The following is a 130,936-nucleotide window of genomic DNA, read 5'->3' as shown; positions in this document are numbered from 1 at the left end:
CCTAGGCCATCTTTTGTAGCATCCGTTGACACTTTGATTCTTTTTGTTGGGTCAAAGAAGGTGAATACAGGTGTGGTTGTCAGCACTGTTTTGAGGTTTATCCACTCTTGTTCATGTCTTTCTGTCCATGCGAACTCATTTGTTTTACGTAGCAGGTCTCGCAGACAGGCTGTCTTGGCTGACAAGTTAGGAATGAACTTTCCAATGAAGTTTATCATCCCCATGATGCGTAGCACTCCTTTTTTGTCAGTGGGTCAGGGCATTTTGAGTATGGCGTTTACTTTTTCCATATCTGGCTCTATTCCTTTACCAGATAGATTATCTCCTAGGAAAGTGACTTCCTGGACGCCAAACTGACACTTGGCTTTGTTGAGCTTCAGTCCATTCCGGCGTATGCTCTGTAGCACTTTAGTCAGTCTCTCATTGTGTTCTTTCAGTGTGTAGCCCCAGATGATGAAGTCATCAACATAGACCCGAACTCCTTCCAGACCTTCAATTATGTGTTCCATCGCTCCTTGAAAGATTTCAGATGCAGATATTATCCCGAAAGGCATTCTGAGGAAACAATACCTGCCAAATGGTGTGTTGAAGGTACAGTATTTGGTGCTCTCTTCATCCAGTTTTAGTTGCCAAAATCCTTGTGAGGCATCGAGCTTTGTAAAGTATCTGGCACCTAACATTTCACTGGTGATTTCTTCTCGCTTGGGAATCTGGTAGTGTTCACATTTTATGTTTGCATTTAAGTCCTTTGGATCCATGCATATTCTTAGATCATTGTTCTTTTTCTTTACACATACCATGGAGTTAACCCAGTCTGTTGGCTCTTCGACTTTCCTGATGACTCCTAGTGTGGTCATTCTGTCCAGTTCATTCTTGAGCCGGTCACGCAGGGGTGCTGGAACTCTTCATGGAGCATGTACCACTGGCTGAGCATCCTCCTTTAGCTGGATCTTGTAAGTGAATGGTAGAACTCCAAATCCTTTGAACACATCCTGGAAATTATTCACTACAGAATCCACCGAGTCATCTGGTCTGCTTATGGCACAGTTTATACGGTGGACTCTCTTGACCAGTTCTAAGTCCTCACAAGCTTTGTCACCCAGTAATGAATCAAGTCCTTCAGCCACAACAGAAAACATGAGATGATGCACTTTGTCTTTGACTGTCACTTTAAGTCTGCATACACCTAAGCTATCTATTTTCTGTCCATTATAGTCCTTCAGTAGTACTGACTTTTTCTGTATTTTGGGCTTTTCTTTCATATTGTTAATGTCACTCATACTGATTAAGTTTGCTTTTGCCCCAGTGTCTAGTTTCAATGTAACTAATGCTCCATTTACCTGCAGTGGGATCATCCATTTGTCCTCTTTTACTGCATTAACTTTATGTTCAGCATTGTTAATTCCTGAGGGCTGCACATTTTCGGTATCCTTTTTGATATTGTCACATGACACCATTCCTACAAAACATGTCTCACTTAAATCAGTGTCCTCAATCACATTAACTCGTTGCCCTTTCTTTGTTTTTACTTTTGAAAAGCATTGTTTGGCAAAGTGATTCTTTCCATTACACTTTGTGCACATTTTTCCAAACGCTGGGCATTGTCTTAACTGGTGTTTGTAACCACAGCGTTTACAATTAAAAAATTCTTCCTCCGATTGCTTTTCATTTCTGTTCTGCCCACGTTTCTTCCCCTTGTAGGACACAGTACCAACAGCAGCATTATCACTCATTACAATCGCATCATTATTGATTTCACTGAAAGTCTTTGCGTGCTTTCGAGCTAGCTCGTTGGCTTGGCATATTTTCACAGCAATTTCCAATGTTGGTTCGGTTTCTCTCAACAGACGTTCCCTGACTTTTTTTATCATGAATACCAAACACAATCTGGTCACGAATCATGGATGCTTTCAGCTCAGAGAAATTACATGTCTGTGCTTTCAGTTTCAGATCAGTCATAAAGCTATCAAAAGTCTCATTTTGCTGCTGTGTCCGAGAATGGAAGATGTACCTCTCATAGGTTTCATTCTTTTTGGGAGAATAATGTGTCAAACTTCTTTAGTACATTGTCTAATTTTTCTCTGTTCTCCTCTGGATTAAATACAAATGTATTAAATACCTCTATCGCCTGTGGGCCTGCAACCATGAGCAGCAACGCTACTTTCCTTGCGTCTGGCTTCGTACCGTACCCGATGGCAGCAATGTAGAGTTCGAATTGTTGTTTAAAAGTCTGCCAATTGTAGTCGATATTTCCTGTGAGTTTCAAACGCTCTGGTGGCTTCAAATTCTCCATGTCGCGTTGCACAATATTCAGCAGATCTTACCAATCCTGGTACCATGTTATGTTCATTAATAACTAGTCATTTTTTATTAAGAACAGCTAGCTTTTGCTAGACACTTTATTGAGCACATGTGGACTAGGTACAGTATCTGTAGAGGCATCCATCTTGACTGCTTCCTTGTGGGTAGCCTAGTGCATCCTGGGTAGCCCACTCTTATATACATACAGCACCACCTAGTGTACCATTCCAGAATGACAGGTTACTGATCATTACAGGGTGATTGGGCAGAAACATGGCAAATGCACTATAATGTGGATAAATGTGAGGTTATCCACTTTGGTGGCAAAAACAGGAAGGCAGGTTATTTGAATGGCAATAGATTGGGAGAAGGGGAAGTGCAAAGAGACCTGGGTGTTATTGTGCACCAGTCGCTGAAGGTAAGCATGCAGGTGCAGCAGGCGGTTAAGAAGGCAAATGGTATGTTGGCCTTCGTAGCAAGAGGGTTCGAGTACAAGAACAAGGATGTCTTGCTGCAGTTGTACAGGGCCTTGGTGAGACCACACCTTGAGTATTGTATGCAGTTTTGGTCACCTTACCTGAGGAAGGACGTTCTTGCCATGGAGGGAGTGCAGCGAAGATTCACCAGGCTGATACCTGGGATGGCAGGAATGATGTACGAGGAGAGATTGTGTCGATTGGGCTTATACTCACTGGAGTTTAGAAGATTGAGGGGGGATCTCATCGAAAACTATAAAATTCTGTCAGGTCTGGGCAGCCTAGATGCAGAAAGGATGTTTCTGATGGCCGGGGAGTCCAGAACCAGGGGTCATAGTCTAAGGGGTAAGCCATTTAGGACTGAAATGAGGAGGAATTTCTTCACCCAGAGAGTGGTGAACCTGTGGAATTCTCTGCCACAGAGGGCGGTGGAGGCCAGTTCATTAAATACATTCAAGAAAGAGTTGGATATATTTCTTGAGGCTAAAGGGATCAAGGGATATGGGGAGAAGGCAGGGATAGGGTACTGAATTTGGATGATCAGCCATGATCTCATTGAATGGCGGAGCAGGCTCGAAGGGCCGAATGGCCTACTCCTGCTCCTATCTTCTATGTTTCTATGTTACAAGGCACAACAGGAGATGGGTTTTGTTAAAGATAGTAAAGGAGGCATTTATTATCAAGTTGCAGGATGTCCTTTTGCCTACTCTTTGTCAGTATCAAGCACTCAAGTTGAAGAGTGAACCATCCTCCCTTCATGTTCTTTCAATTCCTTCCTCCCCTCCTAAACTCCTCCCCTCCTAAACTCCTCCCCCCCTGTTTCTGCACCTGCTTAAAATCTGTTATATTTCCAGCTTTTTCCAGTTCTGATGAAGGGTCCCAGACCTGAAACGTTAACCCTGTTTTTCTCTCTCCACGGATGCTGCCTGGCCTGCGGAGTATTTTCAGCATTTTCTCTTGTTATTTCGAGAGATTTCATACTTTGAACAATAGCTCGTGTTTCTAGTGCCCAAGGTTCACAATATGAAACTGCTCAGATTGTAACGAGTACGAGCTGCGAAAGACTACAAGTTGTTTTTATTTGAATTTAATATAAAGCCAAAGTAGTAACGACATCAAAGTTTTGTTTAAGTTAAATTTCATCCCAGCATTGATTTCTGAATTAACTTTTGTGTTGTATCTGGATTCTTGTTCAACAGGGGAAAAAGCAGAATTCCTTTCACATTTAGGCATTAGTCTGGTTATCATTTATTGGCCCCATGACCTACAGCTAGTAAAGGCAGAGGTCAGATGCCACTTTAAAAAGCCATTGCCACCAAATTTTGCAAGTAATTTTATCTTCTTGCACCAGAAATACATCTATATAATATAGTCAAAGAAAAGGTATGATACTGTTGTGCTTATTCGGCCTGGGCTAGTAACCCAGATAATGCGAGTTCAAATCCCACTATGGCAAGTTGTGAAATTGAATTCCATAAATCTGGTAAATTTATTGTCATATAAAAACCCAAGTGTTTCACTAATGTCCATCATTGTTACTCTCCTGGGTATTGCTTCCCCTTTAGAAGATACAGGGCAATGGGAGTCAGCTTCGTAAAAAAAAGAAAAGCATCTGGACTGCTTAAGGGAGAAAATTACATTATTGAATCTGAGGAGACACTTACAAATGACCTGAATTTGACACAGCAGCCTTCTGCTCCACAAAGAAGCTTGCTCATTTTCTGCAACAGAATCCCCAAAAATCTTCACTGATGAACGACTTTTGCCCACATTTCTCCTTTTGGCCTTTTGCGTCAGGAGCTACAGTTTTCTTGCCGGCATACAAAAATTGTCTCCCCTTTAGGAGCCTGCAGTAGTTATTTAGGAGCTGCTACCTGGCTGGATGTTATGACACTCAGGCAAGAGTGCTGCTGGCCTGACTTCCTCCACATGTCTTCTATGCTTTGGGAGTCTATTTAAATTAAAGGGCGAGCTGGACTTGCAAAATTCAGCGATGCCAGTTTTCCCACAGATGAACAGAGCCTCAATGCTGCTTGAGCTTATCTATAGACTTTTATGTACAGAAGGTACTCACGTACAAGACTAAGTAGCCTTTTATTCTGAAGAAAAACTTTGCATTTATATAGCACCTTATGTCTCTGAACATCTCAAAGCACTTCACGATAATTAGTTTCCAGTGCAGTTACGTTATAAAGAAGTTAAAAATAGGAATATAAAAATAACATTGAAGTGCTAGAACATTAAAAAATATTGTGTTAATGTGGGACAATCATGAACTGGAGTCATTCTGTTGAAAGATATTTCTCTTCCCTTTCCTCCCAAAGACAGGTGGTATTTAGCTTAAACAGTAAATGATGACTTGGTTACTAGTTCAGAATTAATTAGTCAGTGATGAAGGAGTTGAAAATCCAGTTGAAACTGACACCATAGTAGAAATTTAGGACTAGAAATTCATCTACTTACCGCCACTCCGTAGCGCCATGAAATAGCGAAAAAATGGCGGTTGCCGCTCTTTTGGCAGCTGGTGGCAGCCGCCATTTTCCTCGCTCCCTTTGTGCTGCTGGTAACTGGCAACGCCCTGGAAAAAACATGGCAGTGTGGTGACGTCAATCGTCGTGCAACGCCGACTTAACGTCACCACTCTGAACTTCGATCCTAGCACTGAATTCAGCGCTGGGTCCTAATCACACGAGGTAATCCTGGCCTGCAGGCAGGTTGACAGTGGCGATTCAGCACCTCTTAAAGAGACACACATCTTTCAGGTAAGTTTGGATTTAAGCTTTTGGACTGTTTTTTTTTTGATTTTATTGAAGTAATGGCTTGCTGCAATAGATGTTAGAAGTTTTTTAAGTGTGTAGGGAGTGCTGCTGGATGCTTGCAAGGCCTTGGATGGTAAAGGATGGCCTCGGAGAAGACAGAAAATGCTGCAAATACTCAGCAGATCAGGCAACATCCGTGGAGTGGGAAACAGAGTTCACGTCTCAGGTCGAGATGCAGTCTGACCAGCTGAGTATTTCCAGCATTTTATGCTGTCATTTCAGATTTACAGCATCTGCTTGCAGAGGGAAGAGGAAGACACAGAAGAGGAAGAAGCCGAAGAGGAGGAAGCAGAAGGAAGGATGCAACCCAGACAGCCCCTTTCTTGCTGGAATATCCGTGATGGAATCAGAAGGCAATTGAGCTGTAAGGGCTAAAAACTACATATTTTTACATCATTTTAATTTTTTTCATTTCAGAAGGCATTGTCTCTTTAAGATGCTTTCTGAAATGATGGCCTCGCTTTCAGAGCAGGCATTTCTAGCTGCAATGACACTTCAGCCACGCTACATTGGAGCCTCCTGCCAGGACGAACACCACCAGTACAGCGTTGCACAGTGTGTTAAGCGCTGGACTAATGTTATTTAGTCCCCAGCACCAATTTTTCAGTTCTGCCAGCGCCAACATTTTCGGCAGCCATTAATACTCGGCTGCAGTGGCACCAGCAGCTTTTGTGGCGGTCACGAATTTCTAGGCCCTAGACGATATCAGCATTCAGTAAAATTTAAACAGTCAGATCCGATTTCAGGAATATGACCATATGTGAACATATGTTAAAGATAATAAAGGAGGCATTTATTGTCAAGTTGCAGGATGTCCTTTTACCTACTCTTCCAACACCCTCACTGTTAAGTATGTGTATTGTATTGAACAATTAACACAAAGACTTAAACGTATAACTCAAACAGGCCTTTACTGGTTGGAGGTAGGGACTGCACATAGGTCTTTACTTCATGCCCACAGGCGGGAACTGAGGGGGATCAGTACCCACAGTACTATTTATACCCCTATGGCCAGGAGTGGTACTGCGTATCACTACGCCCAACAAGTAGTGCAGTCCTGTCCATAGGTTCAAAGTAGCACACATATTACATACACAACATTCCTCCCTTCCTAGCTTTACAGTCATCTCCCCATTTAACATAACGTAATAACATATATACATATATAACTTCAGGTTTACATAACAGAATAACATAGATACATAGATAACTTCATGTCAAAAACAGATCACAGATTCAGTCTCTGCGGAAAACAGTTCACAGATTCAATCTCTGTGGTGTAGTCGGTTCACGTTGCTAGAGTGACTCATTCAATAGTCCTTCCATGGATTTAACAGTTTGAACTTCCGAACTGAATTGGCTCCGTTCGGAGGGACCACGTGTGTGATCTGGTAGAGGTGATAATGGTTCAGATGGGTCATCTTCTGTTTTTACTTTTCCTTTTCTGCTTCTTGGAGACTCTCTGGGCTCCATTGTCAGCTGCCACAGCTGCCAGCTGCATGCGCAGTTCCTCCTTCTCTTCCTCCTGTTTCCGTCGTAGAGCCAGCTTCTCCCGATGTTCCGTAGACTTTTGGTGCTCCTCCATGATTTCTGCACTTTGGGAGTCGAAGTTACAAGCTGGGCAGGACAGGACATCGTAATATTCGGTGTCGTCCTGAGCTAGACCAGTGAGAGGGTCGTCTATTTCCTCCATATCCAGCTGGACGTTAGCCAGCTCTTGTTCCAAATCCAGACATCTTTCCTGAAGAGACTTCTTCATGTGTACCTCTGCATCCAGCTTTTTCTGGGCTTTCAGCAAGTCGTTTACTAGTGACCTCATTTGTGATTTTAATACTTCAACTTCCTTTGGAGATTGATTGATCGGACTATGCAATCCCTCTACCGGAGCAGCTGTTTCAGCGGTCTGTTGTTCTACGTTGACGTGAGTCAGCGTACTTTTGGCATCCCAGGGCTGCTCTGTTGCAGTCATCTCAGTCTGTGTTGCCACCTCAGCTCTTCCAATAACCTTTGAGAGCTCCGAACCCCTTTCGTTTGAATATTGAAGTTCATGTTCAAGTTTTTCCCATTTCAGAGTCCTGTCCTTCAGCATATGCAGGAGTTGGCTGACCGTTAACTCCTCTGACATCAGACGTTTTGTGTGCTCCTGCTCCATTTTCTCCATCAGCTGCTTCTGTTGTCTTTCCAGATTCTCCAACTCTATATCAAAGAACTCTTTCGTTGCATTCAACTCTTGCTCAAAACGGCGAAGCATTTGTTCTAATTGCTGTTGTAGTTTGAAATGGAGTTGAGTTCGAGCCCGGTGTCCCTCAGAAATGGGCACATCAGTAGACTTGCCAGACTCAGAATCCACAGTTAAACTATGTTGTTGTTGCTCAGTGGAATTCTGTGCTGAAACTTTGTCTTTTGCACCTGAGTTGGGCTTACCATCATCCGTTCCAGAGTCTGGGCCGACTATCTTCACCGAGTTCTCACTCGTTATTGTTTGTAGGAAATGCCAGTCCATATTCATTTTCCTAATCCACTCCCGTCCTAGTAGTGGAGGACCTCCTTCAGATATCACATATAAGTCCATTATTTGACTGTCTTCGCCCTTGTGGACCACTGCAACCTCTATTTTCCCGATGGGGTACACTCTTTGCCCCGTGTATGTTTTCAATATAATCCCCGTATCCTGTAGGGGAATATGTTGGAATAACTTTCCGTAATCTTTCTTATTTATGACCGTCAATGCCGATCCAGTGTCCAATTCCAGTTTTACTTGGACTCCTTCTATCTGAAGAGTGACCCAAATTGTCTGGAGGTCTGCACCCTTACCAGCGTTGAGTACTCTTAAGCTAGCCAGTTCATTACAGCTTAAGCTAGCCAGTTCATTACTGCTAGCGTCTGAATCGGACTCCTGTTCGGTCACCTTGTGTACCTTTGCGTATTTTCCTTGCGGTGACTTCTTGTTGCTGGTCTTCTTCCCTGACCTGCATACTCTAGCTATATGTCCAAGCCTACCACAAGTTCTACATTCTTGGTTTTTAAACCAACACTGGTTCTGATCATGCGTTGTCTTTCCACAACGATAACATTTGCCAGAACTCACACCCAATTTGTGTGCACTGAGCTCCGGTGACCGTAGCTGCATTACTGCCGTGCCTCTCGCTGCGGCTTCGTGTGCTGCTGCCATAGTGACCGCCTTCTCAAGCGTCAGCTCATTCTCCTCGAGCAGTCGCTTTTGTGTATCCTGTTTAAATAAACCACACACAAATTTGTCTCGTAGTGCATCTGTCAATCCCGTTCCAAACTGGCAATATTTCGCTAATTTACGCAATTCCAGCAAATATTCAGCATTGCTTTCATGCTGTAGCTGCCTTCTGTCGTAAAATTTAAATCGTTCCGCTAGCATCAGCGGCGTGGGGTTTAGATGATCTTTCAGGACAGTAACAATCTCATCGAACGTCTTATCCGCCGGTTCATCTGGTGATAACAGGTGTTTCAATTGCCCGTACGTCTTCGCACCCATTAAATTTAATAATGTTAGAGCTTTATCTTGGTCACGAATTTTATTGGCCTTACAATAATTTTTTACTCTTTCAACATATATGGCCCAATCTTCGAGGTCACTATCAAAGGTGCTAATATTCCCGTGTTTAGGCATTGTAGATTTGCAATTTCTCAGATTTTATTTTCTTTACTTGTTATCAAAGATGGCGGCTTCCCGCTCTTGCCGTCGTCCTCCGCCCACAAAATGGCGGTTTTCCCGTCCCCCGACGCCGTCTCCCTTCGGCCCTCGAGTGCGGCCCTTATCTTCGCCGCGATCGATAGCCCGCGCTGTGCACCGCGACTCTCGCACCTTGAGCTTCTGCAGCCGCCGCGCCTTTCAGTCCGAGTGCGGCTCTTATCTTTGGTCCCGATCGCTGGCCCGGCTGCGCCCCTCACTTCAAAGCGGCCCGGCCCTTATCTGCCGATCGCTATCGCCCTACCTCTCTCTCTTCCCCAGTCCTGTCTTTACTCCGGTTCACAAGCTGATGGAGGCTTCAGGGTCCTAATGCCTGTCTCTTCCAGTCGCTGGAAGCTGTCAGGATTTCTGCTGCCCTTCAGTTTTGAGTGGGGTGTTGAGGATTGAAACCTCTCTTCAACGTCCTGTCTTTGGACGAAGCCGCCTGGAATAACTGCCGCAGGGTAAGAGCCTGACTCGTCGCCAGTGTTAAGTATGTGTATTGTATTGAACAATTAACACAAAGACTTAAACGTATAACTCAAACAGGCCTTTACTGGTTGGAGGTAGGGACTGCACATAGGTCTTTACTTCATGCCCACAGGCGGGAACTGAGGGGGATCAGTACCCACAGTACTATTTATACCCCTATGGCCAGGAGTGGTACTGCGTATCACTACGCCCAACAAGTAGTGCAGTCCTGTCCATAGGTTCAAAGTAGCACACATATTACATACACAACACTCACAAGTCAGAAAATTCATAAAAGCATAATTTTAAGGGTCTGCAAAAGCTTAGCGAACTGAAGCTTAAATGCTCCATGTTAATGTGCAGCAAGATTTGCCCAAGTTTGGTTACTTGGAGTAATAGCTCTACAGCAACTTGAGTAGCATATTAATTGCTGTAGGTGCAGCATGTTCAGTGCCTTTTTGTTACATCTGGGTGACCTGCTTCTGTTGCCACTGCAGGGCAATTTTTAGCAGCTAAGAAATATCTTGAAATCCAGTGTAATAAAAAATAATTTCATTAAGTCAGTCACCTTAAAGCAGTGACCTTGGTCAAGGGCCTCTTTTCAGGGCTGTTTATCAGTTAAATGTTCTTTTTTTTTTGAGTAATCTTTTTGTGGGTTGTCACACACCTGGAGTATTGTGCACAGTTTTGGTCTTCTTATCTAAGGAAGGATATACTTGCCATAGAGGGAGTACAACGAAGGTTCACCAGACTGATCCCTGGGATGGGGTTGATTGTCCCATGAGGAGAGAGTAAGTAGACTAGTAGCCTATATTCTCTAGAGTTTAGTAAAATGAAAGGTGATCTCATTGAAATATACAAAATTCTTACAGGACTTGACAGGGTAGATGCAAGGAGGATGTTTCCCCTGGCTGGGGAGTCTAGAACCAGGGGTCACAGTCTCAGAATAAGGGGTCGGCCATTTAGGACTGAGGTGAGGAGAAATTTCTTCACTCAGAGGGTGGTGAAACTTTCGAATTCTCTACTCCCGAGGGCTGCGGAGGCTCAGTCATTGAGTATATTCAAGACAGAGATTGATAGATTTTTGAATATTAAGAGAATCAAGGGACATGGGGATAGTGCAGGAAAGTGGAGATGTGGTAGATTAGCCATGATCTTATTGAATGGCGGAGCAGGCTCGAAGGGCCAAATGGCCTACTCCTGCTCCTATTTTTTATGTTCTTATGTGAACTTTATTGATTTTTGTAGGTTGGCAGGTATGAGTTATGTTCCCAGCAGCACTGGTGACTGGTGCACAAATCCGTACAACTCAGTCTGCATAGAGCGTAAAGTCCAACAAAATGGAGATAAAAGGGCAAATAAATTAAGCAAACATTACAAATCAATCGAAATTGAAGAACTAAAATCATGGAACTGACCTTTGAATTTTACACATCACTTCTATTCCCTAAACCCACCATACAACCTGTACACGCTCATTAAGTACAGCACTGCTAATAGAATCATAGAATGGTTACAGCACAGAAGCAGGCCATTTGGCCCGTCGAGCCTGTGCCAGCTTTCTGCAAGAGCAATTCAATTAGTCCCACTTCCTCGCCCTTTCCCCGTAGCCCTGCAATTTTTTTTCCTTCAGGTGCTTATGCAATTCCCTTATGAAAGCCACGATTGAGTCTGCCTCCTTTCAGGAAGTGCATTCCAGATCCTAACCACTCGCTGCATAACGAAGTTTTTCCTCATGTCACCCTTGGTTCTTTTGACAATCACCTTAAATCTGTGTCCTCTGATTCTCGACCCTTCCGCCAATGGGAACAGTTTCTCTCTACTCTGTCTAGACCCCTCATGGTTTTGAACACCTCTATCAAATCTCCTCTCAACCTTCTCTGCTCTAATTAGAACAACCCCAGCTTCTCTAGTCTATCCACGTAACTGAAGCCCCTCATCCCTGGAATCATTCTTGTGAATCTTTTCTGCACCCTCTCTAAGGCCTTCACATCCTTCCTAAAGTGCGGTGCCCAGAATTGGACACAATACTCCAGTTGAGGCCGAATCAGTGTTTTATAAAGGTTCATTATAACTTCCTTGCTTTTCTACTCTATGCCTCTATTTCTGAAGCCCAGGATCCCATATGCTTTTTTTTTCAACCACTTTCTCAACCTGCCCTGCCACCTTCAACGATTTGTGCACATATACCCCCAGGTCTCTCTGTTCATGTACCCCTTTAGCATTGTACCCTTTAGTTTGTATTGCCTCTCCTCATTCTTCCTACCAAAATGCATCACTTCGCACTTTCCTGCATTAAATTTCATCTGCCATGTGTCCACCCATTTCACCAGCCTGTCTATGTCTTCTTGATGTCTATCACTATCCTCACTGTTCATTATACTTCCAAGTTTTGAGTCATCTGCAAATATTGAAATTGTGCCCTGTACCCCCAAGTCCAAATCATCATTAATATATATCAAGAAAAGCAGTGGCCCTAGTACCGACCCCTGGGGAACACCACTGCATACCTTCCTCCAGTCCGAAAAACAACCGTTCACCACGACTCTGTTTCCTGCCACTTAGCCAATTTCATATTCATGCAGCCACTGTCCCTTTAGGTCCATGGGTTTCAACTTTGCTGGCAAGCCTATTATGTGGCACTTTATCAAACGCCTTTTGGAAGTCCATGTACACCACGTCAACCGCATTATGCTCATCAACCCTCTCTGTTACCTCATCAAAAAACTCGATCAAGTTAGTTAAACACGATTTGCCTTTAACAAATCCATGCTGGCTTTCCTTAATTAATCCACACTTGTCCAAGTGTCTGTTAATTTTGTCCCTGATTATCGTTTCTAAAAGCTTCCCCACTACCAAAGTTAAACTGACTGACCTGTAGTTGCTGGGTTTATCCTTACACCCTTTTTTGAACAAGGGTGTAACATTTGCAATTCTCCAGTCCTCTGGCACCACCCCTGTATCTAAGGAGGATTGGAAGATTATGTCCAGTACCTCTGCAATTTTCTCCTTAACTTCCCTCAGCATCCTAGGATGCATCCCCTCCGGTCCTGGTAACTTATCAGCTTTAAGTACAGACAGCCTTTCTAGTACCTCCTCTTTATCAATTTTTGTCTCATCCAGTATCTCCACTACCTCCTCTTTCACTATGACTTTGGCAGCATCTTCTTCCTTGGTGAAGACAGATGCAAAGTACTCATTTAGTACCTCAGCCACACCCTCTGTCTCCATGCATAGGTCTCCATTTTGGTCCCTAATCAGTCCCACCCCTCCTCACTAGCCGTTTATTATTTATATGCCTGTAGAAGACGTTTGAATTCCCTTTTATGTCAGCTGCCAATCTATTCTCATACTCTCTCTTTGCCCCTCTTATTTTCTTTTGCATATCCCCTCTGAACATTCTATATTCAGCCTGATTCTCATTTGTATTTGCAACCTGACATCTGTCATACGCACTCTTTTTCTGCTTCATCTTACTCTCTATCTCTTTCGTCATCCAGGGAGCTCAGGCTTTAGTTGCCCTACCTTTCCCCCTCGTAGGAATGTACCTCGGCTGTAGCTGAACCACCTCCTCTTTAAAGGCAGACGATTGTTCAATTACAGTTTTGTCTGCCAAACTTTGATTCCAATTTACCTGGGCCAGATCCGTTCTCAAATTGAAAATTGCCTTCCTCCAATTAAGTATTTTTACTCTAGATTGCTCCCTGTCCTTTTCCATAGCTAATCTAAACCTTATGATACTGTGATCACTGTTCCCTAAATGTTCCCCTACTGACACTTGCTCCATTTGGCCCACCTCATTCCCCAGAACCAGATCCAGCAATGCTTCCTTCCTCGTTGGGCCGGAAATATACTGGTCAAGAAAGTTCTTCTGAACACACTTCAGAAATTCTTCCCCCACTCTGCCCTTTACACTATTACTATCCCAGTCTATATTAGGATAGTTGAAATCCCCCATTATCACTACTCGATAGTTCTTGCACTGTAATTTCCCTGCAGATTTGCTCCTCTATATCTTTCCCACTAGTTGGTGGCCTATAGAATACACCTAGTAATATAATGGCACCTCTATTATTTCTTAACTCTAACCAAATAGATTCTGTCCTTGACCCCTCCAGGACATCTCTCTCTCCAGCACTGTAACATTCCCCTTAACCAATACTGCCACCCTACCTCCTTTCTTTCTTTCCCTATCTTTCCTGAACACCTTATATCCAGGAATATTGAAAACCCAGTCCTGCCCTTTTGGAGCCAGGTCTCCGTTATCGCCACAACATCATATTCCCAAGTGGCTATTTGCGGCTGCAGCTCACCAGCCTTATTTACCACGCTTTGTGCGTTTACACACGTGGGGGTGAAATTCGGTATCGCCCCGTTTGGGACGCTAATTTTTGAAATTGTGAAAAATTAGCGCCAGGTGCTAATGATTCTGAGGTTCTCCTAAATTGGCTGTTAACGCTCCAGGAAAGAACTGGAGCGCTAAATCAAGCACTAATGACCTCAGTAGGGTGCAACAGGGACGCTACCAGCAGATCAATAATGAATTTCAGGTACAATGCAATTGGGAATGATCCTTCACACTGGTCCCTTCCAGCTCTTAAAAGGGGAGGTTGCATCATTGTGCTGATCCTCATTATCAGCAGTGCTGGCTCTGAAGGCAACCTGCAAGCAACTTAATCCCTTGATCGTGATGGTTGATGCCACTCCCAGGGAGAGAGCTCGTCGTTTCACGATGAGGCATTGGTCGCGAAGGAGGGCAGTGCTGTTCCCGGACAGTGGAAGGAGGCCATTGCCCCAGGTCTTCAGGGTAATGTGGAGGGAAGAGGCCCAGGAGGTCTCGGCCAGTAGTGTGGTCGTACGCAGCCTAACCGAGTACCAGAAGAAATTCAACGACCTCACTCGGGTGGTCAAGGTGATTACATGCTTCAACAGGTCCTACATTCCAGCATCTGAACCTTAGTCTGTATACACTACGCAAACCACTAAACCCCCACCATTCACCCACCAATTATCTGCACCTACTCAAACTCACGTCCACATCTCACGCCTTGCCTACATGCACAGTTATTCAACAACGGCAGGCATATCTACCAACCACATAGCTGGACTCTGACTCACACACATTCGTTTCTTTTGCAGGCCAGGATGGCCCACAATAGGAGGGAGCACCAGAGAACAGGCGGGGGTGATGCGCAGCTCCAGCAGCTCTCAGACCTAGAGGAGAGAGTGCTGCGACTCATTGGGCAGCAGGTGGTGGGCGGCGTGGCCGTCGACCCCCCTTGGGGCAACAACGGTATGTTCATCCCCTCCTTCTCTCATCCCACTTCCTCCTCACATCACAAGCCTTTCCCACTTTCCAGCTCCTGATACTGTCTGCATTCCGTGCTCCCTTCCTGCCCCCCTGCCCTCACCTTAAAGCGAGTCTTGTGCCTTTATGCTTTCAGAGAATCAGCAACCAGGTGACCAGCCTGTCCCTGTGCCCCCCACTGAGAGCGAAGAAGGAGAAGAGGAGGAGCAAAGTATCACGTCACTGCATCTCTCACCCACAGGCACCATCTCAGATACTGGCACTACGCGATCTTTAGAGGCAAGTTTAGTAGAGGGATCTGCACTGGGTGATGCACCAGGGACGAGCGGGCTGCAGCAAGGCAAGGGGGAAAGGGTAGCTCGGGAGCCATCTCCCCAGAGGGCAACTTGGCGCGCGAGTTCTGCTGCACATGACTCAGATGAGAACCTCAATGCAAAGGCGTTCACAAGAAGGGTGCTGGGCATGCACACCGAGATGATAGGTGCAATGACAAGTGTGCCTGAGAGACTGTCGGCAACAGTAAGGAGCATGGAGGAGTCCGCCTCCAACATTGCACAGAGCTCTGCGCACATCATGGAGCCCATCTTTGGCAGTCTGCAAAGGATAGTTGACTCCCTGAGAGACTGTGGGGACACAGATCTCATGCTGCCTGTCATTGGCGATGTGACAGCCTCCATTGCAGCACAGGTGGAAGCCATACGTCTTAGTGCTGTAATGCTGTCAATGGTTGATGCCATCGAGTCTCGGACAGCCTCTCCTGCAGTCTCAGCTTGATGCCACGAAAGCTCTGACTGCTGCCATTATTGTTGGGCCCATCACAGTCCACCGGGAATCCCATGATGTCGCAGCAGCCCAGCAATCTGTGCTGCAGCAGATTTTTTAAAATTTTTAATTCATTTATGGGATGTGGGCGTCACTGGCAAGGCCAGCATTTATTGGCCATCCCTAATTGCCCTTGAGAAGGTGGTGGTGAGCCGCCTTCTTGAACCGCTGCAGTCCGTGTGGTGAAGGTACTGCCAGAGTGCAGTTAGGTAAGGAGTTGCAGGATTTTGACCCAGCGACGATGAAGGATCGGCGATATACTTCTAAGTCAAGATGGTGTGTGGAGGGGAACTTGGAGGTGGTGGTGTTCCCATGCGCCTGCTGCACTTGTCCTTCTAGGTGGAAGAGGTCGCAGGTTTGGGAGGTGCTGCCGAAGAAGCCTTGGCGAGTTGCTGCAGTGCATTTTGTAGATGGTACACACTGCAGCCACGGTACGCCGGTGGTGGAGGGAGTGAATGTTTAAGGTGGTAGATGGGGTACCAATCCTGGATGGTGCTGAGGAATTGTTAGGGATGCTGAGGTACTGCCCCGGGGTAGTGGCAGTGTCATAGAGTCATAACGGCACAGAAGGAGGTCATTTGGCCCATCATGCTAGCTCGCTGTAGAGCAATCTAGTCAGTCCCATTCCCCCTCTCTATGCCCGTAGCCCTGCAAGTTTATTTCCCTCAAGTGCCTATCCGGTCTCCCCTTGAAAACATTGGGTGTCTCCGCTTCCACCACTTCCGTCGGCAGCAAAATTCCAGGTCCTCATCACTCGCTGTGTAAAAAAGTTTCCCCTCATGTCCCCCTCTATCTCTTGCCCAAAACCTTAAATCTGTGTCCCCTAGTCCTTGTACCATCAACTAGTGGGAACAGCCTTTCCCCATCTAGCCTATCCAAACCAGTCATAATCTTGTACACCTCTATCAAATCACTTCTCAACCTCCTTTGCTCTAATGAAAACAAATCCAGCTTCTCCACAATGTCCTTGTAACTAAGATCCCCCATCCCCAGAACCATTCTGGTAAATCTCCTCTGCACCCTCTCAAGGGCCTTCACATCCTTCCTAAAGTGTGGTGACCAGAACTGGACGCAATACTCCAGTTGTGGCCTAACCTGCACTTTATAAAGGTTCAGCATAACTTCTCTACTTTTGTACTCAATACCTCTACTTATGAAGCCCAATATCCCATATGCTTTGTTAACCACTCTCTCACTATGTCCTGCCACCTTCAGGAACCTATGCACATTAACTCCCAGGCCCCTCTGTCCCTGCACACTCTTTAAAACTGTGCCATTAAGTGTATATTGCCTCTCCTTCTGCCAACATGCATCACCTCACATTTCTCTGTATTAAATTCCATCTGCCACTTGTCTGCCCATTCTGCTAGCCTTTCTGTGTCCTGTTGCAGTCGATTGGTATCATCATCACTGTTTGCCACACCCCCAAGTTTGGTGCTATCAGCAAATTTAGAAATTCTATTCTGTATTCCAATGTCCAGGTCATTTATATATATCAAAAAAGCAGTGACCCCAGCACTGACCCTTGGGGAACACCACTGTCTAACATCCTCCAGTTTGAAAAACAGCCACTTACCCCAACTCGCTGTTTTCTGTCCTTAAGCCAATTCCTTATCCAAGCTGTCACTGACCCACCTATTCCAAGAGCCTCAATTTTGTTAACAAGCCTTCTATGTGGTATTTTGTCAAACACCTTCCGAAAATCCATGTAGACAACATCCATTGCATTCCCTTCATAAATCCTCCCTGTTACTTCATCAAAAAATTAAATTAGATTAGTCAAACACGAACTTCCTTTTAGAAATCAGTGTTGGCTCTCCTTAATTACAGGAAACTATCTGGTATCCGGCCCAGACGGGACCGACGTGCTGCCGGTTCATCAACAATTCCGGATAACCGAACGCTATAGTAAAAGATACGGAGCTCAGAGCTCCGTATAAAGCAACAAACCCTGTTGCAACAGCTTCAAAACAATCGGCACAAGTTGCAAGCGTCTCTGTAGCTTAGCAACAGCTTCAGCTACACCCTTGCACAGCAACAAATGGAGTAAAAAAAAGTAATAAAAGTAAAAAAAGTTACCTGAACCGACTCCTGAATTTTGCCGGTGGATAGAGCGTTCCGGTTATTTAGAGGCCGGTTAATCGAAAGTTTCCTGTAGCTTAAACCTCTCCAAGTGCCCGTTAATTTTTTCCTTGATTATTGTTTCTAAAACTTTACCCACCACTGATGTTAAACTGACTGGTCTGTAGTTACTAGGATTGTCCTTACACCCTTTCTTGAACAATGGTGTCACATTTGCCACTTTCCAGTCCTCATACGAACATACGAATTAGGTGCAGGTGTAGGCCACTCTGCCCTTTGAGCCTGCTCCGCCATTCAATAAAATCATGGCTGATCTGATTACTCCACATTCCCGCCTACCCCCGATAACTTTTCACCCCCTTGCTTACCAAGAATCTATCTACCTCTGCCTTAAAAATATTCAAAGACTCCACTTCCATCGCCCTCTGAGGAAGAGAGGTCCAAAGACTCACAACCCTCTGAGAAAGAATTTCTCATCTCTGTCTTTAAACAGTGACCCCTCGTTCTAGATTCTCCCACAAGAGGAAACATCCTCTCCACATCCACCCTGTCCAGACCCCTCAGGATCTTATGTTTCAATCAAGTCACCTCTTATTCTTCTAAACTCCAGCAGATACAAGCCTAGCCTGTCCAACCTTTCCTCATAAGACAACCCGCCCATTCCAGGTATTGGTCTAGTAAACCTTCTCTGAACTGCCTCCAGTGCATTTACATCCTTCCTTAAATAAGGAGACCAATACTGTACACAGTACTCCAGATGTGGTCTCACCAATGCCCTGTATAACTGAAGCATAACCTCCCTACTTTTGTATTCAATTCCCCTCGTAATAAACAATAACATTCTATTAGCTTTCCTAATTACTTGCTGTACCTGCATAGTAACCTTTTGTGATTCATGCACGAGGACACCCAGATCCCTCTGCATCCCAGAGCTCTGTAATCTCTCACCATTTAGATAATATGCTTCTTTTTTATTCTTCCTGCCAATATGGCCAACTCTACATTTTCCCACATATACTCCATCTGCCAGATCTTTGCCCACTCACTTAACTTATCTATATCCCTTTGTAGCCTCCTTATGTCCTTTTCACAATTTATTTTCCTACCTATCTTTGTGTCATCAGCAAATTTAGCAACCATACCTTCGGTCCCTTCATCCAAATCATTTATATAAATTGCAAAAAGTTGAGGCCCCAGCACTGATCCCTGTGGCACACCACTCGTTACATCTTGCCAATCAGAAAATTACCCTTTTATGCCTACTCTCTGTTTCCTGTTAGCTAGCCAATCTTCTATCCATGCCAATGTTACCCCCTACACCATGAGCTTTTATTTTCCGCAATAACCTTTGATGTGGCACCTTATCAAATGCCTTCTGGAAATCTAAGTACAGTACATCCACCGGTCCCCTTTTATCCACAGTATGTGTTACTTCCTCAAAGAACTCCAATAAATTGGTTAAACATGATTTCCCTTCCACAAAACCATGTTGACTCTGCCTGATTATTTTGAACTTTTTTTAAATGCCCTGCTAGAACATCTTTAATAATAGCTTCTAACATCTTCCTTATGCCAGATGTTAAGCTAACTGGCCTGTAGTTTCCTGCTTTCTATCACCCTCCCTTTTTGAATAAAGGAGTTACATTTGTTATTTTCCAATCTAATGAAACCTTCCCTGAATCTAGGGAATTTTGCAAAATTAAAACCAATACATCAACTATCTCAAATAACAACAGAAAATGCTGGAAATACTCAGCAGGCCAGGCAGCAGCCGTGGAGAGAGAAACAGGGTTAACGTTTCAGGTCTGGGACCCTTCATCAGAACTGGAAAAAGCTGGAAATGTAACAGATATTAAGCAGGTGCAGAGACAGGGGGGGGGGGGGGTGGGGGGAAGGAATTGAAAGAACATGCTGTGAAAATGTTGCAAATGGGAATGGCAAAATCATACTACATGAAAAATGGGGGCAGGGATTATTATCTGAAATTGTTGAACTCTATGTTGAGTCCAGCAGGCTGTAAAATGCCTAATCGAAAGATGAGGTGCTGTTCCTCGAGCTTACGTTGAGCTTCATTAGAACAATGTAATAGGCCGAGGACAGAGAGATCAGAGTGGGAGTGAAGTGGAGAATTAAAGTGACAGGCGACCGGAAGCTCAGAGTCACCCTTACGGACTGAACGGAGGTGTTCTGCAAAGCGGTCGCCCAATCTGCGTTTGGTCTCCCCAATGTAGAGGAGACCGCATCATGAGCAGCGAATACAGTATATTAAATAGCAAGAAGTACAAGTAAATCGCTGTTTCACCTGGAAGGGGTGTTTGGGGCCCTGGGCAGTGGGAAGGGAGGAGGTAAAAGGGCATGTGTTGCATCTCCTGCGCGTGCACGGGAAGGTGCCAGGTGAAGAAGGGCTGTTGGAGGTGATTGAGGAGTGGACCAGGGTGTCACGGAGGGAGTGGTCCCTTCGGAATGCTGAAAGGGGAGGTGAGGGGAAGATGTGTTTGGTGGTGGGATCACGTTGGAGGTGGCGGAAATGGCGGAGGATGATCCGTTGAATGTGGAGGCTGGTGGGGTGAAAGGTGAGGACAAGGGGAACTCTATCATGGTTCTGGGAGGGAGGGGAAGGGGTGAGAGCAGAAGTGCGGGAAATAGAAAGAACATGGTCAAGGGTCGTGTCAACCACAGTAGAGGGGAATCCTCGGTTGAGGAAAAAGGAAGACATGTCAGAAGCACTGGTATGGAAGGCGGCATCGTCAGAACAGACGCGGCGGAGATGGAGAAACTGGGAGAATGGAATAGAGTCCTTACAGGAAGCGGGGTGGGAGGAAGTGTAGTCCAGGTAGCTGTGGGAGTCGGTGGGCTTGTAGTGGATGTTTGTCGAAAGCCGATCGCCAGAAATGGAGACGGAGAAGTCAAGGAAGGGAAGGGAAGCGTCGGAAATGGACCATGTGAAGGTGAGGGAAGGGTGGAAATTGGAAGTAAAATTAATTAACTTATCTAGTTCAGGGCGAGAGCAGGAAACGGCACCAATACAGTCATCGATGTACCGGAAAAAGAGGTGAGGGAGAGGACCGGAGTAGGACTGGAACAAAGAATGTTCCACATGTCCCATGAACAGGCAGGCATAGCTAGGGCCCATGCGGGTTCCCATAGCAACACCTTTAATTTGGAGGAAGTGAGTGGAGTCAAAGGAGAAGTTGTTTAATGTGAGAACAAGTTCATCAACTATCTCACTAGCTACTTCTTTTAAAGACCCTAGGATGAAGTCCATCAGGACCCGGGAACTTGTCAGCCCACACCTCCCCCTCCTCAGGCACCTCCCCCGCATCTAGGGAAGATTGGAAAACTATGGCAAGCCCTTCCGCTATTCTCCTTCCCCAATTCCCTTAGCAACCTGGGATACAAGCCATCTGGACCAGGCGACTTGTCCACTATAAGCATACCCAGCCTTTCTAGTACATGCTGTCTATCAATTTTCACCCCTTCCACTGCTTCTAGCTTTTCCACTTCTACTGATATTTTGTCAGCATCCACCTCTTTAGTAAACACCGATACAATGTACTCATTGAGTATTCTAGCCTTGCCCTGTGCCTCTAAGCATATATCACCTTCTTTGTCTCTAATAGGACCCACCCCGCCTCTTACCACCCGCTTACTGTTTACATGCCGATAGAAGATTTTTGGGTTCCCTTTTATGTTAACCGCCATTCTACTCTCATATTCACTCTTTGCCAATCTTATTTTCATCTTCACTTTCCCTCTCAACTTATTGTATTTGGTCTGGTTCTCCCTTGAAAAATTCACCTGGCATGCATCATACACCTTTTTTTGTTTCATCATCTTCTCTATCTCCCTCGTCATCCAAGGAGCCCTTGATTTGGTTCCTTTCCCCTTCCCGCTTGTTGGAATGTACCTAGCCTGTACTTGGAACATCTCCTCCTTAATGATCACCCATTGTTCTGTTACAGTTTTTCCTGTCAGTCTTTGGTTCCATTTTAACCTGGCTAGATCATTTCGCATCCCATTGAAGTTAGCCCTATTCCAGTTTAGAAGTTCCACTCTAGATTGTTCCTTGCTCCCCTCCATTGCTAGTCTAAATCTTAAGGTACGATGATCACTCGTACCCAAGTGTTCTCCCACAGACACTTGGTCGACCAGGCCCACCTTATTCCCCAGCACTAGATCCAGCAATGCCTCCTTCCTAGTTGAGCCAAGAACATATTGGTCAAGGAAATTCTCCTGAACACATTTCAGAAATTCCTCCTCCTCCTTTCCCTTTACCCTAGCATTATCCCGATCGATATTTGGGTAATTAAAGTCCCCCAATATCATCACTCTATAGCTCTTGCATATCTCTGCGATTTCCCTGCAGATTTGCTCCCCAACCTCCCTCTCACTAATTGGAGGCCTATAGAATACCCCACAGTGTGTCAGTGTAGCACGAACCTGCTGTCCTCTCTCAGGATGATGGCATTCCTACTCCCACCACTACGCCATTGCCCTTGCCGCTGCCCGTCATCCAGCCAGCCCAGACTGCTGCCGCCCATCCCGAGGTGGCAGTGTACAGCCGGACATTCCAGACCGAGAGCTGGTCGAGGGCGCCTTGCAAGGCCATCTATAGTCTCTGGCACCAACACTCAGCAGCCTTCCACCAGCCCTGCTGCAGCCACTGGGGAGACACTGCGTAGGAGCAGATGATTAGGAAAAGGCACTGTAAAGAGGGTAAGTAAGGGTTTGCACAAGGGTGATTAGTTAATATTGTTGTTGTATATATGTGGTTACTGATTTTGGATAAATGTATTATTGTAATGTTGCAGAAATGGTGCTGTGTCTCATTGCAGCTTTGGGGTGTGGTATGGAATGAGAAATTGATGGAATGATGGGGTCTGGCTGAGCAACCAGGAAGTGGCCTCAAATTCATTGGAACCAAAGTCTGATGATGCGGTCACGGACTGCCCTTCCACAAGGCCGATGGAGTGGCTGGCTCCTCCGTTGCTGCTGTTCGTGCTCCTGTTCCTCCTCCTCCTAGTCTTCCTCCTCGAGGTGGTGCGGTTGTGCCTGGTGGCAGCAGACAACAACAAAAGGGACACCCGCTCAGCCGAGTACTGGAGGGCTCCTCCTGAGTGGTCATGGCAGCAGCACCATTGCTTGAGTGCTCCGATGGTCTGCTCAATGTTCCTGGTGGCAGCATGGCTCTCATTGTATGAATGTTGGGCACGAGTTGAGGAGGGCACGAGTTGCGGAGGGGAGTCATGAGCCAGGTGGAGAGCGGATAGCCCTAGTCTCCCAGCAGCCATCCGCGAGCTTGATGTGGTGGCTGGAATAGAGCTGGCACACCGGTCTGGCGCAGGCTGAAGGCATCGTGGCTGCTACCAGGATATCAGGCATTGAGAGTGAGGATTCACTGCGTGTGGTTGCACACCAACTGCACATTAAGTGAGTGGTAGCCTTTGTGGTTACGGAATACCTCAGGATTATTATGAGGTGCCTGCACCATGGGGAAGCCCGCTAGCCTGGTAAAGCCACATGCACGCTCGCGCTGCTTCTCTCCGGTCATGGGGAAGGAAATGTAGTCCCTTCTCCTTCTGTAGAGAGCATCTATGACCACGTGCATGCAGCAATGGACGGCAAACTGCAAAATGTTAGATATGTCTCCTGTTGCACACTGGAAGGATCTGCTGGCATATAAATTGAGGGCGACAGTGACCTTGACTGCCACTGAGAGAGACGTGGTGCTGCTGATGTGAGACTCGAGGCCTGGCTGCAGGAGGTGGCAGAGCTCTGGGACCACGTCCTTGCTGAAGCAGAGCCTTCTAAGACAAGGTTCCTCAGTGAGATTGATGTCGGAGATCCTAAAACAGGACGCTATCCCACTGCTACAATAGCAAAATACTGCGGATGCTGGAAATCCGAAATAACAGCAGAAAATGCTGGAAAAACTCAGCAGGCCAGGGGAGCATCCGTGGAGAGAAACAGAGTTAACATTTCAGGTCGATGGCCTTTCGTCAGAACTGGAAAAAAGCAGGAAATGGAAAGCAGGTTTAGGGGCTGGGAAAAGGGGGAGGGGATGAAAGAACAAAAGGGAAGGTCAGTGATAGGATAGAAAGCAGGAGAGATTAAGAGACATTGAGAGATATTCAAGCTGAGAGGAGGTGGTAATGGGACAGGTTAAGAAACAAAAGATGGCTCTAGATGGGGTGTGAATTGTGCTGGCAGAATGAAAGACAGCTGCCATGGGGGAGGGGAAAAAAAGCCATACAAAAATTGTGGGGAAAAAAAATGTGATAGGGGCTGAGGTTATGATCTGAAATTGTTGAGGCTCAGGTAGGCCTCAGTGCGGCATCGGCAGCGGCGGGAGGCGGAGCAGCGCGGCAGAGCGACTACAAGAGGCCCCAGAGGCTCAGGTAGGACTCAGTGCGGCATCGGCAGCGGCTGGAGGCGGAGCAGCGCGGCAGAGCGATTACAAGAGGCCCCAGAGGCTCAGGTAGGACTCAGTGCGGCATCGGCAGCGGCTGGAGGCGGAGCAGCGCGGCAGAGCGATTACAAGAGACCCCAGAGGCTCAGGTAGGTGTATCAATCTCCAATCTCAGGCAAGGAGAGAGGTAAAAAGTATTCAAGGTGTGACGTCACCACAAAACAGGTAGGTGATTGGTTGGAGTATTTCTCTCATTTTAAAACTTTAAGTTTGTGGTTTATAGTTTAAGGTTGCTGTGGTGTACCAGGCACATTTTGTAAAGCAGGGCCCTTAAATATATCATTTAACTGTAGTGAAATTGGTGGGATTCATTTAATTTTAATTAATTAGTTAAAGGGTAAGTGCGAGTCATCAAAGAGTGCTGAGAGTTTGGGTAAGAGTGAGAGTTCTTTAATTGTTATTTCTCTTTAAATCATTCTTGATAAGATTACTTTAAGCAGTTTAAGTAAAGGGGAAAAGTTAAAATATTTGGGATTCTGTTGGTTTAAGAGGAGTAAAACAAGGTTACACTGCAGTAGGAGTAAATTGGCACAGCAGGCAGTGGAAACCAGTTTTCTAACCAATCAGCAGGGGTGACTCATTTGGCTGTAAACAAACAAACAGTATAAAAAGACCAGTCCTAGTAGGAGTCATCAAAGAGTGCTGTGAGTTTGGGTAAGTGTGAGTTAGGATAAGTGGGGTGTTAGGTGCTCTTTTCAAACTTTAACTCTGTGGGTTGTAGTTAATAAGGCCTTTCTGGTGCAGAGTGACTGTTGGTAAACCATTTAACTGGTGTAACTAGAGGGATTGATTTAATTTAAATCCAATTAATTAAAGGGGATACTAGCATCCAAAATTGGGCAGAGGGTGTCCATAACTAACAATAAAAAATTTAATTGATTACATAGAATGGAGCAGGTGATGTTACTGTTGCGAGATGTGGGAGCCGGTGAACCCCATTGAGGCTCACGGTGATTACGTCTGTGACAAGTGTCTGCTGCTACAGGAACTCCAGCTCCGTGTTGATGAGCTGGAGTCTGAGCTTCAGACACTGCGACACATCAGGGAGGGGGAGAAGTACCTGGACTCTGTATCAGGAGGTGGTCACACCTATGAAGTTAAGTAATTCAGATATAGCCCATGGTCAGGGACAGGACGGTGTGACTACGAGTGAGGCAGGTACGGGGATCCAGGAGGTAGAGCTGGAGGAGCCGCAGCCCTTGCTCTTAACCAACAGGTTCGAGGTTCTTACTCCCTGTGGGGACGGGAGCAGGGACGATGAGCAACCTGGCCACAGCACTGTGGAACGGGGGGCCATTCAAAAGGGGGGAGTAAATAGAAATGTTGTAGTGGTAGGGGATAGTATTATTAGGGGGATAGATAGAGTTCTCTGCAGCCGAGAGTGAGAGTCCTGAAGGCTGTGTTGCCTACCCGGTGCCAGGATTAAGGACATCTCCTCTGGGCTGGAAAGAAACTTGCAGTGGGAGGGGGTGGATCCAGTTGTCGTGCTCCATGTTGGTACAAGCGACGTAGATAGGACTAGGAAGCTGGTTCTGTTAAAGGAGTATGAGCAGCTAGGGGTCAAATTAAAAAACAGAACCTCAAGGGTAATAATCTCTGGATTATTACCTGAGCCACGAGCGAATTTGGCTAGGACAAATAAAATTAGAGAGAGTTAAATGCGTAGCTCAAAGACTGGTGTGGGAGAAATGGGTTTTGCTTCCTGGGACACTGGCACCAGTACTGGGGCAGGAGGGAGCTGTTCCGTTGGGACGGGCTTCACTTGGCCAGTGCTGGGACTAGAGTCCTGGCGGATCATATAACTAGGGCTGTAGAGAGGGCTTTAAACTAATAGTGGGGGGGAGGTTCCTAGAGAGCAAATAATAAAAATGACAACAGAGAAGGTCATAGACTTAGGTAGCAGTGGGGAAATTAAAAACCAGAGCGTGTCAGGAAGGGGCAGAAGGTATGGAGTAAAAGGTAAAGTAATAAAAAGGGCAAAAGCAGGAACTAAGTGTCACAAAATATATTTGAAAGTTTTCTATCTGAATGTACGTAGCATTCGTAACAAAAGAGACGAGTTAATGGCACAAATAACTACATATGGGTGTGATCTTGTGGCCATTACAGAAACATGGCTGCAGGGTGACAATGCCTGGGAATTAAACATACCAGGTTATTTAATGATCAGGAAGGACAGGCAGGAAGGAAGGGGAGGTGGGGTGGCTATGTTAATAAAGGAAGGAATCACTGTAATACAGAGAAATGATATTGGGTCAAAAGATCAGGATAATGAAACAGTTTGGGTGGAGGTAAGGAATAATAAGGGGAAAAAAACACTAGTGGGCGTAGTCTATAGGCCTCCGAACAGTTGCAACTCTGTTGGACGGGGTATCAATCAGGAAATAGTTGAGGCTTGTAATAAGGGAACATCTATAATTATGGGGGATTTTAACTATCATATTAATTGGACAAATCAAATTGGGCAGGGCTGCCTTGAGGATGAGTTCATTGAGTGTATTAGGGATGGGTTTCTTGAGCAGTATGTAACTGAACCGACCAGGGGGCAAGCAACCTTAGATCTGGTCCTGTGTAACGAGATGGGATTAATTAAAAATGTCCTAGTAAAGGATCCCCTTGGAATGAGTGACCATAACATGGTTGAATTCCATATTCAATTAGAGGGTGAGAAGGTTGGATCTCAAACAAGCGTGCTAAGCTTGAATAAAGGAGACTATGAAGGTATGAGAGAGGAATTGAGTAGAGTGGATTGGGAAAATAGATTAAAGGGTAAGACAATACATGGTCAGTGGTGTACATTTAAGGAGTTATTTTACAACTTCCAAAAAATATATATTCCACTGAGAAGAAAAGGGTGTAAAAGAAAAGACAGCCATCCGTGGCTAAGTAAAGAAACTAAGGATAGTATTCGACTAAAAACAAGGGCATATAAGGTAGCCAAATCTAGTGGGAGGATTGGGAAAACTTTAAAAGACAGCAAAAAATAACAAAAAGATTGATTAAGAAAGGGAAGATAGATTATGAAAGTAAATTAGCAAAAAATATAAAAACAGATAGTAAGAGTTTTTATGGTTATATAAAAAGAAAAAGGGTGGCTAAAGTAAATGTTGGTCCCTTAGAGGATGAGACCGGGAAATTAATGGTGGGAAATATGGAGATGGCAAAAACACTGAATGAATATTTTGTATCAGTCTTTACAGTAGAGGACACTAAAAATATCCCAACACTGGACAAACAGGGGGCTATGGGGGGGGGAGGAGCTAAACACGATCAAAATCACTAAGGAAGTGGTACTCGGTAAAATAATGGGACTCAAGGCGGATAAATCACCTGGACCTGATGGCTTACATCCTAGGGTCTTGAGGGAAGTGGCGGTAGGGATTGTGGATGCATTGGTAATAATTTTCCAAAACTCCCTGGACTTGGCAAAGGTCCCGGCAGACTGGAAAACTGCTAATGTAACACCCTTATTTAAAAAGGGCAGTAGACAGAAGGCTGGAAACTATAGACCGGTTAGCCTAACATCTGTGGTAGGTAAAATATTGGAGTCCATTATTAAGGAGACAGTAACAGGACATTTGGATAATCATAATTTAATAGGACAAAGTCAGCATGGTTTTATGAAGGGGAAGTCATGTTTGACAAATTTGCTGGAGTTCTTTGAGGAAGTAACATATAGGATGGATAAAGGGGAACCAGTGGATGTAGTGTATTTAGACTTCCAAAAGGCATTTGACAAGGTGCCACACAAGATTATTGCTTAAGATAAAAAAATCACGGGATTGGGGGTAATATTCTGGCATGGATAGAGGATTGGCTATCTAACAGAAGGCAGAGAGTTGGGATAAATGGTTCATTCTCAGACTGGCAATCAGTAACTAGTGGTGTTCCGCAGGGGTCAGTGCTGGGTCCCCAACTCTTTACAATCTATATTAACGATTTGGAGGGGGGGACCGAGTGTAACATATCAAAGTTTGCAGATGATACTAAGATGGGAGGGAAAGTAGTGAGTGAGGAGGACATAAAAAACCTGCAAGGGGACATAGACAGGCTAAGTAAGTGGGCAGAGATTTGGCAGATGGAATACAATACTGGAAAGTGTGAGGTTATGCACTTTGGCAGGAAAAATCGTAGAGCAAGTTATTATCTTAATGGCAAGAAACTGGAAAGTACTGTAGTACAAAGGGATCTGGGGGTCCTGGTGCACGAAACTCAAAAGGTTAGTATGCAGGTGCAGCAAGTGATTAAGAAGGCCAATGGAATGTTGGCTTTCATTGCTAGGGGGATAGAATATAAAAATAGGGAGGTATTGCTTCAGTTGTACAAGGTATTGGTGAGACCGCACCTGGAATACTGCGTACAGTTTTGGTGTCCATACTTAAGAAAGGACATACTTGCTCTCGAGTCAGTACAAAGAAGGTTCACTCGGTTAATCCTGGGGATGGACATATGAGGAGAGGTTGAGTAGATTGGGACTCTACTCATTGGAGTTCAGAAGAATGAGAGGCGATCTTATTGAAACATATAAGATTGTGAAGGGGTTCGATCAGGTGGATGCGGGGAGGATGTTCCCGATGATGGGTGAAACTAGAACTAGGGGGCATAGTCTTAGAATAAGGGGCTGCTCTTTCAAAACTAAGATGAGGAGGAACTACTTCACTCAGAGGGTGGTAGGTCCATGGAATATGCTGTCCCAAAAAGCTGTAGAAGCTACATCATTACATAAATTTAAAACAGAAATAGACAGTTTCCTAGAAGTAAAGGGAATTAAGGGTTACGGGGAGCGGGCAGGAATTTGGACAGGAGTCTAGGTTCGGATCGGACATGGCCCTGTGGGTAGCGGAGCGGGCCCAGGGGCCGTGTAGCCTGATCCTGCTCCTATTTCGTGTGTCTAATTCTGTTAGATTCAGGAGATGGTTCTGTGATAGTAGATTGGCGGTTAGGATCAGATCAGCCATGATCTTATTGAATGGTGGAGCAGGCTCGAGGGGCCGATTGGCCTACTCCTGCTCCTATTTCTTATGTTCTTATGTAACTCTATGTCGAGTCCAGAGGGCTGTAGAGTGCCTAATCGAATGATGAGGTGCTGTTCCTCGAGCTTATGCTGAGCTTCCGTGGAACAGTGCAAGGGGCCGAGGACGGCGAGGTCTGAGTGGGAATGGAGCGGAGACTTAAAGTGACAGGCCACCGGGAGCTCGGGGTCCCCCTTACGGACTGAACGGAGGTGTTCTGTAAAGCGGTCACCCAATCTGCATTTGGTCTCCCCAATGTAGAGGAGACCACATCGTGAGCAGCGAATACAGTATACTAAATTGCAAGAAGTACAAGTAAATCGCTGTTTCACCTGGAAGGGGTGTTTGGGGCCCTGGACAGTGGGAAGGGGGGGGGGGGGGCGGCGGAGGTACAAGGGCATGTGTTGCAACTCCTGCGCTTGCACGGGAAGGTGCCGGGCGAAGGGGTGCTGGGGGTGGTAGAGGAGTGGACTAGGGTGTCGCAGAGGGAGCAGTCCCTACGGAATGCTAAAAGGGGAGGTGAGAAGATGAGTTTGATGGTGGGATCACGCTGGAGGTGGCGGAAGATGATCTGTTGAATGTGGAGGCTGGTGGGGTGAAAGGTGAGGACAAGGGGAACTCTATCGTGGTTCCGGGAGGGAGGGGCAAGGGTGTGGGCAGAAGTGCGGGAGATAGAACGGACATGGTCAAGGGCTGTGTCAACCACAGTAGAGGGGAATCCTCGGTTGAGGAAAAAGGAAGACATGTCAGAAGCACTGGTATGGAAGGTGGCATCGTCTGAGCAGATGCGGCGGAGACGGAGAAACTGGGAGAATGGAATAGAGCCCTTACAGGAGGCGGGGTGGGAGGAAGTGTAGTCCAGGTAGCTGTGGGAGTCAGTGGGCTTGTAGGGAATGTTAGTCAATAACCTATCCCCAGAGATGGAGACGGAGAAGTCGAGGAAGGGAAGGGTCGGAGATGGACCATGTGAAGGTGAGGGAAGGGCAGAAATTGGAAGCAAAGTGAATGAAACTTTCTAATTCATTCGGAAAGCTGATGAAGATTTCAACTTAGACGAAGAGCCTGTGCTATTCCACTTCAATCCGAGAGTAAGTCTCATTAACAAAAATATAATCTTCAGAGGCTTTAATAGCAAATACAAATATGGTTTACAATTCTGAGAGAGAGTGGGACCTTAGTCAAGAAACACAAATCACTCTTCAGAAAATCATAGGAGTTTATACCTTTTAGGAAGCCATTATTCTACCTGCAATAATTTTTAGGACATGTATATTTTCTTATTTAGTTGGTTATAAACTCAAAACAAGAGGCAGGCCAGAGGCCACATCTGTACAAAGGAAATAGGAACATGGAAGAGTCTGTTTAGATTTACATTAAACAAATGGAACAGAATACTGGTACTGAAAATGGTTTAACTGCAGGTTAATTTCAGGGCTGGGCTGAACTGAGATCTGCCAGTGGTGCCAGGATGATCTCTTTTTAATCTTTAACTTAACTGATGTGGTTTTAAATTGGTATCTGTAACCATGTTTGTGGCATTATCTTGCTAGTTATGATAGGTTCTTGAAACTCTTCGAACTAATAGATGTTTTATGCAAATACCTTAAGGAATTTCCTCAAACTTGCTCTCCCTGTGCCGCCAGAAGTACAGCGGAAACGATTTGTGCAGGTAAACAGGGTTTCCACCGCACTTCTGAGGAAGCTATGCCGGCGGTCACGGGAACAGATCTGAGGAAATTCTGGAGCGTTTGTCATTTTCCCCTCAATTTTTCTTATTCATTCTCCGGATATGTGCATCATTAGCAAGGCCAGCATTTATCGCCCATCCTTAGTTGCCCTCGAAGGTGGTGGTGAGCCTTCTTCTTGAACCTCTGCAGTCTGTGTGGTGAAGGTACTCCCACAGTGCTGTTAGGTAGGGAGCTGCAGGATTTTGACCCAGCGACGATGAAGGAATGACGATATACATACAAGTCAGCGCACAGAGCGTCAACGCAGGGCTGCACCTCGCCGCAGGCGAAATCCCCAACAAGGTTTACAGGCCGAGGATGAGCTTTCTCAACATGAGTGAGCAGCACTGCCAAAGGAGGCTGAGACTTTCACGAGACGTAGTCGCTGACAGCTGCACAATGCTGCAGCACCACCTGGAGCCCAGAGGAGTGGGTGGGCACTCCTTACCAGTGGCTGTCAAAGTCACCACCGCCCTCAACTTCTTTGCTTCAGGCTCCTTCCAGGGATTAGTAGCAGACATCAGCGGCATCTCCCAGTCGGCCGCACATAATTGCATCATGCAGGTTACCAATGCCCTCTTTGCAAAGTCGCACACTTCCATCCACTTCTCTACGGATGAAGCAAGTGTAACCTCGCTTTGCAAATATGGCAGGCTTCCCAAGGGTGCAGGGAGTCGTAGACTGCACACATGTGGCCACTAGGGCACCCTATCACAATCCAGCTGTATGTCATCCGCAAGGGCTTCCACTCCCTTCACCTTCCTGTGGTTACACACCAGCTGGACATCATTATGCATGTTTGCACCAAGTACCCTGGCAGTTGTCATGACTCCTTCATCCTGCGGCAGTCTACTGTGCCTCAGCTCTTCAAGCCACCAACCCAACTTTCCGGATGGGTACTGGACGACAAGGGCTATCCCCTGAAAAAGTGGCTCAGGACACCGATGAGGAGGCCATCAAACGAGGCTGAGGAGTGGTACAATCTGAGCCACATTTCCACCAGAAGCATCATAGAGCAAACCATCGGCTTTCTCAAAATGCGATTCCGATTCCTTGACAGATCTGGTGGAGCCCTGAAGTACGCACCAGCCAGGGTCTCCAGAATCATCGTTGTCTGCTATGCCCTGCACAACATCGCTCAGCAACGTGGCTTAGCGCTGCCTGAGGAACAAGTGGCTCAGCGCAGAGCCTCATTGGAAGAAGAGGAGGAGGAGGCAGAGGCAGCAGATGAGGGACACCTTGCAGGGCCAGATGTGCCAATTCTACTAGCACGCGACCACATTGCTGGCCGTCAGGCAAGGGATGCACTCACCCGTGCTTGATTCACGTAAGCTTACGCTTCAACTGCAGGTGGCTGGCAGATGGAGATGAATATCTGGACCACCTTCTTAACACACTATACATCTATACAATAAACTGTGGTTTCCTATCCCTCTCACCCCCATCAGTACACATGAAAGGCGCCCTGACCCCTCATTGCGCAACTTCCATTTCTGAGCACACATAGGCCAAATCATCGATTCTTTATCATCACTTTTGTTCAATAAAGTTACAATCAGGATGACAAACTTTACTTTGTAAGATAAGAAAACACCCAAGTGACTATTTGTGTTAATTTTCGCTTACATGTGCTTCTACATAGTGCTTCCCCATGGCTTCAGCAAATGTAGAGGCACCTTGCGCACTTCTATGCTGTGTCGGCTTAGGTGCCTTTGGCGGGTGTCCTCTAGGTTTGGGAGCCTGTGAGGGCTCCTCAACAGTCTGCTCTTCCTGCAGCTGTGCAGCGGCTGAGACAGCCATCTCAGTTGGGTGTGGAATCTGGGGCTCTGACCTAGGGCTCCGCAGTGACACGGTCGTGTGAGCGCTTGGAGAGGAGCCCACACTTTCTTGTTGTCAGCCACCAACATCCCTCTATGGGTCACCCGCACTTCAGTGCTAGCAAGTGGCTGGAGAGAACCTTGCTGAACATCAGTGGGGTCATGAGGACCCGTCTCTGTACTGACAATCCTCATAACGGGGACGTCCATGTACCTCTGGTGTTTCTCCTCAATAGATGCCCATCTATCCTCCATAGCAGACCATCTATTTAGAAGAGTCACCAAGCTCTGTTGAGTCTGGCGAGTTATCTCTTCCATGGAGGTTGCCACCCTCTCCATGGTGGCACTTTCATGCGCCATTGCCTCCACCAAGTCAGTGCTCATGTTTGAGATGGACTCCTCCATTCTCTGCACACTCGCAGTTACCGTGGATGCAAACCCTGTCAGAGACTCTTGCCCTTGTTCCTGGAGTTCCAGCACCGCTCTCTTTCTGGATGGCCCCCGAGGCACAGCGTCTGCATGGAGCAGAGCTAGGAGCGTCCTGCGGCCTCCGACGAGGACTCTCCACTGCTGTCGCTGTCTCCACCATCTGCTGATGCTCACTTGTGAGCAGTGATACACCAGGTAACACCACCACTCTATGTCGCTTAGGACCCGCCGAGGTGCACGTTTCTGCACTGGTGCTGGGTGCGCTGAGTCCTGGTGATGCTGCTCCCTCAGAGGCTCCAGATTCCTCTGAGGAGTCGTCCAGCTCTTCCTCCTGAACAATGGGGAGGGAGGCTCTCTATGGTCCTGTGGGAGAGTAAAGGCATGAATTAGATATGAGATATTTAGGTAGCAGACACATCCTATTGTGCAGATGATCAAAAGTCAATCTCTATGAACATCATATGCCATTGCAGTCAATCATGAAATCTAAATGAGGGTTGAAAATCTATTCTGTCACCAGCTTCCTCTACTGCGCCCGTCTCTCTGTCCCCCACTTCCTGCTCCTCGCCACCTCCCACGATGGCATGAGCAGCCTCCTCAGCGCTCGTCAAACTTGCGAGGGATGGTGGACCTCCTCCTGTTGTCACTCTCTCTCTTACTGTGGGCCATCTTTTCCTGCAAGGAGGGACACAAGTGGAGTTTCTGCGAGATTGATGGTGTGACTGAAGAATCCATAACATTAGAAGCTTTGAGGGAGACCAAGATGGAGTAGGATGGGGAAGTGATTCTGTACATAGAGAGAGAGGGGGATGGGTAAGGGTGCAAGGGAAATAAGGGTAAGGTGGGATGTGGAGGAGCAGGCTGACAATGCAAAGTGCTGGTGATAAGAGAAGGGGAGCAGATTGAAGGGAAGTGTGATGTGATACTCACTTTTGCTGAGCGCAGATCATTGAACCGTTTTCAGTACTGCACCCAGGTGCGTGAGCATAACGACCTTGCGCTAACCTCCTCAGCAATTTGCAGCCAGGCTGCCTTTGTCTGCTGAGGAGGCTTCCTCCGGCCATCGGGAGGGAACAGAATCTCCCTGCACCCTCTTACTCCCTCCACAAGAGCGTGGAGGGAGTCCTCATCAAAGCGTGCAGCAGCCTTTGCTTTGGCAGCAGTCATGGTCACCTGGGCCGATTTGCAGAGCAGCACAAACGAAATAAGCAGCTACGGCTACATGGGCCCCTTAAAAGCAACTGAAGGAATAAGGTCATCAGAGGCGAGCAGCAGACCCGCTCCCACTCATTGGGCCGGGTAGTGCACACGGCGTCCTTAATGAGCCCACTTAATTTAAAATCATGAATTGGGAGCGGCTGAAAGCGGCAGCAGGACCGAAACCCGCCCACCAGGCTACCTGACTCCAAACCGCCTCCTCAAAGACAATTGCGGCTTTAAAATTAGTTTCTGCGCATTTTGGCCTGGATTAAAATGTTTAAAATTATTTTTCAAAAAATTTAATTTTTTTTAAATTGTATTTGCTTTATTGAAGGGACTTTTAAATTAATTTTGAAAATGAGAACATTTATTTTTATTGCAGTCGTCTAAATTGTTTAATTATTTGGGGATTCCGTTCGTAAGTGGAATCCTCCTTTGGACGTCCCTGGGCCTTTACGCGGGAGGCCCAGAACCCAAACTCTCCGCAGCCTGGGAGCCTGAAGGTAAGTTCGTACATCTTTTGCAGGTCGGAGGCGTACTCCGGAGGTACGCCACCAACCACAAATTCCGGGCCAATATGAAACTGCTCAGATTGTAACGATTACAAACTGGGAAAGACTACAAATTGTTTCTATTTGAATTTAATAGAAAGCCAAAGTATAACCACATTAAAGTTTTTTTTTTTTTTTTTTTTATAAAAGTGCAGTTTCATCCCAGCATTGATTTCTGAATTAACTTTTGTGTTGTATATAGATTCTTGTTCAACAGGGGAAAAGAGCAGAACTCCTTTCACATTTAGGCATTAGTCTGGTTACAGCCAGGAAAGGCAGAGCCATTACAACCAAATTTTGCAAGTAATACAATTGCAAGAAATACATCTATATAATAATATACTTAAAGAAAAGGTATGGTACTGTAGTGAATCATAGAAATTTACAGCACGGAAGGAGGCCATTTCGGCCCATCACCAGCTCTTGGTCCGTAGCCCTGTAGGTTACAGCATTTCAAGTGTACATCCAAGCACTTTTTAAATGTGATGAGGGTTTCTGCCTCTACCACCCTTTCAAGTAGTGAGTTCCAGACCCCCCCCACCCTCCGGGTGAAGAAATTTCCCCACAAATCTCCTCTAAACCTCCTAACAACTACTTTAAATCTATGCCCCCTGGTTATTGACCCCTCTGCTAAGGGAAATAGGTCCTTCCTATCCACTCTATCTAGGCCCCTCATAATTTTATACACCTCAAAGGTCTCCCCTCAGCCTCCTCTATTCCAAAGAAAACAAGGTCAGCCTATCCAATCTTTCCTCATAACTAAAATTCTCCAGTCCAGGCAACATCCTTGTAAATCTCCTCTGTACCCTCTCTAGTGCAATCACATCTTTCCTGTAATGTGGTGACCAGAACTGCACGCAGTACTCTAGCTGTGGCCTAACTAATGTTTTATACAGTTTAAGCATAACCTCCCTGCTCTTGAATTATATGTGTTGGCTAATAAAGGCAGTATTCTGTATGCCTTCTTAACCACCGTATCTACTTGGCCTGCTACCTTCAGGGATCTGTGGACATGCACTCCAAGGTCCCTTTGTTACTCTACACTTCTCAGTGTCCTACCATTTAATGTGTATTCCCTTGCCTTGTTAGCCCTCCCCAAATGCATTACCTCACACTTCTCTGGATTGAATTCCATTTGCCACTGTTCTGCCCACCTGACCAGTTCATTGATATCTTCCTGCAGTCTACAGCTTTCTTCTTCATTATCAACCACACAGCCGATTTTAGTATCATCTGCAAACTTCTTTATCATACCCCCTAAATTCAAGTCTAAATCGTTGATGTATACCACAAAAAGCAAGGGACCCAGTACAGAGCTCTGCAGAACCCCACTGGAAACAGCCTTCCAGTCACAAAAACACCCATCAACCATTACCCTTTGCTTCCTGCCTCTGAGCCAATTTTGGATCCAGCCTGCCACTTTGCCCTGGATCCCATGGGCTTTTACTTTCATGACCAGTCTGCAATGTGAGAACTTATCAAAAGCCTTGCTAAAATCCATATACACTACATCAAATGCACTACCCTCATCAACCCTCCTTGTTACCTCCTCAAAAATTCAATTAAGTTAGTCAGACACAACCTTCCCTAAACATATCTGTGCTGACTGTCCTTGATTAATCCGTGTCTTTCTAAATGAAGATTTATCCTGCTCCTCAGAATTTTTTCCAATAATTTTCCCACCACCGAGGTTAGGCTGACTGGCCTGTAATTACTCGGTCTATCCCTTTCTCCCTTTTTAAGCAAAGGTACAATGTTAGCAGTCCTCCAGCACCACACCTGTAGCCAGAGAGGATTGGAAAATGATGGTCAGAGCCTCTGCTAGTTCCTCGTTTGCTTCTCTTAACAGCCTGGGATACATTTCATCCAGGCCTGGGGATTTATCCACTTTCAAAGCTAAGTTCCTTAATACTTCCTCTCTCACTACGTTTATTTCATCTAATATTTCACACTCCTCCTCCCTGAGTGCTTAGTACTGGGCTAATAACCCAGAAAGTGCGAGTTCAAATTCCACTATGGCAAGTTTGAAATTGAATTCTGTAAATTTGGTAATTTGTTGGGTTTTTATGACAATCTACTAGCCAAGTGTTTCCCTAATGTCCATCAGGGTAGGAAGTCTACCACTCCTACCCAGTCAGGCCTACACGTGGCCTCAGTTCCATAATACGTGGTTGATTCTTAATGCCCTCTGAAGCGACATAGCAAGTTTTAAACAGTTGCTGCAATGTTCAGTAATAAAGGAGCAAAAAAATTGGATGGAACAATTGGTAACAACCCAAGCAACGCATCAGGAAGCAACCAATTTCAACCCTTCCAAGGTTTCCCACCATCATCGATAGAGGTATCCAGCCAATTTGGTTTACACCACATAACATTAATAAGCAGCTGAGTGCACTGAACATGGCAAAGGCTATGGGCCCTGACAATAATCTAGTTGTACCCTGTAGTACTGAAGACCTACACACTGGAACTAGCTATCCTAAGCAAGCTGTTCCAGTATAGCTATGATTAAAGAAGTACATGTGTTTAAGGTACGGAGATCTGGCTCAGGTCTCAAGAGAATTTCATTGTTACTCTCCTGGGTCTCGCTTCTCCGCTAGCAGATACAGGGCAATAAGAGTCAACTTCTTTTTAAAAAAAAGCATGCAACCAGACTGCTTAAGGGAGAAAATAACATTATTGAATCTGAGGAGACACCTGCAAATGACCTGAATTTGACACAGCAGCATTGCTGCAACAGGACCCCCAAAAATCTTCACTGATGAATGACTTTTGCCCACATTTCTACTTTTGGCCCTTTGCATCAGGAGCTACAGCTTTCTTGCCAGCATACAAAAACTGTCTCCCCTTTAGGAGCCTGCAGTAGTTATTTAGGAGCTGCTACCTGGCTGGATGTTATGACACTCAGGCAAGAGTGCTGCTGGCCTGACTTCCTCCACATGTCTTCTATGCTTTGGGAGTCTATTTAAATTAAAGGGAGAGCTGGACTTGCAAAATTCGGCGAGACCAGTTCTCCCACAGATGAGCAGAGCCCCAATGCTGTTTGAGCTTATCTGGAGAATTTTACATACGAAAAGGTACTCACGTACAAGACTAAATAGCCTTTTATTATAAAAGAAAAACTTGCATTTATATAGCACCTTATGTCTCTGAACATCTCAAAACACTTCACAATAATTCGTTTCCAGTGCAGTTACTTTATAAAAAACATAAAAATAGGAATATAAAAATAAAATTGAAGTGCTAGAATATTTGAAAATAGAGTTAACGTGGGACAATCATGAACTAGAGTCGTTCTGCTGAAAGATATTTCTCTTCCCTTTCCTCCAAAAGAAAGGTGGTATTTAGCTTAAACAGTAAATGATGACTTGGTTACCAGTTCAGAATTAATTAGCCAGTGATGAAGGAGTTGAAAATCCAGTTGAAACTGACACCACAGTAGAAATTTAGTCTCTATCACAATTGGGCTTGCACACACTTTTTGGTAGCCAAAGTCACTTCCACATTAGACATCACTTAAAGAAAACATCCGCTTCAACAAAAAATAATTTCAAATGTTTGTTAATATTTCTTTGTAAGCTCTTGATTTTAAAAAAACGGCACCATCAGTGGCCCTCAACTTTTTAAAAATGAACCATGTAGGAATGTCACATTGCCAACAGTCAGCCAGGGCACAAGGATGCTGAAAATTGTTACGGGGGTGGGGGGGGCTGGGGAAAGGAAGAGAGAGGTGGGGAGAGAGGGGGAGGGAGGGACAATAGCAGCAATGCTGGACGGGCAAGTTAAGCAGAACAAAATTGGGCTCAGTGTGATGCCCCCTCCCCCAGATATAACCAGTACCCATCAGCGCTAGAACCTGCCTTCAATAGGAGAGACACAAAAGAAGCTGGGTGGAAAGCTTATATAAGGCTCTGTATATGAATTGTTAAAACTATATACATTCAGCACACAAAAACAGCTTAATCAAGATAGTTTACTTGAGTGCACTTCATTACAGTACACTACTGCTCTACCTCAACCTTTCTGCAGACCAGACTAATACCGCTGCTTTATAAATCACGTAAACTATAAATCATTCCAGACATGAAATTATACTGTTAATTCCGAAAGGAAAATCGGAGTCCTAGCTGTTTGTGTTGGGAAGGAGGAAAGGTTCCAGATGAACCTGTACCAAAAATATTCACAGATGAGGACAAAGAGGTTTTCTCCTTCTTCAGTGCCCACTCCCACTTGAAGTACCCACAACCCTTGCTATTCTCTGCATTCCTTTTTCCTACTGTACAGGAATAGAAGGCTTTCCCTTGGTTTGGACCGGCTTTAGACACAGTAAGCCTCTTCGCTCTACGACCACAGCCACAGAGCGGAGGAGTGATCTTTTCACCATTCAATTTCCGCAGTGCCTGGTGGGAATGGGTTGTTGGAAGAATTACTCTTGAAACTGACTTACCAATTGAGGGCAGAGAACAAGTAGATGGTGAATCTCTGTCTGAATATATAGCAAATGATTGCTTATTAGAAACAGGAGGTTTGAAGGCACATGAATGGGTGTTTTTTCTTTTAACACCAACACATAAAGAATTATTTGATCTGGAGTGCAGAACAGAATGTGATAAAGACTTAGTGCTTTCACTGAAAGGGCTGGACCAGACATTGGGAACCTTCAGGTTAGGTACTTTAAAGATGGACTGACCTTCAGCTTGCTTCATAACTTCAGCTACATCATATATCGTTGTTTGGGGGCTCCTATACACCACTTTCTGATGCTCCCTAGCTTCTAAATGATCAGTCAATTTGTCATCCTTTCTATTCTGTAGTGGAAGAATTGGACAGTCGTCCGTGTTCTCCTTTTCAGGCACACTTGACCCGTTACACTTTTTCTCTTGTTCCCTGTAGTCGATGGGATGCTCATTACCTGATAGAGGTAGTATGGCAGCATCTTCCCAATCTTCCCAGACAACCTCAGACTCGGAGCAGCTGACATCTAGATTAGAGATACTGGTAACAGACTCAATAGTGGTAGACACAAGCAACAGGTTGCTTAGACTATCATTGGGTTTAGTTCCTACACCTCCCACTGGGATTAGATTTTTAACTTTGTTTAGCACATGTGGTCTAGGTTTCTTTGCTTTACCAAGATCAATGGAAGTAGAAAGCCCATTGATCAGAGTCCTGGGGGATATTAAACTCTCATAGTGAGCATTTACATCACTGTAATTTCTGGAGTCTACAGTCCCCATAAGCTGCCTGGCAGTTTTGGGACAAGATGGCAAAGCCAATTTTGTTTGCTTCACTATGTTATGATGTTCATGGTTTGTGTTTATTTGTTTATTTTCAGCTTTTTCTATACCGCGAGAACAGTTTTCAGAAAACAAACTAGTTTTGCTGCCGTTGCCTGGGACTTCAGAAGAGAGACTTGCTTGTGAGGTTTTGCTGTCTTCAAGTGAGTTTGCAGTTGGCAGTCTTACAATTCGATTCCTCATGGGCACAACCTAATGAAAAGGCCATAAGAGTGGTGATTACCACAAGATATTCTGTTCGATTCGGAACATGGATAGAATCATGTATTACAACTTTGATTACTTGAGTAATCTTAAGTGTCAAATGTTTAGCCCATGTCACAGGTCCAACAGGGATGAAGGTGTAGAACTCACCAATGGCCACTCACCCTATCCAACGATTTGGTGATTTTCATGGCACAGCCATCGCAGATCATCTGCCAGGCAAGATGAGCAGTGTTGCGGGCATCATCCAAGCCTGTTTTCAAGTTACATTTCCAAAACATTAAGAGGGGTGAGAACTCAAAGAATACAGTGAACAGGCAGAACATTGTGTTCTGCTTTTTGACATAAAAGTCTTGCTTGTTGTAAATTAGACTAAACTGATTTTAAAGCTAAAATGGTAACCTTTTAAAAAAAACTAGGGATTTTACAGAAATTTACACATCTTGCTTTTATTTGTTTTATTAAAGAATTTCAGACAACGAAGCTTCATTATATGCAAATAAATCTTGCATGATCTCAAATAGGTTCGACATTTATTTTAACAACTGGTTTTCCTTTACTTGGGAGATTTTACTGCTTTGTGTCAACTGCTACTTGACCACAAATCTGAATTAAAGCATTTGGTTACACAAAGTAGATTAAAGCATCAGAAGTTGCTGGATTTCCACTGATGGATGAAGTGGAAGATGCAATTGTTTAAGATGATTAAAGGATTTGATAGAGGGTCGACAGAGAGAAACTTTTTCCTCTGGTGGGGGAGTCCAGAACAAGGGGAGTATAACCTTAAAACTAGAACCAGGCCATTCAAGGGTGATGTCAGGAAGCACTTCTTCACACAAAGGGTAGTGGAAATCTGGAACACTCTCCCCCAAAAAGCTGTCGAGGGTGGGGGTCAATTGAAAATTTAAAAACTAAGATTGATAGATTTTTGTTAGGCAAGGGTATCAAGGGTTACAGAACCAAGATGGGTAAATGGAGTTAAGACACAGATCAGCCGTGATCTAAATGAATGGTGGAACAGGCTCGAGGAGCTGAATGTGCTTCTCCTATGTTCCATTTCTACAAGGCCAAACACAACTACAATGATGTAACATGTACTACGTACCAGAATGTTCACGTCCTGAAAACACAATGCCCAGATCTTGCAGCGCTCCATTCAGACCTTTTGGCTTTCGGTTATAGAACAACTGCCACACAAACACAAGTTAACTCAGACCATTTACCACAGAAAATTCAACAAGCACGTTAATTTGAGCTACAACGAATGGTTATGGAACAAGATAAATGCATAATTTGCTTAGAAGCTGCATTTTGAAGAAAAACATCTACATTAATAGGAGTAAATATAAATGCTCTTCCATCAGCTACGCATCCACCCTTGAATATGTTAATCAGACTTGTTTTGACTGATCCAAATTATTATTTTGAGAGCGCCAATTTACCTCAGTTTAGTTTAATCCTATATCAACTTCATTTTCCCTATCATTTTCGGAGTGGGAATGTGAGGAGAGGGTTAAAATTGTGAGCCACAGGAAGGTCAGGGTCACACTTGTGGATGGAGTGGAGATGCTCAACAAAGTGATCACCTAAAATGCATTTTATCTCCCCAGTGTACAGGAGTCTCCATTAGGAGTAGTGAATGTAAAATACATAGAAACATAGAAGATAGGAGCAGGAGTAGGCCATTCGGCCCTTCGAGCCTGCTCCGCCATTCAACGAGATCATGGCTGATCATCCAAACCCTAGCACCCGGTCCCTACACCGACAGCCATCCCACCCAAGCCCTATCCCTGTAACCCCACGTATTTAATCCCCCCTAACACTAAGGGTCAATTTTTATCATGGCCAATCAACCTAACCTGCACATCTTTGCACAGATTGAAGAAAGTACACAGGAATTGCTGTCTCAAATGGAGGAGTGTTTGGGGCTCTGGACAATGGTGTGGGAGGAATCGTGACATTTGTAGCACAGATGGAGGCCACCTAGCCCACTGCGAGGGTGCCAACTCACAGAAAGACTATCCACTTTGTCCCATTCCCCTGTTCCCAACTCAGCGCTCAATCCCTGATCTCCTACATGGTTCAATGAGGTTTAACACAAACATCAGGATCACTGACTGGATTTCACTTGTTGTATTTGGTTATGTGACAAATAAAATTGAATCTTAATTTTATGCTGGTCAGAACACTGCTTTTAGTAACCTCAGAACTTAGCTATTTCCTCCATTTTATTTGCTTACGTTGTGGGGTGGGGGATAGATAAAAGCCGAGGTGCACTTACATTTCGAGTGGAAACCATTTGTCACCCCTAAGTTCTGAGGCTGTGGCGTTTACCCATTTTCTTTCCCCTCTCCAGATTGGTGGACTGATGTGTTATTCCAGTATTTTCGGTTTTAGTTTCAGCTCGGCAACATTTGCAGCTTGCCTTCTTTATTTTTCCTCTACATTCTCAGTTTGTTTTGTGAGCCTCTCCTGAGTTTTTTGCACTATGGGCACATTCTTTTGTCCTTTTAATGCCTCTCCAATTGCTTTACTAGTGATCTTTAATATCATCTTTAACAGTTTTCTATTAAGTAATCTGCAGGTCATTCAACCTCTTGGTGATTGGAGTATCTGTTGAATCTCTCCTTCTCCAAACTTTCTCTCAATTTTCCAACCCCCCACCCCACCCCACCAACCTTATTAAAAAAGCTCGGATTACCTTTCAACCTTCAGTTCCGATGAAAGGTTACACACCCAAAATGTCAATAACCTGCCTTTTCTCTTTACAGGTGCTGACTGACCTGCTGTGTATTTTCAGCACTTTTTGTCGTCAATCACCAGCACTGAATTAGACCCACTCCAACCCCTTGTGTGCATACCTTATAGGTTGCTCGGAGGTCAATCCAGCTGTTCAGAACATCTGGTTTTCTGAGCTCTTTCCTTTTACATTCGTAGTGCAAGCACACTCCCAGATCCCAGTCTACAGAGATCAAAGGGTATGTGATTAAGTACAGCCTGTACGAATCTGGTTCACACACACACACAGTGGAAATCCTACATAAATTCCAGCTAGTTATCCCTGCAAGGGCAGAAGGTAAAAGACGCAGATTTTATATTGCAAGAAACATTACCAGAGTATTACAGCGAGAAATTAGTATTTTAAAAGTCACAAATAAACAACCACAGAAATAGTGTTAGCAGAAAGATTATATGCAATGAGAAATCTTTTGAAATGATATGAACTTTTAAAATTGAGCATAAATATGTTAACTATTGAATATACAGTACGTTAATGGAGAAGAAAATACAATTTCTTTTGGAATACGGAATGAATGGTAACCAAAGTATTTTGACTGCAGTTCTAGTGTAGCTCTTCAATGTTCAAATAAGCTAAATGGCTTGAAATTATCAGCAATTGTAGACAGTACCTGACCACGTTACAAAAGCACAGGGTCTTGACTCAACGCCACACAGCTGAGACATGCCCTTAACGAAAGCAATGTTCTTCTCCTGCTGCAGCTTCTGAATCCAGCAGGAAAACTGGGACAGGCATATTCTAAGAGGAACTCCAGCTTCGACCTGCCACTGGAAATGTTAAAGGAGACATTGAACCTGCTAATTCCAAGACTTTTAATAGTTACATGTACCAATTCTACAACTGCACACCAGAGGGAGATGTTGGTATCTTAGCATATTTTAAACCATACTGAAAAATGAACATCTATATTAGTAAAAATGTGGAGTTTTGAAGCAGTGTTGTGTTTTAACAGCCTAGAGACACAGGAACAGGAGTAAGCCATTCAGTCCCTCGAGCCTGCTCCACCATTCAATTAGATCATGGCGAATCTGTACCTCAACTGCATTTACCCACCTTAGCTCCATATCCCTTAATATCCTTACCTAATGAAAATCTATGATTGGTTCTTGCACATCATGCAATGATGCAGCATCTCAACCTACTGATCCGATTGGTCTGTGGAAACAACTTGACCCACAGGAATAGTGAACTAGCCATTTTTTTTTTTTTTTAAAGTGTTAAATTTTAATAAAAAATAATAGCAGCCATTCTTCCAAGTCACCTCTTTGCTGGGCTGGGCCACAAAGGTTCTTGGCCCTTGCTTCAGAAATAGTGAGTTTTACTGGGCCAGGCTGTGCTTTTTAAAAAAAGTATTGTACAGGAAACTTTCTGATATCCGGCACTGACGGGACCGAGCTGGTGCCGTAACATCAAAAGTGCCAGACATACCAGAGTTAATGTTTAAACATACGGAACTGAGAAGCTCCGTGTGAATCAACAAACCCTGTTGCTTAGCAACAGCTTCAAAACAGTTGGCTGCAGCTGCAAGCGTCTGTAGCTGAAGCTGTTGCTATAGCTACAGACCTTGCAGTGCTTGACTGGGGGAAAAAAAAAGCAACGAGAACTAAAAAAAAACATTGAAAACAGCTCCTGATTTTTGCCGTTAGATCGAGTATTCCGGACAAACCAAAGTTTCCTGTGTGTGTGTGCTACAATATTTCAGCCAACAAGCAGTTCCCTTCCTCTCAGATAATTTAGCCACGTATTGTACTGCATACCTGCTTAATGCCAGTAAGTTCCATGCAAAACCCAGACAGGTTTGGGTGTTCCTGAGGCTGAACATATGTGTGAAATTCAACCTCAATCTCTCCACTGGAAGTGTTGAGCAAAACTGCTGGAAATTCAACTAGATTATAGAAAAATGAAGTAAAACACGTTCAAATCACCAACCACCAACATGGCACCGAACCCTAAAAATATTTGAAAGCATAGGTTTTCTTCTACAATTTCAAACAGGCTTCATCCACTTCAGATATCATAACTTGTATTTATATAGTGCCTTTAACATAGCAAAACGTCCCAATCAAAATTTGACGCTGAGCCACAGAAGGCGATATCAGGACAGATGGTTTTAAAGGAGAGAGGGGTAGAGGTGTTCAGGGAGGGGATTCCAGAGCTTGGGGCCTAGCCAACTGAAGGCACGGCCGCCAAAAGTGGAGCGATTAAAATCGGGGACGCACAAGACGTCAGAATTGGAGGAGTGCAGAGATCAAGAACAAGAGGCGAACATGTGGCTCACTGTCACCAACATTACCTCTAAGGTGCGCGGGCGTGTGGCCGCGCATCAATCCAGAGGTCCTGCGCAGGCCGCTCCCAATCTGGCTTAGATACAGTGCAGCAAATTTAAAGGGACAGCACACAAAAAAAAATTAGAGGGAACATTGACTGTCACTCAGCTCCCCTTTCACTAAATCCAAAAACTTTTTAAAACTACTTACACTGTTTACAGGCTGCATCTTTCATTTAATAATGCAACTACAAGAAGTTAAATGATTTAAAGTAGTACCTTCAATGTACAAAAACCCCACAATTAAATAATGTTTCTCTAGCGCAGAGATTTATACTCACTTATTTCTGGACTATAATGAGACTTCCCATCTTTCCAGCAGGTGGACTCAAAGTCAATAATAATTAAATACTGAAAAAACTGATCTGCAAAGTACAAAAAAAAGTTCAGAACTCCAGGTTAGCTTTTATAGGATACTGGCTGATCTATATAGTCGTTCATCATGGGTAGTCTACAGTCTGGCGCATAGTTGTGATGTTTAGCTTTTAAGATGGAGCGGTGTTTACCTGGAATGTCCCTTGAAGCAACTGAATTACATCTGCACATCCTAATCCAACTAGCCCCTGCCCTGTAACACAGCTTTCGCTGAAGAATGCTTGATCTTGACTCAAAATATATAATAAACATTACGTGGCACTTACTTGATTTAGGTTTTTTGTTGACCTCAAGAGAAGGCGACGAGTGTTTTCTTATTAAGCCAAGTTTCCTGGACAAAATATAGGAAAGGTTACTTGTGCAAAAACACCAACACTGCTGGTTAACTTCAGCCAATCACCTGATGAAAGACTGTTTCTGAGCAAACTATATAAACAGAGGTGAAAATAATTCCCTTTGAAGTGACATTAACACATTAGACAGGGTATATATTTCACTTATACAGAGAAACAGAGCCTTCAGTACGCAAGAGAGATATTTTAAATTTGTCTCACTATCAATCAACAATTTCCCATAAATAAATATTTAAAATGTTTCTCTTAGGATTCGAAACAAGACAAATCGCCAATCCATCACAAGCTCCGTATTACTAACCATCCTCAATACTCAAATACAAAGTCGAGCTGTCAACTCTTTCAGATTCTGTAATTGGTAAACCGATTCCATGCAGTAGGCAGGAACATCTTTTCAGCCATGTACAAACATCTCACCAGGGAGTCCACAAAAGTCTTGCAGATTATCAGACCGTGTAAGAAATACTTTCTGGAGAAGATAGTTAAGCTCTTGGGAACAGATTCAGATCTTTGCTTTATAACTACCCATATTGGTATCCTGCCGTGTTCATTTGCTTCTGTGCAGATATAAATTCTTATAAATAACTGACTACTGATTTTAGCCTAAATTAACAACGTGCATTTGTATAGTGCCTTTAACATAGTAAAACATCCCAAGTCACTTCACAGGAGCATTATCAAACAAAATCAATTGACTTGGTAATGTGTTTGCTACCTTTCAGAGAGGACGGGGGTAAGTAGCTGGCAATCAATGTGGGTCTCCTGTGCTTAACATGACAAAAAAATTAATCCTCACGTGACATGTAAAACATTCTAACTTTCAGATTATAGGAGATGTGGAGCTGCTTATAGAAACTACCTTTTTGGGACAAGTTTTGCAAGAAAATCAGAATTGTAATATTGATATCCATTTAGTACCAGTGTTACAGTTTGAGCTTTTAAAACACCATCCCTCTTTCAACAGTTATATCAGAATCTCCAGAATCAAGATGTGCACAGCCTGATCTGTCTGCATCCTAGGTTGCAAAGCCCAGGGCCAACAAATTTCCTATTCAGTAGGACACTGGAATTTATGTAGGATTCCTGCCAATCAAGAAAGCAGGAAATGTCAAAATCTAAACGTCTTCCAGGCTACACTACTGACCAAATGTATTTACAATTACAGAAGCAAAAATATTAGGCAAATATTATAGTCAGTCCTCATGTAACACACACTTTTTTTCAAAATAGGTTCACCGGATATCAAAGAGTAGGAATCCTGACTTTTCTTTCTCCTCCCTCCCCTAATACAAACGTAGAAGCACTGCCATCACTCAGCATAAAGCAGACATCATATGGAGGGAACCATTGGGTATTTTAGGATTTTTAAAAATACATTACAATATGCAGGAAGATCCCAGACCTGTACAGTACTAAGTTATGCAACAGCCCTGCATTATTACTCATATATATTTGAACATCTGCAATGAGGAGCCACAGCCTCCAAACATCACTTTTGAACCAATCTACCTTCAAGGAATAAATGTTGTCCGATAATCGCTCCTGTGAAGCGTCCCTGGGACGTTCTACTGCGTTAAAGGCGCTGCAGAAAGAGGAGTTGTTGCAAACAGAAACCTTAAATGTGAGGTGGAGATACTTACTTAGCTTCATCAATTCTTGAACATCAACGCCCCTCCGGAACCTTCTTCCCCTTCACTTTCCTCTGACCCCCCTTCTCCCAATCTCACCCCCTGCCACGTTTTCACTATCCCCTCTGACCTTCCCCTCTCTGACCCCGAACGATCAGTCCTCAGCAAAGGCCTGAGCTTCATCCCCTTACACCCCCACCTCAATGAATTTCGAGCTCGGCACGATGCTGAGCTCTTTTTCCGCCGCCTTCATCTCCGTGCCCACTTCTTTTGCCAAGAGTCTTCCCCCGCACAGCTGACCCTTTCTCCCACTTTCAGAATTCTCGTTCTACCTGGACCCCCCGCTCTGGCCTCTTACCCTCTCTAGATCTTTTCATTGCTAACTGCCGCAGTGACATCGGCCGTCTTCATTTCTCTGCTCCCCTCACTCACTCCAACCTACCGCCCTCTGAACTTGCAGCACTCCATTCTCTCAGATCCAACCCCAACATCGTCATTAAACCTGCTGACAAGGGTGGTGATGTTGTTGTTTGGCGAACCGACCTCTACCTAGCGGAAGCTGAACGCCAACTCTCCGACACCTCCTCCTACCTCCGCCTGGACCATGACCCCACCACCGAACATCAAGCCATCATTTCCAAGACTGTCACTGACCTCATCTCCTCTGGAGATCTTCCCCCCCACGGCCGCCAACCTCAGTTCCCCAACCCCGCACAGCCCGCTTCTACCTCCTTCCCAAGATCCACAAACAGGACTGCCCTGGTAGACCCATCGTTTCAGCCTGTTCTTGCCCCACGGAACTTAGATCTTCCTATCTCAACTCTATTTTTTCTCCCCTTGTCCAGTCTCTTCCCGCCTACATCCGCGACTCTTCCGACACCCTCCGCCACTTTAACAGTTTCCAGTTTCCTGGCCCCAACCGCCTCCTTTTCACCATGGACGTACAATCCTTCTACACCTCCATCCCCCACCAGGATGGCCTGAGGGCGCTCCGCTTCTTCCTTGAACAGAGGCCCAAACAGTCCCCATCCACCACCACCCTCCTCCGCCTGGCTGAACTTGTTCTCGCATTGAGCAACTTCTCCTTTGACTCCACTCATTTCCTCCAAATCAAAGGTGTTGCTATGGGTACCCGCATGGGTCCTAGCTATGCCTGCCTTTTCGTGGGATATGCAGAACACTCTTTGTTCCAGTCCTACTCGGGTCCCCTCCCCCACCTCTTTTTCCGGTACATTGATGACTGTATCGGTGCCGTTTCCTGCTCTCGCCCTGAACTAGACAATTTCATTCACTTTGCCTTCAATTTCCATCCTTCCCTCATCTTCACATGGTCCAACTCCCACTCTTCCCTTCCCTTTCTCGACTTCTCCGTCTCCATCTCTGGGGATAGGTTATTGACTAACATTAACTACAAGCCCACTGACTCGCACAACTACCTGGACTACACTTCCTCCCACCCCGCCTCCTGTAAGGACTCTATTCCATTCTCCCAGTTTCTCAGACTCTGTCGCTTCTGCTCCAACGATGCCACCTTCCACACCAGTGTTTCCGACATGTCTTCCTTTTTCCTCAACCGAGGATTCCCCTCTACCGTGGTTGACACGGCCCTCGACCGTGTCCATTCTATCTCCCGCACTTCTGCCCTCACCCCTGCCCCTCCCTCCCGGAATCACGATAGAGTTCCCCTTGTCCTCACCTTTCACCCCACCAGCCTCCACATTCAACAGATCATCCTCCGCCATCTCAGCCACCTCCGACGTGATCCCACCACCAAACACATCTTCCTCTCACCTCCCCTTTCAGCATTCCGTAGGGACCGCTCCCTCGGTGACACCCTAGTCCACTCCTCTATCACCCCCAGCACCCCTTCCCCCGGCACCTTCCCGTGCAAGCGTAGGAGATGCAACACCTGCCCGTATACCTCCCCCCTTCCCACTGTCCAAGGCCCCAAACGCCCCTTCCAGGTGAAACAGCGATTTACTTGCATGTCTTGCAATCTAGTATACTGTATTCGCTGCACACAATGTGGTCTCCTCTACATTGGGGAGACCAAAGGCAGATTGGGTGACCGCTTTGCGGAACACCTCCGTTCAGTCCGTAAGGGGGACTCCGAGCTTCCCGTCACCTGTCATTTTAATTCACCGCTCCAGTCCCACTCAGACCTCACCGTCCTCGGCCTGTTGCATTGTTCCACAGAAGCTCAGCGTAAGCTCGAGGAACAGCACCTCATCTTCCGATTAGGCACTTTACAGCCTTCCGGACTCGATATAGAGTTCAACAATTTCAGATCATAACCTCGGCCCCTTTCATATTTATATATATTTTTTTATCCACTTTTGGTTTGTGCCTTTTTTTTCTCTCCCACTTGGCAGCTGTCTTTCATTCTGCCACCGCATTCACACCTCTAGAGCCATCTTTTGTTTCTTAACCTGCCCCATTACCATCTCGTCTCACCTTGAATATCTCTTAATGTCTCTTTACTTCTCCTGCCTCCCATCCTATCACAGACCGTCCCTTTTGTTCTTTCATCCCCTCCCCCATTTCCCAGCCCCTAAAACCTGCTTTTTAATCTGTTCCAGTTCCTGCTTTTTTCCAGTTCTAACGAAGGGTCTTCGACCTGAAACGTTGACTCTATTTCTCTCTCCAAGGATGTTGCCTGGCCTGCTGAGTTTTTCCAGCGTTTTCTGTTGTTATTTCAGATTTCCAGCATCCGTAGTATTTTGCTGTTGTACTTACTTAGCTAGTCGTTTTGTTGTCATTATTCAGCTACTCCGGCAGATAAGGGAGCATAAAAATTGGTAACAAACGCTGTGAATTTATTCTTGAAGCGCGTAACGTACGACCAACGTTTTTAATTTCTAAAAAATAAAAATAAATATATAAACTAATCCATTTAAACCGCCCAAAACTCGCTCAGCGCAGCTTGGGTACGGAATTTAAATCTGCCGCCACGACAATGGCGTCACTTCCGCCATGCCATCGATGTTTTCGGCAGTGCGTTAGTCATGTCTGGAGTCAGGAGCGCGGAAAAGACGAGCGGCGCGCGACAGGATGTGCGTGCGCGCTCCTGCCTACGTCTCTCGGTGACTGCCGCCTGCTCAGGTCAGCGCCTCAGACCCGCGCACCGTCCGGTCACAGGGTTTACCTGGTTTTTTTAATGTGTGTGGTGGGGAAATCATGTTGGTTTGTACTAAAGGCACTGCTCCTCTCTTCCCCGGCCTGGCAATGTGGGAGACACTGCCCCTCTCTTCCCAGGCCTGGCAATGAGGGAGACACTGCCCCCTCTCTCCCCAGCCTGGCAATGTGGGAGACACTGTCCCCTCTCTCTCCAGCCTGGCAATGTGGGAGACACTGCCCCTCTCTTCCCAGGCCTGGCAATGAGGGAGACACTGCCCCCTCTCTCCCCAGCCTGGCAATGTGGGAGACACTGTCCCCTCTCTCTCCAGCCTGGCAATGTGGGAGACACTGCCCCCTCTCTCCCAGGCTTGGCAATGTGGGAGTCACTGCCCCCTCTCTCCCCAGGCCTGGCAATGAGGGAGACACTGCCCCCTCTCTCCCCAGCCTGGCAATGTGGGAGACACTGCCCCCTCTCTCCCCAGGCCTGGCAATGAGGGAGTCGCTGCCCCCTCTCTACCCAGGCCTGGCAATGTGGGAGTCATTGCCCCTCCCCAGGCCTGGCAATGTGGGAGTCACTGCCCCTCTCTCCCAGGCCTGACAATGAGGGAGACACTGCCCCCTCTTTCCCCAGCCTGGCAATGAGGGAGTCACTGCCCCCTCCCCAGCCTGGCAATGTGGGAGTCACTGCCCCCTCTCTCCCCTGGCCTGGCAATGTGGGAGTCACTGCCCCCTCTCTCCCCAGCCTGGCAATGAGGGAGACACTGCCCCTCTCTCCCCAGGCCTGGCAATGAGGGAGACACTGCCCCTCTCTCCCTGGCCTGGCAATGAAGGAGACACTGCTCCCTCTCTCCCCAGCCTGGCAATGAGGGAGACACTGCCCCCTCTCTCCCCAGCCTGGCAATGTGGGAGTCACTGCCCTCTCTCACCCCAGCCTGGCAATGTGGGAGTCACTGCTCCCTCTCTACCCAGGCCTTGCAATGTGGGAGACACTGCCCCCTCTCTCCCCAGGCCTGGCAATGTGGGAGTCACTGCCCCCTCTCTCCCCAGCCTGGCAATGTGGGAGTCACTGCCCCCTCTCTCCCCAGCCTGGCAATGTGGGAGTCACTGCCCCCTCTCTCCCCAGCCTGGCAATGTGGGAGTCACTGCCCCCTCTCTCCCTAGCCTGGCAATGTGGGAGTCACTGCCCCCTCTCTTCCCAGGCCTGGCAATGTGGGAGACACTGCCTGCTTTCTCCCCAACCTGGCAATGTGGGAGTCACTGCCCCCTCTCTCCCCAGCCTGGCAATGTGGGAGTCACTGCCCCTCTCTCCCCAGGTCTGGCAATATGGGAGACACTGCCCCTCTCTCCCTGGCCTGGCAATGTGGGAGTCACTGCCCCTCTCTACCCAGGCCTGGCAATGTGGGAGTCACTGCCCCTCTCTCCCCAGGCCTGGCAATGTGGGAGACACTGCCCCCTCTCTCCCCAGCCTGGCAATGTGGGAGTCACTGCCCCCTCTCTCCCCAGGCTTGGCAATGTGGGAGTCACTGCCCCCTCTCTCCCCAGCCTGGCAATGTGGGAGTCACTGCCCCCTCTCTCCCCAGCCTGGCAATGTGGGAGACACTGCCCCCTCTCTCCTCAGCCTGGCAATGTGGGAGTCACTGTCCCCTCTCTCCCCAGGCCTGGCAATGTGGGAGACACTGCCCCCTCTCTCCCCAGCCTGGCAATGAGGGAGTCACTGCCCCCTCTCTCCCCAGGCTTGGCAATGAGGGAGACACTGCCCCTCTCTCCCCAGGCCTGGCAATGTGGGAGACACTGCCCCCTCTCTCCCCAGTCTGGCAATGTGGGAGACACTGCCCCCTCTCTCCCCAGCCTGGCAATGTGGGAGACACTGCCCCCTCTCTCCCCAGTCTGGCAATGTGGGAGACACTGCCCCCTCTCTCCCCAGTCTGGCAATGTGGGAGACACTGCCCCCTCTCTCCCCAGGCCTGACATTGTGGGAGACACTGCCCCCTCTCTCCCCAGGCCTGACATTGTGGGAGACACTGCCCCCTCTCTCCCCAGTCTGGCAATGTGGGAGACACTGCCCCCTCTCTCCCCAGTCTGGCAATGTGGGAGACACTGCCCCCTCTCTCCCCAGGCCTGACATTGTGGGAGACACTGCCCCCTCTCTCCCCAGGCCTGACATTGTGGGAGACACTGCCCCCTCTCTCCCCAGTCTGGCAATGTGGGAGACACTGCCCCCTCTCTCCCCAGCCTGGCAATGTGGGAGACACTGCCCCCTCTCTCCCCAGGCCTGACAATGTGGGAGACACTGCCCCCTCTCTCCCCAGGCCTGACATTGTGGGAGACACTGCCCCCTCTCTCCCCAGGCCTGACATTGTGGGAGACACTGCCCCCTCTCTCCCAGTCTGGCAATGTGGGAGACACTGCCCCCTCTCTCCCCAGGCCTGACATTGTGGGAGACACTGCCCCCTCCCCAGTCTGGCAATGTGGGAGACACTGCCCCCTCTGAGCCATCAGGGCTGCATTCAGGGACACAACGGATGGATTGCAAATGGTTATAATGGGCCAGATTTTACGGTGTCTTCGATGGCGTACGTACATCCTTTTGAAAGGCCCTGGAACTTGCAATCTGTCAAGGTTCGTCTTGACAGGTCATATGAACCGACTGGAAAATCACTTTTGCTGACACAGAGTTGGGCTATTTGCCCAACTACTGCCCAGCAATGGCCCACAAAACTCTTTCACCAGCATATTGTTTATTATAAAACTTTAAATTCAAAATTTAAAAATAAAAAATGATGCACACTTAAAATTAGTTTATGCAAATGTTGGCTCAGATTAAAACGTTTAAAAAAATTTTTAATTTTTATTGTATTTAGTGAAATGAAGGGACTTTTTTTTTAATTTGAAAATCAGGACATTTATATTTATTATTAGAATTGTCTAAATTGTTTAATTATTTGGGGATTCCATTGCATGTCAGAAATGACTGCAATGGAACCCTCCTTTTGATTGGAGGACCGGGCCCACGTGATCCCAGGGACTCTTCCGAAACACCTGCATCCCTGGGATCCGTGGGCCTTGACACAGGTGCCAAGGTACACCTCCGACCTGTGAGAATTGATCAAATCCCTGTTTGAATGCTGATCACAAACATATAAGCTTTGTTTTATCTTTTACAGATGCAAGGAAGTTTTAAAACATTTAACATTATAAATGGGATTCATACTTCTGCCGACCCAGATGAACTGATTTTAATATTTTTTTTGTAGTTAACCTGCTGGCAATTGTGTCGTTTCTTCATAGTGTCGCAATTGTACAATTGGTCAGATGGCTAATACTGCGGAGAGACTGTGTAACCGCAAAAGACTGGGGGAGAAAAGATTAAAAGAAACCGAATGGAAGAGAGCCAAGATCCAAAATGGGACCATTGTAAAAAGTGGCATTAGACACAACAACCAAGAGCAGCAAAAAGTAAGGAAACTGAAAGCAACGCTTGGTTACTTTTAAAATGAGCAATTCAGTTGCAAGTTCATTTTATACCGTGACATTTTACCAATAAATGAGCTAACTTAGCAGAGGAAACCGTTGGTAAGTAGATAACTCTGACAGTTCAATTTCAAGTTATCTGCCATTGTGCACTGCATTGGAGCTTTAATGTTCTTCCCATGGCAATACCAGAACGTAGGATCTGCCCATGATTTAAGATCCAAGCCTTGCCATCAAAGGCACAATGTTCAGGAAAGGGAAGCTGAAGGGAAAACCAACCTGGGCTTTGCTGGCACAGGTCCCGCGGAGTCAACTGCAGAGTGGCATTAACTAAAGTGTGGAATCAGGTCAGCTGTCTACCCACCTTTTCAGGGAATGGACTACGGTCTGGAGAAAGGGAGAAAACAAGCGACATCTACTGTACCTGTAATTTCTAAATGATTTTTAAATGAGACAAAAGCATGTTGAAATCCTGACCTTTGTATTTTTTAATGAAGCTGCTCTGAGAATTGGGATTTTGCTGAACAGATTTGTCAAACTGCTGATCATTAATCAAACTGAGCTTCCCACCGGCTCCTTGTGAATTCTACATTTACACGTCGGATTTTTTTTAACCACCCATTTTTAATCATTTGACTCTTAACTCCTCTGTTCACGTCTGTCTGGGCCCTGAATCAATCCCGGACTGAGCTGGAATTGCCCAATGCACACGATCACGGGTCTAAACCCAGGTCCTCACTCCACTATTCCATCCTATCCTCAGACCGCTTTGATTTTCTTCATATTTTCCTATGAGAAGCCACGCCTTCAGCTGCCTAGGCCCTAATCTCTGGAATTTGCTCCTCAAACCTCTCTACCTCTCCCTCTTCCTTTAAGAGGCTCCTTAAAACCCTCCCACTTTGACCAAGCTTTTGGTCACCTGTCCTATTATCTCCTTATGTGGCTCGGTGTCAAATTTTGTTTGATAACGCTCCTTGGGACATTTTACTATGTTAAAGGTGCTATATAAATGTAAGTTGTTGGTATGATGTCCTACCACTCCACCGCCCACAACTAGATTTATCAATGCTAAATTATCTTATTTTTATTTAATTCAATAGTAATTTTGAAAATAAGCAGCCCCACAGTCTTAATTTAAAAATAAAGTGGTTAGATAAGTAAAAAAGTAATTTTTTTGCCCCTCATGGACTATATTGGTTATAAAAATAAATGTTTCTACCTCTGCCATTATCGTAACTCCTTAAATAATAATTAGAAATAGAAACTTTTTTTCAAATTTCCCGCATTTTTTTATTTGTGGCTTCCTTTGGTAAGTTATATTTTCTCCCGGTCCCCTCATTTATACCTACTTGCATCTTGCTGTTTTTGAGCAGCAGATTTTCGAGGATTGTGCTGCCCTGCCGATAGGAATGTGTCTTATCTCCTATTTGCGCCGCCCCTGCTAGTATATCTGAAATGAAGAAGTCACTGCATTAGGAATCATGGGCGTGAATTCAAGCTCTGCGATGTGTGGCAGTGCTTCACATTTTTGTTTAGAATTATTGTTGTTTAAAACATTTTTAAAGCATGTATATTCTTTGTATACTACCATCAAATAATCAATTTAGCATTTTGAAAACCGTTCTGTAGATCCTGTTCCAGATTACTGATCTGTTTCTTTTATATTTGTTTTCTAGGATGTTTCCATTTTCACTCTCAACTCAGAAAGTAACCACTGTGCCATTACACACGAGCAGATTTGTGAACTAATAAACTATGCTGTATTGGGAGAAGCGAGAATCTCTCCACCCAGGTAAGGTACACCAGAGGTTTGATGGTCAACTTTGCCGCACTATGTCATTAGCCATTTATTGGGCTTCGACTTTGTTTTTGTCCAAGTGAGCCAAGCTGCTGATGTCCAGAGTTCTGTCAGCTACCTTGGGTTTCTTTCAATACTAGGGTGCAGCCGTTTGGCATTCTCTTTTAGTTCCACGTGCAGTAAGTTCTATAGCGTCACTGCTTCCAATTTTCATGTAAAATAATCATTAGTATTTATGCAATAACAAAAAAATTATAAAGAGAAAAATTGATGCTTTTTAAGCAGTATGTACAACCTTGCAGAAGGAAGCTTTCAGGATTTTCACATAATTGTCACAAACTCAGTTGAGCTATTTACCGATTTTGACGCTAACACTGCGCTTAGTGAGGCATAAGGCACACTAATAAAGGGGTGCACCTGAAATGTTAGCCCAGCTTTCTCTTGTAGATCCCGATTGACCCACTGCATTTCCAATATTTTCTGTTTTTATTTCTGAATTTGAGTAGCTTGTTTAACAGAAATCACCCATTGCGTGATCTTCTTCTTAGGCAGTCCCTCGGAACCGAGGATGACTTGCTTCCGCACTAAAAATGAGTTCTCAGGTGATGGATGAGTCCAATGCGGGACCAACAGTCTCTGTCACAGGTGGGGCAGATGGTGGTTGAAGGGGCGGGTGGGTGGGGTGCTTGGGTTGACGTGCGCTCCTTGCGCTTGGCTTCCGCTTGCTCCTGGCGAAGAGACTCGAGGTGTTCGGCGCCTTCCCGGATGCTTCTCCTCCACTTTGTGTGGTCTTGGGCCAGGGATTCCCAGGTGTCGGTGGGGATGTTGCACTTTTTCAAAGAGGCTTTGAGGGTGTCCTTGAAGCGTTTCCTCTGCCCACCTGGGGCTCTCGTGCCGTGTCGGAGCTCCGAGTAGAGTGCTTCTTTTGGGAGTCTCATATCGGGCATGCGGACCATGTGGCCCGTCCATTGGAACTGATCGAGCGTGGTCAAAGCTTCGATGCTGGGGATGTTGGCCTGAGCGAGAACACTGACGTTGGTGCGCCTATCCTGCCAATGACAGTTCCCTGATATTACATATTTGTAAATTATAAACAAAACAAAAATAATAGAATATTATTTTTTTAATGCTGAATATTTGGGGCTGAGAGGTGCCATGGAAATAGATGGCTGCCTGGTTGAGGGTGGACACCTAGGCATCTTTGTGCTTGAAAGTGTATGTTCGAATGAAGTGTTGCTTTTGATTGATCAGGAGCAGAGGAAGTAGAACAAACTTACTTTTCACTTAGTGAAGATTTTTTTTTTAATGCGCAGCTTCTGAGAATACTCCAGATGAACATTAAGTGTTTGACTGCAGGAAGATACTATAGTGCCATTTTCTTCCTACAGCTGGTGCCAGATTCACAGGCAGAAACAACTTAAAGGAGTAGCAGTGATTGTTCTACATGGAGTGAGTCAGATGCACTTCTATAGATACTATCTCCAATTTAAGCAGCTGAGGAAAAGGTTCAAATGTGTAAGTTCACTGTTCAAGTTGTTGCATTTAGAAATCCATTTTAAGATACTATGTAATCTGCCCCATTTGAAGAGGGAATTACATGGAATCTACAGCACAAACAGGCCATTTGACCCAACTGGTCTATTTATACTCCACACAAGCCTCTCCCACTCTAATTACCTCTTCACACACTGCCCCCATATCCCTCGTGTATGCATCTTCTCTAATGTATCAATGCTATCCGCTTCAACCGCTACCTGTTGCAACAAGTTCCACATTCTCTCACTAATACAAAAGCAAAATACTGCAGATGCTGGAAATCTGAAATAAAAACTGGAAATACTCAGCCGGTCAGGCAGCATCTGTAAAGAGAGAGAAACAGAGTTAACGTTTCAGGTCGATGACCTTTCGTTAGAACTGACGAAGGGTCATTGACCGGAAACGTTAACTCTGTTTCTCTCTCTGCAAATGTTGCCTGACCTGCTGCGTATTTCCAGCATTTTCTGTTTTTATTCCACATTCTCACCACTGTCTAAAGAAATTCTTCCTATGTCTCACTATTGTGCTTCTTTTTAAAAATCAAACAGTTAATATAATTTTTTTAGTTTGTTTATCCTGCTTTTTTGAATATTTTTGCTTAAGCAGTGGCTGATGCTAATAGCATTGGTGAAATTAGCTTGGAGGGGTTGCAGAGTTTGACAGTACAAGGGAGTTGAACACAAGTCTACTCTGAATTTGAAGTTGGGCAATTCAAATTTTCTTCCACTTTTTTTACATTGCAATAAATAACGTCCCACTTTCCCTGTTAGCGTGCTAAATATAACTTTGCTGGCCAGACGGCGCTCTGAAACTGGTCTGCACTGCATTTAAAAAGAGAGATTTCTCATTCAGTAGGCTGGGCTCCCCTGCCAGCTCAGAACTGACCGCCTCTGCAGACGGTGTGCTGCCCTGTTTCCTAGCTGGACAGGAAGCCAAGGGCTTGACCTCTGACCCTCCCACCCCCAGCTCTCGGTGTTCAAAGATTGTCCAGCTGAGCTGACAATTTAAACTCTACTGCTGTCCCATGAGGACTACATGAAACAAACTCCTGCTGAGCTCGGAAGAATGAGTGTGAATGTTTACAGGGGGGATGTCTAAAAGATTTCCATTGTCTCAGGTTGAAGTGGAATGCAGAAAGCACCCTTCTGGATAGCCATTTTGTCTGACTTCTGATCCGCATTTCCCAGAAACTGGCTAGTTGTGAATCTAACCTTCTGTGAGCTGAATTTAACTTAACATCACTATTTTAATATAAATTTCACCTAAATTCTTCAGTGGACAAATAGTCAGCATTCCCAAAACGTTAGAGGGAAAAAGTCAGCCAAGGTCCCTGCTCCTGATCACCATCTCTTCTCAAATTCAAATTCAAATTCAAATGCTTTATTGGCATGAAAGTTTACAGAGAACCATATTGCCAAAGCTTACATAGCAAAAAGGTACATTTTCAAACATTCTGTAGGTGTCAATCGATTTGACATTTGTTGGGTACATACAATATTACTTTTAAACAATATTAATTTTAAACAGTCTTTGTACTTCATTTGGTACGTTCAATATTAATTTTAAACAGTCTTCATTTTAAACAGTCCTCAGGTTGTGACATGTTGTTACATATTTGGCCCCAAGGTATGGTCTGTCTCCTTCTCCCAGGACTAATCTCAATTTTGACAGGTCATCCAATTCCTTGAAATCTGGGGTTGTTTGGCTTAGCTTGTTGAATAATATGTTTCTTGATGTGTTGAATTTTTCGCATTTTAGGAGGAAATGCATTTCTGTTTCAACCTCGCCGGCCAGACATTGATCGCATATTCTATTCTCTCTAGGCTGCCAGGATTTCTTGTATCTGCCTTTTTCAATTTCCAGTTGGTGGTCGCTTAGTCTGTACCTGGTGAGGGTCTGTCTCTGTTTTGTGTCTCTGATGGTCGTGAGGTAGTCTGCCAGTTTATATTCTCTTTTTAGGGCCCGGTAACATTCTAATCTGCTTTGGCTTTCGGTTATTTTGTTCCAATGTTCCAGGTAGGTTTCTTTGCATTGTTTAATGATTTGGTTCACTCGGATTGGTGTTTGGACGGCTGTGTTGGTCTGGGGCTGGTCAGGGTCCGGCTGAGTACTTAGTTTCAGTAGCAGCTGACTCAGGGGACTCTTTTCTGGGTTTAGCTCTTGGGTCTGAAAGGCTTTGAAATGAAGGGTGTCTGGGGAGCTAGATTTGAGGTGATTTAGGAAGTTTAGTGCTCGTTTTTGGATGTTTATTATCAGTGGGTATCTGCCTAGTTCGGCTCTGCATGCATTTGTTGGCGTTTTTCTTTGGATGTGAAGGATGCTTCGGCAGAATTCTGCATGTAGGGCTTCTATTGTGTGTTTTTCCCATTTAGTGTAGCTTTGGTGATTTAGCGGGCCCCATACTTCACTACCGTACAGTGCAATGGGCAGGATTATGCTGTCAAATATTTTGAGCCAGATTTTGATTGGGATTTGGATGTTGTAGAATTTTCTTTTTATTGCATATAGGGCTCTTCGGGCTTTTTCTTTTAGTGCATTCACTGCTATGTTGAAGCTCCCTGATGCTGTAATAGTTAGACCAAGGTAGGTGTAGCTCATAGTGTGTCCTATAGTGGTATCACTGAGGGTAAACTGGTATTTGTTTTCCTGACATCTGGGCCTTTTTTGAAAAATCATGATGTTGGTTTTTTTTAGATTTACTGTTAGAGCCCAATTTTGGCAGTATTTGTCGAGTAGGTCTAGTTGTTGCTGTAATCCCTGTTCTGTGGGAGACAGCAGAACCAGGTCGTCCGCATAGAACAGGGATTTCACTTCTCCATCCAGGAGACGGAGACCTGGTGACTCGCTTTGCTCCAGCATGTCTGCTAATTCATTTATGTATATGTTGAACAGGGTCGGGCTCAAATTGCAACCCTGCCGGACGCCTCTTCTCTGGGTGAAGAAATCGGTGCGTTTGTCTCCAATTTAGGCAGTCCCTTGGAACCGAGGATGACTTGCTTCCACATTAAAAATGAGTTCTCAGGTGACTGATGAGTCCAATGCGGGACCTACAGTCTCTGTCACAGGTGGGGCAGACGGTGGTTGAAGGGGCGGCTGGGTGGGGTGCTTGGGTTGACGTGCGTTGCTTGCGCTTGGCTTCCGCCTGCTCCCAGCGAAGAGACTCGAGGTGTTCGGCGCCTTCCCGGATGCTTCTCCTCCACTTTGTGCGATCTTAAGCCAGGGATTCCCAGGTCTCAGTGGGAACGTTGCACTTTTTCAAGGAGGCTTTGACGGTGTCCTTGAAGCGTTTCCTCTGCCCACCTGGGGGGCTCTTGCCATGTCGGAGCTCCAAGTAGAGCGCTTGTTTTGGGAGTCTCGTATCGGGCATGCGGACCATGTGGCCCGTCCATCGGAGCTGATCGAGCATGGTCAAAGCTTCGATGCTGGGGATGTTGGCCTGAGCGAGAACACTGACGTTGGTGCGCCTATCCTGCCAATGAATTTGCAGGATCTTGCGGAGGCAGCGTTGGTGGTACCTCTCCAGCACTTGGAGGTGCCTGCTGTACATGGTCCATGTCTCTGAGGCATACAGCAGGGCGGGTATCACTGCTGCTCTGTAGACCATGAGATTAGTGCCGGGTTTGAGGTCCTGGTCTTCAAACACTCTCTTCCTCAGGCGACCAAAGGCTGCACTTGCGCACTGAAGGCGGTGTTGGACTTCATCATCGACGTCTGCCCTTGTTGACAGTAGGCTCCCGAGGCATGGAAAGTGGTCCACGTTGTCCAAGGCCTTGTCGTGGATTTTGATAATTGGGGGGCAGTACTGTGTGGCGGGGGCAGGTTGTTAGAGGACCTTTGTCTTACGGATGTTTAGTGTAAGGCCCATGCTCTCGTATGCTTCGGTGAAGTTGTTGACGATGGTTTGTGTAATGTATGTAATGTATATATACCTTAAGGGAGAGAACTACTTTTTACAGCTCCTGTATACTGTGGTACCGGCAGTGACCACACCTGTATATAAACCCTGAGTAGTGATCTGTACAGTTAGTTCTAGAGTAACCCTCATTCAGTAAACACCCGTTGAATCGTTCCCTGCAGTCTGTTGTCTGATTATTGAAGGACACAACATTAAGATACACGGACATAACATTGGCGACGAGCAGATTCGAACCTACCTGCAACTCTGCATCACCTCCCAGGGATTCGCTCCTGGAGAACAGTGGAAGAAGGTCGAGTCCAGAAGCACGGGCGTCGACCACGGGCAACCGCCCAGTCATCCAGCGGAGATTTGAGCATCGCAGGGGAGGCTGTCGAGAGCCAGGCTTGGCTTTCCAGTCACAGTGGTCCAGCGAAACGGGCTGGCAACAGGTACTGCGCAGACCCTTACCGGACAGCGACGGGCTAGAGCCCGACCGAGCAGCACAGAAAAAGGCCGAGCAGCGTCGACGGGGGAGAGAGAGAGAGGGCAGGGCGCACAGGGCGCAGCCGGTGTTCAGGACCGAGCAGCGTCAACGGGGGAGAGAGGCGAGAGAGAGCAGAGCGCAGCCGGTGTTCAAGGGCCGAGCAACGTCAACGGGGGAGAGAGGCGCGCAGGAAAACGCGAGGCGTTGCCATTGCCACGAGGACCGCAGAGAGCGGCGTTGGCAGCAGCGCACGAAACCCACAGGGCGTCGCCATTTGCCACGAGGACTGCCGAGAGCGGCGTTGGCAGCAGCGTGGGAGACGCCATTTTAAGCCGCAGCGGGGAAGAAAGGAAAGCGCGGGAGACGCCATTTTAAGCCAGTCTAACCACACCCAAAAATGCCGAATAGTGGCAGTATCACAGCGTTCGACAATGAAGTCGAAGATTGGACGACATATGTCGAACGCATAGAAGTATACTGCAAGGCAAATGAAGTGCCAGATGACAAGAAAGCGCTTGTATTGTTGAATTCAATGGGTGCAAAAACATATGGCTTACTACGAAACCTAGTAACCGCAGAGAAGCCAATAGAAAAGGATTTTGAAAACATAGTGTCAATCCTACAGGACCACTTAAACCCCACACCGCTGCTGATAGCAGAAAGATTTAAGTTTCACAAAAGGAACCAGCATAACGATGAAAGTAATGCTGAGTATTTAACGGAACTGCGCAAGCTATCGAAACACTGCCAGTTTGGAACGGGACTAGCAGATACTTTAAGGGACAAGTTTGTGTGTGGGCTTCAAAGTGAAGGAACCCAGAAACGGCTTCTATCAGAAAAGGATCTTACGCTGGATAAGGCTTTCAGCATTGCAGTATCACATGAAGCAGCAGCACGGGGCGCTGCAGAGATACAACGGAGACCGCAAGAATATGGCACAAATGAAATGTCATACGGAACAGTGAAGTGCTATCGCTGCGGCAGAACAACACACGACCATAATGATTGCTGGTTCAAGAACAAAGTGTGCAGACAGTGTGGAAAAGTAGGACACATAGCAAGAGTCTGCAGGTCGGGAAAGAAAACCAGCAGCAAGAAATCGCCACAGGAGAAGTACAAGAAGGTACATAAGGTGACGGAGAGTAGTTCAGACGAACAGAAGAGTGATACAGACTCCGGAAGCAAGGAGCTGAGTTGTCTGAAACTACATAATGTGATCAAAACGGAGGATCACCAAACTATCTGGGTCACGCTCAAGATAGCAGGAGTCCAAGTGAAAATGGAATTGGACACAGGATCAGCCCTAACAGTCATAAACCGAAGGGACTACAAGCGGCTATTCTCACATATACCCTTGAGAGATACAAAGATTGTCTTGAAGACGTACACGGGGCAAAAAGTCTACCCCAAAGGAAAAATAAGGGTGAACGTTATATATAACGGCAAGGAAACACCAAAAATGAACCTATATGTATTGCCAGATGGACCACCACTACTAGGACGTGAATGGATCCGGAAGATACAGCTAGATTGGCATTCCATACAAGCACTGACTGTAGATGCCAAAAAGGATGACGACATCACACCTGGACGACTGTCAAAAATGCTAACTGACGCACAAGAAGTGTTCCAGCAGGGACTCGGAACACTAAAAGGCATAACAGTGACGATCAAAATAGAGGAAAATGCAAGCCCAAAGTTTTTTAAGGCCAGACCGGTACCTTATGCGATCCGCCCAGCCGTCGAAGCAGAGCTGGAAGGTTTGGAACGTTCAGGAGTACAGTCCAAAGTGGACTGGAGCGAGTGGGCTACACCCATCGTTCCTGTAATGAAGAGGTCGTTGAGTAATACGCCTGGGGAACCAAAGAAGGTTCGCATCTGTGGGGACTTTAAGGCGACAGTGAACCCAGTCCTTCACACTGTACAATATCCGCTTCCGCGGATTGAAGATATTTTCGCCTCGCTATCTGGAGGGAAACTCTTCACTAAGATTGATCTGGCCCAGGCGTACCTGCAAATGGAGGTAGAAGAAGCCTCGAAACAGTACCTCACCATCAACACTCATAAAGGTCTCTACCAATACAACCGGCTGGTGTTCGGGGTAGCATCAGCTCCGGCTATTTGGCAAAGGGCAATGCAACAAGTCCTGCAAGGGATTCCAGGGACCCAGTGTTATTTGGACGGCATCCTGGTCACGGGCGAAAATGACAGTGATCACCTCGCCAACCTGGAGCAGGTGCTCACTAGATTGAAGGAATATGGGCTCCAAGCTAATCGCCACAAATGCGAGTTTTTCCAGAAGCAGATCTCGTATTGTGGCCACGTTATTGATGAAGAGGGGTTACATAAGTCCCCTGAAAAGATTAAGGCAGTAGTCAAGGCTCCAGCACCGGAAAATGTGTCACAACTGAGGTCGTTCCTCGGGCTGGTGAACTACTACCATAAGTTCTTGCCGAATTTGTCTACCGTACTACACCCACTGAATACCCTACTGCAAACGGGGGTACCATGGAAGTGGAGTGACGAATGTAAACGAGCTTTCCAGAAGAGCAAAGCATTGATCACATCAAAAGAGGTGTTGGCTCATTTCAACCCAGCACTACCAATTCGGTTGGCGTGTGATGCATCACCCTATGGCATTGGAGCGGTGCTGTCGCACAAATTCCCGGACGGCTCGGAGAGGCCAGTAGCCTTTGCGTCTCGGTCACTAACCTCAGCAGAGCGTAACTACGCCCAGATTGACAGGGAGGCCCTCAGCCTAGTGTGGGGAGTGAAAAAGTTCAATCACTATCTGCACGGGCAGAAGTTCACCTTGCTGACTGACCACCAACCACTTGTCTCCATCTTTAATCCACCAACCACTTGTCTCCATCTTTAATCCAAAGAAGGGCGTTCCGGTGATGACTGCGCAACGGCTACAAAGATGGTCCCTTTTTCTAGGGGCGCACCAATATGAAATCGAGTATAAGGGCACAAAACAGCATGGAAACGCTGATGGGCTATCATGCCTGCCACTGCCTACTGCGGAGGAAGCACCAGCAGTGGATCCTGTCAAAATATTTCATTCGACTATAATTGAATGCTTGCCAGTAACTAACGCTGGTATAGAGAAGGAGACCCGAAATGACCCGACACTGTCTCAGGTATATGATTTGACGGTGAAGGGATGGCCAGCACATGGCGACTCACTGTTGCCAGCATTCTCATCCAGAAGAGAACAGCTGTCAGTATGCCAGGGGACCTTGATGTGTGGATCCCGAGTGGTAATTCCACCCAAGTTAAAGGAGAGAGTGCTCAATGAGCTTCACGAAGGTCATCTGGGAGGGGTGAAAATGAAAAGCCTTGCTAGGGCTTATGTGTGGTGGCCGGGGATCGATCAGCAAATCGAGGACCTGACAAAGAGCTGCTCAGGATGCCAGAAGGTCCAAAATGCACCACCACATGCCCCTCTACACCCATGGGAGTGGCCCTCATCTTCATGGCAATGGGTGCATATTGATTTTGCTGGTCCATTCATGGACTCAATGTTTTTAATAGCCGTGGATGCGCACTCGAAATGGCCTGAGGTGATCAAAATGTCCTCCACCACCACGGAGAAAACTATTGCAGTTCTACGGACCATTTTTTGCCAGGAACGGCTTGCTAGAGTAGATTTGCTCTGATAACGGACCACAGTTTGTGTCCGAAGAGTTTCGAAGATTTATGAAAAGGAATGGGGTAAGGCATTACACATCCACCCCGTATCATCCAGCCACAAATGGATTGGCTGAGAGGTTCGTACAAACCTTTAAAAAAGCAGTAAAGGCCATGTGCGATGACGACATTCCACTGCAGCATAAGGTGGACAATTTCCTGTTAGCCTACAGAAATGCGACACATGCAGTCACCAACCAGGCCCCAGCCATGATGTTCTTTAACCGAAGGTTGAGATCTCGTCTGGATTTGCTCAGACCAAATGTACGAAGAGATGTTGAGAGTAAGCAATTCCAGCACATCAATGAGAAGCCGACAAGGAGCTTCAATGTAGGGCAACCAGTCTTGGCCCGCGACTACCGAACAGAGAAATGGCAACCAGGAACGATATGCACACGGCAGGGGCCACTAATGTACACAGTGGATGTTGGGGAGAACATTGTGAGACGCCATGCTGACCAGATCCTAGAGTCACAGGAACGAGTCAACCCCATGTCTCGGCCATACGTACCTGGTGAGGAACCCGACGTACAGGTCGCATCTACCTCAGAAACAATAGCATTGGAAGCTGATGAATCAACTGACGACAGGGTGCTAGAATCGCCTCCGTACCAAGAGCGAGACACTCGGGAAAGGCGTTATCCAGAAAGAATCAGGAAGCCTCCCCAGAGACTGAATATATGAATGGACTGTTTTCATATAACATTGTATATTAAAAATGTTAATTGTTAAATGAGTATTATGGTACTGTTAATCTAAAAGGGGAGGAATTGTAATGTATGTAATGTATATATACCTTAAGGGAGAGAACAACTTTTTACAGCTCCTGTATACTGTAGTACCGGCAGTGACCACACCTGTATATAAACCCTGAGTAGTGATCTGTATAGTTAGTTCTAGAGTAACCCTCATTCAGTAAACACCTGTTGAATCGTTCCCTGCAGTCTGTTGTCTGATTATTGAAGGACACAACATTAAGATACACGGACATAACAGTTTGGAGTTCGACCTCCGAGTGAGCGCAGACGTCTGCATACTGTAATTCGACGACAGAGGATGGGACGACCTTAGATCTGGACTGGAGGCGACGAAGGTTGAACAGTTTCCCGTTTGTTCTGTAAATTAGCTCCACTCCAGCGGGGAGCTTACTGAGGGTGAGATGGAGCATTGCAGCAAGGAAGATCGAGAAGAGCGTTGGTGCGATGACACAGCCTTGCTTGACCCCGGTCCGTACGTGAATTGGGTCTGTGGTGGAACCGTTGGTCAGGATCGCGGCTTGCATGTCGTCGTGAAGCAGGCGGAGGATGGTGACAAACTTTTGAGGGCAGCCGAATTTGAGGACACCCCATAATCCCTCACGGTTGCCAGTTGAAAAGTTAGCCAAGGTCCCTGCTCCCGATCACCATATAGTGCACTTTGCTGGAAAGTAGATAAGTTTGGATATTGGGTAAAGACAGGATTTCACTTGGCTGGGATGGGCCACATAGTCAAATTAACCTGTGGACACTCGCTGCATAGATTCACATATGGAGAATGACTACTTGTCCAAGGTATCGGAGAGCTGCCACCACTCATGGAACTGTACTCCAGCACGAGAGAAAATTGATGAATTTGTTTCTAACAAAAAGGCATCATGCCCTCTTTTATAAAAAAAAAAGTCAACCTACTTTGTGCATGACAGTAAAATGAACAGTTGCAGAATATCCCCAGTACCCAGAAGATTACATTTGTTTCCATTGTTGTGCAAGTAATACTGTATAGCCATTTTTTATTAATCTTTCTATTTACTTGCAGCGATTGAGCATGCCCCCACCTCCTGATGATTTTCTGCTTCGTATTTTTGGAACTGAGAAAATGCCTCCACAAGACTGCAAGGGTTCAAAGGTCAATGGTAATGACGTAACCACAAGAAAGGTTCTCAAGTAAATTTTACTAATTCTACTTTGTAGCATTCTTCCTTGAGCCATTAACAACAACAAAAATCTCATGACTTAAATTATTTTCCCCATTGTGGAAATAAGTCAACTTATTATTTCTCTCATTTGTACCAAAGCTGATTATTACTTTTAAATAATAGCATTGGATATCTGCCATCGGGGGATTCACTTCTACGTGAAAGCCACCTGATGGCAAGGCCATTGAATAAGTCAACAAGAGACTGTATCCTGGTTTAGAGGCCTAACAAGATAGGCCTCCTAAAAGCTACCCTACCACTGTGAAAAGTTCCTTAGGTACATGAAAAACATTTTTTTTTAACTTTGAGGGAGAACTTTACAATGTACATCCAATTGCTCTCCTTTAGTATAGTGGTTCTGTTACTTGAGCAGTTATCCAGATGTCTTGTATAATAATCCAGAGAACAGAAATTCTAATCTCACCATGGCAGTTTGAGAATTTGAATTCAGTTTTTTTTAAATCTGGAAGTAAAAAGCTGGTATCAGTAGAAGTGTCCATGAAGCTGTTGGATTGTCATAAAGGACATTAATAAGCCAGTTGGGTTTTTATGTCCTAATGGCCTAGAAATTCAGTGGCCTGCGCCACCAGTTTGCGCCCAAAGAGGGCTTTTGCGCCACTGTGCAAACCTACTGCGATATTTAGCGGGGCGCTAATGGCGGCGTTAGCCATTAGCGCTGCGCCGCCACCGATGACGTCATCGGCGTGCGCAGCGCCCCGCTGGCCATATTTGGTTGCCGCCGCCTCCCCCGCGCCGGCCGCAAACAGCGACCGGTACACTGGGCCTACCTGTGCCGGTAGTGGGGCGAGTTAAGGTGGAGGTGCGGCCGGCCGCTTTTTCGGCGGCCGCCTGCCCGCACCTCCTTCCCCGGCCTCCTACACCCCCCCCCCCCCCCCCCCCGCGGCATTGCCGGCTGTTTCCAGAGAGCCCGGCACTTCTCCTTGGTGCCGGGCTCATTTGCCGGCACTCGCGAGCGGGGATCGCGCTGTTGCAGGCACCTCCCCCTTAAGAATGAGAGGGAGGCCTGCAGTACCGCAGGCTGCCGTGCCGCAGCGGGTGGCGCTGCTGCACTTTACACGCTGATATTCAGTTTCAGCGCCCCAAGCGGGGCGCCGAAACCCTTGTTTAGCGGCCGGCTTCCACTTGGGGCGCTGAAACTGAATTTCCCGCTGGCGCAAGTGGCTCCGCGCGCAGTGGTAATTCCGGCGCCCAGGCGAGCTGGGCGCCCCGAACTGAATTTCTAGGCCAATGTCCTTTAGAAGCCTAAGAATGGATGGAAACCTACCATCCTTACCTGGTCTGACCAATATGTGACCAGTCCCACACCAACACGTTTGACTCTTTGCTGCCCTTTGAAGTGACCGAGCAAGCCCCTCAGTTGTATCAAAAAAACTTTTAGCAGTGGTTCAAGAAGAAAGACCCACCACCAACATTCCCTTTAAACTGCGTGGCTGCGCAGCACTCTGCAGATCCCGCGCAGCCGGGAGGCCGGCTTTTAAATAGAAAAACCCACGCGTGCGCTGAATTTTGAATGGCCTGTGCAGCCTGTTAAAGGGGCCACGCGGGCCAAAACAAAATTAGAGGGAGCATTGCCCACCACCACTTTCCCAAGGGCAGCTAAGGATGGAGAATAAATGCTGTTCTTGCCAACGATGCCCACACCCAGAGAATGTGTAAAAATATATATTTCAGTTTTCAGAGAGTTGATAAAGTTCCCCAAATGTGTTACATAATCTTTAAAATAGCATAATTGTCAAATGCTAACTGAACAGGCCCACCTCTAGGGATGTCTTGAGTAACGGCAGGTATAGAAGGAAAGAAAGAAAGACTTTTATATAGCGCCTTTCGCGACCACTGGACGTCACAAAGCGTTTTACAGCCAATGAAGTACTTTTTGCAGGGTAGTCACTGTTGTAATGTAGGAAACACGGCAGCCAATTTTCACACAGCATGCTCCCACAAACAGCAATGTGATAATGACCAGATAATTTGTTTTCGTGATGTTGTTTGAGGGAGAAATATTGGCTAGGTATAGAGCTCTGCACTCCCAATTACAGGATCATGAGATCGTATATGAGCTTGAATGAAAATCAGTTTAACCTGCCCTCGAGCTGAGTTTCACCAGTTTTCAGTTGCATTGCTGCAGGTATTATTGTACAGCAATAAGGTGCTTCATCTCCAGTTAATGGCAGATGGGGAACCAGCAAGCCTCATCCTGCCTAACTAACTGTTATCCAAAGACTGTCGCATCATCCTGGCTAAGGCCTGGTGGCAAAGACCTCTGGTTCCAGCTAGTAGACTAGATTGTTGTTGGTTTAAGATTGAACTTCTGACAATATGTTGGGGTATTAAAGAAACAATGATGTGATGTTCCCTCATCATGGTGGCTGAAAAAATCCCATAGCATCCCAGAATAGGGGTAACTACTTGTACACTACACAGCGTTCCTCCAAGAAAATGCTGCCAGTATTCTGTTCCCTGTAGTGTCTCCATATAAGTAAAATGTGTAGTCACTTTGTCTTACTGTTGTTTCATATTTTTGATTTTTTTTTTCCATGAAAATAATTTTGGAATTGAGTTATGTTTAACGAGTGTATTGTGAAACAAAATGAACTCGCACATGTTTAAAAAGAAAAGCTGCAGCCTTTGACAATGTGGACTAAAGCCAGATAAGCTAGTTTGGAGAATATCAGAACACAGTCTATTTCAGCTTGATGCATTGAGGATCTGTTGTCTTATCCCAGGCCCATTAGCTGGGACAACCTGAGATGTTAAGCAATTTTCCACCTCATCTCAGGTGGCCAACAAATAGTCACACCTATTGCAGTGAGGACGATTCTATTCATGTGGGCGTGCATGAGTTATCTGCAGAGAATACGCTCCAGGGCAAGGGGACTGTCAGTTTGGCTGACGGGCCTAATGACAAATCCTTGCACAGAAAAGTGTCAAAGACATCAGCCCTCTGCTTCCTGTGTCAGAATTAACAGAAACGAAGGGAAAACCCATGGTTGGGGCAGTCAGGTTTAACACAAGACACTGCGGTGTGTAGGTCTTAAGGCCCAGAGCTGGAAGCTAAAAATGAAGGAGGTCAGTTTTTGCAATTAGAAGTAGCTGGAAAGAAAGCTAATGCCAAAAACAAATATGTCAGCACACAAAAGGGACAGGGCGCATGGTTTGTTATTATTTCTCTCCATTTGTACCAAAGCTGATTATTACTTTTAATAGCATTGGCTATCTGCCATCGGCGTTTTCCGAGGCGCTAAGTTTGATTGAGCTAACTCACTGCAATCTGCTTTGTCTCTTGCTCTGTATGTGCACTTGCTGTCTGGGAAATAAAACTTCTTAACAATTTGTACCTGCCCTCATCTTACCAAGAGTTTCACAGTCTGCCTTTGAAAAGACTGGAGAGGCAGACATCCAGTTCAGATCACATTCTTGCACCCCTGGGTTACGCTATTGTATAATTAGATATTGGGCTGTACGGGCACACTCCTGAATGCAAGTCACTCAAACCGCTTACGGGGAGAGACCAGCCCCAGTATATCTGAAATAATATCTAAAGTGGACCCAAAACTTAGTTACACATGTAAATACAGGTAGACTACCTTTTATCCGAACTTCCGAAAACCGAAACCCTCTAAAAACCGAAGGTTTTTTCGTTCAGCGTAAGTCGTGCGCACGACATGACCAGAGTGGTGCACGACTTACGCTGAGCAGAGGGTCAGCGTAAGTCGTGCGCACGACCCCCCCCCCCCCCCGCGGACGACCGACCCCGACTCCCGCGGCCCCCCCCCCCCCCCACCGACGACCCCCACCCCCACCGACCCACCCCCGACAAATTTCCCAGTCTTATAAAATACCTTCCGAAATTTTCAGAAAACCAAAACACGGCTGGTCCCGAGGTTTTCGGATAAAGGATAGTCTACCTGTATTTTCAAATTAAATATAATTATCACAGGTGGGTTTAAAGTGGGGGGAGAATATGGAGGTTGGGGTGAAGTAAAATCAGATGGATATTTTGCTGTTCGGTTAAGAAAAATATACTAATGAATTTTGCTTTTTATTTCAGACACCCCTGTAGTGAATGGACATTGCCTTGTGACAGAGAATAATAGCTGTGGGCCACCAGATCTTGATAATCATCCCATCATTATTAAATATGGGAGAAAAAAACGAGGCTTGACCAGTTACTTGCTGAGTGAAGAAGAGCTGACTAAGAACGATTATCCTGTCGCAGGTCAGTATACTACTTGTACACAGTTGAACACGCCCGTGCCCAATTATCATGCCTTAATGTTGAAGCAATACCTGTTTATGTTTTTGGGTCTCTTCCACCCTTATCCTGGATACTTCAGTTTCTGTATTTAGATCACTTTCATAATTAGGTTCTTCAAGCCTAGAGGCCTTGAGAGTATATTCACTGGAACCTAATAGCTAGATAAGTTTTTGGTGACGTGACCAAAATGATGATAAATTGCTTTAGCAACTGGATCTATCCTGTGCCTTCATATTCTAATTCTATTGAAAGATGTTGGATGTTAAGGAATTATGTGGTCAGTTTTAATTATTTGATTATGTTGCAGTATACAAGAAACTTTGTGATATCCGGCACCGACGGGACCGGCCTGTTGCCGATCTATCAAAACTGCCGGACATACAAAGTTAATGTTGAAGCATACGGAGGTTTTCATCTCCGTATCTGACAACAAACACTGTTGCTTAGCAACAGCTTCTAAAGAGTCGGCTGCAGCTGCAAGCGTCTCTAGCTGAAGCTGTTGCTATAGCTACAGACCTTGCAGTGCCTGACTGGGGGGAAAAATAGAACGAGAACTAAAAAAACTTATAGAAAACGGCTCCTGATTTTTGCCGTTAGATCGAGTATTCCGGACATACAACCTCCGGATAAACCAAAGTTTCCTGTATATACTGCAGCTGTTAAATGGCTTTATTTTGCTGTCTTAGGTATGTAACCACTGTACTAAATATGTCCTGTACTTTCTTTTTCAAAATGTATTAGGCATTCCTGGCTCTGAAGGATTTGTTCAGAGTGGGTGCACAACTAAAGTAACTGACAACAGTCCACTGTTGGGCCTAGACTGTGAAATGGTAAGTTAATTTTCCTGTTTAAAGTCCGCAGCATTTAGACGTTATATTATAAATGGAAGCAAGAGGAATATGGACAGTTTGGACCAAGTTATGAGTGGGCACAAGTGATCTATGTGAAGAGACCCACATGCCTTTGTTTCTTCAGTCAGTATGCAAAGCAGTTTGCAAGCAGAGTAGATTAAACTGGCAAGAGTACAGAAATGTAGACATGCACTTTACTATTCCCTCCCTGCACTAACTTTTCTAAGCACAACATATCTGTTTTTATATGATCCTTGTCCCCTTACTAAACTTGAATCTGCCTCTTCTCCCTTGATTGAATTCCTTCTGTCACCTGACTTAACATGACACCCCCCTTTAGTAACCTTCCCATGGGGTCCATCTTGAAACTAAGTCCAAGCTGCATGTCACATAGCTTCCCTTCTCTCGTCTGTCCTCAGAACGTTATCTGTCTGCTTTTCTATGTGAAAAGCAGCTGCATTTTAAGAACTCCTTTTGTTTTTCAAGCTTTTACAGCCAAAAAAGCTGCCTTCTGGCAGGCTTTCAGGGTCCAGGCACAATGCTTTATTTCAATTAATGATGCGCACACACACACACACTATCCTGCAATAATGTTTCCTATTCACTATTCTAAACCAGCTTTTAGTTTCCCCACCATCTTTCTACCAGTCTACTTTCTTAACGTCTCAGTTACCTGATTTTTTATTTTGTATGCTAAGCTAACCTTTAATTACCAGCAAGCTCTCTGCCAAGTTAGTTCATTTGGCTCACAAGTTAATTGTAATTACCTATGTGAATATATAAAGAAAATACATGTTAATAAACAAATGCGCACTATCTTGATGTGTTTGCTCCCTGTACTATATGCTAAGTTAGCCTTAATATCCCATCAAGATCTCTGCCTCTTCCTTTTCCATATTTCAACATGTCTCATGTTCCAACAAGACCATAGTATGACAAACTGCCTGTGAGCCCAGAATTCTGATACGTTTGGAGAAAATTCTCTGAAAAGTAATGTGCCCTATTTTTTCCCACTTCGTTACTTATAGCACATGATGGCCCAGAAATTCGGGTCGGGGGCTTCCCGCGGGTGCAAGCCCCCGACCTGCACTTACCTTGCGCGCCGGCAGTTGAGCTGTAGGGCCCCGTGGAATTCCGCTCCGGGGCCTGGCCCAGCTGCCGGCGCGCTGTGCTTGCGTGTCCCAGGGGCGTAGTTAGTGCGATGCGTCCCCTGGGATCACGTGAGCCATGGGCAGCCAATCGGAGGAGGGAAAAGCCCATTCATAAGATTGACAGGAAGACCTGTCTAAACTTATGAATACTACGGGCCTCAAAATAGCATTAAACCTTCAAATAAATTATTTTTTAAATCACACTTTTTCAATAATGAGGAAGCTAACTGTGCTAGAGAAGGCCACCACTGATGCATAAACATAGAGCTACTCCCTTTTTGGCCTCACATATATTCTTGCAGTTATGTTTTTCCAAACCATTTCATTTATAGGGTTGCTCTGTGAAGAATAAAAATGTTATATAGTGCCAGAACATTCAACAGTTGAAACAGTTACTGGGTGTTATGTAGGCAAACATGGGCAGCCAAACACAACAAAGTAAATTAGATCAATGACCAGTTAGTTTGCTTTTGATGGTATTGCTCGAGGTAGAAATACTGGCTAGGACATTGGGAGAACTGCTCCTGTTTGAATAGCGTCGTGAGATCTTTTACTTCCACCTCAGTTTAACGTCTCATCCAAAAGATGGCACCTCTTGATAGTGCATCATTCCCTAAGTACTTCACTGAAGTGTCATCTTGGATTCCGTGCTTTAGTCTCCAACCATACCTTCTGATTCAGGTGAGAGTGCCACCAACTGCACCCTTATAAAGCTGAGTACAGTACTGCACTCTCCAAATACAGCACACCTGAAGCTGAGTACCACTTCACTCACTCGCTGCTGGTTATTTTTAGTGAAATATGTAGGTGTGCTTCATTTTCACTCAGAACCAACAAGCACCAATAGCAGGGTTGGTGTAGGAACCTCATCAAAGTAGAAAGCACCAATGTTCGTGTTACTTTGAAAATGCAAAATGATTCAACAAAAATTAGCATTTTAAACTTTAACTTTTTTTTACATTTAACAAGTATATAATAAGGAGAATATAACCTGTGGTGGTAGTTAAAAAGAACTTGCATTTATATAGCACCTTTCACGTTAACAGGACGTCCCAAAGCCCTTCACAGCCAGTGAAATACTGTACTTTGAAAGTGTAGTCGCTGTTGGTAATGCTGGGAAACGTAGCAGCCAATTTACGTAAAGCAAGGTTGCACAAATAGCAGTGAGGTAAATGTCCAGATAATCTGTTTTAGTGGTGATGGTCAAGGGATAAATTCTGGCCAGGACACTGGGAGAGCGCCCCTGCTCTTAAGATTGTGCCATGAGATTTTTTACGATCACCGGATGGGGAAGACAAGGCCTCAGTTTAACATTTAATCTGAAAGACGACATCCTCGACAATGCAGCACTCCCTCAGTACTGCAGTGAAGAGTCGGCCTAGATTATGTGCTCAGGTCTCTGGAGTGGGACTTGAACCCATAACCCACTGACTCAGCAGTGAGAGTGCTACCACTGGGCTACAGCTGACTCCTTAAATTATAGTCTTGCCTTGTGAAATAAGTCCAAATAACGCCATTCTACCACTGCAGTGGCTTCCATTACTCTTATTGTATAAAACAATTGAAATGAATTGCAGGTCATTTCTTGTTGTATTCATTTGGATTATTCCAGTGCCTGACTACAAAAGGGAATGAGCTGACACGTGTCTCTATTGTCAATGCGGAGGGATACTGTGTGATGGATGAGCTGGTGATGCCAGACAACAACATCCTCAACTACCTCACCAGGTAATGATTAAATTGTTAAATTAATAGTGGATACTTGAAATAATAAGATAATCAGTTTACTAAAATATATAGGCCTGCTTCACGGATGCCCCTTTCTCATCAAGTTTGCTGCTCTGCAATTTTCTTCAACTATTTGTGATTACCAAAGTTTTGTGGGGTTTTTTTATGTGGCGAAGTTTCTGCTATGAAATCATGCAGTCCTTTTAGATGATATCGTGGAGCTCCAAATTGTATTGTGTGAATTAAATGTTATTCAGCTGTCGCTCAGTGGTAACACTCTCACATCTGAGTCAGAAGGTTGTGGGTTCAAGTCCCACTCCAGAGACTTGGAGCACAAAAATCTAGGCTGACACTCCAGTGCAGTACTGAGGGAGTGCTGCGCTGTCGGAGGTATCATCTTTCGGATGAGGCCTAAAACCATAAACCCCGCCTGCCCTTTCAGGTGGACGTAAAAGTTCCCACGGTACTATTTTGAAGAGCAGGGGAATTCTCCCTGGTGTCCTGGCCAATATTTATCCCTCAATCAACATTACTAAACAACAGAGTATCTGGTCATTATCGCATTACTATTTGTGGGCTCTTGCTGTGGCACATTGGCTGCCGCGTTTCCTACATTACAACAATGACTACACTACTTAATTGGCTGTAAAGAGCTTTGGGACGTCCTGAGGTTGTGAAAGGCGCTATATAAATGCAAGTTCGTTCTTTCATTGTTGGTCTTAGTGGGGAAAAGTGGCTGAATTGCTAGCATCATTTCAGGAGTATTTGGTATGGTACTGGTTGTAAGGGCAGTGTATTTTGACTAGTGATTTTGTGGAATGCAGACACGTTTGATATGCTGTGATACGGGTTTGAGTATTTGGTGGTAAAATGTGTGTCTCCCTGTGTGGATGTTCTTTATAATGGTAATTGGTAGATGACTGTAGCATGAAGCTGGGGAGATTATTTCTCCGGTCAGAAGTGTTACCATATGTTTTTTTTCCAATGTGACAATGTGATTTGTGGACTACGTGAAACTGAAGCTAATCAGTGGTGTATGCAATAGTCAGCCTGTGCGATCTGACATTTTAATGATACAACTAAAGTATTAATGGACTACATATCAACCAGGAATACAGCCTTTGTGACAGAATGTTATTGGATTTTGATATGTAATATAAATAAAACCCAATAAACTCATCCCGACTGTTTTAATGTAAGCAGAGCCAGAGCATTTCCAAAGTACGGTTCTGCTTGACCTTATTAATTTGCATGATTTAATATTAAATAAACAACTGTGTTGAACATTTCCCATTCTATTAGGTTTGTTCTGGTGACAACATGGAATAGTGCGACTGGAATAAAACCCTCTTTTAACTCTTGCTGCTGTTTTCCTTCATAAACTCCAAACCCACTCCATCTAATAACCTGCAGCACAGCCCCATGTTGTTATTGATCCTATTGGTGAGAGGCGCTAAGCCCTATTCAGATGGGCCAATAATATAACCAGTGAGTGGTAACCTCAGCCCAGTGTCTCTAACTGTAGCCCTCAGGGGTATGGGTTATCATTAGGTTGATTATTTTCAGAATGATATAAATGTTTCTTTCTATTTTATTGTTCTAAAGTAGAATTATAAGGCTGGTATGCATAATACTGAAAATTGTCTTTAATCATGCATGAATATTTTGGCTAAATCCCAAGCAAAAACTGTATTTGTTTTATCTTTTTTTAAATTTTGTATTTATGATAAACTCCATGAAATTGAAGAAGGGATTCAGCAATGTCACATATTGTATATTCAGATTCTCCGGGATTACTTGGAAGATGCTGATTCCAGTGAAAACAAAGCTGAGGGATGTTCAAGCCAAGCTGAAGAAGATCTTGCCCAATGATGCTGTCCTTGTGGGACATTCTTTAAACAATGACTTGAAAGCTTTGCAAGTAAGTATTTTACATGTCTTTGTCATTTTCTACAGATAATTGTCATGGATTTGAGGCAGATTTTAGAACTGAGAGGTAATATGTCTCCTAAGGATTGAATATAGTTAGATAAGAACATAAGAAATGGGAGCAGGAGTAGGCCATTCGGCCCGTCGAGCCTGCTCCATCATTCAATATGCTCATGGCTGATCTTCTACCTCAGCTCCACTTTCCTGCCCTATCCTCATATCCCTTAGTATCCAAAAATCTATCGATCTCCGCCTTGAATGTACTCAACAACCAAACATCCACACCCAGAGTTTTGGTAATGCTAATAGCACAATGGGTTTGTACACAGTTATTTCAGCACTAGGAGTGGGGTTCAATTTAGACTAGATTGATGGGAGAAAACTCCATTTAAAAATAAAATAAACATTTAGCGGTAGATTTTCCTCCACCCCGGTGAGAACCGTGGTAGGCTAGTCGGCAGACTGTACCCGTTAATACCGGCGGGTGGCCTCATTAGAATTCAGCCGGTACTCTGTGGGCAGATAATGAGCTCCCTGGGGAGGCCCAGTCCAGAAGCAAGTAGGTGGGGGTGGGGGGGGTGAAGTTGGAGTGACAGTAGCCCAAGCTGGGTTTTGTGGAGCCCGGAAAGTGCATTCCTGTTCCTCCAGGCTCCACAAAGATACAGTAAAACTTATCTGTGGTCTCCTCATCGGTTGGTCCGCCAGCTGATACTAAAATGGCAAACGGGGTCCTATGTACGTCATAGGACCCTGATTCGTATATTTAAAGGGTCTACTGTGGCGACACGCCACCACTGGACATAATCCGCTCACGGCGGCACAGACAGTCTAAGCAGAAGCCCCCAGCCGGGGGCCCTTTCCTCCAGCAACTTGTTTCCCGCAGGGACAGGCTGCCGGGAGCACTTCCTGTCTGGGAAGTATTTAAGTGGATGTGCGGGCTTTTCTAGTTCCTGTTTGCCATGTGGTCAGAATAAAGCAGTTGTGTTTTCAATAGCTCTGTCTCGACTCCCACGTTTGCCGCGGTATCTCAACACTGGTGACCCCGACGCTCAGGACGAATCCTAAGCTAGCATGGCGGATACAAACGTAGTCACGGTTAAATTACCTGACTTTTGGGAGAACCTCGCCGAAGCCTGGTTCGTTCAAGCTGAGTCCAGATTCCGGCTAAAAGGCATTACAGTCGACGCCACGAAGTACGACTACCTCGTCGCCTCGCTCACCTACGCTACAGTCCCCAAGGTTTGGGCAGCGCTGCAGAATCCACCAACGGAGGGCAAGTACGAGCATCTGAAGGCTGCGCTACTTAAAAAATTTCAAACGTCCTCTTACCAGCGCCACTGCCAACTCCTGGACCTCCCCGGCCTTGGTGACACTTCACCATCAGACCTGCTTTTCCACATGCTGTCCCTCTCCGACGACAAAAATCCCGGCGCCCTTTTTCGCACGCTTTTCATTCGGCAGCTCCCCGCCAGCATCCGCCCGCTCATTGTGGAGTCTGACTCCATGGACCTGAATGAGATAGCCGAAAAGGCCGACCGGCTGCTCTCTGCACAGGCCGCTCGCGACATCGCGCCCAACCTCACGGCAACGACCACGCGGTCTTCCCGGGCCGCTAGGCCCGACCGCCCTACCACTCCGGGTCACTGCTACTACCACACCCGTTTTGGCGCTAGGGCTCAACGCTGCACGCCACCGTGTTCCTTCAAACCCCCCCCCCCCCGCACCGGCCCCCGCGATGGCCGCGGGGCAGAAGGAGCCCCTACTGTACGTCACTGACGACAGAACCAACCGCCGATTTCTGTGCGACACAGGGGCCCAGCACAGCATCACCCCCGCCTCCGCCCTCGAGATCCAACGCGGCACACGGGGTATCACACTGGCTGCAGCCAACGGCTCTGAAATCCGCACATATGGCACCCGCATGGTCACACTCGACCTCGTGGGCCGCCGCTACCGCTGGGAGTTCCTGACAGCCAAGGTCCTCTGCCCACTCATTGGCGCCGACTTCCTACGCGCCCACGGCCTCCTTGTCGACATTCCGAGGCACCGCCTCGTCGACATCAACACTATGGCCCCCATCCCCGGCGCCTTTACCCCAGCCCGTTCGGCCGGCCCGACGACCTACTGCCTCGCCAGAGCCACGGACGACTACTCGGCACTCCTAGCTGAGTTTCCCGCCCTCACTAACCCGACCTTTTCGGCCAAAGCCGCCAAGCACGGTGTGGAACACTATATCCCCACCACCGGCCCCCCAGTTTCTGCCCACGCCCGCAGACTCAACCCGGCCAAGCTGGAAATTGCGCGGGCCGAGTTTACCAGCATGGAACAACTCGGCATCATCCGCCGCTCCAGCAGCCCTTGGGCCTCACCCCTCCACATCGCCCCCAAGCCCGGCGGAGGCTGGCGCCCTTGCGGGGACTACCGCCGCCTCAACGACGCCACCACCCCCGATCGGTACCCGGTGCCACACATCCAGGACTTCTCGGCCCGACTGGCCGGACGAACCGTCTTTTCCAAAGTCGACCTGGTGCGCGGTTACCACCAAGTCCCCGTACACCCCGCGGACATCCCCAAAACGGCCGTCATCACCCCATTCGGCCTGTTCGAGTTCCTGAGGATGCCCTTCGGCCTCAAGAATGCAGCACAGGCTTTCCAGCGCCTTATGGACTCAGTCCTCCGGGACCTGAACTTCCTATTCGTCTATCTAGACGACATTCTCGTGGCCAGCTCCTCCAAACAGGAACACCTCGAACACCTTCGCATCCTGTTCGGGCGCCTAGCCCAACACGGGCTCATCCTCAGCCCGGCGAAGTGCCAATTCGGCCTAACCGAGATCGATTTTCCCGGTCACCACATCACCCCTGCTGGGGCCGTCCCCCTGCCCAACAAGGTGCAGGCCGTCCAGCAATTCCCCCGCCCCACAACCATCAAGGGCCTCCAGGAGTTCCTCGGGACGGTGAACTTCTACAACAGGTTCATCCCCAGAGCCGCAGCCCTCATGAAGCCCCTATACGACTCCCTCCGAGGAAAATCCGGCAAGATGGACGTAGCCTGGACCACTGACACGGCAGCCGCCTTCGACGCCACCAAAAACGCGCTCGCCGACGCCACTCTGCTCGCGCACCCGAGGGCCGATGCCCGGGTCGCGCTCACCACCGACGCCTCCGACCACGCGGTCGGGGCCGTGTTCGAGCAGTGGGTCAATGGCGCGTGGCAGCCACTTGCCTTCTACAGCCGCCAACTGCGCCCCCCGGAGGTCAAATACTCCACTTTCGACCGCGAGCTTCTCGCACTCCACCTGTCGGTCCGCCATTTCAGGTTCCTCCTGGAAGGCCGAACCCTTCACCGCGTATGTGGACCACAAGCCACTCACATACGCGATGGCCAAGCACACCGAACCCTGGTCCGCTAGGCAGCAACGCCAGCTCGCGGCCGTCTCCGAGTTTACTACGGACATTCAGCACGTCTCCGGTAGAGACAACGTGGTCGCCGACTGCCTTTCCCGTCCCGCCGTCTGTGCGAATCACCTCGCGGTCGACTACGCACAACTAGCAGCGGCCCAGCTCACGGACCCAGACCTCCTCTCGGCGGCTACCAGCCTGCCAGGGCTACGCCTAGCCAAGGTCGCGCACGGGCCCGAAGCCACGGCAGTCACGTGCGACGTCTCACTCGGCCAACCCAGGCCGGTCGTCCCTGAGACCTGGCGCCGCCGCGTCTTCGACGCGCTCCACGGGCTCTCTCACCCGGGTTCCCGCGCATCCGTCAAACTCCTCTCCAAGCGCTTCGTCTGGCGCGGCCTTAGCAGAGATGTTCGGACTTGGGTTGCCTCGCCTGCCAACGGGCTAAGGTACAGCTGCACACCAAAGCACCCCTGGGAGACTTCGAGGTACCCAGCCGCCGCTTCGACCACGCACACATCGACATCGTCGGTCCCCTGCCGCCATCGCAAGGCCAAACTTATCTCCTCACGATGGTCGACCGCTACACACGCTGGCCTGAGGCAGTGCCGCTGACCTCCACCACCACAGCCGACATCGCCAGGGCGTTCGTTAACACCTGGGTTGCGAGGTTCGGCGTACCGGCCGACATAACCTCCGACAGAGGCGCCCAGTTCACCTCCGAACTCTGGACGGCCACAGCACGCAACCTCAGGGTGACGCTCCACAGCGTACCACCCGCAGGCCAACGGACTTTGTGAACGCTTCCACAGGTCACTCAAGGCCTCACTCCGCGCCGTCCTGCAGGACAGTACCTGGACTGACCGCCTACCGTGGGTGCTACTCAGCCTACGCACCGCGGTCAAGGAAGACCTCCAGTCCTCGGCAGCGGAGTTAGTCTACGGACAACCGCTGCGCGTCCCAGGCGAATTCCTTCCGGAGCCTACCAAGTCTTGGTCGGCCGAACAGCAGCGGCTCGACTCTTTCTCTTCCGCTCAGCAGTTCGCCCCACTTCCGGTCAACCGACACGGCGAACTCGCACCTCACGTCCCGCCAAATTTACAGCAGGCGCGCTTCGTCTTCGTGCGACACGACGCGCACCGCGGGCCCCTGCGACCCCCGTACGACGGTCCGTACGAGGTACTACAAACCGGGGACAAGGTATTCAAGCTGCGACTCGGCGACAGGGTCGAGACAGTCTCCATCGACCGGCTCAAACCAGCACACACAGAACCAGGAGAACAGGTCCCCGTGGCCCAGCCTCCAGCCAGAGGCCGTCCCCCCGGCAAGCCAGCACAGCCGGCGGCGAACCGCCCGACCCAACCAACCAGACCGGCGCCCACTCAGCCGCTGCGGCAGAACCATTAGACCACCGTCACGACTCGTCCACTCCTCCTAAGCGGATTCTGGGGGGAGCTCTGTGGCGACACGCCACCACTGGACATAATCCGCTCACGGCGGCACAGACAGTCTAAGCAGAAGCCCCCAGCCGGGGGCCCTTTCCTCCAGCAACTTGTTTCCCGCAGGGACAGGCTGCCGGGAGCACTTCCTGTCTGGGAAGTATTTAAGTGGATGTGCGGGCTTTTCTAGTTCCTGTTTGCCATGTGGTCAGAATAAAGCAGTTGTGTTTTCAATAGCTCTGTCTCGACTCCCACGTTTGCCGCGGTATCTCAACACTACTGCCAAACTCGGGTGGGTGCTCCTGCCGGCCAGTGGTAGGCCCGGGGAAGGTTGCGGTGGCAGTAGTAGGGTGATAATTCCTTGCCGTTTTCGGGGGGGGCGCCCCATTTCTGCCGGACAGGAGGACTCAAAATCTCCCCCTTAAAATTTCACAGTAAAATCATCTTGGATAGTCTCAGTGTTGTCTATTCCCAATGGAATTCAGCCCTCAGCAGCAAACTGCCATCAAAACTTGGCATTATTTTATCAACAACAACAACTTGTATTTATATAGCGCCTTTAACGTAGTAAAACTTCCCAAAGCACTTCACAGTGTTAGATCCGTGTGTTAATGGAGACACGGAATGCAGGAGTTGATTTAACAAGTGTTTACTGAACAAAGTCTGGAGGTGAACTAACTACACAAAACACTACACAGGCTTATATACCCGAGTGATCACTACTGGCACTACAGTATACAGGGGCTTCAAAAACATAGTTCCTCTTAAAGGTACATACACTACAATTCCTCCCCTTTTAGATAAATAGTACATAACATTTTAAGTAATCATTAAATAACATTTTTACAAGAACAATAATATACACATTTGCTGAAGTTAATCAATTACAAATTCAGTCTCTCTGGAGGCTTCCTGACTCGGTCCGGATAACGCCTCGGTGGTGTAGTAGGTTCTTTTGGCAAGGTCGATTCGGCTTCAATGCCAGTGTCGGGTTCATCTGGTTCCAGTATCACCGGATCGGAGGTAGATACTATGGGTATCTCTGCTTCATCACTAGGCGTATAGAGTTGTGGTGTAGGTTGTCCTTTTTCGGATGACTCTATGATCTGGTCAGCATGGCGCCTTATTATGCTTTCTCCAATGTCCACGGTATACATCAGCGGTCCTAGTCGTGTGCAAATAGTTCCAGGCTGCCATTTCTCGGTACGGTAGTCCCGGGCCAAAACTGGTTGACCTATCTGGAAGGTTCTAGTTGGCCTTTCATTCATGCTTTGAAATTGCCGGTTCTCTACGTCCCTTCTGATGTTTGGCTTGACCAAATCCAGCCGGCATCTTAGGCTTCTATTGAAAAACATCATGGCGGGGGTTTGGTTTGTAACCACATGTGTTGCATTCCTGTACGCAAACAAGAAGTTACCTACCTTATGTTGTAGATTTATGTCTTCATTACCCATGGCCTTTATGGCCTTCTTGAAGGTCTGGACAAACCTTTCAGCCAATCCATTGGTGGCGGGATGGTATGGGGCGGACGTGTAGTGCTTAACCCCATTGTTTTTTAAGAACTTCCTGAATTCTTCGGATACAAATTGCAGTCCATTATCAGAACAGATCTGTTCAGGCAGCCCATTCCTGGCGAATATGGTCCTTAATACTGTGATGGTTTTTTCCGTGGTGGTGGAGGACATCTTTATTACCCCCGGCCACTTGGAGTGTGCATCCACCGCGATTAAGAACATTGAGTCCATAAGTGGACCAGCAAAGTCGATATGTACCCTTTGCCATGGAGATGAGGGCCACGCCCATGGATGTAGAGGGGCTTGTGGTGGGGCGTTTTGGACCTTCTGGCATCCTAGACAGCTCTTGGTCATTTCTTCGATGTCTCCATCGATACCTGGCCACCACACAAACGCTCTGGCTAAGTTCTTCATTTTCACTCCACCAAGATGCCCCTCGTGAAGCTCCTTTAGCACTCTATCCTTGAGTTTGGGTGGAATCACCACTTTGGATCCACACATCAAGGTTCCTCGGCACACTGACAGCTGTTCTCTTCTTTGCGAGAATGCTGGCAACAGTGGTTCGCCATGTGCTGGCCATCCCTTCACCGTTAAATCGTAGATTCGTGAGAGAGTCGGGTCATTTCGCGTTTCCTTTTCAATGGTAGAATTTGTCACCGGTAGACATTCCACTATGGTCGAGTGGAACATCTCCACTGGGTCCACTGTAGGCGCCTCTTCCACCGTTGGCAACGTTAGGCAAGATAACCCGTCAGCATTCCCATGCTGTTTTGTTCCTTTGTATTTTATGTCATATTGGTGTGCCCCTAGGAAAAGGGACCACCTCTGTAGCCTTTGCGCTGTCATAATGGGAACGCCCTTTTTAGGGTTGAATATGGAGACGAGGGGTTGATGGTCAGTCAACAAGGTAAATTTTTGTCCATGTAGGTAATGGTTGAATTTCTTCACCCCCCACACCAGGCTGAGTGCCTCCCTGTCGATCTGGGCATAGTTACGCTCAGCTGAGTTCAATGAGCGTGACGCAAAAGCTATCGGCCGCTCCGAGCCATCAGGGAATCTATGCGATAATACCGCTCCCACGCCGTAAGGGGATGCATCGCACGCCAGTCTGGCAGTGATGGGTTGTAATGAGCCAACACTTCCCTGGACGTGATCAAGCCTTTGCATTTATGGAAGGCACGTTTACAGTCTTCGCTCCATTTCCAAACTACTCCCGTTTGTAGCAGTGCGTTAAGAGGGTGCAGAACCGTCGACAAGTTTGGTAAAAATTTATGATAGTAATTTACTAATCCCAGGAACGACCTTAATTGTGAGACATTTTCAGGCACTGGGGCCTTTACGACCGCTTCAATTTTTTCAGGTGACTTATGCAACCCTTCTTCGTTAATGACATGGCCACAATATGATATTTGTTTCTGGAAAAATTCGCACTTGGGGCGATTTGCTCGTAGGCCCCGTTCTCTCAGCCTCGTGAGCACCTGCTCCAAGTTGGCAAGGTGCTCGTTGTCGTTTTCTCCTGTTACAAGGATGTCGTCTAGGTAGCATTGAGTCCCCGGAATCCCTTGCAGGACTTGCTCCATAGCTCTTTGCCAGATAGCCGGAGCTGATGCCACTCCGAAAACCAGTCGATTGTACTGGTACAGGCCTTTGTGTGTGTTTATCGTGAGATACTTTTTTGAGGCCTCCTCAACCTCCATCTGTAGATATGCCTGTGCTAAGTCAATTTTGGTGAAACGTTTCCCTCCGGATAGTGAGGCGAAAATATCTTCTATCCTCGGAAGAGGATACTGTACCGTGTGAAGAACCGGGTTTACAGTCACCTTGAAGTCCCACAGATGCGAACTTTTCTCTGTTCTTCATATTTATCATTATTCAACGTTTTCTTCATGACCGGGACGATGGGTGTTGCCCACTCGCTCCAATCTACCTTGGATAACACGCCTGCTTTTTCCAAATTCTCCAGCTCTGCCTCGACGGCTGGACGAATTGCGTATGGCACCGGCCTTGCCTTAAAAAACTTGGGCATTGCCGCATCTTCCACTTTTATTGAGGCGGTGGCGCCTTTCAGGGTTCCTAGTTCCTGTTGAAACACTTCTTTGGCGTTAGCCAAGATTTCTTTTAATCATCCAGGTATGACGTCATCATCGTTTTTTTTCTTACTGGCCACCGTCAGTGCCTGAATGGAGTGCCAGTCTAAACGTATCTTTCTGATCCATTCACGTCCCAACAACGGTGGACCACCATCTTGCAGAACGTATAAATACAACTTCTGTATTTCCTTGCCGTTGTATACAACAGGCACCCTTATTTTCCCTCTGGGGTATACTTTCTGCCCCGTATATGTTTTTAAGATAATGGATGTGTCTTTCAAAGGTATATGCGGAAATAGCCGCTCGTAATCCCGTCGACTCATGACGGTCAGAGCTGATCCTGTATCTAGCTCCATTTTGACTGGGGACCCCGCTATCGTGAGGGTAACCCAAATGGTCTGGTAATCTTCTTTGGCAATTACATTATGTAATTTGAGACAGCTTAGTCTCTTGTTTCCGGAGTCGCTATCGCTCTTTTGGTCTTCGGAGCTACTGTCCGTCATCATTTGTACCTTTCTGTACTTTTCCTTATTGACCTTTTTAATGTCAGTGGATTTCTTTCCAGATCTGCATACACGTGCAATGTGTCCCATCTTTCCACATTGCCTGCATGCTTTGTCCTTGAACCATCAGCCCTTCTGGTCATGGGTGGATCTGCCGCAGCGATAACATCTCTCGAAACCCCGTGTCATTTCATGGGTGCCGAAGTCCTGTGGCTTTTGCTGTATCTCTGCAGCTCCTCTTGCTGCTGCTTTGTATGATACAGCCACACTGAAAGCCTTGTCCAGTGTCAAATCTTTCCCAGAAAGTAGCCTTTTCTGTGTTCCTTCGCTTAGGAGACCGCAGACGAATTTGTCTCGTAGAGAATCTGCCAGTCCTGCCCCGAATTGGCAGTGCTTTGACAGCTTTCGTAATTCGGTGAGGTAATCAGCGTTACTTTCATTCTTGTGCTGATTCCTCCTGAAGAATTTGAATCGTTCCGCTATCAGCAGCGGTGTTGGGTTTAAGTGCTCCTGTAAGGTATCAACAATCTCCTTAAAATTCTTGTCCATCGGTTTGGCTGGAGTGATCAAGTTTCGTAACAGCCCGTATGTCCTTGCGCCCATCAGATTTAGAAGTACCGATGCCTTTTTATCATCCGCTACTTCATTCGCCTTGCAATATACCTCCACTCTTTCCACATATGTGGTCCAATCTTCTATATCCCTATCGAAAGCAGTAATATTGCCAGTCTTCGGCATCTTGAAAATCTAAAATGGCGCTTCCCGCGCTTTTCCTCCGTCCCCGATGGATCAAAATGGCGCCTCCCGTGCTTTTCTTTCTTCCCCGCCGCGTTAAGATGGCGCCTCCCGCGCTTTGCTGCCGCTGCTGCCAACGCTGTTCTCCGCGGTCCCCGTTGCGACCTGCAGCTTTTCGCGGTATTTCTATTTTTTTTTTATATATATCGCTTCAATAGTTTCTCCGTTACTTGGAGAACCGTTCCCGTCGTGGAGCGGACCCTCTGGGACTTTCCCCTCCCTCTGCTCGGTCCGAACGCCGACCTGCTTTGCAGCACCGGCCGCGCCCTGAGTGCTCCACTCTCTCTCTCTCTTTGCTTCTGCTTCCCGACTCGCTGCCCAGCCCCGTTGCAGAGCCACCCGATCGAGCTCTAGCCCGCCGCAGCCCAGGAAGGATCAGTGCACTACCTGCCACCAGCCCGTTTAGCTGGTGAAACCACAGTTTTTTTTGTTTTTTTTCTTGCTCCTGGCTTCGACCTTCGTCTGAGGAATCGATCCCCTTGAGGTGCTGCCGAATTGGAGGTAAGTTCGTTTCTAACTCGTCGCCACTGTTAGATCCGCGTGTTAATGGAGACACGGAATGCAGGAGTTGATTTAACAAGTGTTTACTGAACAAAGTCTGGAGGGGAATGATGCACTATCAACAACACCAAAGACTACAAGTTGAACTTATACAAAGTAGGCTTTTATTGACTAAGAACTGGAGCATGCCTCTGCTAGTGGATCCATCCTAAGAGCTCCCGGGGGAAGGGTGGTGAGTCACCTTTATACCCGGGCTTAGGGGTGGAGCCAGGGGCGGAGACATGCCCGGACCTGTACAGAGTTAACAGTGGTTTACCACACAGACATGTACAGAGTTAGCAGTGGTTTACCACAGTGAACTAACTACACAAGACGCTACACAGGCTTATATACCCGAGTGGTCACTACTGGTACTACAGTATACAGGGGCTTCAAAAACATTGGCCTAGAAATTGAGTGGGCTTAGCGCCCATTTTGCGGCGCTAGAGGGCATTGCGCTGGACTTACAGCCGGTTTTGAAATTGACTAGGGCCCAACATCGGCGTTACACCGGTAACGCTGCGCCGGCACCGATGACGTCATCGGTGTGCGCAGCGTCCCGGTTGCCGTGGTGACGGGCCCCAGCGCCGAAATTCAGTTGCGGCCGCCTCGCCCGTGGCAGCCGCAACTAAGACTCTGGCAACAGAGTCTTACACGACTTTGCGCCGGCGCATAAAGGTGGAGCGGCGGCCGGCCGCTTTCCCGCCGGCTGCCTGCCCGCACCTCCCTCCCCGGACTCCCCCACCCCCCCCCCCCCCGCGGAACAGATGCTTCTCGGCTGCGAGCCCGGCACTTCCCCGAGGTGCCGGGCTCATTTTTGTGGCGATTTAACCGGCCAGCGGGCGGGTGCAGGCAGCTCCTCCTTAACTGAAGGAGGAGGCCTGCACTTCCCGAGCCTGCCGCACCGCATCGGGCGCCGCAATGCGGCGCGTAGCGCCAGTTTTCAGGCGCAAACAGCCTTCAGTAGCGCCGGCAGCCGTTTGGGCGCGGCGCTACTGAATTTTTGGCGCGCACAGCGCGACTTAGCACCGGCGCTAAATTTCCGGCGTTAAGCCCCAGCGCAGCGCAAACTCAATTTCTAGGCCATAGTTCCTCTTAAAGGTACATACACTACACACAGGAATATTATAAGACAAAACATTTGACACCAAGCCACATACGGAGAAATTAGGGCAGGTGACCAAAAGCTTGGTCAAAGAGGTAGGTTTTAAGGAGCGTCTTAAAGGAGGACAGAGAGGTAGAGAGGAGGAGAGGTTTAGACAGGGAATTGCAGAGCTTAGGGTCTAGGCAACAGAAGGCACGGCCACCAAAGGTTGAACGATTACAATCAGGGATGCTCTCAAGAGGGCAGAGTTAGAGGAGCGCAGATATCTCGGGGGTGGTTGCGGGGCTGAAGGAGGTTACAGAGATAGGGAGGTCTATGAATGAGATCTGTAGAAAATGGAAGAGTCACACAGATAGGACAAAGGATGCTCTTCTAATCTTGGAGCTCAAATCCATTTTAAGATTAAAGTAATAAGATATATGCTGCGTCTGACCCATGAGTGATTGATGCTGTCACTCTGTGCCCAGTAGATACATGTTCTAATCCTTAACCTTCTCTGCCTTTGCTTTGATGGGATTAAATACAGAGATAAGAAAAAACTGTGATTTTTGGAACATTTTAAAAGGCGTTTCAACAGATAATGTTCCTTGATTTTTTTTAATAGCGTTTATTTCAAATCCACTGAAACTTGCTTTAAGCAGTCACTCAACAGCCTGATAACTACGACCGGTGCTGCATGGGAAACCGGATTAGTCCATGAATTGATATCATTTAGTATAACTTTTTGCCATTTATATTTTAAATACTAATTTAGTATTTGAGTGCAATTCATTTCTCTTACAGATGATTCATCCAAATGTTATTGACACATCACTGCTTTTTGCCAGAGACTTGGGTCGAAGATTTAAGTTGAAAGTTTTGGTAAAAAAAGTTCTGGGGTGAGATCATTACGTTTATTTTCAAATTGGGGAGTGGGGGGGGGTGCATTTGGTGGTTCTTATGAAAGGGAATGATAACTACCGATGAACACTTTGGATGAAATGTGTTTTTAAATTATGATCACGATTAATAGTGAATTCATTGAGCATTTGCATAAAAAATATTTTTTTTAAGAAAAAAGAGACCCCTGTTGCTGGAAACAGAATACCTTCTCTGATGGCAATGCTGAGTCTGTCTACGCATTAAATGGCCCAGAAATTCGGGTCGGGGGCTTCCCGCGGGTGCAAGCCCCCGATCTGCACTTACCTAGCGCGCCGGCCGTTGAGCTGTGGGCTCCTGTGGGATTCCGATCCTGGGCCTGCTCCAACTGCCGGCGCGCAGTGCTTGTGTATCCCAGGGGCGCAGTTAGTTCGATGCGTCCCCTGGGATCACGTGGGCCATGAGCAGCCAATCGGAGCAGGGAATGCTCCATTCATAAGTCTGACAGGAAGACCTGTCAAGACTTATAAATACTACGGCCCCAAAATAGCACTAAACCTTCAAATAATTTTTTTTTTAATCACATTTTTTAAATAAACTATAAATTACATGAAATAACTATTTTAAACAATAATTAAAATTTTTGGAAAAAAAATGTTATATTCTAACGGGGCTAAAAATAAACTTACCTTGCTTTAAAGTATTTAAAAATAATAAACCTGTGGAAAAAATGTTTTAATTTTAATTAATTCACCACTTACCTTGTAAAAAGCAGGCCTTACGCCTGCTTTTTACATTTCTAAATTCTGCAGGCTTACGTTCCCGGCGAAACCTGTAAAAAAAACGTAAGTTCAAAGCGCACGCGCAGCCTCTCCGGCGTACGTGTTCGACCTCTGACCCTCTTCGTTCAGAGAAATGGAAGTGCCAGTTTCCCGCGCATGCGCAGTGCATGCAGGAAACCGGCACTTCCATCGGGCCTACGGGTGAGTACCCCGTGCGTACTCACCCGTGGAGACCCGAATTTCTGGGCCAATGTATACGAAGCACAATACCATAATATAGATACAGATGAGAAAGGCCATTCAGTCCGTATCTAAAAAGAGCTTACTGTTTCCCCCCACCCCCCCATCCCCAAAATTGGTTCTTAAATGAAACCTAGTTGCGACTCCCTTGATCCCATTCCCACAAAACTCCTGAGCACCAAACTTTTCTTTGTGGCCCCCATATCAGCCGACATTGTAAATGGTTCTCTCTTCAGGCACTTCCCTCTTACTGTCCGCTGTGGCTCAGTTGGTAGCACACTCGCCTCTGAGTCAGAAGGTTGTGGGTTCAAGTCCCTTGGTCCTCAGGGACTTGAGCACATAAAGCTCGGCTGACACTCCAGTGCAGTATTGAGGGAGTGCTGCACTGTCTGAGGTGCTGTCTTTTGGATGAGACATTAAACTGAGGCCCCGTCTGCCCCTCAGGTGGACGTAAAAGATTCCATGGCACTATTTCGAAGAAGAGCAGCGGAGTTATCCCTGGTGTCCTGGCTAATATTTATCCCTCAACCAACATAACAAAAACAGATTATCTGGTCATTATCACATTGCTGTTTGTGGGACCTTGCTGTGCACAAATTGGCTGCCGTGTTTCCCACATTACAACAGTGACTTCAAAAGTACTTCATTGGTTGTAAAGCGCTTTGAGACGTCCGGTGGTTGTGAAAGGCACTATATAAATGCACGTCTTTCTTTCTTTACAAAACCACTGTAACCAACTTAAAGCCAGTTCCCAGTCACCAGAAAAAGAGCGTCAAAGCTCATCTGTTACCTTTGAACTTCACCAACTGAATCAGCAGTGCCTTAAAGCTTTAAGACTTCGCTACAGTAGAAAATGTATTTTGAATTCTGGTGTTCCAAATGCTTTTGTGGAATAAGATGTGTTGTCCTTTTTGAAAATCTATCTCACGGTGGATAATTTTTCCCAAACAGGAGGGAAATTCAGTCCGGAGTAATGGTTGGCCATGATCCATCGGAAGACGCAAGAGCAGCTCTGGAGTTGGCTCAATATTTCATCACCAAGGGACCCATGAAGGTGTGTTAATAAATCATTTATATAATAAACACAGACCTTGGGTGTTAGCCTTGGCTCAGTAGCAGCACTCTCGCCTTGATTTTTGCAGACTTGATGCTGACTCTGTGCTTACCATTGATGAGCAGAACATTCAACCAAAAATTTGCACTTTTAATAAAAAAGTATAAAAGAGACACAATGGGCTCGAATTTCCAAGCCCCTTGGAGGCGGGAGTGGTGGGAAAATTGCAGAATCGGGGGGCAGGAACCCATCCCGCCCCCAACCCGCCTCCGTGCCAGTGTCCCAGGAGGCGGATATCCAACCTGTGCTGGGAGCCGCCTCCCCGAGGCGGGAAGGGGATTAGTGCCAATTAACTGCCTGTTAACAGTATTTTCTCCTGCAGGCTTCCTTCCTTCAGTTCTCGGGAGTCCCTCAATTCACCGGCACAGAAAGCAGAATGGCCGCTGAACTGTCAAAAGCTGCAGCCTCTGCTTTCTGGTCTGGAGAGCTCTCTTAACTGAGTCTGAGTAGAAGGACTCTAGTTAGAAGACAGATTGTCAGTGTTTGACAGCTTCACAGAGCTGTCAAACGCTGATTTTTCATCTGTCAAAAACTCTTGACAGATGAAATGTCAATCACTGACGTCACCAGGAACCAGGTGTCCCTTAATTGGCCTGCTGAGCCCGCTGGGTGGGCTTAACGAGGTCAATCAAGGGAAAATAGCGTGGGTTGGCCACAAGTCGATGGAGGTTGGACTACAACCAAAAAAGTGGGATTCCTGCCTCCATCACGTCCCCATTGATAAATTCGAGCCCAATGTGTTGGCTGCATTTTGGAACCCCCAAGCGTTCTTGAAAATGCCAGTCATTTGAGGCCTCAAATGATTGTGAAAGCATCCCAGAAATTGCAGTGTTGGTAATTTCAGGCAGCAGCGAGAACTGGCTCTGCCTGAAATTGTGATGCTGGTTATTCCCATTAATTGTTGTAAGTTCTTGGCGCAGCTGGGAAATGGGTGCTGGGAGCTACGCCCAGCACTCAACAGTGTTGTAGGAGATAACAACAGAAAATGCTGGAAATACTCAGCAGGCCAGGCAGCATCCGTGGAGAGAGAAACAGAGTTAACGTTTCAGGTCTGGGACCCTTCATCAGAACTGGAAAAAGCTGGAGATGTGAAAGATATTAAGCAGGTGCAGAGACGGGGGGGGGGGGTTAGGAGGGGAGGAAGGAATTAAAGAACATCCTGTACTTTTGTAAGGCAGGAAAGATAAAATGTTGCAAATGGGAGTGGCAAAAATCATACAGCATGAAAAATGGGGGCAGTGGTTATTATCTGAAATTATTGAACTCAATGTTGAGTCCAGAAGGCTGTAAAGTGCCTAATCGAAAGATGAGGTGCTGTTCCTCGAGCTTACGTTGAGCTTCATTGGAACAATGTAATAGGCCGAGGACAGAGAGGTCAGAGTGGGAGTGAAGCGGTGAATTAAAGTGACAGGCGACCAGAAGCTCAGGGTCACCCTTACGGACTGAACGGAGGTGTTCCGCAAAGCGGTCGCCCAATCTGCGTTTGGTCTCCCCAATGTAGAGGAGACTGCATCGTAAGCAGCGAATGCAGTATATTAAATTGCAGGAAGTACAAGTAAATCGCTGTTTCACCTGGAAAGGGTGTTTGGGGCCCTGGACAGTGGGAAGGGAGGAGGTAAAAGGGCATGTGTTGCATCTCCTGCGCTTGCACGGGAAGGTGCCAGGTGAAGGAGAAGGGCTGTTGGGGGTGATTGAGGAGTGGACCAGGGTGTCGCGGAGGGAGCGGTCCCTTCGGAATGCTGAAAGGGGAGGTGAGGGGAAGATGTGTTTGGTGGTGGGATCATGCTGGAGGTGGCGGAAATGGCGGAGGATGATCCGTTGAATGTGGAGGCTGGTGGGGTGAAAGGTGAGGACAAGGGGAACCCTATCGTGGTTCTGGGAGGGAGGGGAAGGGGTGAGAGTAGAAGTGCGGGAAATAGAACGGACACGGTCAAGGGCCGTTGGTAAAGAAACTAAGGGAATGTACAGAAGTGACTGTGTTTTGGTTATTTTGATGTGGAGGCTGAGACCAAAATGTATTTAAATATCTCGGCATCCACCAATACTTAAAGCTGAAAGTACATTGAAAAGCTGTAAGAATCCGGCAACTACAGCAGGCCAGATAACTAATGCGCCATTTTATAAGATCATAGAATCATACAGAAGGAGGCCATTCAGCCCATCGTGCCTGTGCCGGCTCTGTGAAAGAGTTATCCAATTAGTCCCACTCCCCCGCTCCTTAGGTAGCACCAAGGGGCAGAACTTGCCCAAACAATGTGGATTTCAGTGTGGGATGTCATTATCAGAACTCCTTCGCAAAGCGTCTGATGCTGGCTGTCAGGAAAGCCCCCCTCTATCCCACTTTCTTTCCAGCTGCGATTTGCAGCGGCTTGAGTGGCAGCAACATTTCTTAATTTTGGGACAATCATTGTCAACTTGTGTTCCACAGTGTTAGTTGTTACTAACCTTGTGCTTCAAATACATGCTTTGTGTCATAAAATATCCACATTTAATGTTAATTCAGTACTCCCAGTGTCTCGCTGTGTAGCTGCTTAAAACTGTCGCTGCTTAAAACTGTCGCTTCTTTGCTGAGCTCTCTGACACTGCCATTGCCAGCAGCTGCTGGAAAGCTGATAGTATTTTTAACTAAATTTTAGTGAATGTAAACTGACTAGATGAGCGTTGGTTTCACTAAACAACTCCACTGGATACGCATTTTTTTAAAATCATATTAGTGTACAGAGCCCAATATGTTTAAATTACCTATCTGTGCATTCGGTGTAGTTCATTAATATTCAGCAAATGCTTTGGTTTCAGATAGCAAAGCTGAACCTGGAGGATTTCCAAGCTAAGCAGACAGTGGAAGATGGTTTCACACCGCAGCCTGAAGGCAGAAGTCAGGAGGAAAGGACATCAAACCACCTGAATGTAAGCTGCCGAGGGGTAGATGGATTTCAAGGCAGGACAGGCTTCCACTGTGGCAGGTTAGTTCATGACATTTACCACTTCTAAAGATTTCATATTTAGGTTGCTCTGCACTGAGAAGCCATGAATTTTTCTGACCACATTGCAGGCAAAGCACGACACAGTATCAAATGGATTTCTCTCGGGATTGATTGCACTGTCTTTTAATTCCACATGCTCTGTAGCTCCTCTTCAATATAGAGCCGTGATATTGGGCATGCAGGAGTCCTGAGTCTTTACTCTCAGCTCTGAGGGGAGGACTCTTGGCTAACATAAGTTTCTGCTAAAAACATTTTCTGCTGTGTGTGTCGTCGTCTCCCCCCCCACCCCACCCCCCTTTTAAATATCTGCTATTGCTTCCAAAGGAATTCTACAATCATTTTCATATAGAGTGAAAGAAAATACAAATACTGCAGTACTAGCTACTGACTGCTAAGATCTGAGCAGTCCAGTAACTAATGTATATAAGCATTAATTTTGGTCAGTCTGACTTGCACAGAAACCCATCCCCATCTTTAAGGTTCTGCGAACTGAGAAGTCTACATCTGGAGATTTCTGTTTGCCTGATAGAGTATACACTTTCACCCCATAGGGACACACCCTGCTTACCCAAGTCCCGAAAGCTTAGGCACAGGTTGGCAAGAGCCAGCTTCAGGACCTCTAACTATGTGCAGAGGCACTGTTGGAGTTCAACCAGCTAAAACTGCACAACAGAGCAGAGGTAAAAGTCGCTGCTGCTTGTCCAGCTAGGACCACCTTACCTGTTAGGTCATTGACTTGCAGTGTGATCTGGGGCCGAATGCAAAGAAGCCTAACCCCCAGGGACCCGGTCCATCCTGCCAGGTTCTGTTAGTGAGCTGAAGTACTGTAGACTTGCCTGGTTGTGTATCAGTTTACTGGGTCTGCCACATAGGTTTGACTTGTTTGCGAACATTTATTGCCACGCATGTCATCTTGCAGCAACCCTGACTCCAAAGAGATCCTGCTTACCATAACCCCAGCCCTCCTCCCCTTCTCCCAGGACAATGGTTACATTACCATTCTTTTCTATAATAACATTTGAAACTTATAAAAATCTGACAGGACTGGACAGACTAGATGCAGGAAGGATGTTCCTGATGGTCGGGGAGTCCAGAACCAGGGGTCACAGTCTAAGGATAAGGGGTAGGCCATTTAGGACAGAAATTAGGAGGAATTTCTTCACCCAGAGAGTGGTGAACCTGTGGAGTTCTCTACCACAGAAGGCAGTAGAGGCCAATTCATTAAATATATTCAAGAAGGAGTTGGATATATTTCTTAAAGCTAAAGGGATCAAGGGGTATGGGGAGAAAGCAGGGACCGGGTACTGAATTTGGATGATCAGCCATGATCGCATTGAATGGCGGAGCAGGCTCGAGGGGCCGAATGGCCTACTCCTGCTCCTATCTTCTATGTTTCTATTAAATAATAAATGCTGGCAATCTGCAATTTGTTTTCTTACTTGCGACTTGACCATTACTGTTGGTATTCAACCCTTAAAGTGTTAGCGCTAAGTAGAGTACAGCTCTTAAAAGTTGATGGTAACACTTCTTTATGCTTTCTTAATATAACTAATGATTTCGTGTTTCAATAAAATAGCTACTCAGAATGTTCTTTGTTTGCTTTATTAGTCCTTTTGTGATTTTAAGTCTGATTTACACCACAAAGAAGTATTTGTGCAAACATAGTGTATGATAGTAATGTACCCTATAAAGAATTATTTACATTGCACCTACTTGGAAAAATCTAAGAAACATTTTGGTAGTTGCCTGCTCATTCTATTTGGTTGGTGCTTACGACGTGTCTCAGTTTTTTTGGTAGTTGGAGTCTGTCATATCTCGTTGGTTGACAATTCTGTCAACAAAAGACATCAGAGCAATGAAATCTGAGAAAATTGATATGCGGCTGCAACGTTCAATATAGACACAGATTTTTGTTACATCAACAAGAGTTATTTGCTGCATAAGAACATAAGAAATAGGAGCAGGAATAGGCCACTTGGCCCCTCGAGCCTGCTCCGCCATTCAATAAGATCATGGCTGATCTAGGGCTCAAAGCCACTTCCCAGCCCGCTCCCCATAACCCTCCACTCCCTTATCTTGCAAAAATTTGTCTATCTCCACTTTAAATGTATTTAATGACCCAGCATCCACGGCTCTGGGGCAGAGAATTCCACAGATTTACGACCCTCTGAGAGAAGTTCCTCCTCATCTCGGTTCTAAAAGGGCGACCCTTTATTCTGAGACTGTGCCCCCGAGTTCTAGATTTCCCCACGAGGGGAAACATCCTCTCTGCATGTACCTTGTCGAGCCCCCTCAGCATCTTATATGTTTTGATAAGATCACCTCTCATTCTTCTAAATTCCAATGAGTATAGGCTCAGCCTGCTCAACCTTTCCTCATAAGTCAAACCCCTCATCTCTGGAATTAACCTAGCTAATCGTCTCTGAACTGTCTCCAATGTAAGTACATCCTTCCTTAAATAAGGAGACCAAAACTGTACGCACTACTCGAGGTGTGGCCTCACCAATACCCTGTACAGTTGTAGCAGGACTTCCCTGCTTTTATACTCCAACCCCCTTGCAATAAAGGCCAACATTCCATTTGCCTTTTTGATTACTTGCTGCACCTGCATGCTAACTTTTTGTGTTTCATGCACAAGAACCCCCAGGTCCCACTGAACTGTAGCATTTTGTAATCTCTCTCCATTTAAATAATAGTTTGCTTTTTTATTTTTCCTGCAAAAGTGGATAACCTCGCACTTTCCCACATTATACTCCATCTGCCAAATGTTTGCCAACTCACCTAGCCTGTCTATATCCCATTGCAGATTCTTTGAGTCCTCTGCACAACTTGCTTTCCCACTCATCTTTGTATCATCTGCAAACTTGGCTACATTACACTCAATCCCTTCATCCAAGTCATTAATGTAGATTGTATATAGTTGGGGCTCCAGTGGCACCCCACTAGTTACCGTTTGCCAACCAGAAAATGACCCATTTATCCCAACTCTCTGCTTTCTGTTAGTTAGCCAATTCTCTATCCATGCTAATATATTACCCCAACTCCGTGAGCTCTTATCTTATGCAGTACCCTTTTATGTGGCACCTTATCGAATGCCTTCTGGAAATCCAAGTTCACCACATCCACTGGCTCACCCTTGTCCACCCTGCTTGTTACATCCTCAAAGAACTCCAGCAAATTTGTTAAACATGATTTCCCTTTCCTAAAACCATGCTGACTCTGTTTGACTGCAGTATGTTTTTCTAAATGCCCTGCTACTGCTTCCTTATTGAAGGACTCCAGCATTTTCCCAATGACAGATGTTAGGCTAACTGGTCTATAGTTTCCTGCTTTCTGTCTCCCACCTTTCTTAAAAAGGGATGTTACATTAGCAGTTTTCCAATCCGCTGGGACCTCTCCAGAGTCCAGGGAATTTTGGTATATTGCAACCAATGCATCCACTATCTCTGCAGCCACTTCTTTTAAGACCCTGGGATGCAGGCCATCTGGTCCAGGGGACTTGTCGTCTTTTAGTCCCATTATTTTACCGAGTACTATTTCCTGCAGTCTATTATACTCAAGGCAAACTAGTTTAACTCACTTCTGCAATAAAAATCCTTTAATGTTCTCTGGTACCTTTGTAAAGATGGACAGGAATTGATGTGTAATGTGTGTAACAAGAATATCTTTTTTGCTGTCTAGCTTGCTAAATAAGTTGTGTATGGGTGATCAGAAGGCAGTGCTGTTAGGCACGAAGAAAGCAATGAAGGAGCTGATACACCAAGAAGCATGGCATAAAATTGAATGTGGAACAGACAAAGAGGTAAGTGATGTAAAGCCATAACTTATTCAACCAGATTTCTGTATCCAAAGAAAACTTCTCAGAATTCTATCCATGACCATGAATGTCCATTATATATTGGGCCTTTTACATGGACTTAACTAACCAACTAGAATTACTTTATTTCTTAAATTCTTCTTCTGTATTGGTGAGACTTCATTTACAGCCTGTACAACTGATGTAACATTGGCACAATTAACATTCAAACTGTCGTATAGGTAGAACAGGCTGTGCTATTTAAATGTTTTTATTAGTTCTGTTTCTGTATCATATATATATATCCAAAAACAAAACACATTTCATATAAAAATAAAAGTCCTGTATAATTTTATCATAATAGTCGATCTTACATGGCATTGCACAAGAGTCGTCAAGACCAAGCACAGTATTGAGGTCAAACAGGATTAACAGGAGGGTGATAAATAGACCATGGCGGAAAGAGGGAGGAGATGAAGGGTAGGGAGGGAAAGGAGGAGGTGCGGGACAGAGGATGGGAGATGGGATTGGGGAGAGGGTGGGAACCGGGCGACCCAAAGGCAGAGAAACGATCTCAATTGGGGCAGCACCTAACTATCTCGGTGCGGAGGCTGGCAAACTCAGTAAGAGGGCAAAATGACAATCCCTCTCAGCGGTGGATTGAGTTGGCATACTTCCTATTTTGGGTGGGGGGGAGTTGGGGGGCAGGGGAGACTAGATTGGGGAAACATACTTGGGGCCAGGGTTTCCTGGCAAGCTGTCTCAGTAAGAGGGTACCTAGCAACCACTCTCAGCGGGTGGGGGCATTTGAGGATGGTAAATTCCACTCAGGAAGGGGAGCAGCTGGCAAGTGCTCTTGAGAGAGTGTTTGTATGTGGATGCATGGTGACTTGCTACTCCTATACACCGTGACAGTTACTGTTTTTTGGATCGAAAGTTTTGTGGCATTTACCATTTGTAAACCATTGTAAAGGCCTATCACAGCACTCCCTACAAGTGTAACTGGTACTGCAGGTAAATATGGATAATTTTATAGTGGATTTTCTCATTGATATAGATAGACAAAGACGATTTTACCACGTTTTGAAATGGACTGTGGTGATCCATCTATATATTTCAATGTAATTTTTTGTGTTTTTCATGTTAAAGGACCATTTCCTCCAATCAATTAAAAAAAAATCTAAATCTGTAATATTTTTCTCTGCATACTTGAAATGTGCTCTGAATACACCTGAATGTGTTTTCTGCAGGTTGTTCAGCGAGCTCAGACTGAAATCCCAGCTGCCTCTTTAAGTTTAAGTCACTTTGCGTCTTATTCCGAATATATTGAGTGTAATTTACATATGAAGATCCACGAGGGACTACTTCATGAAAAGGTAGGTCAGTACACCGAATAACTGGGATCGCAGTGCAGTAATAAATTAGTCTTACCTCAACAGAGTTCTGTCGAAATAGATATTTTCTGTAAAGTTCCTATTTATTTGCATAATAGGCATACCAATGTGAAAGTCATCAAATTGAGGAATAATTTGTCTATTAAATAATTCAAAAGTGCAAATTTATTATATTTTACATATTTTCTTCATTCACAACAGTCTTTCGGGATCAAATGTAAAAAGAATATTAAGATTGCCCTGAAATAGAGCCAGATGGTCTTCTCTAGCTATGACCAGCAATATCCTTTTACAGTTGGGCCTCAGAGGCCATCTCTGCTTCCAATTATAAAGTTATTAACAGAGTAAGTAGCTGCTAAAATGGGCCTATCTTATCCAGGTGCCAATGAGCTTCATTGGTTACTTGTAAGTACTTGCATGTTCTTAATAGTACTTTAAATAAAATTGTACTCAGGATGTGGGCAAATCTTAGAAGGCCGCATTTATTGCCCACCTCTAGTTGCCCTGAGAAGGTGGTAGTGAGCCTTCTTTGAACTGCTGCCGTTCTTGTGGTGATGGTGCTCCCATAACGGTGTTGGGTAGGGAATTCCAGGATATTGACCCAGCGACAACGAACGAACAGCAATATGTGTCCAAGTTAGTATGGTGTGTGACTTGGAGGGATACTTGGAGGTGATGGTGTTCCGACGACATTGCTGCTCCTGTCCTACTCTGTGGCAGAGGTCGCGGAGGAGGGAGGTGTTGTCGAAGTGACCTTAGCGAGTTGCTGCAGACCATCCTGTAGATTGTGCATGCTGCAGCCGCAGTGTGCCAGTGACATTGAGATGCGTGATCTTTAAGAGCAAATTAGTGAATGTGTGGAATAGCAGATGTTTGGGGATCACTGCCCTGCATCAGAGAAGCCTCTGTTGATATGTCTTAACTCATTTTTATTTTCAAATCTCTCTGCAGATGAGACAGAAGTTGTCAGAGATGTGTACTGTGTATGCTGGTCCATTCTGTAAGGATTTCTGTTTAAAGTCTGTTAAAAGAACATTCAGAAACTGTGGCTCTATCAGTTCCATCAGTGTTATCACAGAAACATACCAGGTACAAGCAGTAATAGTACGATTAAAGCAGGAGGGGGCCCTTTGTGCTTCTATAATTATTACAAGTCATTTTAGCTACAACATTTAAAACTAGTGAGTAATGTAATCATATTTTTTAAATATTTTGAATCCACTAGAGGTAGAGCATTTGTTGTTTAAACATTAACTTCCTCTCTGGAAGTACAGTTTATTACGGGCGCATTGGTGTTAACGCAATTTGCCTGCTAAAAGCGGTGCCCGGTAAAACCATAATAGGTTAGTCAGATGTATTACCAAGTTCAGTCCCCACCGCTTAAGAAGCCTGCTCACTACTATGTACATGTATATCACAGTTTGAGGACTTTGCCACTTGCGCCTCATCACAGCTTCTCTCGTTGGAGCATTTGTAAGTCGCTGAGTGGCTGCTACGCAACAGTCATTGAGTGGCTTTAGGGCCTAATCAGCAGGAATCCAATTCTCACGACAAAGGGGCGATTTCACAAGTAGACACTTTCCCCAAGCTAACCTTCAGCCGCCAAGATTTCAAAAAGAAAGTGTGTAAATCATTAAGTACAGGAGATTAATGAGGTTCAGTGAACTTATTGAACTACCCAAAGTAGCTGGTGCGCTTAATACGTTGTAAGTGGCGCCTTTGTAATTGACTCCAATGGTACTGGCAAATGGTTAGCACTATTTGGCCTATATAGGCGGCTGCCCGTGATAAGCATGGGGTTGGTGCACTGCATGGATCAGGTTGTGGAAGCAAGGAACTCTAAGAGGGACATGGAGCCTGGAAGTCTTGAGGGGAGAAGGTCGGTTCTGTAAACACTAAAGGGGGGGGGGGGGGGCGGAGAATGAGAGATGGGGAAGCAAGCGAGGTTATATGCTGGAAGTAGTCCGGGACATGCAGTCAAGCTCTGGGTATAAGCCCATATCCCAAGTATTGCCTTAAGTGCACGAGTGGTCAGTCCAGGAACAAAGCACGGGTACTGGAAGCACACAGGAAATGCCATTCCAGAGTGCAGCAGAATCAGTGACAGTGGTCAAAAGCAGAAGTGTTGGGCAGTGAGCAAAAGGCACCACAGGGAAGGCACAGCTGAAAAGGGTGTGAAGATGTATTTTGATAGCAAGCATACCTTAGGGGAAGGGAGCAAGCACAATTAGAGTGGCTGCAGATCACCCATAGTTGGGCACACTCACTGATTTCATTATAGCAAGATTCTTGGAGTAACACTTTTTTTTTCAAACTTGCAGCACCATGTCAATTCTTGAAAAAATATCACCAGAAATGATCATCTTCAGTAATTCTCAACCCTTTTGAGTTTAAAAAAAAATCTCAGCCCCTTGTGCTCTAGTGGCTCAGCTTGAGTGGTAGCACTCTCGCCAGATTCAGGAGGTTGTGGACTTGAGTACAAAACCTAGGCTGACACTCCAGTGCAGCACTGAGGGAGTGCTGCACCTACTGTCGGAGGTGCCATCTTTTGGATGAGACGTTAAACCGAGGCCCTGTCTGATCTTTCAGGTGGTTGTAAAATGTTTCATGGCATTATTCAAAGAAGGCCAGCATTTGTCAATCAACCAACATCACTGGAAAGCAGATTATCAAATCATTTATCTTATTGCTGTTTGTAAGAACTTGCTGTGTGCAAATTGGCTGTCACATTTCCCTACATTACACTTCAAAAGTAATTCATTGGCTGAGCAGCACTTTGGGACATCCTGAGATTATGAAAGGCACTCTATAAATGCAAGTCCTTTTTCTCAGCATGAGAGCATGTCCTGTTAGCCAAGAAAAGGGGGGAAAAAAGAACTAAATTACAACAAAGTGAGGAATACCTAAAGGATTGCAAGTTGCTCTATGATATTTGTTTTCTCATTCTCTTTACAGCCCCATGTGCGTATTCAGTATGAGGTGCCTGAAAGTGCACATCTTGCTGTGGATACATTGAATGGAAGCATTGTTGAGGGATTCCTCATTAAGGTGATTATACACTTGTTCTAGACCCCCTCATAGATATAAAATTAAATGTAAGAGATTTAGAACAGAGAGCAAGAGAAACTTTTTTTTACACAGTGGGTTGTGAGGCTGTGGAATGCACGATCGAGAGTTAGTGTTTGAAGCAGAGATCATGTCAACATTTAAGAATAGGTTAGATATGTGACTGAAAGAGAAGGGGAATTAAAGGATGTAGGAACGGGGCAGGAATATGTTATGAGGACTACAGCTCGTGTGGGGGATAAACACCAACACGGACTGGCTGAGCCACAAAGCCTGTTTCCGTGCTGTAATTTCTATGTAATACTCCCTCCCCCAAGCAGGATTTTCTGACCCTTGCATTTGCCCAGATTCTAGATATGAACTCCTGGAAGCGCAAATTTGTAAAATATACCCTTTAGTTCCATGTTTTCCATTTAAGTATCAACTTCTGTACCAATGTGCCACTTCCATTATCCACACCAACCATCTTCATATCTCTGATTAACTTTGATAAGGCAATTTTCTGCTGTAGAATTAGAACACTCGAACTGGATTAAGAGTGTCCAAGCTCATTTTCTATAGAACTCTTACATGTGGCAGACAGAAGAGACTTTCCTCCCATCTGTCTAACTTGGATTCATATCAAGGAGATAGTCCACTGTCCCAAGCACAGTTAATATTAGCGCTAAAGAATATTGATAATTGAATCAGCATTTCTTCTAACTCCTCAGGTTCAAAGACCAATCACAGAAAATATGCTGGATTGTGACACCGTCCTAAAGAAGCTGGAAAAAGATATCACAAACCAGGCTGTTATTTATGTGTCTGGAATTCGACAGAGCCTGACAAAGGAAGACCTCAGTGAGAAATTTAGCAAATTTGGACATGTTGAAGCTGTAATCTGCCTTGGTGATAAAATTGATGCAAAGCCTAAGGATTGTTTTATAAGTGAGTAAAGTTGATGAAAGTAAATCTAGAATTCTATGCAGTAAATATTTGCAACATTACCATTTTTGGTAGTCGTAGAAAAAAGCATGTTTTAATGAGGTGTGTTTTACAGAGAGAGCGTGTGTTTAGAAGTTTTCTATAATATCAAAGGAGCCACAAAGCATGTTTGTTAGATCAATATCCCAGTGCATTTGTACTCAAATCTGCTGTGTCAGAGTGGTAGAATATTGGTTCATGCCCAATATTCCCCATGTGGTAAATTTCCAATCTGGGCGTATACTGCGAGCTCCCCAAAAAGAAGAGTGGGTTTCAGTCCACCTATTTCTTCCACCTGCCCTAGCAGCTGCTTCAGGCAGTGTTGCCAGAGACTTGGAACCAGTTGTTTGCTAGCTCACTTGGACTGGAAAACTGAACAACATAGAGAAATCAGCAAAAAAGGAACTGATTTGTTTAATTTTCAAAATCAAACTTGTTCTAAAATGACCGCATTCACATGATGTTGAGAAATCATGGAAACTACAGGAAACTTTTTTTTATCCGGGACCGACGTGCCAGTTCATCAAAAATTCCAGATCACCGAACGCTATAGTAAAAGATACGGAGCTGAGAGCTCCGTATAAAGCAACAAACCCTGTTGCTTAGCAACAGGTTCAGAACAATGGCCACAAGTTACAAGCGTCTCTGTAGCTTAGCAACAGATGGAGGAAGGCAAGTAATATGAAGTATGAACCTACTCCTGAATTTTGCCGGTTAACCAAGGTTTCCGGTTATTTAGGTGCCGGTAAATCGAAAGTTTCCTGTAGTAGGTAATCTAAGAGTCCAATTTTTAGGTTGTAGTGATGAATGCTTGAAATGAGGTTACATCTGCTTCTTGGAATGCAGTTCTAATTCAAGCTTCATTTTGCCAGTTAGGCCCACTTTTCAAAGCTGAAGTTGAGTTAGATAACTGAAGGATTCAGATTTGTACCTTGGTGAAAAGTTCAGCGGCTCGACTTCCTGACTTCTGTTTTTTGTATTGGAATTACTGATTTGTGTGGTTTTTATCCTCCAGAATACGGAAGCCCGGAGAGTGCCCTGGAGGCCCAGGCAGCTATGAATGGACAAGAAGTGAAGAAACGCAGACTGAATGTGCTGAGAGCTCTCACTCCCTACCACCTTCAGACCTGGGCTGCTCAAAGTTCTTACGCTGCAGTGAGCCCCAGGACCTCTGACACTCTGCCAGTAAACAGTCGGGCCTTTGAGAGAAGAGAGAAACTTTCTCAATGTGTGAGTTTAGGTGTTACTGTTCGCTAATGTTTTTATATAATTATTATAAAGCTCCTTTAGGATGTTTGAAGGGAAGCAGTGGAAGAAAGTAAAATCCATAAAAGTGGAGAGAGAAAAATTTAAGATACGCTGAAGTTTGTAATCTCCATGTAAACTGATATTTTATTGTTAGAAACAAGAACTTTAGGAATAATGTACACAAACCTGCTGTACATAAAATGGCAACATCAACAGAAAATGCTGGAATTACTCAGCAGGCCAGGCAGCATCCGTGGAGAGAGAAACAGGGTTAACGTTTCAGGTCTGGGACCCTTCATCAGAACTGGAAAAAGCTGGAGATGGAACAGATTTTAAGCAGGTGCAGAGACAGGGGGGGAGGAGGAATTGAAAGAACATGCTGTGAAAATGTTGCAAATGGGAATGGCAAAATCATACTGCATGAAAAATGGGGGCAGGGATTATTATCTGAAATTGTTGAACTCTATGTTGAGTCCGGCAGGCTGTATTTTTTCATGCAGTATGATTTTGCCATTCCCATTTGCAACATTTTCACAGCATGTTTTTTCAGTTCCTCCTCCCCCCCCCCCCCCCCCCCCCGTCTCTGCACCTGCTTAATATCTGTTACATCTCCAGCTTTTTCCAGTTCTGATGAAGGGTCCCAGACCTGAAACGTTAACCGTTTCTCTCTCCACGGATGCTGCCTGGCCTGCTGAGTATTTCCAGCATTTTCTGTTCTTTCAGATTTCCAGCATCTGCAGTATTTTGCTAGTACATAAAATGGCTGTTGCAAAGGTAAATTGTAAAATAATCTTTCATCAACATACTCCCTATTAGTACATGAAGCGCATAATGCTGATAAACACTACAAATTAATTCATACCACTGGAAAAAGATGTAAATAATAACCAGCTGTTAAATTAGCCATTACATAAGAACATAAGATGTAGGAGCAGGAGTAGGTCATTTGGCCCCTCGAGCCTGCTCCGCCATTCAATAAGATCATGGCTGATCTTATCTTGGCCTTAACTCATTGAGGCAATCGCAGCAAATTATACCCTGTACAAGTGCACAAAATGAATTTCATATCCTCCTTGTATGCTGCACTTGCCGTTAGCAGTAGACCAGAGCAGCAAGATTAAACTCGAGGGCCGCCAACTTGCTGGTGACATTGTGCTCCAAAGAAATGGTCCAGTGCAGTGACAGCTAGTAGGATGACGATGGAATGAATGGGGATGAGGGGGAGAGAAGTGTAATTGTATGAGTTTGCCGTGTTAATTACTTTGCATCGAATAGGAGCAAGAACTGAAAAACATGATGAGAACACTCGATCGGCGTGTGGGGCGGCTCTTCAAGGCATTAACCAACAACACACTCTGCGCGGTCCTGCTGCCAGGGACAAACAGGTAAAACATATGACAGAAAAATTAGAGTTTTAAAATTCATGAGCGACCATGTGTGACACCACCTATCTGCAATGTCATGACAGCAATTTTACACACGTGGTCGACACCTGCTGTTCCCAGAACCTCTGAAACTAGGCTGTAGTCTTGCAGTGTGTAAAGGATACATAGCATTCAAAGATTATCTACCTTATCCTCCTGTTGAATCTCTCTCTGATCAATAGGGATTAGGTAAGTATCAACCTTGTAAATCCTATTATAGATTATTACATTACTCCTGCTCAGTCACAGCTGTGTGTATCATGTGTGATGTGTTATATGGACATCAGTGATCTATTCAGATCCCCCAGCACTGCTTAACTTTTAAACAAAATCTTGCCAGCTTTCTCTCCATCCCTACTGCTCTGAAGGTGTTCATTTCATCTTGGAGTATGGTTCGATGGGTGTCAGTACTTCACCATGTGTGAGTTTGACAGTGAGTGCGGGCAGGCTACTGAACTGTGGGAGACATCGCAGGCTACTTAAATCTTCGCGTGATATTCCACATATGCACTTCCAGCAGAATATTGATCAGGAGGAGGAACCCTGGCTTATTTTTTTCCTTCCCTAACCCAACAACACTGAATAAATTGTGGTGCCGCTATCATCACCCCAGCTGAAACTGGCTAGCTCAGCACAGATCAGAGATCGAACCTGGGACTTCCTGCTCTGTATGACCCAGTGTAAACTGGTGAGGAAGAGTCAGAGTGAATTGGGGAGAAGCGAGGGAGAGTTTGCCAGGATAAACTGGGGGAAGAGGGAAAGATGAGTAGCTCCGCACCTGGGAAAAGAGGGAGGCTTACCAAACAGTTTTTAGAAAATTTATATTCAATAAGACTATTTTAAAATGTAATAGCCAATCGGATTTAGCAACAGATAGTACTGATGAATATCTACAATAGATCATACTTCACAAGAAGTGAGGGGAAATCCCTACAGTTGTGACCTCACAATCTTCCTCTGTTTTCTAGTGATCCTGATTACGAACATAAAGCTGCACCCTAGCATTCCCTGCTTTACAGTGCATTGGCAAACTAATTTACCCATTTTGCAATACATCAGTGTGAATCTGCGTCTTGCTGTACCTGCCTGGCAGTGCATTGATGTACCAATGTACTATATCGTGTGTCACAAGGCACCAAACAACCCTTTACCTGTTGGTCAGAGCAGAATAGGTTCAGAGATTGTATTGGTGAAAGGGTTTATTTTTTTAGACCTGAGCCTTTCAATACTTTTCCACTTTTTCCACCTCTTACTTTTATATCTATCCCTCCCTGACCGCTCTCTCCTGTCGTCATGCCTCCTTTCATCTCTCCTCTCTCGGATACTCTGCCCTCCCAAATCCCTACCCCAATCCTTCATCACTCTCCTGCCGCCGTCCCAGGCTTGGCTCCCTCTTAGATAAGCCCACAGCTTTCCTCTGTGCCTCTCTTGGCATCCTACGAAGGGCCCATTGAGGCACTCGTCGCTGCCGCCTTATGAGCAGCAACCCCAATAGTCCCATCCTACTCTCTCGCCGACCTTCCCGTCCAGCACGCCCACTGGGGCAAATCTTGCCAATCTCCTCACCATCCAACTCATCCCCCCCCCCCCCCTCCCCCCAGCGCTGACCCTGTGGACGCTGGCAATGGGGCAGCTATCACCGACCCTTTCTGCATCTCCCGCCAAAATGTCCATTCACTTGCAAACAAGGCCCTTGCCATCCATGAGCTTATCATGGATGATTGCATCGACACCATGGTCCTGACTGAAACTTGGCTGAGGGGTGATGACACCTTACCCTTAAATGAAGCCTCCCCGCCTGACTATACCTTCCACCACTTGCCCCGCTCACACCGTGGTGGCGGTGTGGCTCTCATCACCAAATCACACCTTGGTCTGTCCCCCTACTCCTCTGGCACTTTCTCCTCCTTTGAGCATCTCACCTTATTCCACCCCTCTCCCCTCTCATTTAAAATTTTTGTTTTCTACCACCCACCCAAGTACCATAAAAATGTTATTACCGAGATATCTTCACTGCTCTCCACCCTCAGCCTGTGCACCGAACGACTTCTCATCCTCGGTGATTTCAACCTCCATCTCAATTCATTATGCTCTCTCTCCTCTGAGTTCACTAGCCTCCTATCCTCCCTTAATCTCTCCCTCCATGTAAACTCCCAAACCCATATTCACAGCCAGCCCCTCGACCTTGCCATCTCTCGACCTCGCTACTCTCATCGTGTCAATCGCAGATAAGGCCATCTCTGACCACTTCCTCGTATCACTCACCACCCACATCCCCCTTTCTAACCACCCCCCCAACCCTAGTTCCTTCTTGTCTGCCCCTTGGAAAAACTCTCTTACAACTGCACTTATGAAATCCCAACTGTCCGGCCTTTGGCCCTCCATTCACCATGACATTTCTGCAGCTACCGATCTGCTCAACCACACCCTCACCACCACCTTTGATGCCCTAGTCCTTATTAAAACAATAACTTTCTCTCATCCTGGCCGTTCTCCCTGGCACGGCCCTCATCTCCGTTCCCTTAAGTCCATGGAACGCAGGCCTAGAAATTCACTTTGGGGCGGCCAGCTTGCTCGCGCCCAAAAGTTAGCGCTGGGCGGGGAGCCATTAGCGATCGTCAGATATTCAGTGTTTGCGCCCCAATTCGGAACCGGGCGCTATACCAGGGTGTGCCCGCCTCCGCTTGGGGCGCTGACACTGAATTTCAGCGCTCTTGGCGCCGCTGCGCCAGCCGCTGCGGAGCGGCAGGCTGCGGTACTGCAGGCCTCCTCCTTCTCTTAAGGGGGAGCTGCCTGCAACGGGGAGATCGCCGCTGGAGAGTGCCGGCAAATGAGCCCGGCACCACGGAGAAGTGCCGGGTTCGCGGAAAGCAGCCGGCAATGCCGCGGGGGGGGGGCGGGTGGAGGAGGCCGGGGAAGGAGGTGCGGGCAGGCGGCCGCTGAAAAAGCGGCCGGCCGCACCTTCCCCTTTAAAGCGCCCCACTAAGGCTACAGCACGGCCCCGTTTTCTGGTCGCTGTTTGCGGCCGCTACTAAATATGGGGATCGGGCCGGTTTCGGGGCGGAACCGGGGCACTGCACACACCGATGACGTCATCGGTGCCGGCGCAGTGCTAACGGCTACCGCCACCAATACCGCTGCGCTGAATATCAGCGCAAACTCATTTTTGGCGCAGAAGCCCTCTTTAGGCGGTAACTGGCCGCAAAGCTGGCAGCGCCTTAATGAATTTCTAGGCCGCAGACTTTTACAGATATGGCGGACAACTGGTTTAGCCATTCACCGCCAGATCTGGCTGGACCACATAAAGCATTATCTGGTCCTACTCTCGTCTGCCAAAATTGCTCACTATTCCAGAATCATTCTGGAATGCAAAGATAAACCCTGTCTCCTATTTTCTACTGCTAACCGTCTTCTCAAATCCCTCACCCCTGTCTCCTCCACCCTCACCTCCGACAACAAGTGTGAGGAGCTCATGGACTTCTTTATCTCTAAGATTGAGACCATCCGTTCAGCTGCCTCTGCCACTTCCCTTTCTTCCCCTAGTCCACCGGGCCAAACTTCCTCTAAGGATCCCCGCTGCCCCAGCCCTGAACTCGCATCTTTCTCCAGTTTCTCTCCAATCTCCCCCTCATGACCTCTCTGCGCTCATCTTATCCATGAGACCCACCTCCTCCTCCTTCGACCCTATTCCCACCAAACTGCTGACCACCCAACATCTTTTTCTGGCTCCCATGTTAGCTGACATTGTTAACGGTTCTCTCCCCTCGGGTACTGTCTCCCTTCTCCCTCAAATCTGCTGTCATCACCCCTCTCCTCAAAACCAACCCTTGACCCCCTCTGTCCTTGCAAACTATCACCCTATCTCCAACCTCCCTTTCCTCTCCAAAGTCCTTGAATGTGTTGTCGCCTCCCAAATCCATGCCCATCTTTCCCACAATTCCATGTTTTAATCCCTCCAATCAGGTTTCCGCCCCTACCACAGTACCGAAACGGCTCTCGTCAAAATCACAAATGACATCCTTTGTGACTGTGACAAAGGTAAACTATCCCTCCTCGTCCTTCTTGACTTGTCTGCAGTCTTTGACATGGTTGACCACTCCATCCTTCTCCAATGCCTCTCCACCGTCGCCCAGCTGGGTGGGACTGCACTCGCCTGGTTCCATTCTTATCTATCTAAACGTAGCCAGAAAATCACCTGCAATGGCTTTTCTTCCTGCTCCCGCATCGTTGCCTCTGGTGTCCCCCAAGGATCTATCCTTGACCCCCCTCCTATTTCTCATCTACATGCTTCCCCTTGGCGACATCATCCAAAATCACAGCGTCAGTTTCCACATGTACGCTAGTGACACCCAGCTCTTCCTCAATACCACTTCTCTCGACCCCTCCACGGTATCTAAATTGACACACTGCTTGTCCGACATACAGTTCTGGATGAGTGCTAATTTTCTCCAATTAAATATTGGGAAAACCAAAGTCATTGTTTTCAGTCCCCGTTCCCTACTCACTGACTCCATCCCTTTCCCTAACATCTGCCTGAGGCTGAACCACACTGTTCTCAACCTTGGTGTCATACTTGACCCTGAAATGAGCTTCTGACCACATACCCGCAGCATAACTAAGACCGCCTATTTCCACCTCCATAACATAGCCTGTCTCCACCCTTGCCTTGGCTCATCCGCTGCTGAAACCCTTATCCATGCCTTTGTTACCTCTAGACTTGACTATTCCAATGCACTCCTGGCTGGCCTCCCACATCCTATCCTATGTAAACTTGAGGTCATCCAAAACTCGGCTGCCCATGTCCCAACTCGCACCAAGTCCCATTCACCCATCACCCCTGTGCTCGCTAACTTACATTGGCTCCCAGTTAAGAACACCTCGATTTCAAAATTCTCATCCTTGTTTTCAGATGGCCTCGCCCCTCCCTATCTCTGTAATCTCCTTCAGCCCCACAACCCCCCGAGATATCTGCGTTCCTCTAATTCTGCCCTCTTAAGCATCCCTGATTATAATCGCTCAACCATTGGTGGCCGTGCCTTAAGCTGCTTAGACCCTAACCTCTAGAATTCCCTCCCTAAACCTCTCCGCCTCGCTACCTCTCTTTCCTCCTTTAAGACGCACATTAAAACCTACCTTTTTGACCAAGCTTTTGGTCACCTGCCCTAATTTCTTCTTATGTGGCTCGGTGTCAATGTTTTTGTCTTTTAATACACCTGTGAAGCGCCTTGGGACGTTTTACGATGTTAAGGCGCTATATAAATACAAGTTGTTGTTGTAGAGAAGAAAGTTGGCAAAATTATAGAATATTACAAATGTGTTTTCTTTAAAAAGGTCCTGTACAGTTTTTTGTATAACTTTATTGAATGTCTTCTTTTCTCTCTGTTTGACGTAGTGCTTATTGCTCAGTGCCTGGACTGTGTCTTTTCGAAATAAAGCAAGATTCTTAAAACCAAGTGTTCAATGTGGACTGAAGATGCTTCCCTTCTGATGCTACCGGACTGGCTGTTACTGAATTGATTAAGAAATGAATATAGTTCCTGGACCAAGTTCCTTTTATGTATACCGCTGAACTCCAGCAACAGCAGTGACTGCGCCAAGAAAGCTGCTTAGAATTTTTTGAATTAAACATTTATAAAGAAATATTTCAAGTGTGAAAATAATACAAGATGTGCACTTCAGGTTAAGTTAATGACATTGAGCTTTCCTAGTTAGAAGTCAGAAATGCCAATGGCCCAGAGTCCAGGTCTTGCCAATTTTAGATCAAGTTGAGCAGAAAATATTCCTCAGGCCTGCCAATTATGACTATTTGAGCAGACCTCATTGCAGGGCTCTCCTGCCACTGCGGAGAGATTGTTTCATGCCTGTTGGATCATGTTTGCAACAGTTGCACAGCCAAAATCTCACCTGCTTTTCTCAGTTGGTATTTTACATTGGTATTGTATTTGAATTCAAAATCTTGATGTGCACTTTTGTATTTTCTGCATTATTTTTTGCTGTATGACATTCAGCTATTGTACGGCAGTAGTAAACTCAAGTTTTCAAATTACATTTATTCATCTATTAACATGAACACTGTTCTGAGAAGATTAAGAGGATGTCGGGCTTTAATCCATTCGCACTGAAATTAACTTTTAGAACTTGGCAGCTCAGTATTCCTTAATCTGCCTGTGCAACCACTAATGCATCAAGCTGCGAACACTATAGGGGAAATTAGTATTAATTTTGTCTGCCCCTTTTATTTGTGACTACTAATAGCAAATATCAAAAAGCAAAAGGGGAAAATGGTCAGAATACCTGTCGAACAAATGTTCAAAATGCTGGTTAGTTACTTAATTATACACCACCATTCGCAACTGGATGTGTCAGGACTACAGAGCTTTGACCTGATCAGTTGGTTGTGGGCTCGCCTAGCTCTGTCTATAACATGCTGTTTCTGTTGTTTGCATGCATTCAGCCCTGTATTGTAGCTTCACCAGGTTGGCACCTCATTTTCGGGTAAGCCTGATGCTGGTCCCAGCATGCTCTTCATTGAACCAGGGTTAGTTATCTGGTATGATGGTGATGGAGGAGTGAGGGATATGCCGGGCCATGAGGTTACAGATTGTGGGGGAATACAATTCTGCTGCTGTTGATGGCCCACATTGCCTGGATGAGTGCAGCTCCAACAACACTCAAGAAGCTTGACACCATCCAGGTCAAAGCAGCCCGCTTGGTTGGCACCCCATCCACCACCTTAAACATTCACTCCCTCCACCACTGGCGTACTGTGGCTGCAGTGTGTGCCATCTACAAGATGCACTGCAGCAACTCGCCAAGGCTTCTTCTACAGCACCTCCCAAACCTGCACCCTCTACCACCTAGAAGGACAGGGCAGCAGGCGCATGGGAACACCACCATCTCCAAGTTCCCCTCCAAGTCACACACCATCCTGACTTGGAAATATATCGCCATTCCTTCATCATCGCTGGTTCAAATTCCTGGAACTCCCTCCCTAACCGCACTGTGGGAGTACCTTCACCACATGGACTGCAGTGGTTCAAGAAGGTGGCTCACCACCACCTTCTCGAAGGCAATTAGGGATGGACAATAAATGCTGGCCTTGCCAGCGATGCCCACAGCCCATGAATGAATTTTTTTTAAAGCGCCTCCTGGATGCCCACTTTTGAGCTGCTGGATCTGTTTTTAATCTATCCCACTAAGCACAGTGGTGGTGCCATATGACATGTTGGAGGGTGTCCTCAGTGAAGATATGACTTGGTCTTCAAAAGGACTTTGTAGTGGTTGTTTCTCACCAATACCGTCATGAACAGATGCATCTGTATATGACCAAAACTACATACAGTACTCGAGGTGTGGTCAGGTGAAGTAGGTTATTCCCTTGTGTTGGTTCTCTCACCACCTGCCGCAACCTCAGTCTGGCAGTTATATCCTTCAGGACTCGGCCATCTTAATCAGTGGCGGTACCACCGACCCACTCTTGGTGATGGACGTTGAAGTCCCCCACCCAGAGTGCCCTTACTGCCTTCAGTGCTTCCTCCAAGTGGTGTTCAACATGGAGAAGTACTGGTACTGATTCATCAGCTAAGGGAGGGTGGTAGGTAATAATCAGCAGGAAGCCTCCTTGCCCATGTTTGACCTGTAGCCATGAGACTTCATGGGATCTGGAGTCAATGTTGAGGGCCCCCTGGGCTACTCTCATCCAACTGTATACCACAGTGCCCCCACCTCTGGTGGGTCTGTCCTGATAATGGGACAGGACATACCGAGGGAGAGTGATGGAGGAGTCTGGGACACTGGCTGATAGGTATGATTCTGTGAGTAATGACTGCCTTCGTCATAAAAACATAAGAACTAAGAGCAGGAGTTGGCCATGCGTGCCTGCTCCGCCATTCAATAAGATCATGGCTGATCTTCTACCTCAACTTCACCTTCCCACACTATCCCCATTGCCTTTGGTTCTCTTAGTATCCAAAAATCTGTCGATCTCTGTCTTAAATATACTCAATGACTGAGCATTTGCAGCCCTGTGGGGTAGTGAATTCCAAAAACTCACAACCCTTTGAAGAAATTTCTCCTCATCTCAGCCAACCCCTTATTCTGAGATTGTGACCCCTAGTTCTAGACTCCCCAACCAGGGAAAACATCCTCCAAGCAACTGCCCTATCAAGCCCTGTAAGAATTTTATAAGTTTCAATGAGATCACCGCTCATTGTTCTAAACTCTAGGGAATATAGGCCTAGTCAACTCAATCTCTCTTGGACAATTCCCCCCATCCCAAGAATCAGTCTAGTGAGCCTTTGTTGCACTCCCTCTAAGGCAGGTATATATCCCTTAGGTAAGGAGACTAAAACTGTATACAGTACTCCAGGTGTGATCTCATCAGGGCCCTATATAATTGCAGTAAGTCTTCTTTACTCTGGTACTCCAATCCTTTTGTAATAAAGGCTAACATACCATTTGCTTTCCTAATTGCTTGGTGTACCTGCAAGTTAACTTTCAGTGATTCGTGTACAGGGACACCCAGGTCCCTCTGAGTACCAATCTTTCACCATTTAAAAAATATTCTGCTTTTCTATTTTTCATACCAAAGTGCCTAACTTCACATTTCTCCATATTATATTCCATCTGCCATATTATTGCCCACTCACTTAGCCTGTCTATATCTCTTTGCATCCTCCTCACAATTTACTTTCCTACCTAACTGAATCATCTGCAAACTTGGATACATTACACTCAGTCCCCTCATCTAAGTCATTGATATAGATTGCAAATAACTGACGCCCAAGCACTGATCCTTGTGGTACCCCACTAGTTACATTCCGAAAATGACCCGTTTATTCCTACTCTGTTTTCTGTCTGTTAATTGATCCTCAATCCATGCTAATATATTAACCCCAATCGCATGAGCCCTAATTTTGTGTAATAGCTTCTTGTGTGGCACGTTATCGAATGCTTTTTGAAAATCCAAATACACTGCATCCAATGGTTTCCCCTTATATACCCTGCTAGTTACAACCTCAAAAAACTCTTAACAGATCTGTCAAACACTAGTTCCCTTTCATAAATCCATGTTGACTGCCCAATCATATTATGATTGTCTAAGTGTCCCGTTACCATGTCCCTAATAAGAAATTATAACATTTCCCCCATTACTGCTGTCAGGATTACTAGTCTATAGTTCCCTGTTTCTCCCACCTTTCTTGAATAGTGGGGTTACATTTGCTACCGTCCAATCTGCGGGTTCTAGAATTTAGCGAATTCAGGAAGATCAAAAGCAATGCATCCACTATCTCTGTAGCCACCTCTTTTGAAATCCTAGGATGTAGGCCATCAGGTCCAGGAGATTTGTAGACTTTTAGTTCCATTAATTTCTCCAGTACTATTTCTTTACTAATTTCTTTAAGTTCCTCATCCTTACTAGACCCTTGGTTCCCCACTATTTCCAGAATGTTTTTTGTGTTTTCTGTGAAGACAGATACAAAGCATTTGTTTAATGTCTCTACCCACTGCCTTATTCCCCATTATAATTTCTCCTGTCTCTGCCTGTAAAGGACCCACGTTTACTTTCACTAATCTCTTCCTTTTTACCTACCTATAGAAGCTTTTACAATCTGTTTTTATTTCTCTTGTTAGATTACTCTCGTATTCTCTTTTTTTCTCTCTCTATCAATTTCTTGGTCCTCCTTTGCTGAATTCTAAAATCCTCCCAATCCTCAGGCTTACTACTCTTTTGGCAACATTATAAGCCTCCTCCTTTAATCTAATACAATCTTTAACTTCTCTTGTTAGCCACAGTTGGACCAATTTTCCCATGGGATTTTTATTCCTTAAGGGAATGTATATTGGTTGGGAATTATGAATTGTTTCTTTAAATGTTTGCCACTTCTACCCTACCAATAATTTATAAACATAAATTCAGATAGTCAGATACACAAAATGTAGTGTAAAATCTTCCGTTTGCCATTGCTTATCTACTATCATAGCTTTTAACCTAGTTTCCCAATCTGCCTTAGCCAAGTTGCCCCTCATACGTACATAGTTTGTTCTGATTTAAGACCAGGGGTGGGCAATTATTTGGGCTGGAGGGCCACTTAACATGTTTTGGTGAGCTGTTGAGGGCCGCACACCAATGTTCCCCCTAAGGTGCGCAATGCGCACCAATCGGGAAGTCCCAAACAGGCCGCTCACCAGCTCCTGCTGCTGGAAGATATGTTGCGCAGCAAATTTAAAGGGACCGCGCACAAAAAAAACTTGAGGGAATATTCCGCACACATAAAATGAATTGTTAACAACAGCTACCATTATAATTAAAAACAGTGAATGCAGTGTCCAATTACCCGGGTCCATTTAGTTATGCCTCCACTGTGCTAATTAAGTGGGATAATATTAAAACAAGTGAATAATTGTGCAAGAATTAATAACCCCACTAACAGTCATGGGTGAGACCAAAGTGTTACATTGGTAAATTTGAAACAGGCCAAATTATTGTGTTGATCATCACTCCCACTTCTACCCTACCAATAATTTATATAAATTCAGATAGTAGTCAGATACACAAAATGTAGTGTAAAATAGTAAAATCTTCTGTTGCTAAATGAATGGAATGATTGATCAATCGATTATATGTTGTACTGAAAGTCTATGTGGCTGTTTAGTAGAGGGGCTCGGGTTTAAGGGGCCTCCGACGCGAGAGGTGTCCTCTTTTTAGTGTGCTGAGTACAGGAGCCCGAGGCTTTGCAAGGTCTGAACTACAATCGCGTGCCATCATCTGGAGTCCTTTTGCTCCGGGATCCACTCCCGTGTCTAAGACGGCGATGAGAACCCCCTTGCTGTCGTACTCTGGGTACCGGGAGAGGAAAGACGCAGCGATGGTCTTTTTCTTCGGTAAAAGAGTCATCGAGATGAGCAGCCATGACTCGACTCCGACTAATGTGCAGCTCGAGCTCTGGCTCGCGTTCTAGTTCTGTCCCATCCCGGCCAGATAGAATGAACTGGCGGGATGCATATGGCCCACGGGCCGTGTTTTGCCCACCACTGGGCTACAAGCTCCTCCTCTCTTTACTGAGCAAACTCCCAGAAACAGCAGGAAGCCAACATAACTGGATGTGCGTCAGAGTTATGCCGGGAGACTGGTGGTATCCCGTGAATTCACACACCTTTCACACAATTGCACCAATAAACAAAAATAGCGTTTTATAACTCACTGGAATGAAATCAAGCCCAGGACTAGTTTTAAACTAGTCACTAAAATTCCTTCAGAGATGAGTTGAGACTAAAAATTTGCTGCAAGTTTTAAAAAAAAGCTCTGTAAACAATCTTCCAATTGATTTGATTGTGTCAATTTTATGCTGCCAATGGCATTTTATATTTAAAGTATTTTTGTTATCGTGCAATTATCTGGAAAGTTTGCACAGATTTATGGAAACTGAACCCACAAACCGTGAGTAACTCCCCTTTCACATTGCAGTGATGGAGCAGAAATTGAGGTTTCGGGTGTGAATAACCTTGTTGATTTACAAGCTGCAGATAATGCAGTAAGTTAAGTTTCTAGTTCCCCATAATTGCTTCCATCTGGTTTAGTTTCGATTTCTATTCTCGCTCCAGACATTTCCGAGTCTGGTGCTGCAGGTACCACTGTAAACAGCAGAAGGCGTCCTACACTGCACAGTGTTTTATTTTTGCAAACTTGAAAGGTGAGGTTATAACAATGACACATTGCTGCAGCAAATAGCAGATTCAATTTTCCCTGCCTGTATCTTTGGTTATGACTCCCCTGCTGCCTCTGAGACAATGACCCGCCTCCTGACATCACATGGGGAGGATGTTCGAAGCTCGAAGCCAGGCCTTGATGGGCTGGATAGAATGAACTGGTGAGCTGGATATGGGCCAGATTTTTCCCACCACTGTTTAAGACCCTAGTTTCAGACTTAACTAAATCACTCTCAAACCCAATATAAAATTGTATCATATTATGATCACTCTTCCCCAGAGGCTCCTTTGCTACAAGGTTATTACACAATACTCATTGTCTCATTGCACAATACTAGATCTAAGATAGCTTGTTTCCTAGTTGGTTCCTCGACATACTGATCTAGAAAACTACCTTGAATACATTCCATGAACTCGTCCTCTGCACTATTATGGCAATTTTCCCAGTCTATATGGAAATTAAAGCCCCCTTCCCATCATTACTGCATAACCCTTGTTACATGCACCACTAATTTCCTGATTTAAAACTACTCCCACCAGTGTATTCTGCCCATTGTTGTTTCTTAGCTCAATCCAAAGTGATTCTACATCTTGATTTTCCAAGCTAAGATCCTTTCTCTCTACTGTCTTTATCCCATCCTTTATTATCAGGGCTATAACCCCACCCCTCCCCAACCACCCTTCCTTTTCCATTTTGCCTTCTAAAAGTCAAGTATCCTGGAATATTTAGTTCCCAGCCTTGGTCATCTCCTAATTTGATACCTAGATCGCAGCTGAGTGGTCTGTTCGGTGCAACCTTCCCCATAACAAATGTGGCTGAATTGTGTGGGGCATACGCCAATCAAAACAAGTAATGACCAGCCTCTGCCTGGAATTGGAGAAGTACGAAGTAATCGGGGCCCACTCAGCACAAACTGCCCTCACCTTAACACAGCAATCAACCCACTGACTATTAAGGACAAAAACACCAACTGGCATGACCATTGGTATGCAGTTTCTTCCTTCCACTCCCAAATTCCCTGGCCTAACTAATCTTTCTATCTCCAGAAACTAAGACTAACCAAACGGCCTCAATCCTTTGACCCACACTGCTCCTAGTGCAAGCAGTTGTGCTGAGAAATCTAGATGTATTAATGCATTCCTCCCACAAACACCATGCAATCAAAATGTACCTTCATGAAGAATAACATAGAAACATAGAAGATAGGAGGAGGAGTAGGTCATTCGGCCCCTCGAGCCTGTTCCGCCATTTAATGAGATCATGGCTGATCATCCAAATTCAGTACTCTGTTCTTGCTTTCTCCCCATATCCCTTGATCCCTTTAGCCTTAAGAAATATATTTAACTCCTTGAATATATTTAATGAATTGGCCTCAACTGCCTTCTGTGGTAGAGAATTCCACCGGTTCACCACTCTCTGGGTGAAGAAATTCCTCCTCATCTCAGTCCTAAATGGCTTACCCCTTATCCTTAGACTGTGACCCCTAGTTCTGGACTCCCCAACCATCGGGAATATCCTTCCTGCATCTAGTCTGTCTAGTCCTGTTAGAATTTTCTAAGTTTCAATGGGATCCCCTCTCATTCTTCTAAACTCTAGCGAATATAAGCCTAATTGACCCAATCTCTCCTCATACGTCATTCCTGCCATCCCAGGTATCAGTCTGGTGAATCTTTGCTGCACTCTCTCCATGGCAAGAACATCCTTCCTCAGATAAGGTGGCCAAAACTGCACACAATACTCAAGGTGTGGTCTCACCAAGGCCCTGTACAACTGCAGCAAGACATCCTTGCTCCTGTACTCGAATCCTCTCGCTATGAAGGCCAACATACCATTTGCCTTCTTCACCGCCTGCTGCACCTGCATGCTTACCTTCAGCAACTGGTGCACAAGGACACCCAGGTCTCGTTGCACTTCCCCTTTTCCCAATCTATTGCCGTTCAGATAATAATCTGTCTTCCTGTTTTTGCCACCAAAGTGGATAACCTCGCATTTATCCACATTATACTGCATTTGCCATGCATCTGCCCAATCACCCAACCTGTCCAAACAAAAAACAATTCATAAAGTCAAAAGCAGTGCCAAATACAATTCAAGAGCTTGCATTATTGTTACAGAACTTTGAACTCGTGCTACCTCCTTAAGAACAAAAATATAAACAGATGCAGCACTTTTCTAACTCTACTGATGCTAAACCCAAACTGAAATCCATGCAGTAACCTATTACTTGAGTCTCAATGTGCTACATGGTGTACCTCACCACCTGTAGTAGAGTGGTACAGGAGGAATGAGTGAGCTGAGAGAGAGGGCCCTCACAATCTACCTCTGCCTGAGCACAGAGCTGACAATCACCCAGCAAGCACCTGTGTGAACAACACAAAGTTAGGGGTGGAAAGAAAGAACTTTCACTTATATAGCGCCAATCAGGAATTCAGCTCATCCCAAAATCTATTACAGGCGATGAAGTACTTTTGAAGTGTCATTACTCTTGTAATGTAGGAAACACAGCAGCCAATGTGAACACAGCAAGGCCCCACAAACAGCAATGAAATAAATAAACATTTGTTTTAGTTGGTTGAAGGATAAATATTGGCCAGGACAGCACTGCTCTTCTTCCAATAGTGGGATCCATGGGATCTTTTACATCCACATGAGAGGATCCACATTGGTTTAATGACTCATCTCAAAGATGGCACCTCTGACAGTGCAGCACTCCCTCAGTATAAGTCTTTCATCTATTCCCAAGGCAAAAGAAACCAAATCAATGTTTACACAAGTAACTACAGCTGTCACACAGTAATGTTCAAAGGCATAAAATCAGCCTCCAGATAACCAAGGTTGGAAATGGTTATGAGTTTGAGGTGGCCATGGTATTGCAGAGACTAGCTCTCACCCTAAACACAAATACCCTAGATATCCCTCTAGTGTCCTACCACCACTTGCAGGGGGCCTCCAAACATAGCTTCCCATGCCCAGTCCTACAAGCCTCATCAGGCTGTTGTTATAGTTCAGGTAATTCTAGTATTTGTATGGGGACACTACATTGGGGTTCTAGGATTGTACGGTTAACAACATCCAGAAACATTGAAATAACTTCCATATATATGTGGATGATAGCTAGCTCTAGCTCTCTGCTGGCACTCTTGATTCAAAGATCATTGCTACTGATTTCAGCTCAACACTGGGAAGACCAAAGCCATCCTGTTCAACTCTTGCCAGAAAATTCGATTCCATCTCCCTGCTTGCTTTCTCAGATTGAACCTGATCATACACAACCTGGTCGACCGAGCTGAGTTTCAAATCCCACATCCAGTACATTGGCATGGCTCCTTACTTCCACCCCTGGAACTACCCTGCACCCCTATCTCAGCCCAATCTTACTGAAACCCTTATCCTTTGTCATCTGAAGGCCCACTCCAGGACTTGGGGACATATGTGAGGCTGACACGCTAATGGAGTTGTTACGTCCGTGAATAATTGAGACACGGACAGCAGGAGTGAACAAAATAAGTCTTTACTGGTGGAAGTCAATAGTGAAACTAAAAACACAGAGGCTCAATAGCGCCTTTTATACTGGGGTGGTCACTGCCGGTACTGCAGACTGAGACCAGTTATTCTCTTAAAGGTACATACACAACAATTCCTCCCCTTTTAGATAAACAGTACATAACATTCATTTAACAACTAAATGATAACTAGTTACAATCACAATTACTGTTGCTAGATACATTGGTTAAGTTTAAGCAATTATAAGTTCAGTCTTTGAGGAGGCTTCCTGATTCTGTCTGGATAACGCCTCTTTGGGGTATCAGGTTCTTCTGGCAATCTTGAGTCGGGATCAATGTCGTTGTGTGGTTCATCTGCTTCCAATATTACCGGTTCTGCGGTAGCTGCAATTGGAACGTCGATTTCATTACCAGGTGTATCAGATCGTGGTGTGGAGTTGACGTTTTCCCGTGACTCTAGAATCTGGTCAGCATGGCGTCTTACAATGCTCTCCCCAATGTCCACGGTATACATGAGAGGTCCTTGTCGTGTACAAATCGTTCCTGGCTGCCATTTCTCAGTGCGGTAGTCCTGGGCCAAAACTGGTTGACCTATCTTAAAACTCCTGGTCGGCCTTTCATTCATATTCTGAAACTGCCTGTTCTCCACATCTCTTCGGACGTTTGGCTTAACCAAATCCAAGCGGCATCGTAGTCTTCGATTGAAGAACATCATGGCTGAAGTTTGGTTGGTAACCGCATGTGTCGCATTCCGGTAGGCAAACAAGAAGTTGTCCACCTTGTGTTGTAGGGGTATATCTTCATTACACATTGCCTTGATAGCCTTCTTGAATGTTTGGACAAACCTCTCGGCCAATCCATTAGTGGCTGGATGATATGGGGCAGATGTGTAATGCTTAACACCATTGTTCTTTAAGAACCTCCGGAACTCTTCAGACACAAACTGTGGTCCATTGTCAGAGCAAATCTGTTCAGGCAGCCCATTCCTGGCGAATATGGTTCGTAAAACTGTGATAGTTTTTTCCATGGTGGTTGAGGACATTTTTATTACCTCTGGCCACTTTGAATGTGCATCCACCGCAATTAAAAACATCGAGTCCATGAAGGGACCAGCAAAATCAATGTGCACCCTTTGCCATGGAGATGAGGGCCACTCCCATGGATGCAGAGGAGCTTGTGGTGGGGCATTTTGGACCTTCTGGCATCCTGCACAGCTCTTGGTCATCTCTTCGATTTCTCTATCAATTCCCGGCCACCACACAAACGCTCTGGCTAAGCTCTTCATTTTTACCCCACCCAGATGACCCTCATGAAGCTCATTGAGCACTCTATCCGTCAACTTAGGTGGAATTACTACTCTGGATCCACACATCAAGGTTCCTCTGCACACTGACAGCTGTTCTCTTCTCGGCGAGAATGCTGGCAGCAGTGGTTCGCCATGTGCTGGCCATCCCTTCACCGTTAAATCATAGACCCGTGATAGACTCATTCCGTGTTTCCTTTTCTATGTTTGCATTCGTCACAGGGAGACATTCGACTATGGTCGAGTGGAATAACTCCATTGGATCCACTGCAAGGTCTTCTTCTTCCACCGTTGGCAACGGTAGACGTGACAATCCATCAGCATTTCCATGCTGTTTAGTTCCTTTGTACTCGATGTCATATTGGTGTGCCCCTAGGAAAAGGGATCATCTCTGCAGCCGTTGTGCTGTCATTATCGGTACGCCCTTCTGAGGGTTGAAAATGGAGACAAGAGGTTGATGATCGGTTAGTAGAGTAAATTTTTGACCGTGCAGGTAGTGATTGAACTTCTTCACCCCCCACACTAGGCTGAGGGCCTCTCTGTCAATCTGGGCGTAGTTACGCTCGGCAGAAGTTAACGAGCGTGACGCAAAAGCTATCGGCCTCTCTAAACCATCAAGGAATTTATGTGACAGTACCGCCCCAATGCCGTAGGGAGACGCATCACACGCCAGCCTGATTGGCAGTGCTGGGTTGTAGTGAGCCAATACTTCCCTTGAAGTGATTAAGTCCTTACTCTTCTGAAAAGCACGCTTACAATCATCGCTCCATTTCCATGCTACCCCCGTTCGTAGCAGGGCGTTCAGTGGGTGCAGAATTGTCGACAAATTCGGCAAAAACTTATGATAGTAATTCACCAATCCGAGGAATGACCTCAGTTGCGACACATTTTCAGGTGCTGGGGCCTTAACAACCGCTTCAATTTTGTCAGGGGACTTATGTAACCCCTCTTCATCAATCACGTGGCCACAATACGATATCTGTTTCTTAAAAAATTCGCACTTGGGGCGGTTGGCTCGCAGCCCATGTTCCCGTAGTCTAGTGAGCACCTGTTCTAGGTTGTTAAGGTGTTCACTGTCATCTTCACCTGTTACAAGGATGTCGTCCAAGTAACACTGAGTCCCCGGAATCCCTTGCAGGACTTGTTCCATCGCTCTTTGCCATATCGCCGGAGCCGATGCTACTCCGAATACCAATCGATGATACTGGTAAAGACCTTTGTGAGTGTTTATCGTGAGATACTTCCTAGAGGACTCCTCAACCTCCATCTGCAAATATGCTTGTGCTAGGTCAATTTTTGTAAAACGCTTCCCTCCAGACAGTGAAGGGAATATGTCTTCTATCCTTGGAAGAGGATATTGTACTGTGTGAAGGACCGGGTTCACCGTCACCTTGAAATCCCCACAGATGCGAATCTTCCTTGGCTCCCCGGACTTATTGCTTAATGTTTTCTTCATGACAGGAACGATGGGTGTCGCCCACTCGCTCCAGTCGACCTTAGACAACACGCCCGCCTTCTCCAGATTCTCCAGCTCTGCCTCGACGGCTGGGCGAATTGCATATGGTACCGGTCTTGCTTTGAAAAACTTGGGAACTGCATTCTCTTCTATTTTTATCGAGGTGGTTACGCCTTTAAGCGTGCCCAGTTCTTGTTGAAATACCTCTTTGGCGTTAGCTAAGATTGTTGACAATCGTCCAGGAGTGACGTCTTCATCTTTTTTACCGTCCACCGTCATTGCATGAATGGAGTGCCAATCTAAGTTTATCTTCCTGATCCATTCCCGTCCCAATAACGGTGGTCCACCATTTGGCAGTATGTAGAGATACAATTTCCGTATTTTCTTGCCGTTGTATTCGACAGGCACCCTTATTTTTCCTCTGGGGTATACTTTTTGCCCCGTATACGTCGTCAAGACGATGGATGTCTCTCTCAAGGGTATGTGTGAAAATAGCCGCTCGTAGTCTCGTCGATTCATGACAGTTAGCGCTGATCCTGTATCCAATTCCATTTTAACTTGGGACCCTGCTATCGTGAGGGTGACCCAAATGGTTCGGTGATCCTCTTTTGCGAATACATTGTGAAGTTTGAGACAGCTTAGTCTCCTGTTCCCGGATTCACTATCGCTCATCTGGTCTTCGGAACTACTGTCCGTCATCTTTTGTACTTTCTTGTACGGTTCCTTAGTAGCCTTTTTGTTGTCGCTGGTCTTCTTCCCAGACCTGCAAACTCGTGCAATGTGTCCCATCTTCCCGCATTGCCTGCATATTTTGTCTTTGGACCAGCAGTCCTTCTGGTCATGGTTAGTTCTGCCGCAGCGATAACATTTTGCAAATCCCCGTGTCATTTCGTGGGTTCCGTATTCCTGTGGTTTTTGTTGAATTTCTGCAGCTCCCCTGGCTGCTGCTTCATACGATACTGCCACGCTGAAAGCCTTACCTAGCGTCAGCTCTTTCTCTGAGAGTAACTTCTTCTGTGTTCCTTCACTCAGGAGTCCACAGACAAATTTGTCCCGTAGGGTATCTGCCAGTCCTGCTCCCAACTGGCAGTGCTTTGCTAGCTTGCGTAGTTCCGTAAGATACTCAGCATTGCTCTCATCTTTGTGCTGCGTTCTCCTGTGGAATTTAAATCTTTCTGCTATCAACAGCGGTGCAGGGTTTAAGTGTTCCTGTAGGACAGCAACAATTTCGTTAAAACTCTTCGCCTTCGGTTTGGCTGGAGTAATCAGGTCCCGCAATAGGCCGTACGTTCTAGCGCCCATTAAGTTTAGCAATATCGATGCCTTTTTCCCCTCCGCTATTTCGTTTGCCTCAAAATATACCTCGACTCTTTCCACATACGTGGTCCAGTCCTCTATTGTATTATCAAAAGCAGTGATACAGCCAGTCTTCGGCATCTTGCAAATCTAAAATGGCGCCTCCCGCGCTTTGCCTTCTTCCCCGATTTAACAAAATGGCGCCTCCCGCGCTTTGCCTTCTTCCCCGCTGTTGTTAGCGCTGCTTTCCACGGTTTCTTGCGCGTTTAATATTGATTTTTTTTTCTTTTATTATTTTCCCGTCGTGGAGCGGACCCTCTGGGACACTTCCCTCCCTCTTCTTAGGTCTGAACGCTGCCCGGCTCCGAAGCACCGGCCGCGCCCTGTGTGCTCCACCCTCTCTCTCTCTCTTTGCTTCCCGACTCGCTGCCCGGCCCCATTGAAAAGCCACCTGATCCAGCTTCAGCCCGCCGCAGCCCAGGAAGGATCAGTGCACTACCTGCCACCAGCCCGATTAGCTGGGAAACCACAGACCGAGGAACCAAGCCTGGCTCTGGACAGTCTCTCCTGCAAGTTTCCAATCCGACGATTTGGAGGGCGGTTGCCCACGGTCGACGCCCGTTTCTCGAGTTTCTTTGGATTTTATTTTATTTTTTCTTTCTTCTGGCTTCGACCTTCAATAACGTCGTCTGAGGTGCTGCCGAGTTGCAGGTAAGTTCGTTTCTTACTCGTCGCCAGTGTTACGTCCGTGAATAATTGAGACACGGACAGCAGGAGTGAACAAAATAAGTCTTTACTGGTGGAAGTCAATAGTGAAACTAAAAACACAGAGGCTCAATAGCGCCTTTTATACAGGGGTGGTCACTGCCGGTACTGCAGTCTGAGACCAGTTATTCTCTTAAAGGTACATACACAACAGGAGTACTGAGGGAACGATGCATTGTTAAAGGTGTCTTGAAGGTGTCTTCTTTGGATGTTACCTGAAACTGTGGCCCTGTCTGATAGTTCTGGTGGAGTTAAAGATCCCATGGCAGTACTTGAAGAAAAACAGAGTATTCATCCTGTTTTCCTGCCTACATTCTTCCATCATCCAACACTGCCAAAAGCAGATTAACTGGCCACATCTTATTGTTGTTTGTGGGATCTTGCTGTGCACAAACAGCTGCTGTGTTTGCCTACAGCCATGTCTCAGTTGGTTGCACTCTTGCCTCTGAGTCGGACAAGACATTAAACGGAGGCCCCGTCTGCTCTCCCAGCTGGACATAAAAGATCCCACGGCACTATTCAACGAAGAGCAGGGGAGGCTTCCCTGGTGTCCTGGCCAATATTTAGCCCTCAATCAACATCACTAAAGTACCTGGTCATTATCACGTTGCTGTTTGTGGGAGCTTGCGGTGTGCTAGTTGGCTGCTGCGTTTCCTACATCACAACAGTGACTACACTTCAAAAGTACTTCATTGGTTGTAATGTAGGAATGTCTAGTTCCTATCCAAAGACTGAGGTCCACTCAGGCGATCAAACAAAACGAAGTTTAATGGAAACTAACAGGTTTAAACAAGTAACTGCAGGAGAACATCGAGTGTGGGTCTATTCAGTTCGGAGGCTCCACGAGGACTGCCCGGGCGATCCCGTGGTTGACGTCATGACGTTCTTCCTGCCAGTGGGGGATCACGTGATGAACGGCGTAAGGTCATCGCGTTTACCCACGCTGTTAAAGTAATCACGCTCTGTACAAGTAAACAGTATAAATAAAAGTACAGACTCAGGCTGTAGCTAACATGTTGTTAAAGGGAATTATATACAAACGATCTGAGTCCTTTAGTGGCTCCGACACAGTAAAGCGCTTTGGGACATCTTGAGGTCGTGAAATGCGCTATATAAATGCAAGTCTTTCTTTTCTTTCTACATAAGAGTCACTGCATTTCGAACCTAATTTATTGTATGTGGAAACACTTTGAGATGTCTCTGAGAGAAGTGGTGAGATGCTATCAGGTTCCATGTCCGGAACAGGCTGGAGGGGCTGAATGGCCTATTCCTGTTCCTATATTCCTAGGGGTGGGGGTTTAGAATCTTGGGAGTATTTCAGATGGTACGAGGAGGGCTCTGGGTTTTGGGGCTGTGACATACAGGAGATGTGAGAGTGTTACTGTGCCAAAAGCAGATCTGGAGCCTCAGTTACTGCACTGAACAACAACAACTAACCAAAACTAGTCTGTGAGAGTGTGTGTCAAGATTATTCACTGCAGCTCCCCGGCGCATGCCCATTACGATCATTGAATGAGTCGACACCCTGCAGGTTACAGCGAGCTGTGCTCTATGAAAAGAAGTCGTTCGCTACATTTTTTTGTAGCGCAGGCGCGGTGGCCAAGTGGTAAGGCGTCGGTCTCGTAAACCGAAGATCGCGGGTTCGAACCCCGTCCGTGCCTGTAGAACAGACATGCGATTATTTTAAACCCAGCAACAGTAAACCAGTCTTGATGATCGGGAGTATATGCCCCCAGTACCGGTACCGACACGCAAGACCCCGACAATTTATTAATGCATTGCAAGTGGGCCGAGATCTGTTAAGAGTTTTAATGAACTTCTCCACAGAGAATCCCTTGCAAAGCGAATGAGTAAAGGAAGAGCTTGCATTTAGACAGCGCCTGCTCGGGTCCTCAGCACGTCCCAAAGCAGCTCACAAACCAATGGATCAGTTGCAAAGCGCAGACGTTGCTATAATAGTCAGTTTGCAAATATTCATTGTCGATGGCAATAAAACAAATTAAATGGGCAAATAATGCTCACAGCCGATCCCAGAAGCTAAACACCTCTATTGATCATTTCTCCCACGCAAAAATTATTCTTCAGAGAATTTGAATCGTTTTTTTGAATCCTTAAGTTTGCTCAAAGTTTGTTAACCTGCATCGCAGACTCTTTTTGAAATATTTACATTTAATTTCCTCTTTCTAGATACAAAGGTCTGTTTTGCTACAAACCTTCTAATGTCTAATAACTCAAATGAATAACCCTTCATTTTACAGAGCAGAAATTATCGACATTTGCTCAAAATGGTCTATGAAAGGACCACATTATATGCAAATATTTTGTAATGCACAATTTAAGCTTTCAAAAAAGGTGAAGCATCAAGACATGTTAAACGCCATATTGATTTCCAATATGGTACTAATTTAATTAACAACTTTTCCACAGAACTTTTCAAATCCCTACAATCTGGCTTCACATTGTATGGCCTTATCGTCTTGTGTTGCTACTTTTAGTGATATCATTAACGCACCACGATGCATTAGTCAAAGTCACCAATGTAAAGCATTTAAAACATTTTTTTTTACTTTTCTGCAAAGTATTGCTTGTTATCTAAAACAAGATAATTCAATGCAATTCAACGGATAATGTGACAAAACTCTGAGATCTTCCGGCGTTCCTAAGAAAGGAATAGAATCCCACAAAGAGATAACAAACGGGAAAAAAACGAAAAAAAACTGCTGACTCGTTAGATCGGCACACATTCTATTAAACATCCTTTGGAGCATCTGGTACAGCCTGGATGGCTACAAGTCTCAAGTGATTGAAGATTTTTTTTATCAGAACGAGATAAGCAATGCAGATAAATTCTTTCTATTGATAACGGGGAGGGGAGAGAAAATGCTCGGGGTGCAAATTCACTAAACTGTCTGTTCCTGAAAGCGCTAGCCTGTCGGCTGTCATCAATTGTCCTCCCTTTAGGTTAAGGAATCAGTTCAATCTGCTCACGGTGGCGGAATTATTTGTATTTTCAGGTTTGGACCAGCAGGGGGCGTGGAAACCGCTGGCTTTGATCCCCAGCGCTTCCAGTAAATGGGAACTTGTAGGAACTTGGCTCCCCTTTGAAATCTAAAACTGGGGCCGGTGGAGACTCGCAGGTTAGCGGGTGTATTCGATAACTTGGTCAGTTCAAAGTATTTTAATGACTTATGTGTACATAACCGATTAAAGAGATGTAAAAATAGAAACTCGACCTTAAGTTTGAAGTGCAGGACTGAAGTTGTTAGAAAGTAATGGGGTACTTTGCAATATGATATTGTAGCTGGATCATACCACTCCGGACAGGCTGGCGTAAAATATCTGTCTTCAATTTTCTTTTATTGATAATTTTTTTAAAGATGCTAGATACACTGCTAGGTTTTAGATCGGCTTTATCCAATTTCTTAAATGAAATTTTAAGCCATGCATTTTCTGTTTTTATTTCAGATTTCCAGCACCCGCAGTATGTTGCTTTTCTTTTTAGACATGTGTTTCGCGGTTTATTGAGTTCAAATTTGTTATTTGATAGGTGCTTCTTTGGATTTTCTACATACTTTAGTTTTTGTTTTGTTTTTG

General features: G+C 46.0%; 2 protein-coding genes and 1 non-coding gene across 4 annotated transcripts; 2 read left to right on the top strand and 1 right to left on the bottom strand.

The window, feature by feature from the left end:
* Positions 1-38,275: 38,275 nt before the first annotated feature.
* eri2 (ERI1 exoribonuclease family member 2) lies at positions 38,276-51,160 on the bottom strand. Its single transcript, XM_086000564.1, has 9 exons — positions 50,907-51,160; positions 46,456-46,520; positions 46,096-46,179; positions 45,246-45,373; positions 44,099-44,255; positions 43,550-43,650; positions 41,794-41,875; positions 40,853-40,941; positions 38,276-40,676 (listed from the first exon to the last, which is right to left on the bottom strand). Exons 1-9 carry the CDS (start codon positions 50,927-50,929, stop codon positions 39,285-39,287), a joined length of 2,121 nt encoding a protein of 706 aa, XP_085856690.1. The 5' UTR covers positions 50,930-51,160; the 3' UTR covers positions 38,276-39,284.
* On the top strand, positions 51,140-113,355 carry rexo5 (RNA exonuclease 5). Of its 2 annotated transcripts, none has more exons than XM_086000562.1 (20): positions 51,140-51,272; positions 54,576-54,743; positions 56,435-56,550; positions 57,945-58,071; positions 67,962-68,058; positions 72,191-72,358; positions 73,139-73,227; positions 76,012-76,127; positions 77,910-78,048; positions 90,224-90,318; positions 92,272-92,374; positions 95,231-95,397; positions 99,100-99,220; positions 100,465-100,590; positions 101,560-101,697; positions 103,564-103,656; positions 104,385-104,601; positions 105,653-105,867; positions 107,161-107,270; positions 112,702-113,355. In XM_086000562.1, exons 2-20 carry the CDS (start codon positions 54,600-54,602, stop codon positions 112,754-112,756), a joined length of 2,436 nt encoding a protein of 811 aa, XP_085856688.1. In that variant the 5' UTR covers positions 51,140-51,272; positions 54,576-54,599; the 3' UTR covers positions 112,757-113,355. The 2 variants fall into 2 exon arrangements, with proteins under 2 accessions (XP_085856688.1, XP_085856689.1); XM_086000563.1 differs by having other exon boundaries at positions 54,542-54,743.
* Positions 113,356-128,931: 15,576 nt separating this feature from the next.
* Positions 128,932-129,003, top strand: trnat-cgu (transfer RNA threonine (anticodon CGU)). The gene has a single exon. It is a non-coding gene; the product is annotated as a tRNA-Thr (tRNA).
* The last annotated feature ends 1,933 nt before the right edge of the window (positions 129,004-130,936 follow it).

Source organism: Somniosus microcephalus, chromosome 11, assembly GCF_052327205.1.
Source record: "Somniosus microcephalus isolate GS21.2 chromosome 11, FLI_Smic_1.0, whole genome shotgun sequence".
NCBI classification, from domain to species: Eukaryota; Metazoa; Chordata; class Chondrichthyes; order Squaliformes; family Somniosidae; genus Somniosus; species Somniosus microcephalus.
Note: the sequence above shows the minus strand (reverse complement) of the source record. Positions and strands in the feature narration are given on the sequence as shown.

Excerpts from the sequence above, each read along its gene's own strand:
- rexo5 (XM_086000562.1), top strand. The coding sequence starts at position 54,600 with ATGGCTAATACTGCGGAGAGACTGTGTAACCGCAAAAGACTGGGGGAG. Across the intron at positions 54,744-56,434 it reads ACAACCAAGAGCAGCAAAAA|GATGTTTCCATTTTCACTCT; the intron begins GTAAGGAAACTG and ends TTTGTTTTCTAG. Across the intron at positions 105,868-107,160 it reads GAGAGAAACTTTCTCAATGT|GAGCAAGAACTGAAAAACAT; the intron begins GTGAGTTTAGGT and ends TGCATCGAATAG.
- eri2 (XM_086000564.1), bottom strand. The coding sequence starts at position 50,929 with ATGACAACAAAACGACTAGCTAA. Across the intron at positions 46,180-46,455 it reads CAACAAAAAACCTAAATCAA|ATCAGTTTTTTCAGTATTTA; the intron begins GTAAGTGCCACG and ends TGTACTTTGCAG. Across the intron at positions 40,942-41,793 it reads TTCAGGACGTGAACATTCTG|GCTTGGATGATGCCCGCAAC; the intron begins GTACGTAGTACA and ends ACTTGAAAACAG.